General features: G+C 41.0%; 1 protein-coding gene across 1 annotated transcript; it reads right to left on the bottom strand.

Annotated features, from left to right (window-relative positions):
- Positions 1 to 27,730: 27,730 nt before the first annotated feature.
- Rnf217 (ring finger protein 217) lies at positions 27,731 to 141,540 on the bottom strand. Its single transcript, XM_075946384.1, has 6 exons — positions 140,582 to 141,540; positions 64,387 to 64,620; positions 48,390 to 48,554; positions 34,375 to 34,576; positions 29,337 to 29,408; positions 27,731 to 28,323 (listed from the first exon to the last, which is right to left on the bottom strand). Exons 1-6 carry the CDS (start codon positions 141,404 to 141,406, stop codon positions 28,250 to 28,252), a joined length of 1,572 nt encoding a protein of 523 aa, XP_075802499.1. The 5' UTR covers positions 141,407 to 141,540; the 3' UTR covers positions 27,731 to 28,249.
- Positions 141,541 to 144,179: the final 2,639 nt, after the last annotated feature.

Genomic DNA, 144,179 nt, shown 5'->3' with positions numbered 1-144,179 from the left:
CTATTAATTTGGGGGATCACAACTACAACCCAGAGGTGGTTAGAAACATTCTCAGTTCCATAATAATTGCTTTGAGGGAAGGGAAAAGGAGCATCTATTTACTGAGGAGCATCCCAGGCCTCTTGCCTAAGGAGAGCCCCCTGTATGTTTACTCACGTTACACAGCTGCCAACCCAAAACTTGATGCCATACAATTGTGAAGGAGGTTAAGTTATAATTGCTGTAGTTTGATTACACACCATTAAGCCGATAGTATGCTGCAGCATGTCAGAGAGTTGTCTCTAACAAAGGGAGGTAAGACTGTAACAGAGGACCCATTCCTGGTGTGTGGCCACTAGCAGAGGTCAGGGGACAACCCTCCAGCTTTCACTCAGTTCCCCTCAACATCAAAGGAGCCAAGAAAGGACAGAGCATACACAGCCTTTCAAGTTGCCAGACTTTGGGGCAAGGGTCCTAACTTAATGAGTCACTGTGCTGAACTAAAGTTTTATCTTTTGTAATGATATTTTTTTCTTTGTATTAAAAGAAAGGCCTAAGATATTTGTCACAATTACCAATTGAATATACAATACTCCATACTTTGTGGGGCTAGGGAGATGTCTCAGTGGTAAAAATACTTGCTCTGCAAACATGAAGACCTAAGCTCGAATCCCTCAGCATGTGTGAGTAAAAAATTCAGGCATGGCTGTTGTAATGGAAAAATTAAAAATGCTACAGGATCCCCAGTGGCAGTAGGAAGCAGAAATGCTGTTAAGTCCCCAAATAATGGTAGAGGTCCATGTGGCAGCAGGTAGGGGGCCCTGAGAGCAGCCAGTACCAGGCAGAGACAGCTGCCAGTCCCCAAGCGGTGGCTGGTTCCAGGCAGGGTGACACGTGGCAGGCAGGCAGGCAGGAGACAGAAACATGGATAGACACGACATGTAGAATGAAGTTGAATATTTATTCAGGGGGTTTATGGAGGGGGAGGGAAAAAGGGGAGGAGAGCAGAGAGAGAGGAGAAGAAAAGAGAAAGACAGAGAAGGGGGAGCAGAGAAGTAGGGAGAGAGGCAGGAGCAAAGCTGTGTCTCCAAGAGGAAGATGGAAAAGAGAGCAAGCTCAGGCCAGAAGCTGAAGATCAGCCTGCCTCGGCGGATGGGGGAGGGAGTAGGCACGGCTTATCTCCCAAAGTGATGAACAATCATAACAGCTGTGTGCTGTGAGACAATGGTCTTGTACTCTGAAAATATTTGTCACTTGTATGGTTTAATAAAATGTTGATTGGCCAGTAGCCAGGCATGAAGTATAGGCGGGGCAACCAGGCAGGAAGTATGGGTGGGGCTACTAGAATAGGAGAAATCTGGGAAGAGGAAAGACTCAGTCTGTAGTTGTCACCCAGACACAGAGGAAGCAAGATGAGAAAGCCTCACTGATACAGGTACCAAGCCACGCGGCTAACACAGACAAAAACTGTGGTCTAATTTAAGATGGAAGAATTAATTAATAAGAAAGCCTGAGCTAATAGGTAACCAGTTTATAATTAATGTAGACCTCTGTGTGTTTCTTTGGGACTGAATGGCTGCAAGAGTGGGCAGGACAGACACCTCCCCAACAGCTGTGCATCTGTGTAACACCAGCACTGGGGAGTGGAAATAGAGAACTTGCTGACCAGCCAGCAGGGCTGAAAAATGTAAATTGCAGGTTCATCAAGAGACACGGTCACAAGGCAATGAAGTGGAAAGCAATAAAGGAAGATCCTTGACATCTTGCTCTGTCCCCAACATGTATATGTTAGAGTGTGCGTATATACACACTCAGCTGTTTGTATCACTGTACTAAGAGGCCACTTGTTTGTTCCCAGCTGGTCAGCTCTGAAATAATCATATGGAAACTATATTATTTGCAATACTGTTTGGTCAATAGCTTTAAGTGTATTTCTGGCAAACGCTTAAATTAACCCATCTCCATTAATCTGTATATTGCCATGAGGCTGTGGTTTATGGGTTTCTGGCATCTGTCTCTAGTGGGGCTACATCGCTTCTCCTTGACTCTGCCTTCTTTCTCCCAGCATTCAGCTTAGTTTCCCCCACCTAGCTCTACTCTACTCTATCAGGCCAAGCCAGTTTCTTTAGTCATTACCCAATTGTATTTACAGTATACCAAGGAGAATCTCACATCACATCATCTCTCTCTCTCTCTCTCTTTCTCTCTCTCTCTCTCTCTCTCTCTCTCTCTCTCTCTCTCACACACACACACACACACACACACATACACACACACACACACACACACACCACATCAATACCATAGGAAATAGAAATAAAAATTGTTTCCAGCGCTAGAAAAATAAGGATGCTGTTCAAATCATTGTCTCATTAATCTGAATGCTGTAAGGAGAGCCGCTTGTTGTTTCCAGGCCACTAAACACTGAAATAACCACACAGAAACTATATTATTTAAATTACTAATTGCCTCATTAGCTCTAACTTCCTATTGGCTAACCCTTACATCTTAATTTAACCCATTTCCATTATTTTATATTTTACCATGAGGCTCATGGCCTACCAGCAAGGTTTTAGCATGTCTGCCTCTGGTGGCGGCTCTATGGCTTCTCCTTGACTCTGCCTCCTTTCTCCCAGCATTCATTTTAGTTTTCCCTTCCTACCTAAGTTCTGCCCTATCAACAGGCAGTTTCTTTATTTACCAATGTTATTCAAAGCATACAGAGGGAATCCCACATCACTTCCCCTTTTTTGTTTAAATAAAAAAGAAGGTTTTAACTTTAATATAGTAAAATCACATAGAACAAAACAGTTATCAAGCAAGAATTATAGTTACAATATTTATATCTATTTTTTCTTTCATCATGACTAAGGAAAACTATATTATTATTATCTATTCTTTAACTCCAGTAAAGGCCCCAGCTTAAGTTGTAGCCTGACTCCCTAATATGTCAGGATGCCTTATCCAGCCTCCAGAGCTGTCCCATTGCAGCTACAGCTTCTGGACCTGTCATATTGTAGTTTCAGTTATAGCCTGATTTCCTGACAAGTCAGGATACTTTTCCCTCCAGAGCTGTCCTATTGCAGCTCCAGGTATATTCTGACTTCCTGATAAGTCAGGATATCTTTCCCTCCAGAACTGTTCTATAGCAGATGCAACCTCCAGATCTGTCCTATTGCAGCTCCAGGTATAGTCTTACCTCCTGATAAGTCAAGTTATCTTTCCCTCCAGAGCTGTCTGATTGCAGCTTCAGCCTTCATAGCTGTCCCTTTGAAGCTCCAGAGCTGTGACACTTACATTGTCTGTGACTATTAGGACAAATATTTAAAGTATGGTTAGGGATTATTAATAAAGTACAGAAAGCTGCAACCAATCAAAATGCAGAATTATATTGCTCAGTCTCAAGGATACATCCATAAAATAACTCAAGTACTTCAGGCTCAGAAACCATTATGAAAGAGGGGGCTGAAAGATTGTAAAAGCCAGAGGACAAGGAAGTTTGTTGTAAAACTTGTGTCTCTTAATAATGTCAAAAAACACATCCATAAAGTCTCATCAGTATGAATTTCTAAATATGAGCTGATGAAGGACAACAGTAATACACATGCCAAAGTGTGTATGTATATGTGTGTGTGTGTGTGTGTGTGTGTGTGTGTGTGTGTGCTCAAAATTACATAAAGAACTACAGGAAACTAAGGAATGCTGAAATCTCGAGAAACAGTTTTCCATAGTGAAGAGTACACCAGTTGACTAGTGAATACTAAATGGTCAGCCTGGAAAAATGTACATACAAGTAGCATTATACATATTGAGCAGATTATACTCAGGAATATATATGTCTACACATACACATTTATGCATGCAACAATAGTTAATGAAAAGAGGCTACGAATCTGAGGAGAGTGGAGAGGTGTATATGGGAGGGTTTGGAGAGAGGAAACAAAAGGGAGAAATGATGTAATTATATTATAATCTCGAAAATAAAGAAAAAAATGTATGAGTGTTTTGTCTGCATGTATTATTGTATACCACATGTATGCCTAGTGCCCATGGAGGCTAAAGGTAGGCATTGGATTTCTTGGAAATAGAGTTACAGATGGTTGAGAGATACCACATGGGTGCTGAGAATTTAATCTTGGACTTCTGGAATTGCAGAAGTCTGTGATCTTAACTGCTGAGTCAGACCTCCATATTGCTTTGTAAGAACTAGAGTCATTTACATAAGTTAGAGTCAAATAGGAGGAGTAGTTTAAGTTCAATGCAATACATGTAGTAGTAGGTGCCACACAGTTGACTCAAATTTAATGCAAACTGTAATTGGCTTTGGACTGCAATAGGCTATCACAGTTCTTAGAAGCAAAATAGTAATGGGCTGTTTTCTTCATCATTCTGAAAATAGGGTATTCTGGGCAAGGAAGAGTGTTAAGTGAATTTTTCAACATGAATACCTGGGTTTCTCTGAGGCTATGTTCTGGGTTCTTAGGTCCTTTGATGTTATTTGGAATGACTGACAACTGTGCCAGTTTACTGAGGGAATTTTAAAGAGGAAGTGCCTTCTGTAGCTCTCCAAAAAATGTACTGTAGGCTACTGGGTATCAGACACTGCTTAAGTCACTGAGGAACCACAGACCCACATTTTGAACTCACTGTTCTACATGGAAAATCTACTCAGGTGTTACAGATGAAGATTCTAAAACAAAGGTTAATCACCTTTGCCCTTGTAGCTGAAGATAAAAAGTGGATGGAACATTTGGTAGATGCAATGTCTGTGTTCTTTCTATTGTGCCCAAGTCTCTTCTGTTAATCCTCTTTTTCAATATCTTACCTCGTATGTAGCCAAACTCTGAGGCAGCATGTGAATTTAGCCTGTAACAAGAACGTATTCCCTGAGATTGGATCATGACTCCAATGACTGAAGTGAAGTCACTACCAGCCAGGTGACACAGAGGCAGGCTGGCAGCCACCAGAAGCCAGGAGAGGCACTGGACAGACTCTGCTTCAGAGCCTTCAAAGGAGCCCACCCTGTGGACATGTTGACTTCAGACTTTAGATCTGCAGGAGCATTAATGTCTGTTGTTTCAAAACACCTAGTTTGTGACACATGGCTTTGGCAGTCCTGTGATAGCGACACATGGGCCTTGCTCAGTGGTGACTTGTGCAAAATGCTTAACAAAGAGCTATGGTATGTGCCCCGTGTGGGTTCAGGCAAGATGCTGGGTCTGAGGAGGACAGAGAAGTCACAGGGGATAGAGAGCTCTACCATGACAGGGTAAGGTGACTTGATGGGGCCTGTTGGGAGTAGAGAAATGCTGGAACTGAACGGCTTATGCCAAGCTGATCTTAGGTTGCATGGGTCCAGGTTAAAGAGCCAAAAGACACATTTGAGCAGTGGTTCTCAACCTGTGGGTCGACACCCCTTTGGCAACCCTCTGCCTATGACTCATAACAGTAGCAAAATTACAGTTATGAGATAGCAATGGAAATAACTTTATGGCTGGGGATCACAATAACATGAGGAACTGTCACAAAGGGCTACAGTGTTAGAAAGGTTGAGAACCACTAGTTTAGGGATGGCCTGTGTGTCTTTGTCTTAGACCAAAGTCTAGCAAGCTGTGCATCTAACCTGAAGTCAGAAAGAAAAATGAACATTTTTCCCCCCAACCTTGGCCTACTGACCTCTCGACTAGAAAGATTAGACTCTGGATCTTCTAAATGAGAAGCCATCTACTCAATACAAAGTAGTGAATTGAATGAGTAAGTTCACTTGAATAAATTTTCAATGAATGAACATCAGATAGTTCATATCTATCATTATAAAATGTTTTTAGATACATCCTGCCATTCGATGGAACAATTCTGTTCTTATTCCGTAACTCAGATTTTAGGACTTTGGGTGCTGTGATAGTTAGTGCTATAAACTCAACAGGTTCAACCATTGCCTAAGAAACCAGCCTCTGACCATGCTTGTATAAGGGATCATCTAGAACAGTGGTTCTCAACTTTCTTAATGCCGCAACCCTTTAATACAGTTCCTCATGTTGTAGTGACTCCCCCTCCCCCAACCATAAAATTATTTTCATTGCTACTTCATAACGGTGACTTTGCTACTGTTAGGAATTATAATCTGTGTTTTCTGATGATCTTTGGTGAACCCTATGAAAAGTCATTTGACCCCTAAAGGGGTCTCAACTCACAGGATGAGAACGACGGACCTAGGTCAGTAAAGAGAGAAAGATCCCCCTTGGTTATAGTTGGAACCATTGTTTAGACGGATCTTAGATTGAGTAAAAAAAAAAAAAAAAAAGCTGAGCATGAGCATTCTTGAGTCTATGCTCCTGGACTGTGGATGCAACGTGACTATGCCACTTCTGTCCTGGGCTATACTCGAACTGTGGTCCAAAGCAAACCTTACCCTCTCTAAGTCAGATGTTTGATTATAACAACAAGATAAATATCTAACGTAGGGACCTTCTCCTGAAGGCCAGGATCGGCTCTGGGCTCCATTCTTTCTAAACTGCATAGCGGGCAGGTTATTCAATGTTCACAAATGTTGATGAATAACGTAGCAAGAGTATTCCAGAACATAAATAAAATGAATAAATAAATGTAAATAAACTTTGTGGGTGATTACAAGATATGGTAGAAAGAATTCTGCTTACTATTAGGATGAGAACATCCCGTGTCCCAGGGACTTAATAAAAATGTGTAATGTACTAAGTTCCATCCTACCCCAGGTTTTCCTTCATCGTGCCTATTTCATCATCCCTGCTCATCCTGCCTGTCCCACTTCAGGGGGACTTCACTGCCCAGTAACTGAGGGTGCTGACGATTAACAGCTCCTAGCTGAGTCCTGCTAGTCAGCTCAGCTGAAGACGATCATCTCCTCTAAACATCATACTACTTTTCCAGGAGCAGCTCACACTCAGCATCTTCTCTGTAGAGCCTCAAGTTCCTCTTGCTGTAATGTGGACCACTCTGCTGAGCTTCTCCAGCCTTGTGGCCTCCTGATCCCTCACAGAAAGACTTTACTGTACCCTTTCTTTCCTTTCCCAATCCTGCTTTCTCTATTGTCTCACAGCCAACAGTGACCATCTTAAAGGCAAATCTCCATTTCCAAAGACTGCCCTGCAGAGAACTGTGCCCCTCCCAAGTAATAACGTCAGACTGGAGTGTGTGTAGCATCACTGGGGAAACAGCACTGTAAAGAATTGTCTGTCACTCCCCAAGCACGGTGGATAGCTCCTATGGAGCAGCCACTATCATAGGCATGGAAAGTGGAGAGCAAGGCCAAGGGCGTATCCATCACTGGTTGCATTGATCTGAAGGAGAACTGAGCTTCTGAATATGGGGTAAAATGTAACTAGAGAAGTGTTTAGGCTTTGAGATAGATAGGGTCAAGTGATGTCCAAAACTAGCTTGGTAAAAGATGGCCATTTGAGTTAAAATGCCTGGTGTCTATCCTGGGCATCTAAGATCCTGAAAAGAGCTAATATTTCTCAGGTATTCTTTAAATTAAAAAATAAAGACAAATAGCCATCAAAATATTTTTGTCCACAGACAAGAAAAGCAGTGAAACATTTTTCCAGCCCTTGCACAAAATCTCCTTCCCTTTGAATTGCGAATGTGGCCAGCCAACGGCCAAAGTGGCTGAGCTCGGTATCCACTTCTCTACCTTACACATCCATGGGCACAGATTTGCCCTTTTTCTTTCTTCTTACTCTTATTTTTCTAAATTCTTTAATTAATAAAATGTATTTATTTTATATCCCTACCACAGTTTCCTCTCCTCTCATTCACTCCCTCCCACCTACTTCTCTTTGATTTTTGTACAGTAAGGGGAATGCCTCCTATATGTGTCAATGAAGAATAGCATATCAAGTCAAAGTAGAACTAATTCCTCCCCTTGTATTAAGGCTGGGCAAGGCAACCCACTATGAGGAACAGGTTCCTGGAAGCCAGTCAGAGCGTTAGAGACAGGCTTTGCTTCCATTGCCAGGGGTCTCACGAGAAGATCAAGTTATATAACTGTCCCACATATCTAGAGGGCCTAGGTAGGTCCCACGCAGGCTCCCTAGCTATTGGCTCAGAGTCTGTGAGCTCCTATGAGGCCAGGTTAGTTGTTTCTGTGGATTCCCTTATGATGACCTTGAGGCTACTGGCATCCTTCCTCCCTCTCTTCAATAGGACTCCCTGAGCTCTGCCAAGTGCTTGGCTGTGGAGCTCTGCATCTGCTTCCATCAGTCACTAGATGAAGGATCTCTGATGACAACTGGGGTAGTTACCAATCTGATTACAGGAGATGGCCAGTTCAGGTTACCTGTTCACTATTTCTAGGAGTCTTAGCTAGAGTCATTCTTGTAGATTTGTGGGAGTTTCTTTGTACTAGGTTTCTATCTGACCCCTGAATACTCCCCCACATCAAGACATTTCTTTATTATTCTCCCCCTCCACTCACTCCCCAACCCAATTCATGTTCCTATCCCTGCCAGCCCTCATTCTACCCAGATCTCTTCTATTTCCCCTTCTCAGGGAAATCCATCTCCCTTTGGACTCTCCTGTTGCCTAGCCTTTCTGGGGCTGTGGATTGTAGCATGGTTATCCTTTACTTTACAGCTAAGATCTCCTTATGAGTAAGTACATACCATGTTTGTCTTTCTGGGTCTGAGTTACCTTACTTAGAAAAAAAAATGATTTTTTTCTAGTTCCATCCACTTCCCTTCAAATTTACTAATTTTATTGTTTTTTTAATTAATTTATTTATTAAGGATTTCTGCCTCCTCCCCGCAACCGCCTCCCATTTCCCCCCCCCTCCCCCGATCAAGTAACCCTCCCTCATCTGCTCAAAGAGCAGTCAGGGTTCCCTGACCTGTGAGAAGCCCAAGGACCGCCCACCTCTATCCAGGTCTCCTAAGGTGAGCATCCGAACTGCCTAGGCTCCCCCAAAGCCAGTACGTGCAGTAGGATCAAAAACCCACTGCGATTGTTCTTGAGTTCTCAGTATTTTTCATTGTCCTCTATGTTCAGCTAGTCCGGATTTATCCCGTGCTTTTTCAGACCCAGGCCAGCTGGCCTTGGTGAGTTCCCGATAGAACATCCCCATTGTCTCAGTGTGTGGGTGTGCCCCTCGCGGTCCTGAGTTCCTTGCTCGTGCTCCGTCTCTTTCTGCTCCTGATTTGGACCTTGAGATTTCTGTCCCGTGCTCCTCTGTCTCTGTCTCCTTTCATCGCCTGATGAAGGTTAATATTCATGAGGATGCCTATGTGTTTGTCTTTGGATTCACCTTTTTACTTAGCTTCTCTAGGAACATGCATTATAAGCCCAATGTCCTTTATTTATGGCTAGAAACCAAATATGAGTGAGTACATCCCATGTTCCTCTTTTTGGGTCTGGCTTACCTCACTCAGGATAGTGTTTTCTATTTCCATCCATTTGTATGCAAAATTCAAGAAGTCCTTGTTTTTTACTGCTGAGTAATACTCTAATATGTATATATTCCATACTTTCTTCATCCATTCTTCCGTTGAAGGGCATCTAGGTTGTTTCCAGGTTCTGGCTATTACAAACAATGCTGCTATGAACATAGTTGAGCATATACTTTTATTGTATGATAGGGCCTCTCTTGGGTATATTCCCAAGAGTGGTATTGCTGGATCCAGGGGTAGGTTGATCCCGAATTTCCTGAGAAACCGAAACACTGCTTTCCAGAGTGGTTGCACAAGTGCATTCCCACCAGCAATGGGTGAGTGTCCCCCTTTCACCACAACCTCTCCAGCAAAGGCTATCATTGTTGTTTTTTATTTTAGCCATTCTGACAGGTGTAAGATGGTATCTTAAAGTTGTCTTGATTTGCATTTCCCTGATCACTAGGGAAGTTGAGCATGACCTTAAGTGTCTTTTGGCCATTTGAAGTTCTTCTGTTGAGAATTCTCTGTTCAGCTCAGTGCCCCATTTTATAATTGGATTGATTAGCCTTTTACAGTCTAGTTTTTTGATTTCTTTATATATTTTGGAGATCAGACCTTTGTCAGTTGCGGGGTTGGTGAAAATCTTCTCCCAGTAAGTGGGTTGCCTTTTTGTCTTAGTGACAGTGTCCTTTGCTTTACAGAAGCTTCTCAGCCTCAGGAGGTCCCATTTATTCAATGATGCCCTTAGTGTCTGTGCTGCTGGGGTTATACGTAGGAAGTGGTCTCCTGTGCCCATGTGCTGTAGAGTACTTCCCACTTCCTCTTCTATCAGGTTCAGTGTGTTCGGACTGATATTGAGGTCTTTAATCCATTTGGACTTGAGTTTTGTGCATGGTGATAGATATGGATCTATTTTCATTCTTTTACAGATTGACATCCAGTTTTGCCAGCACAATTTGTTGAAAATGCTGTCTTTTTTCCATTGTATACTTTTAGCTCCTTTATCGAAAATCAGGTGCTCAAAGGTTTGTGGGTTAAAGTCAGGGTCTTCTATTCGATTCCATTGGTCGACTTCTCTGTTTTTATGCCAATACCAGGCTGTTTTCAATACTGTAGCTCTATAATAGAGTTTGAAGTCAGGGATGGTAATGCCTCCAGACAATCCTTTATTGTATAAGATTGTTCTGGCTATCCTGGGTTTTTTGTTCCTCCATATAAAGTTGATTATTGTCTTCTCCAGATCTGTGAAGAATTTTGATGGGATTTTGATGGGGATTGCATTGAATCTATAGATTGCTTTTGGTAGAATTGCCATTTTTACTATGTTGATCCTCCAATCCAAGAGCAAGGGAGGTCCTTCCATTTTCTGGTGTCTTCTTCAATTTCTTTCTTCAAAGACTTATAGTTCTTGTCGAATAGGTCTTTCACTTCCTTGTTCAGGTTTACCCCTAGATATTTTATGCTATTTGTGGCTATCGTGAAAGGTGATGCTTCTCTGATTTCCCTCTCTGCTTCCTTATCCTTAGTGTAAAGGAAGGCAACTGATTTTTTGGAGTTGATCTTGTATCCTGCCACATTACTAAAGGTGTTTATCAGCTGTAGGAGTTCTTTGGTAGAATTTTTGGGGTCACTTATGTAAACTATCATATCATCTGCAAATAACGAAAGCTTAACTTCTTCCTTTCCAATACAAATCCCCTTGATCTCCTTATGTTGTCTTATTGCTATTGCTAGAACTTTAAGCACTATATTGAAGAGGTATGGAGAGAGTGGACATCCTTGTCGTGTTCCTGATTTTAGTGGGATGGCTTTGAGTTTTTCTCCGTTCAATTTAATGTTAGCTGTTGGCTTGCTGTAAATAGCTTTTATTATATTTAGGTAGGATCCTTGTATCCCTATTCTCTCCAAGACCTTTATCATAAAGGGGTGTTGAATTTTGTCGAATGCTTTTTCAGCATCTAATGAAATGATCATATGATTTTTTTCTTTCAGTTTATTTATATGGTGGATTACATTGATAGATTTTCATATGTTGAACCAGCCCTGCATCTCTGGGATGAAGCCTACTTGATCATAATGGATAATTTTTCTAATGTGTTCTTGGATTCGTTTTGCCAGTATTTTGTTGAGGATTTTTGCGTCGATGTTCATGAGTGAGATTGGCCTGTAATTCTCTTTCCTGGTTGAGTCTTTGTGTGGTTTTCGTATCAAAGTAACTGTAGCTTCATAGAAGGAGTTTGGTAATGACCCTTCTGTTTCTATATTGTGGAATACATTAAGGAGTATAGGAATTAGCTCTTCTTGGAAGTTCTGGTAGAATTCCGCATTGAAACCATCTGGTCCTGGGCTTTTTTTGGTAGGGAGGTTTTTGATAACCTCTTCTAATTCTTCGTGACTAACAGGTCTGTTTAGATTGTTCACCTGGTCCTGATTTAATTTTGGTAAATAGTATTTATCTAAAAAAGTGTCCATTTCTTTTATATTTTCCAATTTTGTGTTATACAGGCTTTTGTAGTAAGATCTAATGATTCTCTGAATTTCCTCTGTGTCTGTGGTTATGTCCCCCTTTTCATTTCTGATCTTATTTATTTGTGTGTTCTCTCTCTGTCGTTTAATTAGTTTGGATAGGGGTTTGTCGATCTTGTTGACTTTCTCCAAGAACCAGCTTTTTGTTTCATTGATTCTTTGGACTGTTTTCTGTGTTTCTATTTTGTTGATTTCGACCCTCAGTTTTATTATTTCCAGTCTTCTACTTCTCCTGGGCGCGTCTGCTTCTTTTTTTTCTAGAGCTTTCAGGTGTGTTGTTAAGTCCCCAATGTATGCATTTTCCTGAGTAATACTCCATTGTGTAAAGATATCACTTTTTCCTTATCTATTCTTTAGTTGAGGGGCATCTAAGTTGTTTCTAGGTTTTGGCTATTACAAATAAGATTGTTATGAACATAGTTGAGCAAGTGTTTGTGGTATGTGTGAGTATGCTTTGGGTATATGCCCAAGAGTGGTATAGCTGAGGTTTGAGGTAGATGGATGGCAAAATTTCTGAGAAACCTCTGTATTGATTTCCAAAGTGGCTGTACAAGTCTGCACTCTCATCAGCAGTGGAGGAGTGTTCCTCTTGTTCTACATCCCCATCTCGCATAAGCTATCACTAGTGTTTTCTATCTAATCTCAGAGTCATTTTGTATTTGTATTTCCCTGATGGCTATTGTGGAACAGAATTTGTTAAACTATGTAAAACTGTGTTGCATTTGTTTAACTATGTAAAGATGTGTTACTGTTTCACCTTACCTGCCTAAGGCACCTGACTGGTCTATAAAAAACCTGAATGGTCAATGGTAGGCAGAGGAGGGAGAGGTGGGGCTGGTAGGCAAAAAGAAAAGGGGAGCCAGCCAGCAGGGATGGGGAGCAGTCAGCTGGGGGCCAGTCTTCCAGGGTCAGCCAACCCCCACATGGAGGAAGCAGGAAACCAGGATGGACAGTAAATAGATGAGGTAAATGAGCCCGAGGGTAGCACATAGATTAATAGAATTGCGTTAATTTAAGTTATAAAATTTAGCTAGAAACAAGCCTAAGCTAAGGGCAAGCATTCATAATTAATAAGTCTCTCCATGTCATGGTATGGGGGCTGGGGGTCTAAGAAAGTCTGTTACAGATGGTTTATGTTGAATGATTCTTTAAGAGTCTCTCAGCCAATTGAGATTCTTCTCTTGAGAATTCTGTTTAGATCTATACCATTTTTAATTGAATTATTGGATTTTTTTGATGTCTAGTTTCTTGAGTTCTTTGAATATTTTGGATATCAGTCCTCTGTCAGAAGTGGGCTTGGTGAAGATCTTTTCCTGATGTGGAATATCCTTCTGTATGCTGCGAATATGTGTTGCTTTTATTTGTTGATGAATAAATCTTTTTTTGACCAATGGCTTAGCAGAATAAAGCCAGGCAGGAAGTCCAAACAGAGAGAGAGAGTAGGTAGAGTTGAGGAGACACCGTGTAGTAGCCCAAGAAGGGAAATGCCAACAGTAGCCTAAGGAGAAAGATAGAAGAACAGAGGTAACACCACAGCTATGTGGTAATACACAGATCAGTAGAAATGAGTTAATTTTAAGAGAGAGCTAGCCAGTAATTGCCTGAGTCATTCACCAAACAATGATATTAATTTTTAGCCTCTGAGCGATTATTTCATAGGCTGCTGAAAAAACCAGCAGGTGGAAGAGAAACCAGTCAAGTCAGGGGGGACTAGCGGGACAGAGAATACTTCTAGCCACATTTTCCCATTCTGTAGGCTGCTGTTTTCTTTTATTGACAGTGTCCTTTGCCTTACAGAAGCTTTTCAGTTTCATGAGGTTCCACTTATTGTTGATCTCAGTGTCTGAGCTACTGGTGTTATATTCAGTAAATTGTCTCCTGTGCCAATACATTCAGGGCTCTGTTCCACTTTCTCTTCTAGCCAGTTCAGTGTAATTGGATTTATGTTGAGGTCTTCTATCTCCTTAGGCTTGAGTTTTGTCCAGGGTGATAGATATGGATCTATTTGTGTTCTGCATGCTGATATCCATTTAGACCAGCACCATTTGTTGAAAATGCTTTCTTTTGTCCATTCTATAATTTTTGGCTCGTCAAAAATCAGGTGCCCATAAGTGTATGGATTTATTTCATGGTCTTTGGTTCAATTCCACTGATCTATTTGTCTGTTTTTATGTAAGTACCATGCTGTTTTTATTCTGTAGTAGAGCTTGAAATCAGGGGTAGTGATACCTCTGGAAATTCCTTTATTGTACAGGATTGTTTTAGCTATCCTGGCTTTTTTGTTTTTTCCATATGTAGTTGAGTATATTATTTCAAGGTCTGTAAAGAAATGTGTTGGAATTTTGATGGGGAGTGATTGCATTGAATCTATAGATTGCTTTTGCTAAGATAGTCACTTTTACTGTGTTAACCCTACTGATCCAAGAGCATCAGAAATCTTTCTGTCTTCTGATATCTTCCCTAATTTTTTTCTTCAAAGATTTTAAGTTCTTGTCATATAGGTCTTTCATTTATTTGGCTAGAATTACCACCAAGATATTTTATATTATTTGTGACTGTTGTGAAGGGTGCTGTTTCCCTGATTTCTTTCCCAGTTACTTTTCTGAATTTTAAGAAAAATCATGTTTTGTTTTTCCCATTAAAATGATTCCAGCCAAACAATGATGCAAGATATCCAAGCACATCCTATTCCAGAGAATGCACACCAGGGAACTTTCTGAGGAGACACAATAGTCTACCCAGACCCACAGAGCTGGGATTGCAGCTAATGGACTAGTTATTTTCAATTTGATAAAGAGCTACACAATACTGTACATGTACAGTGGGCTCCTGGGCTAGCAGGTTCAGACCTGAGACTGCGAAATGTGCTTCAGTGTGATCAGACAGCCCAGGCATAGAAGTGTAAGTCTTGATTGCACTGATACAGTGTCTTCCTGATAGAACATCCAGGCTGAATGTGGACTTTGTATATTATAGACCTTGTACAACTTGCTTCTCCACTACACTTGTAAATCTTGTTAATTCTACATTCAAATCCAACTAATTCTATTTCACCTGTTGTCACTGCCCTATTCCAAGCCATTCTTAGATCATGGCTTCACTATTCCCGTTCCCTTCAGTCTGCTCCACTACTACTCTTGTTCTTACTTCTATTAATCAGTGGCAGCAAGAGATAAGGATGTGACTTAGGGTTGATCATATGACATGACCTCCCTGCCTAACATCCTGTGGATTTCTCATTTCACTCTGACTACAATTGTTACAGTTCTCCACCTGTTTCTGTCACAATGCCCCTTCCTCCTCTCTCTTCATTTTTCCTTCCACTTCATCTATTCTAACTGTTGAGGAGTCTTGTCTGGAGATGTGGTGTCTCCTTCACCTTATATGCTCTCCTGTGTCATCGACATAATTCTTTCATCTCTCTCATGCTTTGTTCATCAGTTTCCAAGCATCTTATAGGATGCTACTACCATTTATCTTCTGTGATTTTTCATCTCTATAATTTACATATGTAACTTTTACTTGTCTATTTTTCCACTCATGAAAAGCATAAATATCATGCAGGCAGGAATTTTTGTCTTATTACCTGATATATCAACAAGACTTTAGTCTGGCACACAGTAGGGACTCTAAAGATATGAGATGAAGGAACAAATGGCAACTATGCCTCCAAGTCAGTCCCTCCAGCCAGGAGATGGAAGCAAGCTTCATGATGCCCTGTGATTGCTTGTGAATTCATCTGTGATGCATCAGTTTGTTGGCCAGGTTTTAAGAAAATGGTAGGCCTCTGCTTACAGGCCAACTGAGATATTTGCTCTCACAACTCAGCCACCACACTGGCAGGAAATCAAAGTTTTCTGTGAGGATTGTGGGAAACAGCCAAGGGTTAGGTCATATAATCAAATACTTTGGAAAAAACAGCAAACATCGAAGTCTTTAAGGATAAGGCACAGCACTGAAGATGTTGAAGATTGTCCAGCTCCCAGCTTCTGTTGGCAGCTCTGTTCTAAACTGAGTGGGCCATAAAGGCAGAATCTTGTTGTTCCAGAGTTCTGGAAGTCAAAGTATAGGCTGGGCCATGCTCTTTCTTGCAGCTCTAGGACAGGGTTTCTGCTTGTTGTTTGTGTTTGTTGGCTGACGGGTAGAAGCTTCACTCTAGCCACATGGTCACCTCTTCTCAATGTTAGACAAATGGTATCTGGAAGCTCTCACATTTCAGTCACACCCTTAAAGGAGGATGGGAAATGTTTTCCGTGGAAACAAGTCCAAAGACTGCTGGAGAACGAGACTGATGTGGGGTAACTCTACAGCCCAGCTCTGAAGTACTCGGTTTAACTGATACGGTGGAGGATGAGAAGCAATGGTACCTTCTATAGGAGCCACATGGTTAGGTGAAACTGAATCGTTCAGACAACAAATTAGTATGGGTTGACCAAAACAAGGCAATAGATTCCTCTAGCAAAATTATACATTTAACCAATAAGAAATTCCAGAAATGTAAATATCAGACATTTGCCTTTAAAATAATTTTCTTGGGACACTGCAGATGACATCCTAGACTCAATATATTAACAACCATTGTAAACTAGCTTTCTCTAGTGTTCACACCTGTCATCAATGATTCGTCTTGTATTGGCCATGTTCCAAATGAAACCGTCACTAACTAAAGTATGAACTAATATTTACTGAAAGCTTATTATGGAGAGCAAGATAGGATGTTAAGCACTTAAACACATCTTACACCCAGTTAATCCTCAAAACTGTCTTCAGAAGCATGCTATCTCCATATAAAAGGAAAAACCTAAGCACAGCAGTTAAGTAACATGCCCCGAATTATATAGCCTAAAAGTGTCTCAGTTGGGGATTGAGCTAACCAATGAGCTGTGTATGTACCATCTGCATAAAGCTAACTCAACTGTGACCTAAGTGTTAAAACCTGCACCATGGTAAAGTTCTGAAGGCTATAATTATTAACTTTTCAACAGAAAACTCCTAAAAATCATTGTTTGAAGTATAAATATGGAGAATAATAGACAAGAACAAATGGGATGTCCATAAAGAGGCACCCTACTGTGATGGATCTCTCAACACACTACACCACTACACTAGAAACATTTAAAAATCTGGTGCCATAATTGAGCAAGATATGGAGTTTAAAGACACTGTCATATTCCAGAACATAGTCTATATTCTCAACACTGGTAGAGGCACTTGAACTAGAATTCCAGAAAAAACAGAAGTTCACAATTCAAAGTGCTTGTTTAGCTTGAAGTATAAGTTGCAAACATTTGTGGCATGTTGTATAAATGAAACACATTTCTACTCTATTATGCATGCGTGTGTTGTTGGCATCTGTAGCTATAATAAGGTGTAGCATATTTTTTGCATTTCAATTTATAGCATGGTGCTTGGGACTGAGTTCTTACTAGAACGAGAGGAATTAAATCAACTGAAAACTCAGTGCAGGGTACTGGACTTGGCTATCAGATCCCACTCTTTTCAATGGTTTAAATAGCACCGGACAGAAATCTCAAGGTCCAAATCAAGAGCAGAATGAGACGGAGCACGAGCAAGGAACTCAGGACCACGAGGGGTGCACCCACACACTGAGACAATGGGGATGTTCTATTGGGAACTCACCAAGGCTAGCTGGCCTAGGTCTGAAAAAGCATGGGATAAACCCGGACTAGCTGAACATAGAGGACAATGAGGAATACTGAGATCGCAAGAACAATCGCAGTGGGGTTTTTGATCCTACTGCACGTACTGGCTTTGTGGGAGCCTAGGCAGTTTGGATGTTCACCTTACGAGACCTGGATAGAGGTGGGCAGTCCTTGGGCTTCCCACAGGTCAGGGAACCCTGATTGCTCTTCGAGCAGATGAGGGAGGGGGACTTGATCAGGGGAGGGGGAGGGAAATGGGAAGCGGTTGCGGGGAGGAGGCAGAAATCCTTAATAAATAAATGAAAAAAAATAAAAAAAAAATAGCAAATAGTTTAAAGAAGTTTCAATGAGGAGGAAGCAGAAAGAATACTCTCGTAAATGGGTACCAAAAATATAACGTGACATCACCTTTAAATGATGCCATCTGAATGTATGAGGAGGCATATGCCACATAGTTGTTTTTAGCCTAACCCCAAATCCATTACTAAGAATGAGCGTTAGGATTTGTGTTCAAGACTATTCCCCTTATTTTGCTGATAGTGAAGTACTAGCTAAAGCACAAGCTAGCTGAATAGTCAAGAATTATTTTAACAATCCAAGAAAGGTAATCTAGTAAAAATGAAAGAGAAGCTAAAATTTACATTTCAACAAGTGCCACATCACTCACCTTTAACCCTATCAGGGGTTATAGCTGATTTTTTTCTTCTGGAATTTTCCAGATTATCTCCTCCACACCCTCAATTGTTTTATCAATTGCTGGTATAATATTTATTCAAGACATTTTTAAAGTGTCCAGAATTCAATACACAACAGTTAGTATATGCATACACCCCGAAGACAGACGGTACTAGTCTCAAGTTTCTTCATTCTCCTCCCTAGTCAACAATCCCAAACCCTAAAACAACCACTTTTTGACCAGTGATTAGTTTTGTCTGTGTTATCCTATGTTAAACTTTTAATCGTGTTTGACTTTATATAACACTATATCTGTGAAATCCAGCTCTTCTGGAATGCAATTTTTCAGTTATTTTTCATTTGCTTGTTCTGTACTATTTCATTGTATGAACATGTCACTATATAGCTATGCATTTTACTGTTCATATGCTCATGCTCTTTGGTCAACAAATGCCCCGTTTTCAGACAACAGGACTAGGGAAAATTTGTTAGGGTATAAAACAGACCTATGTATTTGATGTAATAATTTCTATTTTTCTTCCTTCATCTACTCCCTCAGTCAGAATACTACTACTCCAATAATTCCAGATTAATTTATAATATGCGGGAGTTTATTGTATCCTAATTTATTTAGAATCAACATCTACTGAAAAAATGACAAGAGTTTTCTCGTTGAAAAACTTTTATTAGTTATTGATTGTTAGATGACACTGTGGTGGGATTCCACACACATCGTGTAGTAAATAGCACTCCACAGAAATCTACACTGTACACACAGTAACAACTGGAACCATTTGCCTTCCATGAGATCTGATATCATAATTATTACCTTCCAATTTAAAACAACCAACCCAAAATAAGATCATTTAAAACAAACTACAACAAAAGGATATAGAGACAATACTGAGAGCCCACAACTAGACTCTGTAAGGTCTGTTCATCTTTTCAAGGCCTTGTTCCTACAATTTGTGTGATCTGATACTTGTTTTTATCAGTCACAAGTGAGATAGTATTTATTCAGAAGGAATATACTATTTATCCTTTAGTGGATATAATACATATCTACTAAAATTTCTTGAGGTAATGGATTTTTAAATTCATTGATTAAAAGAAAATCTGTTCATTTCCAGGCCCTTTCAGCAGGGCCTACTTGTTGGCAAGAAGATCCTTTTTCTTTTGTCAAATATTTATACATTTCCATATACAATCCATGTCTTTGTCTTGTCTTCACACCTGGTTTATTATAACCATTTGTCATACATTCATCATGAAAATTTGAAATATATGTGGCATTTAGGTGATATAATGTATATATACAGATATCAGCAAGACCATTATTTTGAATAGCACAAAATAAAAGGCACAGACCTTGAAGAGCAAATAATATACAGAATGACTTGAAGTTGCTACAGCCTACTGTGAATGAATAATGTGTAAATTTGACAACTACTGATTTTTTTGGTATCTATAAGAAAATTAATACTAAAATATTGTCAAAGACAAGTTGTAGAGAAATGGTCACATTTCTGAAGTATCACAGTTATGTTTATTTTTAATTCTCTTTGTAAAGTTTTGCAGTTTTACCCTAGCTGAATTTGCTGTTAAGCTAGTCACAGTTTTCAATTTATTCAACCTTCTTTTTTTGTGGTTTAAAAATGAAAATTAATTATGTTAGCCTCAATTTTGGCATTTACTATTTATTTTCTTGCTTTAGCTTAAAAACAAGCAACATACTTGAGAAAAATACAGCTAATTTATTATACGAGAGACAATATAGTAGAGTCAGTAGCAAATGCAGACTAGGTACATCCATAAAGACAAATGATTAGCATGCTTTAAATAGAGGGATCAAAGAACACTAACAGAAAATTAATTTATGGCTCTTTTGATAAGAAATAAAGTCATGTGAAGAAATAAGGCACTAGTAACATACACAAATGTTACATCATCACACAAGCACCATATGGAAGGGTTGGGACAGTACAATAGTTAGTGCTACTGGAGAGTGGAAACAAGGCTGATTTCCCTGGCTTTCTTCACTAATTCTTTCTTTTCAATAATCAGTGTAGCAACACCACAGTGGTGAGAGCAGACAGTGCACAAGCCATGGACCCAACAGTATAAAAAATTCAGCTGGAAGTCGATTCCTTCAACAATATAAGAAATCAGGTCTTTTGATACCTTTCTTTTTCAACCTTTTAATTTTGGTAGAATTTATTTTTCTTTTCCAATTGCTTTTCAGGGGTGAACTAAAAGTATCAATGACATCTATTTTGTTATTTCTACCTGCCCATTTTCTAAAAATATATTCGAAATGGCTTCTTCCATGTTCTTTATGAAGATCAAAGTTAGCAGCGCAAGGACTGAAACGCAGAAACAGTTAAAAACTTTTAAAAATCAAATATTTAACAAGGTTCATTTTCAACATGAAAAACACTATGGCATGTTATTTGGAAAGGGGCAGGAAAGTGACAAGACCTGGAACAAATCAGTGGTGCAAACTACTCACCTTAGATGAGGAAATGAATCATCCCTTGCTATTGTTACTGAGAGCAGAATTAAAATAGGATAATAGTCTCATATTTAAGCAGAAGATGGTATATCCATTAGAACACTAATTTCTGAATATGCAATAGTCACAGATTCAAACACCAACTATTTCTTTTTAGCACTTTAACATTGAAAAAAAAAAGAAGAAGACGTGGATAATGTAATTGTCCTTCAGGTTTCCCAGACAAGTAAATGGTATATTTACTGCATGAAAACATCTTACCAATTGTGCTTTAAAAAGAAGCCAAATAACTACTACTCACTCATGGTTTTTTAATATATGGTGGGTTAATGTAAGGACATTTTTATGCCATTGATTTTGTTTTGTTTTGAGACAGGATCTCAAAATGTAGCTTTGATTGTCTTGGAACTCCTCTGTAGACCAAGCTAGCCTGGAACTCAGAGATCTGCCTACTTTTGCTTCCCAAGTGCTGAGATTAAAGGCGTGCACCACAATGCCCAGCCATGCTGCTGTTTTGACTGGATCTTTGTAAGACTCAAAAACGTACTACTTATTTGTATATTAACAATTTTTTCAAAAGAAAATTGCCAAATACTTTTCTGCCCTAGGGATTAAACGTGACTTTATTAGAAGGTGGCAGAGGTTTATCTGTGAGGACAGCGGTGGCACAAACAAGGGTTTAAATTAAAGTCCCTATCTGTATTGTGTCAAGGGAGGCCAAGGCTGGAGAGGCACACAGGACGACAGAGCAGATACATGCGGCAGGCTGCCTGGTGCATGTCACACACACTCAGCATGCCTTCTGCTTTTCAACATGGAACCGATTTTCAAAGGGTAGATGGAGAAGGAAACAAAATGAAACAAAACTACAGTAGACCTGGACCTTTCAAAGACATCACTGTCAATTGAGAAGGAGCTGGAAGCAAATCCAGCTGACTCCAGATCTAAGGCTTCTGGCTGGGACACCTGCCAAATGCCCTATCTTGCTTGGTAACTTGTAATTTTCATAAAAATCTGTAACAGATTATTTTTGTCTTGGCAAATCGTGTCTAAATATGCATGTGTGCATAAACCGATTACTATTCTGAAATTCATATGGAAATAAAGTTTTCAAAACACCATCTACAGGAATTTGCGATGAACGTGATCAATAATAAGTATTGGCTATCGAGGAGCTACCATTTCAACTTTAAAAAAAATGGGCATGAGAGAAATGTTTTGCAGTCAACTGATAAAAGCAATTATATCTAGAATTCTATGTAAAGAAACATAAAGCATGTTGACTTTCTATAGTATAAAAGCTAGATATGTGCATCAGATATTTAGACAATATTTATTTGAAACAATATACAAAGGAAGTGATGCTAATGTAAAACCGGCATTTTAAAGAATTTAACTAGAATTTTAGGACTTGGCCTTCCCTACTTGGCCATGAGGTGAATCCTTGACTTTGAACGGAAGCAATGACTACAGTACAGCCTGCCAGCTACGAGGACAATCTGAAATGACAGTATTTCTGCAATTCCTGGAACAATTTAATAGCCAAGTGTTACTCTCTGAACTTTTTTGTTATACAGCAAAACTATATTAAATATCTTTTGAGTGTAGCTTATTTGTAAATCCAATTAATTAAAATATTTGACTGTTTTCAAATAACAAGCCAATCCAGGTTATACACAAAGTGATCGTTTTAGATTATCAAAATGCCCAATAATAATGACAGAACAGGAATTGATAGCTGCATCTTACATACAATTGCTACTATATTTCAATCCACCCCAAAGTTGAAGCTAAAGAATGCTTTTATTTAAAGACCAATAATCAAAGCTATAACTTATTTTGAATGAAGGATGAAGGACTTGAGTCAGGTGATATCAATGTCTACATGCTTTTTGTCCATTGATAACCATGAATTTCTGAAGTTTGGTTCTAGAGTTTTATTAACCTTCTGGTCCAATTGGCATCTCATTTGTTTCACTTACTTGGCAGAGAGCTAGGAAGAGTTCCTTGCCTCCTATCAAGAATTGGGAAAAATGTCCCAGACACTCTGGATCCATTTCAGCTAATAAACAGTAAGGATAAATGGCACTTAATACTAGAGCTTGGTCACGAAGACTGTTCGGCAGAGAATTTCATTGCATTACAGTAAAAGAAGCTAATGATTAAGAAAAATACTTCACTTGGGCAAGATGAGAAGGGAAGGGTACTGTTGAAGTAAAAAGCAAGATAATCTGGAAAACTAAGGAAAAAAATAGGTGCATGTTATTGAGATATGTAAGTATTGCTGTACAAACAAGAACAGAGCGATATCATATGACTCAAAACGGAAAAACAAAAATATTTTCTGTTAATGAGTCTATGTAATCTAATAAATGAAATGTCTTTAAGAGACACAAAATATTGATCCTCAAAAGGACATTAGTAATATTTCATGTATTTTTCAAAACGATATTTTTTTTTGCACTTTAAGTTATTATTTCCAAAACAGTCACTTCTTTATTTAAAAGAAAATATATATTTTCTAATATGCATGATTACGTGCTTGCACAACTGGCAATATGTATAAGGACGCAGAAAAGATGTGACATATCAAGGCTTCAGCTCATCTCTAAATAGACAATTACAAGAGTGTCACACTACTGTGCCTCTGCTCACTGGGTCTGGATAACATCAACGAAAGCTGCAGACTAAAGAGTGATGGATGCACAGAGGTCCCATACAGCACTTGGCTTTGAAATGTCTTAACTGTACACTCAGAGGAAGTTACAGTGGCGCCAGTTCCATTGACTTACATTCAGTCTTAAATACCCTTTCAAGTTTGAAATTCTTGTTTTACTTAGATAATACTGTTTCTATACAAATATCTTAGTTTAATTGATATGATCATTACAGAGACACACTTTAATATGTGATCCTGGAAGTTACTCTCTACAATTGTAGAAACGTACATAATTTATAATCTGAAAACCAAAATGTGCTCCAGCTATTTTTATTTATTATATTTCTAGTCACAAAAATTTTCTTTTATAGAATTCACAAACTATGGAAATACAACTAAAACTTTTAGTAAGAATTAATATTTTAAATTCAAGTGATATTATTATTTGCTATGAGTTTTACATGTAGCAAAATTGTTGCAAAAGAACTTCCAGGATGACCAAAATATTAGGAATAGTTCTATATATTTACGAACGCTTTACATAAAATTCTAAGCTTCAGATATCTCACAAAGTTAAAGAATTCAAACATATTTTCTGACATGATTTTATTTTCGCCACTGAAAAACACAAGTCACTTTTGTTTTATCAGTTAATTATTTAAATGGTACACACTGGAAAGTTCATCGATTTTAAGGCTACCAATTATAGCAGACATAACATAAAACAAGAGTTGAGACAGACTTCAACTGCTAACATGGAAGGACTCACATTAAGGCTTTGTGTGCAACTTGTTTATAAAACTAACATCTAAAGCGGCTCATGGCATGGATCTTCTTAGTTTTGTCCTTGTATGCCATCTTATGTTATTTGGGCCACTGCCTTTTTTTTTAATAATCATGGCATCCAGAATCATAAAAATCTGATGTTAAAACAGTTTCATGTGTTTGGTAGGGGAAATGTGGCAGATGCATTGAAATCTGAGAAAAGCCAGAAAGAAACACTGAGGCTCCACAGACCAGGGTGAGCTTTCCCCTCCCCCTACCTTCTTCTACTCTTCTCTGAGGGCAAAATTAGTAGAGGTGTGAACAAAAATGTGGTCAGAACTAACAGGGACAGGCAGTGACTGCAGCAGAGTAGTATTCTGCAGGAACACTGGGCCACGTGTCTGGGCAGTGAAATTAAAAGACACCTCAAGCAGGATCTTGGGACTCAAGCGACGGCGCCAGAGTTAGGCATTTCCTAAGAGGTGCCACTGAATCTTGATCCCACAGCAGAAAAAGATATCACATTGTAACATGTCTGCTGTTTAACTATTTTTGATTGTTTTCCTGTTGTTTTTGTAGGTGACAGTAAGTGGCTAACTGCTGGACCATAAATGTGGGAAGAGGACGTTGCTTGTGTCACAGGTTTGACCCCTTTCCTTTCCCTCCCACTTTTCATAAATGACACATACAAACATATGAGTGTTTTAGAAAATGGACATACATTATCCATTTGGCTTGAGGACTAAACTAAAAATAAGCAATCCAAGAACCGATTCATCTTCCACACTGCCAGCGAACAGCTGATCACATCTGAGCTTCATTTGAAATAGATTAATTTTCCTCTTTTAAATTTTGGCAAGGTATTTGGCTAATCTATAAAAGAGAAAGTCTTTCAAAAGATGATCTGCTTGAAAATTAGGTATTCTCTACACTGTTTATTCAAATATGGTCTCAAATATATCATTTCTATGTCTTGTTGCCTGACTATGCATTAAAAATCTTTATTAAAAATATTTTGTAAAAATAAAATTCAAAATCCGATGGAAACGGTCATAGTAGGCGACAAATATACGGATGCATAAAATGCTTCGTCTGTAATAAATGAAAATTATCTTGTTTCCCATTCAACAGAAGACCAAGTCAACTAACATGTAGCTCTACCGTAGATTAGACAGTCATTTTCAAATGGATGTAAACACTTATGGCAAGGTATTTTTCTAATATTTAAAAACGTGAAAAAGAGTCACAGCAAAGGATATTATTCTTTTTGTAGAAAACTAACACACAAGAGTGGCATACATGCACACATACACACACACGTATTTGTACACTTGAAGGAAGCATGTGGAAGGACAGGTACCAGACCACTGATAGTAGGCGCCCCTAGAAAAACAAGGGGGTAGGTAAGCAGAGAAACGTGAACTTTACAATTCTATATGGTTTGATTTTCTTCCGGAACAGACATACATTTCATACATTTACAATGGTGACATAAAAGGACAAGCCATGGGTAAAAGACACAACACATACACTTCACTTTGTAAAGGAGTTTTTAGAATTCACCACGAGGGTCACCACTGTTCTACATTCAAAGTTGGCACTGATACATAAATACTTTTTTTAATCTTTTAACTCTTTTAAAGATTTCGAGACTTACTAAAATAGTCACAAATACTTTTAAGTTACTACCATGGAAAGGACACATATACTTGTGTGTGTGTAGTCTTTAAAAAGAGAAAAACTCATACATTTCTTCTCTAAATCTAAGCACTTACAAATGAGATGCCCGTGCAGTACAATGTGCAATCGCCTAACCTCTGATGAAGCAATCTTTCCTCATAACAAATACCACTTTGTAACTTACATATTGGAATTGTTTTCAAATCAGATAAAAATACCTGTAAAAGATAAATTATTTAAAGAATAGAATAAAAATCCCTGAGTAGGCCAAAGACAACAGGCACAATAACCCAAGAATATAGACAATCTTAGACCCGAATGTCTCTGTTCACCCAGGTGGTGTGTATGAACACGACATGTTTACATATGACATACAGATATATACAGATGATACACAGACAGCTTCATCCTACTCACATATGGTCAAACTGATGCCCAAGTCCAGGAAAGATGAATTTCTAAAGATTAAGTGCTTTTAGGGATAGAAACATGTATTTGGGCTAGAAGCTCTCATTCCTTTTGCAAACCAAAAGCAGAGAGTGAACAATTGCCAGATGGACGGCTGAAGGCACTGAAGATGAAACCTGCAAAACCAAGTCACGTTCCTTACCTCACACCATAGTGTAGTGGCTATTCCAGAGCCACAAGCACTGCACACTCTTCTTGCCAGAGACTCACCACTTAGCGGGACGCTGTCCAGCTCCTCTCTATGGTTCAGAGGGAATACAAGCATGCTAGCTGATACACGGACCATCCTTCACGGACATGAGTGTTTTAGTCAAACACAAGGATACAAAGTTCTTACACTCTAGCATCCAACACCATGAAATAGCTACGCAAACATGTGTGCTATTATATAGTCTACTTCAAGTTAAACGTCGTTACATTTACGGTAAGTAGAATAATGTATGGTGAAATTCTAATTCAGAGGATTTAAGTGCCTGGAGACCCCAAGCTTTTTAAAACCTCTTCTTCATTTTGATCAACGTTCTGATGAAAGCAAGAAAATGGACCTCTTTAATCAAACTCCATTTTCTTATTCTCAAAGACTCCTTATCTTCCTTCATTTGTTTCCTTCTCCAAAAGCAGTATGTATTTTAGATGAAACTATGTACATAGAAAGCTGTTTTCAAGTTATCTCTCTGTAAGGAGATATCAACAATTTATGCATCTCAGTGGTAAACACAGGCAAAATTCTTCAAAACTAAGATTTATTTTAGTAAAAAAAAATTGGGGACAAATAAAAGAGGAAAAAGGGAAGGAATAAAGCATCAAGTAATTTTTTTAAAAAAAACTTAGACCTTAAGCAGAATTACCTAGGATTACAAGGAGGTAACTAAATAACGAGCAGAATGGGGCTTAAAAATTTAAGCAGTTAAAGCAAAAAAAAAAAAAAAAATTAAATGAAGTTATCCCGGGAGGGCTTTATTGACAGGATAAGGTATGCCCAAATCCAAGGAATCCAAAAGAGATCAAGTGTCGGAAACATGGGGACTTTCTAAAACCACCCCTTCAGTGTTGTCAGTTTACAAAGTTTGGTACATCTTGGAGTGACATCGCACAAGGCTCTGTGTGTGACCACAGGAAGAGCAAGAAACAGACAGGGCTACCATGGAAATAACCTGTTGTTGACATCGGCTTTAATTCAGTACACTACCAAGTTAGGCCCATAAAAGGAACCATCATAGCTGAATGGTTCTCTGAACATACACATGGAAATGGACAAGCACACGGTTATGGAGCCTGGTTTAATACGTGTTTATATACACACATTCACATCCTTACACATACGCACCAGTAACTCATGGTTCTTCTCATTAATTTAGTTTCATTAAGTCCCTTCTGGGTACCGAGATTTTTTTTTTTAAAGCAAATACAGTATCCAAAGAACGAAAGAATGGTACCACTTGGGTTACAGATGACAACAGGTGCACTTGGTGATTTATCTTCTGCAAAGTGGCTTTGTTTGTTGAGACAGACAGGACTTCAAGCTATGCAAACCAAGTCTCACAGACAGCCTGGAGGGAAGCACAGGGTTCAGACAGTCCAAATCACACTCCTGTGAGGGGCCCTCAAAACACATCTGAGGATACCCTGTTCTCAAAATATCTTCTTTCAAGAACCACAAAGGTCAGAGTTACTATACAAATGTTTATAATTAACGAAAGTGACCATTTTTTAAAAAGCAGCAATTTGTTTAGGGAAAGGACAGGATACCATGTTGGGAGTGCACCGTAGCTAGAGGCACTGTGGCCTGCTGAGAACCACAGGAGACGAGATGGCAGAAGTTCCTCTAGGTGTTTTCAAGGATCTGACTCACAGACGGTGGACCATCCTGCACAGCTCCCCCTGGTACCGGCTGATGTCATGTGAAATCCTCTGCGGATTACCAGTGCATACCTGTCCGTGATCGCTTTCTCTGTTTTTTACAAAGGCAATATATAGGAAATACAAATAAACCTAGGGATTAAAAAGGAGAAAGGTAATTAGGGAGGAAACGCTGAGGGGCGAATGTGTGTATGTGTGGGGAGGTATATGTGAAATTTCCCAATTTTACTCACATGCAAACTATTTACAACAGACATTATTAAAGTTTCACAAACATAAAAATGCTGTGGGATGTGTTTTTATAAGGCTTCGTTCTATCTCTGTAGTTCTCTGTCCCCTTAGTCATAGCAGTCCAATAAGAAACGGTATTTCCTAGCAAGCTTTAGGCTGATGTCTTTATTGTCAGTCAGTCCTGTCGTTTGCACACTGTGTTAGTCACATTTCATCGTTGGTCAGTGTAACATTTTATCCAAGAACATACGTGTGGTTCCCGTTCTAACAACTTTGAGATCCTAATGAGACTTGATTTTCTCTGCTTGATAGTGACACCTGGTGTATAAAGTCCTGACTGACTATGATGGCTGGAATGTGAGACACTTCATAATTCTATCTGTTCCATATATTCATTACCTATAAAAAAAGTTTACCTGTGAAAAACCATTTAGTTCAGCAAAGGCATTCCACTTTATACAGGGAATAATGATCAAAATAGCTTTCATCCAGAACAAATAAGTTGAAATTTCTAAGGCATTGCTACCCAAAGTGTAGCCTTTGGGCTAACAGCATCAGCAGCATCTGAGAGCCTTTTAGAAACATAAATCCAGGGGCCTAGTCACCACTGTGTTAGAAACTGAGGGTAGGATCTAGCAGTGTGTGTTTTCATCAGCTCTCCAGGCTAGTCTATGTCATGCGGAGCCAGAGAACTACTCCTTAAACACGCGTGTTCATCTATTAAGGATTCTGACAAACACGTCCTGTTGGAAACATGTCCCTCCCACCTTACACACCCCATGCTGCATGGCCGTTTAAAGCAAGGCAGAGAAGAGACGATGCTCACTCACAGACTCACACCATTATACACACGCTCATATTGCCTCCACTGCCGCGGGAGAAGTCTAATCTCAGATATGTTGCGTGTTTCTTACCGATTACAACTGCTATGGCCCCAAGTGCCAATCCCAAAACCAGGATGAGAGGCGCAATGAAGAGCTTTCCAGCTGGAAAACAAAAGCAAAATAACTTAAAGAGTCTCGAATCTCATTTCCCAAGCATTTACAGTAATTCTGTAAAGAAGTGCATTAACAATTAATGACACACGTAATCCATCATTGAAGTTTAAGCACGCAGTGCTACAAAGCCTTGGGCATATGCCAAATATCTACAAGTCATTTAGTCTTTACAGCCAAAACGATTACAATCCTTTATACTGGCACACTTTTCCTGTAGATTTCATCTACCTTCAATGTTCAAAATGTTGAAAGCTTAAGGAAGGAGTAGCATAGTCCAGCACGCAGTGGACAACCTATTGAGCTCACAGCGTTGGAGAGCTGATAGGGAACAGAGATGGTGTCTTCCTGGGCCCATGTCTAAGAAAGATGCTTTGTTTACTTGTTGAGTAAAAGGGGAAATCCTAAGTCCATCTAATAGAGTGACCTCTAAATGGGATACCTCCAGACAAGTGCTAGAGAAAACAACCATTGAATAAAAGCTGTGTTGGAAGTCTCTCAAGTGAATCATTGTAACGAATTCTGAAAGGAAGCACTTGTAAGGAGGCTGGGTGCTGGGAGGGAGGCCACACTTGGCAGCACCAGCGGACTGCTCTTCGGAATGAATAACTGATCTGTGATAATCACCTCTATTGTCACATGTCACTGCAGTCCAGAAGGCACCAGTGGAATCCCTCTGACTTTGAAGGTCACTGAGATGGACAAACCCAGCACGGTTACTTATGTCTTGTCACCTGGCTGCAGCCTTTGAACATGTGATACAACTCTACAGACTAACTGCCACAATGAATGTGAGCGGAACGGAAGACTGCAGTAGAACTGCAGAGCTACTGGAGACTCGCACAGCGACGCCTTCTAGAAGTCATGTGTAGTGAGCAATCGGTACATGAGAAAAGATCAACTCTCACTTGCCGGGAGTTTGGCAAGAAAAAAATTAACTTTTTAATTCATTGAAAATAGTTTTTGGAATTAGATGACTAGATATGGGAAAACACAATTTTAAATATCAAGTTTAAGAATATGCTTTACTGAATACCGTTTACGATCTAGTAAATTTATATATACATCTTTCTATATTTAACAGTTTAGCACAATGCCCAGCCTGGAGCTTTTCTTTTACTCTGTACAAAGCTAGTTAAGCAGTACTAAATGTCACTGGCCAACTGCCTGTCCACCCGCAGGGCTGTGTCAAAGACTGTAGAATTCAGTATCCAGGTTACTTTAAGAGACTGCTTTTCTTTCCCAAACCCCTACACACGGCTCAGTCTTTTTAGTCGTAATTCCTCTTAAAGGAACCAAGACATTTTCATCTTAGCAACAGAGCCGACTGTCAAGTAACAGCAATGCCTTTTCCCTCCCCAACATGGCTGAATCCAAGCAGGCATGATGCACCTGCCCTTTAGGAGGAATAACTTGACAGTGTAGGACACAGTTAAGTTTGCATGTTAGCTTGCCTTGACTGGAGTAAGCACACTTTCTCTTATTCCAGGGTCAATGACAATTGTCTTAAAAAAATGATTTTCAATAGTCAAATAAATTCTTTCACATCCATAATTATATTTTGTTTAAATATTTTTAACTTAAAACGTTATCAATTTTATGTTATCACAGTAACCATTTGGTTTGCTTGTTTATTCTTTTGAGATAGGGTCTTTGAAATAGTAGTTTTTATTGTACTTGAACTTTCAATCTCTATGCCGTAACCTCCTGAGATCAGGCTTCACTACACAGTTTTACCTACTGTTTGGAAATGTCCACATCACTATCCTATTAACTTCCTTCCCTTCCTCTTTCACTCCTTACCACGCCCTCCCCAGTTTTTCAAGACAGGATTTCTCTGTGTAGTTCTGGCTATCCTAGACCTCACTCTGTACACCAGGATGGCCTCAAACTCACAGACATCCACCTGCCTCTGCCTCTTGAGTGCTGGGATTAAAGATGTGTGCCACCACCACCCAGTGGTCTACCCATTCTTTTCAAACAAGGTCTGGTTATATAGATCAGGTTGGTTGAACTCATGGTCCCTTCAGCTTCACCTTCCTGAATGCTAGATTTCTCTGTGTGCATTATCATACCATGATATATATATATATATATATATATATAAAATAACTGTTGTAAATTTTCAATGCATTCTGTAGGCTACAAAAGTTCAACACTGGATATTAATGACAATTGTATACTAATCAATTATTCAAAGTAACTCATTTTATAATATCATTTTTCTGACAGTAAATTTTTTTAAAAAATTTTATTTATTATGTATACAATGTTCTGTCTGCATTTATGCCTGCTAGCCAGAAGAGGGAACCAGATCTCATAGATGGTTGTGAGCCACCATGTGGTTGCTGGGAATTGAACTCAGGACCTTTGGAAGAGGAGCCAGTGTTCTTAACCTCTGAGCCATCGTTCCAGCCCCAGACAGTGAATATTTTTAATGTGAACGCTTTACTCCTGTTTTCAGTTTCTTTCTGTCTGCTTAAAAAATAATTGAGACAGTCTCGCTACATAGCTCACACTGGCCTCTAATTCTCTATGTAGTCCAATCAGGCCTTGAACTCTTGGTCATCCTGCCTCCATCTCCACTGTGCTGGGATTACAGGTGTGCATGCCTGCTACTGTTTCTTTCCTTTTAAAGAAATAGGAGGCTTTGGAGCTGGAATTACAGACAGTTCTAGTTCAACCCAGGTCTGTGGGTGCTGTGAGCTGAGCCCAGAGTCTCTGAAGAAGCTGTTAACTGCTGAGTCATCTATCTATCTCTTTTATTTAAACTGAGTATTTTTCAAAAGAACTTTTGGAGACAACTTCATTGTTCTTGCTCATACTAATTGTTTGCTTTGAGGAGATAAGTTAAAGAATTATCTTTAAAAATTATATAATTTAAAACTTCAAATTCTGGAGGCCCACAGGATGGATCAGGTGGTAAAGGTGCTTACAGCCACCATAACAACCTGCATTTGATTCCTGCAACCCTCGTGGTAGAAAGAGCAAACCAATTTGCACACGTGGGCTCCGTATGCCTTGGCATACACACGTGAATGGCAGTGAGTACATATACAGAGTAAATAAACACATGCAATGAAGAATTTTGAGAAGCACTCAATGTAGCACTCCTTGAATAATCTGCTGTTTCCCATTTGCTGCTCATCGTCCTGAAGAGCTCTACTGCATGTGATCACAGCAGTGGAGACCAAGTTTTCCACCCTTAGCTGGATGGACAAGCAGGCACTTGCTATGCCTCTGGCCAAGGGCACTTAAAGGCTCTAATACAGACTGGGTGATAGACGTGAGGGCTAAGCTATAATGTCCATATCCTGTCATAAGTAATTGTGAGCTACTGAGTAATCTATTTTCCTGTTTTAGCTGGATAAGAGGGGTAGGACCCCTCCAATGGGGTGTGGTGTCTGGCTTGTGTCAAGTTGACAACTGTACTAACCATCGTAACCAATTAGAGAGAGCTGTGTTTGGTGGCTGGAAAATGTGTGGGAGGGAAACTTATTTTAAGCCAGCTGCTCCTTATAGTGTCAGATTTATCTTGGCTTAACTGAATGCACATGTGTGATGTGTGGTTGTGTGCATCTGAATACAAGATAGGCAACACACACACCAAAACAATCCAAGATGGTGCTGAAACAGGAAAAGAAAAGAGCCAAAGAAGAGATTAGCTTTCTGTCTGGGGTCATTCTCTGTGTATACAGATTTACAGACACTACACAACTCCCAACTTCGTAATTTTCTCTCATGGGACAACTCTTACAAATCCTGTCTACATTTCTTAGTTATCTTCAAAGTCCATAGATGCAGCAAGCAACTCCTAGTTTCATAATTGTAATTTTCACTGAACAAGCAAATAAAGAGGCAGAAAATACTGGATATTATTAAAACCAGTGACTCTGAAAAAGTGTGTTTAATTAAAATTTAGTTGAGATACTTTTGTTGTTGTTGTTTTACAGTGATCATGCATGGTTTTAGGAAGTGGTGACGCTGGGTTCCACATATTCAAGTATACTTAAAAATGAAGAGTCTGCAGCTATTATAAAGACCAACTTTTCTTGAATCAGCTATCATGACTCCAGAGAGTGAGGTGAGTTATATGGTGAAGCGGCTGAGGAGAGTCACAGATGCTTCTCATGAACTAGGCAAAGGAGGTAGCCAAGAAGGGAAATGTTTAGATGATTAAAAAGTGCTGGGTACACACGAGAAAGCCTGTCAGAGAAAGAACCGCTAAGAACCGTGCAGTTGGAAGAGGAAGAAATCTTTCAGTGGACACATGGCTCAGGGGTCGGGAGCAAGAAGTCAGATGAGGAGAGAACTGTATAAACCAAGGCAGGGCGTGGAGCCAGGGTGATTTGCTACGAACAACACTTCTGCTTCTATTTGCCTTGTGCATGTGTGTGAGCACAGGGCTGTGTGTTTAATGAAGAGAGGGTTAAAGACTATTCAAAAAGCAGTTACACCTGGGTACCTAGACTTGGGCTTATGGGCGCCTTCATACTCATGCCATTATCTGATTAGTTGTTGATTACTAACAATAAAGATACATGACAATATCATTTCTATAGGTGTTATCGGGCTCTGGGATGTGTGTATACTTTTTCATCATTGTTCCCTGTTTTGTGCTATATTGTGCTTATTTAATGAATCAATTGAGCATCCATGTGTTTAAGACACCTGTTAATGTCCATATAAAAATAAATATGACATTCCCCTTGTCACCAATTGGCTCTCATTCAGTGTTTCAGAAGTGCTGGTCACGAAAGAGTGTCATATTAACAAACTTAACTTTTCAATTTTGATCACAAAAGGAGTGATTCTCTTCCTAGCTTTTGGTAAAGGCCCTACTAAAATCCTTGGCACACAGCAAGCACTGAGAATTCTCAAGGCTGGGACACTTCTACCCCCGCTCCTTATGTCCTAAGGAAGATACCCAAGAGCAAGCGTGTGTGATACTACTCACCACAGACTGACCCTCGAACTAATCTTCTTAAATGAGGTCTCTCTGGGAGGTAGCGATATTTGCATCCAAATATACTGAGGTTTGATGTGTGGTCTCCAAAAAACCGGAGCTGGCGGTATCTCTCTCCACATCGATAACAGAAATTAGTGTTACACTGTGAACAAGTCATATGGTCACATCCTTCCGTTCTCTGGATATGGATCTGGATAAAGGGATGAAGAGAAGAGAATGGAATGAATGTCTTTAAAAAGTAAAATATCAAATATTACGGAACCACTTGGACCAAATGAAAAGTCTTCTGTGGCATTCCTGAAGTCTTCAATTTGTTTATAATCATATTTATATTTACAATATTCCCAGTATTATTTTTACCATTATAAGCTTGTAATGTTGCTTTGGGACTTGTGTGCTGGTGACTATTTTAACATACTTAGGAACTTCATAGTTAACATAAGAGTCAAACCTGCCAGGATTGTTGTTTGACATTAGGTAAGTCATGACCACAGCCTACAGCTTTCAGTATTTCACTTGCTACTCCTTTTCCTTAGGTACAGAGTTAGTACGCAGTCAAGGACACATTATGTTCCAGGGTCACTACTAAATCACCAGAGTTGTTGATGACTGCTACTGGCCGCCCGACCCTTCTACAGCTAGCTGCTTATCTCTTTACATAGGCTGCTTGCTCCATAGCAGTGGACACAGGCTTTGTGCGCTCATCAGTTATCTCAGGGGCTTTAAGAACAAATGCAAACTGTAAATGAAACTGGGATAAAAGGCCTAAGCGAGGGCTATGCAAGTAACTCAGCCCCTGCTCCAGGGAACCCTCCTTTGGGGCCTATTTGCCAGTACTTATGGGATCATATCAATGTGGCCTGCAGGTGGCACTAAGAAATAACTCAGACCAGGGGTGGGAATATAGTACATAGCCTTAGATTCAGCACATGGGCCTCATAAACTTGACATCTACTGGCAGCTTTTGGCCTCTAACCTGCACAGAAATGGAGGTTAACAGTTCATGCTTTTTCAGAGAACACAGTGATGGCAGGGGTGACCCACAAAAGGAGAGGACTGGATTTCTTTACAGCTGCTGTGCTCCAAGCACAGTACAAAGACTGCTTCTCCTGAGTCTTCTATCTGTCCTGTGGGACCATCACTCTCACTCATGAGAAAGGTATTTTGACTACAGAATGTTGGGGATGTGGAGCCTAGCTGGAGGAGGTTGGTCACTAGGGTAAGGCCGTTGATGGTTACACTCCAAACATTGGTTCCCGTCCACTCTCTGCTTCCCGGCATGAATAGCACTGGTGTGAGTAGTCTTGGCCTCCTGCTTCTGCTGCTGTGAATGAAGCCACTCTGCCATGCCTCCCAACTACAACAAACTGAACTCTACAAGCATGAACAGAAACAATTTATGAAAGTTTCTAGCAGCTATTTTGATCCCATTGATGTAAAAAGTGACAAATGCAATCATATAAAACATATTTTATTATTTTGTAACTCTAGAAATAAACAAGCAATACATTGCAGCCTCATGTCAGCAGGAGGCATTCATAATGAACATTTGCTAATAAGAAACTTGGAATTCTGAACTCCTCACATCCAAGGTAATACTAAACCAACATGCTAAGTAAAGTCCTGGAGAAAATATATTTACACGGTATAGTTTGATAAAAATGTTATTTTTATTTTAAAAACATAAAACTTTAAGACAGAGGTTAGTATTATATTTACATATATATATATATACTGCTATAGCTCTTTTAAAAACAAACTAGCCACTCAGATGGCTATAATTTATCATGAAAACCCGATTGTATGTTGTAAATACCACTGGTTAATAAAGAATCTGCTTTGGGCCTATAGCAGGGCAAAATACAGTCAGGCAGACACCATGTAGCTGCCATAGGAGAAAAATGCCTGCGCCACTGGTACTAGTAAACCACGAGCCTCGTGGTAAAATATAAAATAATAGAAACAGGTTAATTTAAGATATAAGAGCTAGCTAGCAATACGCTTAAGTGATTGGCCAAGCAATGTTTTAATTAATACAGTTTCTGTGTGGTTATTTTGGGTCTGGGAGGCTAGGAAATGAAAAAGAAGCCTCTGTCAACAGTTAGTGTAACAATATTGGCTACCTGGGTAATCACACAAATTCTCATTTACAACGTTGGAACAACCAACTTTGGCTAAGACTTAGAGTAACTGACAGACCATTTTCAGAGTAAGGAAAATTTTCAGAACTGTCTTACCCTGTCTTGGCAAGGTTTGACAGTCTTTTGTCAGTGGTCGAGGCATGGGCAGTTCTTTGCCCAAAGGTCTGTTTTGCCAAGAAGAAAACATGCTACAAATAGAGTGTCTTCGGTGCCCAACATTTTCTCAGGAATAGATGGGTACTGCCAGGAGCAATTGTGTCTCATATCAACAGAAACCTAAGTTATTTAAATGCCATGTTCTAAAGTTCTTTGAAGTGGTTGAAGATTACCTATCTATACAAAATACAATCTCAATGTATTTAAAGAACTTGATTAGTCTAACTATAAGTGTGACAAACATGTATGACTATTGACCTATAGTTCTTACTACCTTATTAAAGCTTAAAGAGGAAGACCTCATATTAGAATATTAAACAATCTTTAAACAACTGTGTAGCAAATGAGGTCAATGACCTCAAAATGTAAACAATGTATATGTATAAATTATAGTGCAATATGATAAATATATCTTCAAATTGTTCAATATATAAAATTTCTTATGCAGAGGTAAAAGCACGCATGCATACAATGACTAAATATCTTTGCCTGGGTGTACAAATATTGTAAACAGAAATAGGAGCACATTCAATATAATAAATGATTTGAATTTGTATCAATAAGAATCTCTATCAATGTAAATTGTCTATAAATAATAGCTCACAAATATTTACTCTATTATTCACTATTATTATTAATGTGAGTATGCACACACTAATCTATCTATTATCTCATCCAATTCCCCCCTCCCTTTTCAAAGATCTCCGAGCCTACATAATTTCCACCTCAACTCCCAACCCTATACTAGTTATAATCAGTCCCTAATTGATGTCCCTAAACCTGAGGATAAACGTTGTTGGGAGAGGGGATGTCATCTTCTAGAATTGCTTCCAGCTGTCATGGGGGTGATATTTTTACTATGGGAACCTGCAAAACTAAATGATGGTTAAGTTTCAAGATTACTGTCTGATATAATTGCAAATAGTTTCTGAATATTCCGTAGGGTTTTTTTGAAGTTCTTATTTGAAGTTCTGGCCAAAACGTTGTCAGAAGGTGTACCATTTCAGCTAACAAGTTGGAATCGTTTTGAGAAGCTGGTAGCCAAAACCAATCTTAAAGTAGTGCTTCAGCATCATGATGTCATATCAACCACGTGGAATCATTGTTGTGGGACCCCATCTTCTTCCTGGAAACTTCAAAGATTACTGCAGGAAAATTTATTGTTCATTATGGAAAACTTAAACATTATTCATATAAACATATATTCAATAAAAATATGATAGAGACTAACATAGGTATGGAGATAAGTAAAATTTTTCCTAAATTCTTTCTTCTTTCTGTCCCATACCAGATGGCTCCTGACATGAGACAGAGACTCTGAATTTTTCCTTAAATAACATGCTTGGATTTAGAGAAGGATAGCCATTGTCCAACTTCAAAGCCAGCTTTGATTTTTAAGTAGTGATATATTCATGTTCAGGTAATGAAATTTTACCCTGCAGATGACCTGTCCTCATAAGTCATATTTCTCTTTGCTTGGTGATCCTTTCTGGATACTTATCTCTTCTTCTTTAGGCATCTAAATGTCCAGGGTCTCTTGACTTTTTGAAGGTGAGTATTTTCCTGAAAGACAAGAAGAGATCCCTGTCCCAACCCTTATGAGATTTCCTCGCCACCTGTATGATTGTCACCTCTGTGGATGAACTGCCAATTCTTTTTATCAATAGGTTTCTCTTTTTCAAATAAAACCTTTATTAATTTTGATGGTATCCATACCTTTTCATCTCCTGTGGAAACAAGAGCAAAACCCCTTCACCAACATAGCACATCTCCTAATTTCCATTGTGAAGTCAACACATCTTCGATTCAGAAGTTTTCTTTATTATCCAATGTCTTTTTGCGGCTGTTATTCCTTTCTCATTAGCATTTAGAAAATTGAAGGTTAATAAAGCATTATACTATATATTTCTGGGGTTATTTTCCATCCATTTCAGTTTGTTTAACATATCTTTTATAGTTAGGTTTGCTCTTTCTATAACTGCCTGACCTGTAGGATTATTTGGTATACCTGAAATATGTTATATATTATAATAAGCAAAAAACTGTTTTATTTTCTTACAGACATATGATGAATGATTATGTCTTTATTTGTGCAGATATATCCATGATGGCCATAACTTTTAATAAACATGTGATTACTGAATCAGCCTTTTCTGAACTCAAAGCAGTTGCCACTGAAAACCTGAATAAGTGTCAATAGTGTGGTATACAGTTTTAATTTTCAAATTCTGCAAAGTAGAACATATACACATGCCGGATTTTATTCCTTTGAGTACCCTTTGGGTTACTCCCTGCAGATAGTGGCTACAGAAAGAGCAAGTAGGACATCTCTTTATAATCTCCTTAGTTTGTTGCCATGAAATAGAAAACTTTCTTTAAACCTTTGCTACTGACATGATGTTCTTTATGAAATTCTGAGGTATTCAGCATATTTCTAGTCAATAATCAATTTCTGCATTACCTTGTGCTAAATGACAGGGTAGACCCGTATGAGATCGGATGTGTGTAATGTATATGGGACAAAGCTTATTCCTGATTATATATTGAACCTGAATGAATAATGAAGTCACTTCTATATTATCTGGTATAAATTCAGCAGTTTCAATATGCAAAACAACTCTTTTGCATATTGCAAAACTGTAACTATATTGAGAGGCTCTTCAAAATCCCTTCATAACATAAGAATAGCATATAATGGGCTTTGTTCTACCTTACTTACATCTTCTGATTTGTAACCTGCCTTTCCTGATTTATTTGCATCAGTGTAGAATGCACGGCTTCAGTTATTCATGTGTCGTGTACAATGCAGAGAAGGATCCAAGTAGTTCTCTTTTTAAGGTTAATTCTATTGCTTTGGGGATAACTGCTATTAATCGCTCCTCCTAAAAAATTAGCACAAGTTCTTTGCCAATGTTCATTGTCTTTTTATAATTTTTTAATTTCATTAGTAGTAAAAGGCACTATAATCTCTGCTGGGTCTATTCCTGCTAGTTGACCAAGTTTCAATTTTCCTTTTAAAGTTAATCCAGAGACATTTTTCACATGTTTTTAATTTTTTACTTGGTTTATGAGGTAAAAAGATCCATTCTAAATAATATCTTCCTTCTGCATTAAAATTCCTGTAGGAGAAATTCTGGAAGGCAATATGACTAGAATGCAATTAAGATTTTTATTCACCATTCCACATGTACCTCCTGTAATTTTTCTTCAACCACAGTTAACTCTTTCTCGCTAACCATGACCCATGTTCCAGAAACATCCAGTTGTCTTTTATTTATTTTTTTGTCCAATAGACAATAACTTGTTTGCTGATAAAGATCTTACGTGGCTCCTGCTAGAAAGGAGTGTATAATGTAAAGTACAGACAGATGTTAATCAACTGTACAAAAATATATCTCCTAAACTGTAAAAAAATTCTATGAAGCAGATGAAGCATGGATGGGAAGAACACTTAATGGAGGAGCTTGATCTGGTGGAAAGGGTAGGAAGAGGTGTGTGTGAAGTGACATTTAATCTAAGAAATGGAAGGCAGGCAGCAGTTTACTAGCTAAGTGGAGTTCCAGGGACGTGCAGAGCTCACAGCACTGGATCTCTGAATGCCTTGGCACAGCACTGCTACTCTGTATCTGGAAACGCAAATTATCTGCACCTGTCTGCTTAGGCATGCGGTAATAATGTCTGCACTGGTTCAGATCATATACATATTTCTATTTATCTATTTATTCATGTATTTATTGTATTTGTATTGTGTCTGCAAGGCATACGTTTCTGTAAATGAGCCCAGAGGGCAGATCTGTGTCCTCTTCTATTGTCTACCAGTTCCTTGGAGTCAGGGTCTCTGCCTGATCCCACAGCTTTCATTTTCATGGCTAAGCTGGAAGCCAGCTAGCTTCAGCAATCTGTAAGTAGAGTGCTGGAGTGACAGAAATGTGTGGTACTGTTACAAGGTTGTTGAGATGTGAACTCTCGTCCTAGGGATTGCAAGCAAATGTTGAGCTGCCTCTACAGCTTTCTGTATAACTTTTCATTATTTTTATTAAAGGGCTGTACATTTCCTCAAACATGTTCTCAACAAGGACTTGAAAAAGACAAATGGGTGCTATCCACGATCACTCAATTGTCAAGCCCAATGAACTTGTTTAAAAATGGCTTTCTTCTTGTATCACCTGGCGTCATTCCATCAGCTGATCAGTACCTCCTCCCGGACCTTTGATGTACTCTTCTTTCTTTCAATGACCTCTATTTTCCACTCTCCTCTGATCTGTCTTAGGTTGCTACTTCTTCAACAAGACCTAACTCCATTCGTACTTCCAATACTTCACACATTTTCTTTGGGCGACTTCCTCCACATATAATGCATTGGTTTTAATTTTCTTCCACTATAATGGTTTCTTTATCTTATCTGTGGGCTTGGCCTTTAGCCTTTAGAACCACACAACTATTCATCAGTAATACACATAAGCCTTTTAGTCATTTCAAGCCAAATAAGCAGAACTCAAGTCACCTTCGTTCTTGAGTGTTTTATTCTAGCAATAATAAGATAAAACTGTATCTTGTCTCCAATATACAACTCAGTTTATAGCATCCTCATCTTGCTAGGTACACAGCTAAATGTCTACTGAGCAGCTTGATTAGCCTCTTCCAAACTTCCTACAAGGAACTAATCATCAAGGTCATAGTGATATAGCTCCTGCTAATCAGTCTGATCTTGTGTTCTCAGCCTTTTGACAACTATCCTAAGCTTACAGCATCATCTCTTTATAACTATTTACACCTCCTTTCAAGATGCCAACAGCAATCTAAAATATAAACCTGATACCACTTAACTCTTGCTCCAATCCATTTAATGTGGTATGCAAAGTCTGTGAACTTGTTCACTTCCCCAGCACCATCTTGCCACCACTTTCAGAGGTTTACACTAAAGGAACTACCAAATGTTTGTGGCTCCCACAGGGAACATCTTCTGTCTCTGCACTGAGGTCACACTCTCTCTTGGAAACCCTTCACACAGTAAAAGTTTGATGGAGGAAGGTCATTTGTCTATCTGTTGCTTTCATTGGTTAATTAATAAAGGAAACTGCTTGGCCTGATAGGTCAGAGCATAGGTAGGCAGGAAAGACAGAACAGAATGCTGGGAAGAAGGCAGTGAGGTAGACGCTATAGCTCTCCTCTCCAAGATGGACGCAGGTTAAGATCCTTCCTGGTAAGCCATCACCTTGTGTGCCACACACATTAATAGAAATGGGTTAATCAAGATGTGAGAGTTAGCCAGTAAGAGGCTAGAGCTAACAGGCCAAGCAGTGTTTAAAAGAATACAGTTTCTGTGTAATTATTTTGGGGCATAAGCTAGCCAGGTGGCAGGAACGTGGCCCGCAGCTCCATCTATAAAAGTTCTCAGCTACTTTGCGTATGTTCCCCCAGGAGGTGTCTTCTCACCATGAATCCGGCTACAACATTCTGTAAAATCCTATTAAAGTACAAGTCACCCCCTCCCTTTCTTCTAACTTAGCCTTCCCTCTCTTTTTTTCTTGGTGCTGGAGGTGGGGCCTGAGGCTCACACATGTTGAGTACATGTTATCTCACTGAACTACATGTTCCATTTTATTTTAAATTCTGAGTTGAAGTTGCCACAGAAACAGAAAGGAAGGCTTAAAACTGAGCTATCTGAGAGTTCTACATCCTTTAGGAAAAATGGCTGCATCAGTATTCAAATAAAGGTTAGGCCTCTAGCATTGTACTCACACAGCTCTGCCTAAATGGATCTGAGACTCCACCCTTTCCAGAAGTGCCATAATCTATACGTGACTTTCAATAGGCCCTTTCATCCCCTTTTAGAAAGTTCAGAATTCTTGTTTCATTTGGCGGGAGATTTCTGGCTATCACAAATGAGGTTGATGCTGCCTTGGGCTCTCCTGGAAGAACTAGACTCTTGGCATATAATTTTCAAATGCATTAGATATTCACAGAAATGAAATCTATTCATAATATCTGAACTTAAACTCTAACTATTTTATGTAGGAACACAAAGACATTTATATAGTTTTCCTATAGCATATTTAACTTACATTACCATTGCACAACTGAGGAAATTGATTACACATCCACACATATGCATTACACACATAAACATGTTTAGACATATTCAAACACTTTTTTTGCCTTCATTTAAAACTGTTAAATATAAAGGACAGATATTGATACTGTTTTAATTTTAAACTTCATAAATATTAATATGCATATACATTTACTTATAATTCCTTTTAATGTTATAATATATATTTACATACTAAAGGTGTAAGTTATTACATTAAAAATAGTGTCACTTGTTTCTATTTTATAATTAGAGCAACCTAACAATTAAGAAATACACTGTATATTTCCATTATGTATTTAATTTCCAAAGTGTAACCATGTGTTTTTGTTTATTTATTTATTTTTTGTCATAAAAACACAGTCCCGGTTGAATATGACGGCACATGTCCATAATCTCAGCACTTGACAGGCTGCTGTGAGACGACTGTGAGTTAACTACATCAGGGGCTGGTGTGCAGCAGTCAATGTCAGCATATGTTAGACTGTACTGCTATGATCATTAATGCAGTAACAGCATAAAAGAAGAAGTAAAGACTGCATACTAGAATTTAGCATGATCCATTAGTATTTTGGCTTATTTGTGCATGCCTGTGTGTGCTACAAGGAATCAATGAGACAAAGAGTTGGTTCTTCAAGAAAATAAACAAGATAGACAAACCTTTATCCAACTTAACCAAAAGGCAGAGAGAGAGAATATCCAAATTAACAAACTACTGCCGAAAAGGGGGGACATAACAACAGACACTGAGGAAATCCAGAGAATCATCAGGTCATACTTCAAAAACCTGTACTCCACAAAATTGGAAAATTTAAAGTAAATGGACAATTTTCTAGATAAGTACCACATATCAAAATTAAACAAGACCAAATAAACAAACTGAATAGAAATATATCACCGATGGAAATAGAAACAGTCATCAAAAGCCTCCAAATTAAAAAAGTTCAGGGCCAGATGATTTCGGGGCAAAATTCTGTCAGAACTTCAAAGAAGAGCTAATACCAATACTCCTCAAATTGTTCCACAAAATCAAAACAAAAGGAACATTGCCAAACTTTTTTTATAAGGCTACAGTTACCCTGACACCCAAACCAAAAAAAGCTATAACTAAGATAGAGAATTATAGATCAATCTCCCTCATGAACTTCGATGCAAAGTTACTGGCAAACCAAATCCAAAAAACATCAGAAAAATCATCCACCATGACCAAGTTGGATTCATCCTAGAGAAGCAAGGATGGCTCAGCATACGAAAATCTGTCAATGTTTATATGCCATATAAACAGACTGAAAGAAAAAACAACACATGATCATCTCATTAGATGCTGAAAAAGCCTTTGACAGAATTGAACACTTCTTCATTATAAAGGTCTTGGAGAGACCAGGAATATAAGAAACACACCTTAACATAATAAAGGCAATATACAGTAAGCCAACAGCCAACATTAAACTAAATGGAGAAAAACGCAAAGTGATCCCACTGAAATAAGTAATAAGACAAGACTGTTCCCTCTCTTCGTGTCTATTCAATATAGTACTTAAAGTTCTAGCTAGAGTAATAAGACAACAAAAGGAGATTAAGGGGGTGCAAATAGGAGAAGAAGTCAAACTTTCTCTATTTGCTGATAGTATACATAAGTGACTCCAAAAATTCTACCAGGGAACTCCTAAAACTCATAAGCATCTTTAGTATGTAGATACAATATTAACTCAAAAAATCAGTGAGCCTTCTTATATACAAATGGTAAATGAGCTGAAAGAGAAATCAGAGAAACATCACCATTTACAATAGCCACAAATCACATAAAGTATTTTGACATAACTCTAATCTAAACAAGTGAAAGACCTGTTTGACTCTGTGAGCTCCTGTTTGTATTTGGTGTACATAAATTCATGAATGTACTCACATATATACATAAAAATAAATTAATCAAAAGAGGCAATAATATTCATCAAATTGGTTAAACAAAATCCATCTTAATAAGGTGTTATTACAGTTTCATAAAAATAACTCAATATCTGGAATTGTTTTTCTGTGTTTACTTCAACACAAAATAATTGCACTTATGAGTAAACATTGTGATCATAAATGATAGTAAAGAGCTTTAAACACTATTTTTAATACCTGTCAAATTCGATTATACTTTTTCTTATATTTTATTTATTTGTGTATGGCTATGTATGTATGCATGCCATGTCTACATACATGCCATAGCACATTTACAGAGGCTGGACCAAAATATGTGGAAGTCGGATTTTTCCTTCTACCATGTGTGTTTTAGAGACTGAACTCAGGTGGTCAGTTTCGGGGGCCAGTTCATTTACTCACTGAGCCATCTTGCTGGCCCCAAAATTCAATTATAAATACTAGTTTTCATTTGCTTACATAAGTCAGATTTTCTTATAGTACCCTGCCATGTATGAAACTGCGCTTTCCTCATGAGGCAAAGGCATCTCACTGTGGAGAAGAGCCACTGGTAAATGAAGGGGAGGAATGAGCTGTTTTAGTTAAAATACTAGTGCACACAAGGGTGACCACATGCTAATGCTTCCTGAATGATGCATTTTACTTAGGCACAACCATTTGAAACTCACCAGTTTTATCATAGAATTTTTCTAGCAACTTAGCAACAAGATTGGAGACCCCAAGAAAGACTCTACTAAGTATTATGATTTAACATTTGCTTAGTAAGAATTACAAATTAATTGATAGGACAGAATTATTAAATAAATACAATTGAGCAAAGATGTTTGGAGAGAAAAGTGGGAGAGAAATAATTTTAAGTATCTAACACATAATAAACACTAAATAAATTATGGTTGGATTAAGCTGAAAAGTTAAAATATTGATACATTAAAAGGTTCAAGGTAAGGAAGAAAATAGACGTATTAAATTTTTACATCAAACTTCTGAATGGTAAGTGATGCCTTAAGCTTAGAAGCAAATATGTCTGGAAAACAGTGAAACAGTAAACTAAACCAAACATCAGCAGAAGGACATTTAAACAGAGATAACACAGTTAACAGAAATGTTGAGAAAATAATTATGTAACATCGGCGACATTTGAGTGGTTAAATAGAAAAACTAATGACATGAAGTAGTCACGATACTACCCTTAAAACCTTTATAAAAGTAATTTAAGAAGGGCACAGGCTTCAGAGAAACAGGGATATATTAACAGTGAATGTGGTAGTACTGTGGGATGCTGGGTAAGTGCTTTCCTGCTCTTCCCAAATTTCTATCAAGTCTTATGCACTTATAAACAAGCATTTAAGGATACATAGTATACATAGTATAACTAAGATTAATACTATGAAATTAACTTAAAACACAATAAGAGAACGCAAAATATAAATAAGTTTGGTCAAAACAAAATTCCAATGTATTTTGTTACAAATATTTATAGTATTTACATGCAAATAAATTAACAATTGTGCACTTGGAAGCATTGTGTGTGGAAATCTTCAAAAATTTTGGAAACTTCAATCTTCCTTTTTCGTATCTGTAATTTTCATGCATGATTTGTGAAAAGAAGTCTTAGCATGCACAATACTAACTCACTGAATCTGCCTTCTCAGTTTCCTTGCAGGGGAAAGAATAAGTTACTTCAAAGACAGAAAAAGATCAGAAATGTAAAGCTTTAAAGTCATGCCTGGAAGAAAATGAATTCGTGCAATCCAAACAAGCCATAAAATATGACTTACATTTTATGGATGTGGACTGCACCTGCAAATGATTGCTCTAATGCAGTCATGTGGACGGTTCTATGGCTCTTTCTTTTGGGCTACTAATAGGGTAACTCTTTTGAAAGACTCTTTACCTTTTACCTGCTACCCTAAATGGGCTGCCAGCACTTAGACTTTCTCTTAGCTATTTATCTGTATTTGTAGAAACTACTGAAGCTATTAGGGCCCTCCATAAACACACTGGCTGCTTTTTTTTTTTAACTTCCATTTAATGTTAGGTTAAGACACTGATGTCATAAAAGCGGGATTTTTCTGAACTGCTTCTGTTCATCGAGAAATCCCCCACTACATAATATTGCATGGCCACTCATCCAGGGCATAGTTTTAGAACCAGACTAAATGGAAATTGTTTTTACAGCCATTTAGAGAGATGTGAAGTGTACTCTTCAGGACAGTGTTCAGTAGAAAGAGTTAACAACACTCCCTAACTCCTGCTGGCCTGGATTGGGTTTGAAACTGAGAAGTAGCTCAGAATGAAGTGGCAGGTGGGAGAAAGGCCAACTACCTCATCATTTGCTTGCTCCTCAGTGGGACACAGACTACGTGCACAGAGCAATCAGTGCAGCACAGAGGTAAAACTGTTCTGTTCTCCAGGGCAGGGAAAAGTACGAATACCTTAACAAATCAACAAGGACCACTTCCAAGAATAAGGTCAAGTTGACCTGTAGGTACAGCTACTGAGGATGTTGAGGCATGAGGATCTCAAGGCCAGGAGTTCCAGGCCAGCCTGAATACCACAGAAAGAAATTTTCTCACAACCTTCTTCTGGTCACTGAGAATTCAGCACCAATTTCGCACGATACTATTTACTTTCTTTATGCAGAAAATAAAATGTGAATTTAGTACAGCAAACTATGACATGTTCACTAATACATTAACTTATAAAACACTTTTACTATAATTTGGGTTCACCATTATTAATTTTAAATTTTTTTCTAATAATTTAAACTTCATTTATTTAGTTTTAGGTCTCAAGAAGGCAACTGTAAAATTATTCTTGAAGAAAAAAAATTGGACACAATATGGTTGTCCAAAGTAAATTTGTTCAAATATATAAGCCATGCATGGCAGAAGTACAAATACTTATACACACACACACACACACACACACACACACACACACACACACTTTTCTAAAGTAAACCTCAAAATAAAAATGTTAGATTCCAACAGATGTGAATCATGTAGCATCCAGTCTATTTTCAAAGTAGAAAGATTTGCTGACCTCTCTAGAGGACAATCTTTCTTGATTACTGCAGAGCTGGTTTTCAACATCTAGGTCCCGGCTCAAAGGCATGCTAACTCTTGAAGGCATGAATGATTGTCAAGAGAAAATGGAAAAACAGGACTCAGAAATCCCCAATTCCTGACATTCGTACTAGCTTTGTCCTTGCCAGATTTACAAAAAAGACAAAGAGGTCAACATGAAGTAATGACAGGCATGTAAAGTAGTGACAGGCACAGCAGCAGGAGAAGCGCAGAGGACCAGGGTTCTCAGTCTGCACCCGGTACAGGGACTGCAGGTATGTCAGCAAGTGAAATAAACTTTTCTATTGTCTTCATAGCGGCATCTACATGTGCATGCGTCTTACCATAAAGGCGAAAAATAAGGGTCTCTGTGTTTTAGACCAATATTTGTTAGTAGCTTTCGTAAGATTTGAACTAAAATGCTAATGACAGTAATAGACATTATGGGCACACACATGTTCAGTTTGACATACAATATCATTAGTCTTGAAAAACGGAACAGCGAAGCTTTCTTCGTACCTGAGCAGGCAATTGTGAGTACACTACACCTTCATACTGTCAGTGTTGCTCAGCTACATGCAGGGTCAATTTCTTTTACTTTTCTGCTAAGGGTTATCTCACCTTGCACTTTGGACACTTCTGGGCATTTCTCTGCCCGTGCTCAATTTCGCTGGCCCAGTGACGCAATAACTTGTCTCCTTTTTTGTACTCCTTGCAGTTAACACCTTCATGCCAAGGAGCGTGGCACTTAAAACACCAGATGAATTGGCAAGTGGGACACTGGATCTGTGCAAGAAAAACAGCATTAGGCCATTATGTTTTCTGTTGCTGTGATAAACACCATGACCAAAAGGAAGGAGCCTGGGGAGGAAAGGAGTTACTTGGCTCACATAACCCAACCACAGTCCACCATAAAGGGAAATAAGGCCAGGGACTCAATGAGGGAATCTGGCAGCAGACTTGACGCAGAGGCCACGTAGGAACACTGTTTACTGGCTTGCTTCTCATGGCTTGCTCAGCCTGCTTGACTATACAGCCCAGGACCACCTGCCCAGGACTAACACTGCCCACAGGAGGCTGGGCCCACTCACATCAATTCAAGGCAATGCTCTACAGTAAATCTGATGAGCAATTTTCTCAACTGAGGTTCCTTCTCCACAGAAGACCTAAACCTATGTCAAGATGATCAAAAAATTAACCAGCATAGTGTCTAAAAGGATAAGAATGTCAATGCTTTGGGAAACTAACTAAGGGTTATTATTTGAAATACTTTCTCCAAGAACAAACAAGACCAGACCTCAGTAAAATATGAGTCTCTAAAAGAGAAGAGAACTGCATAGCCAAGGACGGTTTGCTGTCTAGAGACTACTCAGGCATTCATAAACAAGTGGGACGTTTTGAAAATGAATTTAGTTTTATGAAAATCTCCCATGTTGAAGCACAGAGTAAATCTCGAAGATGCTAAATCCAAACCCTTTGACTGCTGTCAGTTCAGGCAGCTTTCCAGTTCTTTGGTAAGAAAAACAATTTTCTTACCAAAGGCTAGCTTAACTTTACAATGCCTCCTCAAAGGGCAAGCACACCTTCAACGCTACACTGCTGAATCAATATTCACCACTGAGGATCCTGTGAGAAAGGTATCAGAGTGTCGATCCCGCTGACGACACCTAAGAAGCCACCAGAAAGGAGCCTTCTTCGTGACTATGAATTTATGGGATACGGGCACTGAAATTGTCTAACTCGCGGGATATCTGTTTCGCCTTCCTTTGTTGTGAATGGCAGTGAAGTGTTACGTTTACACATAGTAGTGCCGTTCAAGCCTTAAAGGTATATAGTCACAAATACATGGTCCCACATCCACGTGATTAAAATGAACTGAAATAAAATTCCTCACCGCGAATGATCTAAGATCTCTCCTACTCTTCTGCACACTGCATCACAGCAGTCAGACTGAATTTACAGACATCCTGAAGAACAGGAACTGGACCTAACACTGTAGTTAGTACTGCCACTTAGACTGTTGGCTGCTGATGCTTTTCTGACAGTGAGGCTGCACTGGTACATTTACTAAGAAGCAGTTACAATCACGACTCTTTTTGCCTCTAAGTCAGAAGACTCTAGTTCTCACTCTTGTCAAGAATTAAAAACCCAGGCACGCTGGTGCACACTTCAGTATGGACACTTGGGAAGAAGACTGGAGGCTACTGTGAACTATAAAGAGACCGGGCCTCAAAAAAGGAAAGCAGGAATAAGTAATATTCTTTCTATGCAAGTATGAAGTGATACAATTTTGATTTCAACTTTATATTCTTTAAATTCAAAATTCTATTTAAATGGGAACAATGTGTCTTATTAATCTTATTATCAAAATAATGCTACAAAATACATATGGTTTTCATAAGTATATATTACAGATGATGACAGATATTAAGTAACCCACCCAAAGTAACATAAGTATTAAGAAGGTACTTGAGGTTGAGCTCCTAGGGTTCAGTTGAAGAGAGGGAGGAGGGATCATATGAGCAGGGGGGTGGTCAGGATCGTGATGGGAAAACTCACAGACAGTGAACCCGAGCTGGTGGGAGATCACGGATTCTGGACTGACAGCTAGAGAGTCTGCATGGACTAGGACCTCTGAATGTGGGTGAAGGTTGTGTGACTCGGTCTGTTTGTGGGGCCTCTAGCAGTGGGACCAGGACTTATCTTGCATTCGTGAACTGGCTCTTTGGAGCCTATTCTCTTTGGAGGGATACCTTGGTCAGCTTTGATGCAGGGGGCAGAGACCTGCTCCTTCAACTTGGTATGCCAGACTTTGTTGACTCCCCAAGGGAGGCTTTGCCCCTCAAAGGAGTAGATGTCAGGTGGCACGGGGGGTGGGGAGGTGAGGGGGATGGAAGAAGGAGGGGGGAACTGGGGTTGGGATGTAAAATGAAAAAAATTTAAATTAACAAAATGAAGAAAGAAGACGGAGGAGGAGGAGGAGGAGGATTAAGGTGGTATTTGAACCTAAATTTGTGTGGCTAAATGGCCAACATAATCTTTCCTGAATCAAAACACTCGATCATACTCAGTAGTGTTCCTTCCTTGATAAGTGAAAACTTAAAACTATGCACGCAAAGGTCATGGTGATTAAACTACTCAACTAGCCACCATTCTACGGGGTTCCCAATCCACTAATATAAAGAGGGAGACTCCTTGGCTTGTGGGGGGAAGATTATTACTATTCAGCATATATATATATCATTTGTCTTTTCGGTATATTAAAATTTAAATTTCCCTTTTAAAATAATAAAAGGGAGTTCGCTAGATTGGCTTACAAATTGTGGGCTAGATATACCAACAATAAGTGTCTATACACTAACATTATTTTGTCTTGTCTTGTTTTTTTTGTTTGTTTGTTTGTTTGTTTCGAGACAGGGTTTCTCTGTAGCTTTTGGAGCCTGTCCTGTAGACCAAGATGGCCTTGAACTTTGTTTTTTTTTTTTTTTATAGAACGGGTTTCATGTAGCCAGGTTGGCTTCCAACTTACTAGGATGCTCTTTATCTCTTGATCTTTCCACCACCTCCATCTCTCAAGTGCTGGAATTACCTTTGCTTCACTGGACTAAGTAAGTCATTTTTAAAGTAAAAATAAAGAGATGATATGGGTAAGCTTCAGAAATAAAGCAAAAGAAGCTATGTTTTTCTCTTAGGTCATTCAACAATGCAGAAGAGACTATAAACATATATACAACATTATAAACGGGGCCTTTCCTTTTGCATACAGATGGGATGGGAGAGAAGTGAAGAACTTCCATCACTCATCTTGCAGATGTCAGAAAGCTTGAGCACTTAACTCAGTCGGCTCCTATTAGACTTGTGAATACTGAAAATTGTAAGGCCCATTACGAAATAAATAAAACAAGCCTGCAGATCTGAGTTCATTCCACAGAACTCACATTTAACAAAAGTCAGGCATGGAGGCTGTTCATGTTTGTAACAAAATCAAGGAGCCTGGTAGCTGGTGTGTGAACCAGAGAACATGGTACCTGTCAAAAATAAGTTCTACTACTAATTCTCATCAACACAGATGTACAGACAAACAATACCACTCTTGGGAATATACCCAAGAGATGCCCTATCATACAACAAAAATATATGCTCAACTATGTTCATAGCAGCATTGTTTGTAATAGCCAGAAACTGGAAACAACCTAGATGCATTTCAATAGAAGAATGGATGAAGAAAGTATGGAATATATACATATTAAAGTACTACTCAGCAGTATAAAACAATGACTTCTTGAATTTTGCATGCAATGGACAGAAATAGAAAACACTATCCTGAGTGAGGAAAGCCAGGCCCAAAAAGAGGAACATGGGATGTACTCACTCATATTTGGTTTCTAGCCATAAATAAAGGACATTGAGCCTATAATTCGTGATCCTAGAGAAGCTAAATAAGAAGGTGAACCCAAAGAAAAACATATAGGCATCCTCCTGTATATTAACCTTCAGGCGATGAAAGGAGACAGTGACAGAGTCCCACATTGGAGCACCGGACTACAATCCAAGGTTTAAATCAGGAGCAGAAGGAGAGAGAGCACGAGTAAAGAACTCAGGACCGCGAGGGGTGCACCCACATACTGAGACAATAGGGATGATCTATCGGGAACTCACCAAGGCCAGATGGACTGGGTCTGAATAAGCATGGGATAAAACCGGACTCGCTGAACATAGCAGACAATGAGGACTACTGAGAACTCAAGAACAATGGCACTGGGTTTTGATCCTACTGCACGTACTGGCTTTGTGGGAGCCTAGGCAGTTTGGATGCTCACCTTACTAGACCTGGAAGGAGGTGGGAGATCCTTGGACTCCCCACAGGGCAGGGAACCCTCACTGCTCTTTGGGCTGATGAGGGAGGGGGATTTGTTGGGGAAGGAGGAGGGAAATGGGAGGTGGTGGCGGGGAGGAGGCAGAAATCTTTAATAAACAAATAAATTAATAAAAAAACTATAAGAAAAAAAAAGATTTGAAGTAGCTCACTCAACTGCTTACCATACTTTGGACTAAAATAATAAACAATAAAAGCAACTTTGGTACTCAGAGAGTATACCCAAATTGTCACAGTACCAGTTTTTGTCTGAAGATGCCACACCTTCCTTATTCATTATAACCTTAACCATATTCAAAATTGGCCTTCTACAAACATAGATATCAACACTGTGTCTTCCTCCATTCCCAGGTCAGTTACTGCCCTCAGGAAATGCTAGTCCACACCACAGGGCTGCCACACAGAAAGTCTGCCTTCTGAATAAACCAGTCTGCAGGCACCTGGTCTCCAGCTGGGGGCAGTGTTGGGGAAGGCTGTGGAACCTTTAGGAGCCAAGCCTTACAGGAGGGAAGTGGGTCACTGGGGCAATTGCTGAAGCCTTAGATCCCTGCCCCACTTCCTGTCTACTCTTCTGCTTTCTGACCATGTGGCCAGCTGCCCCCCTCTTCCTACCACACGCTCCCTAGCAGAATGGATGGCATCCTCCTGAATTGTAGATCCAAACGACTCACGTTCACTGCTTCTTGCTGGATATTTTGTCACAACGAGAAAGGCCACTTAGACACTATTCAAAGTTAAGTTGGAGAACAGCAGTAGCAGCAGCAGCAGCAGCTGGGAGCTTGCTGGCAACACAAGACTCATGAAAACCCATACACAAGGAATTAAGAGTTTACCTCTTTACCAAATTGTCTTCAGATGGTTCGTAACCTACGCCTTCCAACTCCCGGTCTTTGACCACAGATTCTTCCAAATACATGTAGCTACCAGTTGACACAGCTGCCAAGCTGCCAAAGAAGTAGCAGATGAAGACGCTAAGCAATAGAGGAGAGGGTGCCTGAACTGGCCTTGCCCTGTAGTCAGACTGATGACTATTTTAAATGTCACCATAGAACTTTCATTCAACAACTGATAGAAACAGAGGCAGAGACCCACAGTGGAGCACTGGGCTGAGCTCCCAAAGTCCAGCTGAAAAGTGGGAGGAGTGAGAATATGAGCAAAGAGGTCAAGACCATGATGGGGACACCCACTGAAACAGTTTACCTGAGCTAATGGGAGCTCACCAACTCCAGCTGGACAGAGAAGGAAGCAGCATAGGTCCAAACTAGTTCCTCTGAATGCGGGTGACAGTTATATGGCTGGGGCAGACTGTAAGGCCACTAGCAGTGGCCCCAGGATTTATTCCTGCTGTTTATTCCTGCTGTTTGTACTGGCTTTTTGAAACCCATTCTCTTTGGACGGATAACTTGCTCAGTCTAGATCTAGTATAGTAGGGAGGGCCTTGGACCTTCCCCAAAGCAATGTGCCTTACCTGCTCTGTGGAGTGGATGAAGAGTGGAGGGGTAGGTGAAGGGAATGGGAGGAGGGGAGGGAGTGGGAACTGGGACTGATATGTAAAATGAAAAAAAGTAATTTTTTTCTGTTTTTTTTAAAAATAAAATAAAAAAGACTGACAAAAAATAGCTGATGTTTTGGCAGCAGAGGTTACCCACTCTTCAGTGATGAGAAGCAAAAATCTGTCTTCTCTCCTCAGATGCAAAATGGGGATACACATACATTTAGCCTTTACCTTGGAGGTAAAGACAAGAGCAGGTACAGCTCTCTGGAGAAGAGAACTGGTATGGACTTGTGTTCTTATGTTACCAGAAGTGTCTGGTTCTCCCTGAGGCCTACTTTATTCCTTCTCACTTCTGAGAGGAAGGGTGGGTAGAACGGGGCATACTTTGCAAACCTCATTGCTATGGGCTGAGAAAGATCACCTATCTGCTGTGGGACAATTCTATATTCTGTCAATTATGTTTTAAATAAATGCTGATTGGCCAGTAGCCAGGCAGGAAGTATAGGCGAGACAACCAGACAAGAAGTAGAGGCAGGACAATGAGAACAGAAGAATTCTGGGAAGAGGGAAGCTCCCTCTGCAGTCCTGTCCAGACACTGAAGAAGGAAGATGTGACCTGCCCCACTGAAAAAGGTACCGAGCCATGTGGCTAACATATACTAGAATAATGGGCTAATATAAGTTATAAGAGTTAATAAGAAGCCTGAGCTAATGGGCCAATCAGTTTATGATTAATGTAGACCTCTTGTGATTTCTTTGGGACTTGACTGCAGGAACCGGGCAGGACAGAAACCCTGACAACAAAAGGGTCTAATTAACACTATCTGTCTGTTGACATATCTTTAGAAGGCTTCTATCTTCAAAATGTCTACCCTATACTTCCCAGCTGGATTTAGTACCTTTACCAGAAAATTTATGTTATGTATGCAGACATCCAAGCTCTCCCAGAGTCTACAAATTCACTGAGGGCAAAGACTTCATCTGTCTTGTTCTTCCTGTATTCTCTAAACTGCTAAGTAGAAGAGTCAGTCATTCAGTTTTCTGAATGACTGTAGTCCGCATGGTACGACCACATCACCAGGTGATATTTACTGTTTTGTCTTCATGACACTTTACTGGTCATCACGACTGAGGTGCAAATTCTTCTGCATGAAGGCAGACACAGACGAGAACCTTACGGCACATCTGACACTAGAAGCACAGTGGTTTTCTCAGGCACCACTGTCATCTTAACTCCCGCGTGCTAAGACTCAAACTCGGCTGTTTGCAAATTCACCATGCTAAGTAAACACTCAAGACAATAAAGCCAAAACAAAGAAAACTGTAGGTAATTTTCACTCAATTTCCATATCCTATACAAAGTTTTCCACTATTGCTCTTTCTCTTATTTTTGAGACAGGGTTTCTCACTGAACTTGGAGCTCACCAACAGAGCCAATGCCCAGCACTTTCATTAAAAAAAAAAAAATCACAACATCATTATCTATTATGCTCAATGTGAGACAACATCCATGCATAACTGAAGCATTGTGACGATAAGAGCTCCCCCAGTTTTCTAAGAGGAATTTCCTTTATTAGAATATCAGGTTAAACAGATTTGCAATAATGAAACACAGTCATTCATTCATTCATAACAGAGATTTATATAGCACCTGACTGGCAGGTAATGACCATACTGTGTTTTGTTTTTTACACAGAAAAGAATGAAAGTATCTTGTCTGTAAGGAACTTATTAGGAGCAGACAGACACAAAGCCAGGCAGCTATAAGATCGTGTAGTAACTACCAGCCAGGGTAGAAGCTTGAACAAATCATTGTTCTAAGAAAGATGTTTCAGGGAAGGCTGGAAGGTAAATTCTCAGAGGGACTGTGGTCTTGCACAAAGACAGAATGTTGCTATAACATGTGGTAAGACCCTCTGTCAGGCAGAGACTACGGGAGTACTTGAGAGGGCCCTGAGAGCACACAGAGAAACAAGGTACTCTAACAACATGAACTGAGTGAGACAGCACTTCAGCCAGCTCACCCTGAGCCTTCCTCACTTATCCATTAAACAGTCTATAAATCCTGACAACCCTGGGATATGCACTAAGATGTATAATCGTTCAGATACCTCTTACATGAATCATCTAATAAACAATCTAACCAATATAATAAATTATCAGAGTATGAGTGATAAGTGTTTTTTTTCTTTAAGAACGGAAAATCCTTTTCTTTCTTTCTCTTCATTTATTGATTTGTTTTGTAGAGAAGGAATGTGAAAGTGTGCTGGTGTTACAGAGAGGAGTAAAAGAACGTGCTATGCAGCTCCAAACACCTCCGAGAGGCACAATTTGATCCTTTTTACCATCCAGTCCTATAGTCAGAATAGCAGCAGTAGCCAGATAGTCTCATGGTAGCCTTGCACAAGCCTAGTCTTCAAGATTTCACTGTCTACTGGGCGCTCTTCTAGAAGTACAGGAACCCACAGGCTTCATGAGGCAAGGTCCCTTAACAGAGCCTGGAGGTGGCCAAATGAGCCTTGCCTGCTGGTCACCCAGCAGGGATGAAACCAGGCTAAAAAGAAAAGAGAAAGTCCACAAGACTGGGAACCAAATGGACAGAAAACCTGTGAAGAGTCATGCAGGGCAGGAACAGGTGTATCAAGATATGAAGCTTCCAAAGATGTGACCCTACCAACCTCCCATACTACCAACTTTGTGGCTATTTTTACATATTTCATATGCAGTCATTGCACAATAAATTCACCTCCAAACTTTAAAAAAGATTTTCACACTGGAGGCATGGTTTCCTCAGGCAGTGTGTCAGAAGCTGCAGAAGAGGACTGCTTCCAAAGAGCTCCTGTCTCCTCACCTGGGATCACCATTACATACCAGCCCACCTGGAAATTACTATAGACTGTCCCTCAAGGCCTAGAGTGTGTGAGTCTATTACAGCTTCTCTAGGGACCCACTTTTTCACTGATGTAAAAAGGGGAGGAACTGGGAAATTCTGCCTTGAGCTGCCTCATCCCCAGGTCATTGTGGCACCTCCCTGGGTTTGGACAGATGGGGGAGAGTGAGAAAAGGCAGGTGTACCGAGGATGAAAGAGAAGAATACAGAATCCCAACTCTTCTTGTCCCTGGACATTTTCTGTTGGCTGCTCACAGCACCAGACTTGGCTCACTTCTACCATCTCCTGGCTGGTCAACACCAGAAATGATTCTTTGTTGTCTTTTGTTCTAAGGACTCAAGAAACAAAGTGATAAAGAAAAACAAACAAAATCTGTTCCAAACACCACTGCAAGGTCAATTTATGTTGACTACAGGTCAACATAATAATTATTATTTAGGGAGTTGTTGGGATAGATGTAAGGATAAAACAGTAGAATTTCAATAATTGGCTGTTAGAAGTTGAAGGCAGGAAAAAAACTAAAAATATTATGGTTATTTTATGAAATCAAAAAAGAAAAAAGAAGGCATCTTTGGCAAGGCACCCCATAAACAAAGAAAGAAAGAAATGTATTCATAAAATCTAGGCTTGCACCATAGCTGAGCATTCATAAACGCTTCAAGCCTAACATATGCAACACACCCCTTGTTTAGCTGGCTTCTTTAAATCTGGCTGGACGACTTCATTTTTATCTCTCTTGTGCAACGACATCTGAGAAACTACATTTGTTTTCTGTCGGCCGTTGACATGGATGATGATACATGACTCCCATGAGAAATAGAGTGTGTTAGGAGTTAACCTGACTGTTGACTGACAGCGCACTTCTCATTTGTAACCAGTCAGCTTGAAGTGATGGGGGCGGGTGTTGGGAGCAGGGGAGGGCATAGAAAGAAATGCAAAGCATACTAATTTCACATTCATGGGGAAGGCTGAAGCAGTTTGTACATAGAGAAAGAAATTCTCCTGTCTTTTTCGTCAGAAGAAGAAAGGTAAAGTACGCTTTGCAACACCTACCGACTCCTTAGCCTTCTGAAAGCCCTAAAAAAAACTACTTTGCTGCACAAAGAAACAGCATACTTGTGAAGCTTTATAGAATATGATTGCCCAGAGGGCTGCGATCATTCCAGAAGGTGTGAGGGCTGTAAGGCCGTTTCTCCAGGACTTTCCTTCTACCTGAAGTGAGTCACAGCAGCCTTGCACAATCATCACAGTTCTGCCTAACACTTGCGAGCAGGGAAGGGCTGTTATTAGTTTTGCCTTCAGGAATCACAACGGCGCTTTGGACAGGTTTGCTGTGTTGATTATGTATGCTGTTCAACTCTGAGTAAGAATGAGAAGGTGGCTCATTCTTAGTCTACACTTGGAAGGAGAGGGGACCTTAGAATCGAAGGACCTCAGTAAATGACAAGAAGCTACTCTGTCTGACCCTCGGAGGTAACCAGCTTCTCTCCTTTCCCTAGAATGACTCACTTTTCTTCCCAGAAGCAACCCTTTTCTTCTTCTTCTTCTTCTTCTTCTTCTTCTTCTTCTTCTTCTTCTTCTTCTTCTTCTTCTTCTTCTTCTTCTTATTCTTCCTTCTTCTTCTTCTTCTTCTTCTTCTTCTTCTTCTTCTTCTTCTTCTTCTTCTTCCTCTTCCTCTTCCTCTTCTTCTTCTAAATTTAGTTACTGTGATGGCTATTCTTGGTCATCGACTTAACTACATCTGGAATTAATTAAAACCCAAGTGACTGATACAGCTGTAAGGGATTTTTCTTAATTAAATCACTTTAAGTGGGAAGACACACCTTTAATCTGGGCCACATCTTCTGGTGGCAGCTTATATAAATGTCGTGGACGAAGAAAGCTCTTTGTTCTTTACCTGCTTGCCCTCACACCCAACTCACTGATATCAGAGCCTACTTCTTTGGGATTCTGGCTTATACTGATGAGCAGCTGGGACATCCACCCTCGTAGGCTGAACAATTGCTGGATTCTTGGACTTTCTGTTGGGAGACAGCTACTGTGGGACTAGGTGGGCCATAATCTGCAAGCCACTCTAATAAATCTATTATCTATCTATCCACATCTGTCCCTATAGACAGATAGATCTTATCCATCTCTCCTCTGTCTCTCTACATATATACACTGATGGACAGATGACCCTGGTGATGGACAGCTATCTATCTGTAAGCCACTGTAATATATCTATCATCTATCAATATCTGTCTATATAAACAGATAGATCTTATCCATCTCTCCCCCTTATACATATTGACTGATAGATGACACAGATGATAGACAGCTATCTATCAGTTCTGTTCCTCTAGAGTCTAGAGAACCCTCAATAAAGTTACAAATCTCCTCCCCAACCTCCTAATACTGATGACCTGTATAAATCACTTCTGACCCATAGTTCATGGGCATCTCTCTGATGTTCCAAAGGGTCTTTACACTTTGTACCATTAACATATTTCTAACTTAAGTGGTCTTCTATGGCCTAACAACGTACCCTGTTTCTCTTCTTCAGACAGTCAATGTCATCCCTCCTCTGTTCGTATATCCATTTCCTGCCCTATCACTGACTCCATTATTATTCTTTTTGACTCTGTGCCCTTTCTAAATACTCAGGGCTGTTGACTTTGCTCCCCTTGCCTAACAATAATGACCATTGTGGTTTCTGGTTTATGTTGAACATGTACTATGTGTTAGTCATGTTAGGCCTTTACATGAGTGATTTCATTCAATTCTCACCACACTCTTAGGGCAGAGGTGCTATTACTAGCCCCAGCTAGAGATGTGTAAACTACACTTGTGGTACTGGAGAAAGTGTGACTAGCAGAGAATATAATTTAAGCTTATAGCCAGTGTTCTGACTGACCTACTTTGGTAAATTCAACATTTAAAAGCTAAATGTTCTTACTCTTTCAACACTCCCAGCACTTTCCACCCACTGCAGAGCATATTTATTATTATTTACATATCGATCTTTTATTAGTTCCCTTAGCAAGTAGATTTCATAAGCATACTCTCAAGGTCATACGGTTGCTTATCAGCAGAGAATGAAGTCAGCCTGGACCAGCCTCCTAGAGACCAGTTGGAAGGCGAGGCTCTAACCAAACAACTACACAAATGTACCATAAAATCCTAAACGATAATCTCTATGGAGAAGAACTTCAGGAGTGGGTGATGCATTTGTCTCTAGGTGTCATGTGAGTACATGTAAGCCACATTGATTTTCTCAGTGTGAACCTGTTTGCAACTTGATAGGCAAGACATTACAGGGACTTATTAGGAATTGTATTTTCAATCAGAAATTGAAGTTAGTGTTATAGAAAAGGAATTGTACAAATTTTTGACATTATAGGGTGATTATGATGTAAGTATTTTGAAGAAAAAAAGTAAAACTGATTTGACAAGGTTGTCTCAGTGTAAGTTTCTCAACTCAAGAAAGCACTTATTCAATTTTATATGAATACAATGGTGTTGATAGCACAGCACACTTTACTCAAATTAACTGGGGTCCTGGAAGGACAAATGAGCACCCAGACTTCTGATTACTGGTGCTATCTTCTATCTGTCCCGTTGCCATCTGTTTAATTCAAACATTTAACAAATGGTCTTTACAAAAAACAAACAAACAAAAAAAAGCCAAAACAAAACAATACTGTAGCGGCATAAGTGAAGGCAGACAGAAATTATAATAACATATTCAGCTTTAATTGGGAAAAGATTTACAGAACCCGAGGTTCCAGTGGAGAACAGGAAAGCAGAAGGGAAGGGGGAGAGCACACCAGCAATATTTATTAGTAAAAAAGCAAGGTGATTGGCTGGGGCTACCCCTACACAAAACAAACAAACAAAAAAAAAACCCCTATCCAAATGAAAGGCTCAGATATGGCATTTTCTGTCTTAGCTTCATGTGGAGAAGCATTCATTCAGCTAGAAAATGACTGTGACATTTTCAATCAATTTTTAACCTGCTACCTTCAGTGCTTCTGACCTGATAGCCAAACCATAATGAATGCTCAGAGTGACATCTTCGAATAAGATACTACAACCCAATGATTCCAAAACAGTACTACTGAAATAAATAAACACGATAAAGGACCTGTTGATAGGTAAAAAAAAAAAAAAAGATCAGCTTAGGAATCTAAGTAATATCATAAAGAGATATTAAATTACCCAGAGACATAATGGATTACTCGCAACCTTTTTTAGTTGTTAACTTATGTCATAGTTTAATTGAGTACTATACTATATCAAATGGGAAATGGATTTGGTTATTGAGATACATGACTAAAATACATCAAAATGAAAGAAAAAAAAGTCCATTTGCTCACCTCACGCATCAAGCCCTCAGTGCCATTTACAACGCTACCCTGCAAGCATGTATGCCCTGGGGTTTGCTGGAATGACTATGTCAATGCCCTCCTTGCCTCAGTATGGAGATAATTTTAAGCATGCAAATCAAGTAGTGCTGATGAGAGATGCTATGTGACTATTACACTAAAGCAGTAAGAAGCACGGCTTCAGGAATTACTAGACTCATGCCTATGGACAGCATGGAACTGAGAGATTCTATGTCTCTGGGCTGTTGTGATTTTTCTCCTCTGAAAGAAAAACCAGGGGCAACAAACCTGGCCATACCCACATTCGGTGGGAGCCTGGCTGTTGTTGAAATCTGCGTAACAGCTCTGCTTTCAGTAGTGCTGCGGTTTGGATCTGGTGAGCTTTGGGCTGCTACCTACAATGTTGCTGGTAGATAGGAACCCTTTAGGGGGCAGGGTTAGGAGATGAAGTTAGGTCACTGTGGGTATGTCCCTAAAGATTAAGACGCAGCCCATCCCTCCTCGTTTTGCTTCCTCTGTCACTCTACACGCTCCTGCTACTCACCACAGGCTCAACACAATGAGGATAACCCGTCATGGACTGAAGCCAGAAGGCAATCTTTGTCCTTGTGAACTGAGTATCTACGGCATTTTTCACAGTGACATAAAGTCGGCTAACACATTCTTACTTGGCTTTCCATCCTTTTTCAATCTCTGAAGATTTAAAGTACTTCATTCTGAGCAACATTTGTTTCCTACTAAATGTCTACTCTCCTCAAAGCAACTTTTCTTCTGGTCCATTTGTCCCTTGTTCCTTTGCTTAACTACAGCAGCTGACAGACACTAGCAACTGCCTATTATCCAAATACCTTTTCTTCACTCAGACCAAACATAGCTAAATATATATGCAAGATGATAAACTATGCTTATCCTAACACATTTTTGATGAGACAAGACATAATATTTTATTCTTACAATAATTGTACCTCAAATTATAGCACTTGTTGCCCATTTAGTAATGACATTACAGTTTAAATTACTCAAATTATTTTCACTTTGATTCAACTATGCATTCATGTTTTGAGTATCACAAACTCCAAAACAGTATATCAATTTATACATATATCTAATTTTAAAAATTATTTAGAAAAAAATAAAATATTCTAAGTTAGGGAAAGACAAGTCTTCCTAAAAACTAAACATTCCTTGATAACATTAATAGAAATGTAACTGGAGTAGCTCCTCCTAAGAATACAAAGCATGGAATAAAAATAGTCTATTAAGATCCAGCCTCTCTGTAGAGCATTGTCTCAGTTACACAATATTATAATCTAAAGACGGCAGGCCTTAACAAAAGGGTTGTTTTTTTTCTGACAGTTATGCCTTAAAGAAACCAGAGTGCCCAACAAAACCACAAATAAAATTCTCTAGCGATGAGAGCTGAGTAGCCCCAAAGGCCAATTAGTCATGAAGAGACTTTGACTAACCACGCAGGGCTCTAGCTCCCCACCGTCACAGTGCAGAGGAGGAAAATACTCGCTAAACCACAGTCTCCTTGAGGCTACAGGATGAATAATGGAGTGGCCACTGCTTCCAAGACACAGCACAGGGCAGGAACTGTCCCTAAACAGAGAGGCTGCGATGGTGAAGAAGGCACTACTGCAGCAGCCTCCGCTGAAGGAGGTGCGACACATTGCAAGATGTTTGTTCTGGGCAGGGCTGATGTGCTCTTGCGTCTCAGCACTATGGTTCCTATCCTTGGTCTTGCCCTCTGCTGCAGTCTCTGAATGCTGCCAGTCTGATTTCTCTCTGATGCCTACAAGATTGAATTCCAGCTTGTGAACACACGGTACAAGACTCAGCCTGACCTGCACTTACCCATCTTCTCAGCTGCCTCTCCCTTCTTTCCCCACCTGTTTCCAACTCACCCAGCCTCAGCCTCTGGGCCTAAGCACTGACTCATGCTTTCTCTGAAATGCTTTCCCCTGTGTCAGCCAGAACAATCCTTCTCCATGAAGCCATTCTTACCATCCTAGCTGGCGCTAACCAAGCACTCCACTTACATATGCATATTACATATGTCCCTCCTGCAACAGATTGTATCTGAAGCACCGCCCCCAGGATGTCTACATGGTAAATAAAGGCTTGTTCCCAGGGTGGGACTAGTGAGAGGTGTTCGAGCTTTAGCAGGCAAGGCCTAATGGCAAGCTTCGGATCACTGGGGCTATGCCTATGAAGGGGACCCTGGAAAGCCAACCCCCACCCTCCACCCCCGCCTCTTGCTGTACAACCACAAGATGAGTAAGTAGTTCTGCTCAGCTGGCTTTCCTACGTAGGCCCAAAATGACCACGTTAAATTCCCTGGACAAAAATGTTTCAAACTGGCCAACAGACAGCACAAACCTTTCCCTCTATGAGCTGATCATCACAGGAATTGGTTACAGTAACAGAAAACTGGCCAACACACCTTTATGAGACTGATTCGAGGCAGGGAGGGTCCCATTTGTCACCTAATACAAGTGAATGCCAAGCACATAGCGACATTCTGGTTTTTTGGTAAACAGTAAATGAATAATGTTTTATACAAGTTTTGCTTATTATAGAGAAAGGCCGGGGAAATGAAATTGAGACCATTGAAAAAGTCAAGCTCATTATTTAAAAATAAGGGAGAGGGGAGCGCTAGCATTTACTAGCACTTGGTAACAGTGACGACTGTCACTCTAAAGCTTAGCCTTCCATGGGGTTAGTCAAAGGATTTTCAACATATTAGCGTCAAAGAGAAAACTTCGGCTAAATCCTTCAGAGTGATCTCTCAGCATTAGTCTTCCCAGACTACAGACTAGAATCCCAGGCTACATCTGCTTACCTCGGGCTCTAGATAAGGGGATAGGAGAAGAAACCCCAGGCCACACACGCCCAGCCCACACACGCCCAGCCCACCAGCAGTCGGCCCACCAGGCCTGCTCCCATCCTGTGACCATTAACCCACCGCTCTGGAGAGCGCGCTTACTTTGTATCTGCTTTCCGATCTGGAAGGTGTGGGGATATGTCCTTTTTTCTTAAACGTTGTGAAGTGTTTGCACTGAGGACACGGCTTGGTGCTGGAGTCAATTCGGCCAAGTTCCAAGAAGTACTTATACTTGATGGAGTCTTCATGGGTCAAGTTGTAGACGACAGTAGTTTCCTCCAGGAATTCGAAACACTCCGTGATTGGGCATTTGATTTCTACTTGGCCAAGCTGTACCTAAGGGAAAGGACAGAAGGAAAAGGGAAAGCCCACTGGTTACTAAGGTTCTCTGTTGCTTGTTTCTGCATACAGCACTAATTATCTTATGCTTTCGAGAAAAGTTATCAGCCATTTTTCCAGATCGCATAAAGAATGCTAGTCATTTTGAAACCTACATTGAGTACCAAAATCTAATCGTGATCCGTAGGATGCTTACATGCTCTCTGATAACTATGTTTGTGAACTTATTTGATGATCCACAGGTTCATTAAGGAAGCAAATGACCATTCTACTTTTTTGCAGGTGAGAGAGCACGCAGACAGCGAGCCAGCTCTCAGTCACCGGATGGGTCAGCATCCTAGGACCCGCCAACCAAAGGCACTGTAGAAATGTCAGCCTTAGTACATAAACTGCTTTAGCACTCTGCTGTGGGAGCATCTTTAGAAAGTGATGTTTTATGAAGCTTTAATGTTTAGTAGCTACCAGTTTATGAAAATAATGACCCAAAGTTAATGTTTTCTTGGGTACTTCCCTGACAAGCACATAAGCAGCTTTGATGTTATCACAACCTTAGAAGTAAGAAAAGAAAAACAAGAAAAGCCTGACTTGCTGAGATGGCTCAGCAGGTATAGAAGATTGCCAACTCAACCTAACGACATGAGTTCAACCCCCCCAGACCCACACAACAGAAGAGGACCAACTTCCAAAAGCTGTCCTCTGACTCCATATGCACACTCTGGCAAAAGCTAGTCCCCTTCCCTACACAAACATCAAGGGAATAAATATAAAACAGGTAAAAATACATTGGTGGTATTATGTCATTGTAAGTTTAATGGCAAAATCTGGTTGTAACTATGAGCACACTTATCAACAAATAAATATCAACAAATAAATATTATGAAGATATTTTTTTAAAAACTTGTTTGTTGACACATTTTATACACCTTTAATGTAAAATTAGAGGGTAATTTATACTTTAACACAGCAATTAAGAGCACTGCCTGCTCTTCTAAAGGTCCTGAGTTCAATTCCCAGCAACCACATGATGTAATGAGATCTGGTGCCCTCTTGAGGAAGAGACCTGGTCAGTCATCCTCATCAACTTAGACCATGAAACCCAATATGGACAAGTTCAGCAGAACTGCAAAGACGAGCTCCCATGCATGCTTCAGCATTGCCAGGACATAAATTTCATTCATTACACTGGTAAGGGAATTTATTAACGCCAGCCAGCCTCTTGCACGTTATTGTCAGGCTAGCTCATGCCTTTTCCTGGCATTGCCATGTCCTTCCCAGCTTCTTCCGCCTTTAACTTCTTACCTACTTTCTCTCCAGTTTGTATGTGATGCACAGCAAAGTCGAAAGGGGGTGTGAGTTTAAGACATTTATTCTTAGTTGTTCCTTTCTGCCGTGCTTTTTTTCCACGGGAATGGGGAGACCATGTGGCTTTCTCCCATCCGTGCCCTAGCCGTCCTGCCTTCTTTTCTCCTGTGTGTGAGTGTGGGTGTGTCAGAGTAGCGGCATGTCAAAATCAGAGAGTTGTAATTGTTTGTCATGTGAGTTTCCAGTGCCACCCTCTGTCACACTGTGGGGCTGGGGGAAAAAGAGAGTCTAGTGCGGTGGCTAGAGTCACCCTTCACTACTTTTGAAACCTTCCCAGTTCCACTTTATTCAAGCTTTACTTTCTTCATCTCTTAAAGATGAGTTGTGTTGGAATTTTTTGTTTCAGCCATCTTCTGTCATATTTATTGTGAGCGGTATCTAGTTCCCATTCCAAATGCTAACAGTAATGTTCTTCTCTCCCGCTCTAGCTCTGTGGTCTTCTGGATAAACTAGTATCGTACTGTCTCTGGGGTAAACCAGACATTCAGACGTCTCCATTTATAGTCCAGGTTGGCCTCCAATTGCAGTCTTCCCTGCTCAGCCACTTGAGTGCTAGCTGTGCCTCCTCGTTCCGCTTCCCATCTATGTTTTATAACAAATTACTTTAAGCTACACTTCATGAAAGAAGTCCTCATAAGCTTTTCACAGAGACAAAAATACCCATGGAACAATAAAAGTTTGGGTTTATGGACACTGCAACAGGTATTTTAAAATGATAAGATGTTCCTTCTTTTAATATCCTGTATTTATTATCTGTGAAGCCCCGCCGAGAATGGGGCCCTGTCTTCAGTGCTGAAGCTAGACAGGTGCCTACCAGGAACGAGGCAGGCACAGTCGGGACCTGAGTGATGATGACAGTGTCAGCCTGACAGGGTGCTCCACAATGTCACCAAAAGATGGGGGTGGCTTGGTCTCTTCAGACCTGGGAGCCGCAGACTAAGCTTCTTTGACTGAGTGAAGCCAGGTAAGAGCCTAAGATTCATGGGACTTAGTCAGTAAGAACAAAGCAGCTCCCGGGAGCCAAAAGAACCAACAGGGTGGAAGGCCTGGCGCAAATGCGGAGATCTCTAGGGCAGGGGTACTGTGTTCTATTCCCCTCTACTGTACTGACCTACAGAACAAACATTCAAGTGAACTTAAGATTATACTCTTAAAAGGGGGTGGAAAAATAAGATTGGATCCCAAAATAATGAATACAGAAGAAGCTGTAACCATGAACTTGGGTCAGACCACAAGGGCAGAGCATTAGTATATCTGAGGACCCTGGACTTTTTTCCCTATAAAAACAAATACTTAGTTCTTAGTACATTATTGTGGGGCAGCCCACTTTTGTGCTTAAGAACCCAGGCTACAGAATGCTCCCAGCTTAATGCTTGAATTTGACTCTTCTCTCTTTTTGTATTTTGTATTTTAACCAGATAGGTGGTAGTGATGGATGCAGCACTTTTACAGCTAACTGGGACAGTCAGGTCTTATGGCAATGCCATGAAGTTTGGAGAGTAGAACCATCCCAGGCATCCCAAGGACGAGGCTATCTGGTTTCTCTTGGAGCAGAGGGTGTTTATTACCTGACCACGCTGGGATGCCATCCAGCATCCAGCCAGGCACCTGCTCTTCTATTTCAATGATTCTTGGCTTTTTCTGCAAAGCTATTCCATTTCCATGGATACCTTATTTCCTGTAGTTTTCATAGTCTCTATCCTTTCTCCAAGTTCTCAAATCCTTACCCCACAACACTGAGTCACTGACCTCATGCAGTATTTTATTGATCACAGGGAGTCATGGTGCACCTCTGATCCAATCGCCCACTAGCAATTTCATCGGTCTCTCCATCTGGCCCTCTCTTCTGGCTTCCTTTGGTATAAAACATAATTAGCTTCTAGAACAACTGCACAAAAGATCCTGGAAAAGTCTTTTGAGAGTTGAAGTTTCCTGGCCTACTCTAGACCTACAACATTCAGAATTTGAATTATATTCAGGAAGCCAATAATTGGCAGTTGGAACAATGACTCAAGCCTTTCAATTACTCATGCTTCCTCCTAAGAACAACACCCCCTTCTCATGCACAGTGTGACTAATGACCTATCTGACTCTTGGCATGTGTATCGTTTTCAGAGTGGTTTTCTCAAAAGATTATTAGACAAGCATCTTGACAAGTAAGCAATGTGTACTCATTTCTTTATCCAGCAATATACATTCTATTAATTAAAGGGGGGAAAACTCCTTTGACACCAAGAAAGTAAAATTTGTCCTTCAAGCAATAGTTGTTAAGCATTATGTCTTTCTGGGTGGTACATAACATAACAGCATCTGTTGGATTGGAGCAAACTGTGGGCTTCTTAGGGTAGACAACCTGACAGACTCCTAGAGAGATAGAAGGGGATGGCTATGTTGGCTTTGTTGGAGGAAAAAAAAATGCGGATTATAATATTTGCCATGATGAAGAAGGGCAGCTTTTCTTTTGTGATACTGAGAAACTTTCCACAAACAAAAGAACCAAGGACCGTGGCTCCCAGACAGGAGGAACCTGATGTGCCTATGTTACAGAACCCAGGCCAGCGGATAAAGTTTGCCACGCTAGGACAGAAATCAGGCTGGAATCTTAGGTGGGATATGATCATATATAGGCCTTGTTGATCATATTAAGAATTCTAGATTAAACTGTAAATTCAATATGAATCATTTCCAGATTTGAAAAGAAGTAATTTGTCACATTAAAAACAAACAGCTGGGTGGTGGTGCCGCACGCCTTTAATCCCAGCACTTTGGGAGGCAGAGTCAGGTGGATCTCTGTGAGTTTGAGGCCAGCTTGATCTACAAAACAAGTTCCAGGATAGCTAGGACTGTTACACAGAGAAATCCTGTCTCAAAAAAAAAAAATCAAAACAAGCAAAGATACAAACAAAAACCAAACATTCAAGGTCTTCTTAGAGAATGTACCATACAGAAGTCAAAACGCAAGCTAAGGCAGTAGCAGCCCTGAGCTGAAGCCTGGCTCTACCAGATGTCCATTGAGCAGGCAGCTGGTGACTGAATTTGGGTAACTAAGGGACAGCCAGTATGAATTATGGAAGTGAGACCAATGGGGTCTTTTTTAAATTGATAGAAATTATCTGTGTTTATGCTACACATGATGCTTTAAAATACAGATACACTGTAGACTGGGCTACATCTGGTTCCAATATTTATTACTTTGGAGTGGGAACATTTAAATCTTATTTTCTTATCAACCTTCAAGCTTATCATTATTAATCAGAGGCACCATACTGGACAATAGTTCCCTTGAATGTAGTCCTTCTAATTAAAATTTTGTATCCTTTGATCAACATTTGCCAAATAGCCCATATATCTTTCTTTTATTTAATTTTTTAAATTTTTTTATCAAATCCTTTTCATTTTAATTGTTTGGATAGGAATGTGCTATACATTTTTAACCATTCCCTTTTTACCCTCCTCCCTCCCCCACTCTCGATGCTCCCAATTTACTTAGGAGATCTTTTTTCCCCTTGCTAGGCAGATCTATGTATGTATGTCTCTCTTAGGGTCCACTTTGCTACCTAGATTCTCTGGGGTTATGGTTATTCTTTGCTTTATGTCTATCATCTACATATGAGTGAGTACATATTATATTTGTCTTTCTGGGTCTAGGTTACCTCACTCAGGATGGTTTTTACTAGTTCTACCCATTTGCCTGCTAATTTCAAGATGTCATTGTTTTTTACTGCTGAGTAGTACTCTAATGTGTAAATGTGCCACACTTTCTTTATCCATTCTTCAGTTGAGGGGCATCCAGTTTGTTTCCAGGTTCTGGCTATTACAAATAATGTTGCTATGAAGAGAGTTGAGCAAACGTTCTTTGTGATGTGAGTGTGCATCCTTTGGGTATATATCCAAGAGTGGTACTTCTGGGTCTTGAGGTAGACTGACTCCTAATTTTCTGAGAAAACACCATACTGCTTTCGAAAATGTCTGTACAAGTTTGCACTTCCACCAGCAATGAAGGAGTGTTCGTTCACCTTCTCCCACATCCTCTCCAGCATAAGCTGTCATTAGGGTTTTTGATCTTAGCCATTCTGACAGGTGTGAGATGGTATCTCGGAGTTGTTTTGATTTGCATTTTTCTGATGGCAAAGGATGTTGAACATTTCCTTTAGTGTCTTTTGGCCATTTGAGATTCCTCTGTTTAGATCTGTACTCCATTTTGTTTATTGGATTATTTGGTCTTTTGATGTTAAATTTCTTGAGTTCTTTGTATAATTTGGAGATCAATCCTCTGTCAGATGTGGGATTGGTCTTTTCCCATTCCATAGGCTGCCGTTTTCTTTTATTGATCCTGTTCTTTGCTGTACAGTAGCTTCCCAGTTTCAGGAGATCCTATAATTGTTGCTGTCAGTGTCTGTGCTACTGGTGTTATATGTAGGAAGTGGCCTCCTGTGCCCATGCATTCAAGGCTACTTCCCATTTTCTCTTCTATGAGGTTCAGTGTGGTTGGCTTTATGTTGAGGTCTTTGATACATTTGAACTTGAGTTTTGTGCATGGCAATAGGTATGGATCTATTTGCATTTCTCTACCTGTCGAGATCCAGTTATGCCAGCACCACTTGTTAAAGACGCTTTCTTTTTTCCACTTTATAGTTTTAGTTTCTTTGTCAAAAAGCAGGTCTTCATAGGTGTGTGAATTTATATCAGGGTCTTCGATTCAATTCCATTGGTCCACCTGTCTTTTTGTGCCAATACCAAGCTGTTTTCATTACAAGCTCTACAGTAGCTGTTTTCATACCAAGCTCATACAGCTGTTCAGCTGTTTTCATGCCAAGCTTCATATACATGTTTTCATACCAAGCTCTATAGTAGAGCTTGAGGATATATATATATATATATTTCCCACCGCTGCCACAAGCCAGCTCTGAATAACTGGAGCTATTTTAGCTTCTCTGAGTTCATCCTTTTCAGGTTCTAAATAAACTAAGATCATCTCGCATTTTTCTTTCTGTGTCTGCCTACTTCACTCAACATGTTACTCAAAATTTGTAATACTGCCACAAATGACAGGATTTCCTTTTTTTTATAAACTAAAAAAATACTCTAATGTTTGTGTATGTACATTTATAAATATGACAATATAAAGCAGTGGTTCTCAAATCATTTGGCAAACCTCTATCTTAAAAAAATACTTATATTATGATTCATAACAGTAATATTACAGTTATGAAGTAGCAATGAAAATAATTTTATGGTTGGGGTCACCACAGCATGAACTGGATTAAAGGGTTACGGAATTAGGAAATTTGAGAGCCCCTTATATGAAGCTTATTGTCATCATCTACTAATAGATAATTAGGTTGATTCTACATCTTAGCTCTTGTGAACAATGATGCAATAAACATGGGAGTGGAGATATCTCTTTTACATTTATTTTGTGTGTATATATTTAATTATTTTTCATATATGTATGAGCAAAATATATGGACATATATTTTGAGATAAGTGACTTCGTGGAGGTTAATTTGAGGGGAGCCATCCTTTCATTGTACAAAATGGCTGTGTAACTTATTTTATTTATTTTAAAATTAACTTTAGGGATCAGCACATGCAGCACATGTGGAGCTCAGAGGGCACTGTGCAGGAGTCACTTCTCTCTCTCTGCCACACGGCTCCTGAGATTCAACTCAGATGTTCAAGCCTACCAGCAAGCACACTTACCCACTGAACATCCCACCAGCCCGGTGACAGAAACTTACATTCCCATCACTAGTACCCAAGAGCTCCCTTTTCCCCACATTCTCTTTTCTCCAGCATTTATCCTTTTTACATTTTGTAGTACTATTTTTATAGTGGTAGGAACAAAAATAATAGGCATATAAAGTTGATTAATCAGGGAAAACATCCCTCACGGCCTTGACAACATCAGTTAGTGCTGGCAGTCTTGGGTATGATGGTACCACTTCATAAAATCTATCCAATGTTTCATAAAACTTTCATTAGGAATAATTACAAACATATAATGAAAATGCTAGATAGACATGATGAATCCTCAAGGATTCATTCTCCCATTGAAACAGTTGTCAACTAATGACCAACCCTGTTTCTTTGACGATTTGATTCATTTAGTTCTTGCATCTTACTTTGAAGCAAATTATCGAATACCACGCTGTTTCTTTCATAAACATTTTCATATGTCTCCAAGAATTAAGAAGTTCCTTTGCAACTATAACCATGATTCCAACATTTTCCCACATGTCTATTAAATACCAAATCAATGTTTTCAAAATGTCAGCTGACTTCTGTTTACAGTACATTAAAGTTCTGAATATACATAAACTTATTTTGCATTTTTGTTGCGCTCAATGCTAAAACCACTACTTACATCGCTGAAAAATATGCTGTTTCTCCCGAACAAGTTCATTCTTGTAAGAAAAAAAAAATTACTTAACTGTAAAACAATCTCAAAGGTGTCAGCAGGAAGCGTCATTATCCACTTAACACCTGAGCTAGATGGCTAATTTGCCACATGAGAGAACTCAAAAGTAATTTAGTGGCTAAGGTGAGAGGCGCCTCTGCAGTGGTGGATTAATTAATTAAAGTCTCCAAAGAAAAGGACAGAAAAAAGTACAATCTAGAGCCTCAAACTCAACTTGTCAAATGTTTAGTCTGATTTGGACCTTGGTTTTAAGTGTTAGACATGTGACTTTACAGGGTGTTTACAGCCTTTTGCTTACTTGATACTGAAGGAGCTCATATAATCGCTGTCCTGAGAAATTGAGAAGAGCAACAGGACACCTTCAGCAATTACTGCATGCATTGGGTGCTGAGCACCACTGGGCCAGTGGTTTCCTGGCTCACTGTTTTCCAGCATCTGTAACCACAGGAAGGTAGATATCTGCTCTACTGGGCACATGCTTTGGGGTGGGAGCCTATGTGTACACATGTGTGGATGAGTATGCCTGTGTGAGGAGGCCAAAGATTAGGGACAGACGGGTGTTTTCACTCATTGATTTCTTTATGGACTGAGGCAGGGTCTCCTGCTGAACCCAAAACTTGCTAGTTTGGTGTTCCAACATGGCACTGTGATCCCCTGTCTCTCCCTCCTGAGTGCCTGGAATACAGGTAGGGTCATACCTGCTGGGTTCCTATGGGAGTGCTGGGAATTAAAACTCCTGTCCTCATTCGTGTACAAGTACTTATCTACTGAGCCATCTAAACCTGTTTTTTTTTCCCTACACTTAGCAGCTTCCACAGCATCCTGTGATGGTAACTAAGAGTTTTTACTTTTCATAATGAGAGAAATCATCAAGACAGAGTTCTCTCAGGTACAAGTAGGATCAGTGCGAAGAAAATCATATTTAGGGACCTGAAACAAAAACACCACACACACTACTATTACTACTACCAATAACAAAATTCAACCAAATACAAAAGGGCATATCACCAAATGGAAAAACTTCAGCCAAGTTTGGAAAAAGGCAAATTCACTAAGCATCCAAGGATAAAATAACATTAATAGTACACAGCAATTTTTGGAGAAAAGGGGAAAGAACAAGGAGAGAAGGAGATCATTGACTGGTTTATGAAGTTAGCATAATCCTAAAAACCAAACCTGCAAATGAAGTTGCAAAAAAAAACCCCAATATTCAGCAATCTTTTCTATAAACGTTGATGCAAAAACCCTGACAAAGTATTAGCAAAGTAAACAGATCAATACATGGGAGATAGCATGATGAGGTTGACTATATTTCAAAAATGCAAGACTGTCAGTTGAAGTAATTCATATGTGAATAGTACAAAGGATCCTTTTTGGCTCTCTGAGCAGCACCATGGTGTTTGTGAAGAACAAGTGACTGACAAAAATTGGTTGATGAGAGAGTCCACTCTGTGTGCTGTGAATACCATTGGTGAATAAAGAAATTGCTTTGGCCTGTTGATAGAGCAGATTAAAGCTAGGCGGGGAAGAGTAAACTGAATACTGGGAGAAAGAAGGCGGAGTCAGTGAGAAGCTATGTATCCCTGTCAGAGACAGATGCCAGAACTTTACCCAGTAAGCCACAGCCACGTGGCAATACACAGATTAATGGAAATGGGTTAATTTAAGAAATGAGTTAGCCAGAAATACGCTTAAGCTATTGGCCAAACAATATTGTAAATAATATGGTTTCTGTGTGATTATTTCAGGGCTAAGCAGCCAGGAACAAACAAGTAGCCCTCCTACAATCACTGGTAAAGGGGAGCCAAGCACAAATTGGGTCAGCCATTTTCTAATATCTGTCAGGTATAAAACCTCTGGATAGTTCAGTATTAGAAATATAGGAAACCAATGATCACAGACTCAAGAAACCAGAACCGTATCCCATGCACTGGGGGCTGTGTATGAAGTGAGGCGAGCCTAGCTGATCTGCAAATCAATGAGGTTGACTTTGGAGCTTTGACCTAACTATTGACCATATTTGAGGCAAGACTGATTAATTTCCACAGAAAGGATCTTATCTGGAACAAAATGTATTCTATGGTCAAAAAGTGGAGTTGGTCAGTAAACATCCTACAGACCACTCTTAAACATTACAGGCTATTGTCATTGCTTTGGGACAGGAACATAACCAGTCTTACCCAGCTGTGAACCCTGGAAACTTATTTTCAAATAATGAATAGCCTGACAAGATAGACCCACTAATGCAACAGTGGCAGGAATGTTAGGCAATTAATCAACCACTTTCTGATTGGGTTTAAGGCCCATTTCATTAAGGTGAAATCATGTCTAGTACCACTAAGTATGCCAAAAACCTGAATGTGGTTATGGCATTGGCCCTTGGGGAGAACCTAATATTATTATTCTTCCAAATGGACCCAGACAAATTCTTTTCTTTATGCTTATAGACCATGCATTTCTCAACCCTAATTAGAAAAGTGTCTTTTTGCAGTAGGTGGAGGTTAATATAGACACCTACAAGCGGTCACCATGCAGAGCTTAAGAGACTATGGAGTGCTTCTAACTGAGACATCTATATCACACCCCTTCTCTCAAGACTCAAGGATCGCCTCAGAAAAAGGGGTAGTGAGAATTTAAGAAGCAGAGGTAATAACTGTTGGCAGTGAAATAATAGTTGCAGGCCATGACAGAGCCATTGCACATCTGAACTCATAGCAGCTGTGACTACATCCAAAGGACTTGTGTAAGGCAAAGCCAGCCAAAACTCAGCACGGACGGGGAGGGCTCATTAAGTTACACCAATAACTAAGGACCTTTCGGCACCTGATGACTTTTGGTGTGGTGCAGAGTCAGTTTCATCGGGTCAAAGATGAGACCCCATGAGAAGCTATGTTACAGTAGACAGTCCTACACCCTGGCACATAAAGGAATTCGGTAGGCTTTTAAAACAAACATATGAAATTAGTAAGGAAATGGTTGTGGGGAGAGGGATGGAATTGTAGAGGGTGGTATGGGATGGATTCCATCAAAACACACATCCATATATGACTCTCTCAAACAACAACATAAAGGCAGACTGTTATTACAGATTATGGTAATGTTAAGCCTATTAACAGCTATTTGATTCCTCTCTTCACTGTTTGTTTTGCAAAACACAACAACCAGTGGGCAAAATCTCCTAACCTCAGCACTAACACATCTGCCATACCCGGAAGATGATAACAGAAATCATGATCCAAGAGTACACACAGATGTCTTGAAAGAACTGGTTAATACACTGATTCTGGCCAGCACTGGGGAAAACATAGGGCAGCTTGCCAGTCTATATACTTCTTCAGGGTGCTTTCCTTAGGAAAGCAGACATGCTAAATAAGGTAAGGTTTGAACTGAAAAAGTTCCTGGAGCTTCATGGTGAAGGCAAGAGATCTGGAACAACTGCTGGTGGGGAAATGAGACAGGTGCTAACAAACATGAAGCAGCAGTCCGTTGAAAAGTTTTTAAAAAAATGTTTGTCATTATTATATTATATGTAACATATAAAAATTTAAAATAATATATTATAAATATTTATATTATATTAAAACTTGTATATGTTATATATAATACAATAGTATAATAATGACAATTTTTTTAAAACCTACTTTTGAAAAATACATTTAAAACACAATAAAGGAGAAAAAACATTTGATTGGCACACACGGGAAAACATATTTGATACACTCAACATCCACTCAAGAGAAAATCTTAGCAAACTAGGATTACATGGACATTTCCTTAATGTGATGAGGAATAGCTACAAGGAAACTCAGAGCAAACATCACAATGGTGAATTTTTCTTCTTGAAATTATTGGCAAATTATAGCCAATGCCACTGACTAGAACTCATGACCAAAGTAAGATAACAAAAAGAGGAAATGAGAGTGAAACCATTGGAAATGAAGAACTCAAATACCTCATGACTTGCAGATTTCATGACCATACATGCAGAAAATTCAAGTTCTAACAGAAAAACACCTAGAATTAAATGGGAATCTAGAAAGAGAAGCATCCTGCATGGCTTGGTTCTGGAAACCTGGCCTGACAGGAGTTCACGAAGGGAAAAAAATGACAGACACATAACATGTGCAGAAAAGCTGGGGCCTGATGGAGATGCACCACCAATAGCAGCAACAGCAACCAGAAATTCAGCATGTTTATTTTCTGCATCTGGACCAGAGGAAGGTTTACTGTACACAGCTGAACACGGTCTGTGCAGGGCCACTGTCTTGGGCCAAAATCATCTGGAAGGAGGAAGCTGTGGTTGAGTTTCTGCATAGGCTGTCAACATTCACACTTGGACCAGAGGAAGGCTTTGCTGTTCCTCAGAGCCTCACCAAAGGCAGGCTTTGCAGTTCCCATGGGTCTGAGGCACTAGGGTTATTGACATAGCTGTGCTCATGTCAACAAAACACATTCACTCAAGACTTCCTCCACTCCTTACACACATTCATTTAAGACTCCCTCCGCTCCACATAAACAAGTATGCTGAATAGTTCAGTAAGACAAATTTCGTGAACTTCTAGACTGGTTGTGAGAAATTAAAAATAATGCTCAAGAGCCAATGATATTTTAGATGATATAAATATTTCCAACAGAAATAAATGTAACAAAATATCTCCTCGCAGAAACATGTGAAGTATTTTGGAATTAGAAAGGCAGCAAATGAATGGAAGGACATGTTGTGTTCTTGAACTGGAAGATTCAACATTGTCAGATTACAATCAACCCATAAGGAGTTCCAAATTCAAGTTCAGTGAAATTTATAGCAGTTTTCCTTTTTTATTTTGCAGGAAAAGTGGGCTCAAAAGTATAAACTAACTTGAAAACATATGTGTATAATCATGACACTTTCCCTGTTTGTGCTCCCCAAAGTCCCTATATTTAATCATCAGCATAAATGTCAGGACATAGGGCCTTTGAAAGGTGATTACGTCATGAAGTGAGAATAGTTCCCATATGAAACAGGTCCCAGAGATCTGTTTCTCTCCTTCCATGTTGAGAGGACATACTGGAAACAAGTTGTTTAGGAGACACACATAGGCAGTCTCAGGGCTCAATTTCAGAAGCTCCAGTTCATGCTCCCTTTGGAGCCTTCAGTGAGTGGTACAATGGTGCATGTGGCAGTAATGAGTGACAGAAGTAATGAACAAAGGAAGGGAACATTCTCATACCTCCTTCAAGTACATGTCAACAGTGACCTACCTTTCTTGCATTAGCCCCCACCTCCTAAAGGAACCCCTACTTTCCTATCGTGCCACAGGACAGCACCAGGATGCGAACCAGCCTCCCACACATAAAGCCTTGAGGGGCTTTCAGTGTCTAAAGCTCCCCACTGTGTGGCATTTGGCTATAAAGGCATGAATGGACTAAGTAAACACTCCATCTAGAAAAACACAGCAGTAAAACTTGCTCTACAAGATTCTGAACTAATCAGAGTGCTGCAGGAGCTGTAACAGAGTGAGGCTGGCCTAAGGACAGTGATGGCAACATGGACCAGAGGGGACGGAGCACAGAACAAAAACCACCCTACAGGGAAGCTAGACGTATTGACACCACACAGCAGGGCAGCAGTCAGCGTTTTCAGTAACTCATCAGGATCCCCTGTAAACACTCACCAAAAATTAGTCTCTGACACACGCTTTTCATGAAGTGAGTTATAGTTACATACAATACATGAAAAGTTTAAAAATACCACACAAGTAACTATTCCCAAAGATTTGGCTGGATCTATTATTGGCAAAGGTGGTCAGCGGATTAAACAAATCCGTCATGAGCCAGGAGCATTGATCAAAACTGATGAGCCTTTGGAAGGATCTGAAGATCGGATTATTACCATCACAGGACCAGATACAGAATGCACAGTATTTGCTGCAGAACAGTGTGAAGCAGTATGCAGATGTTGAAGGATTCTAATGCAAGATATTTTTTCTTTTTTATAGTGTGAAAAAAGGATACTTCTAAAGATGACCAAGAACACTTTTGGAACTGAAAGGATTCTGACATGTGACATGAAGACATTCATTATAAAAATGGGTCAATTTTAAACTACACTCACCAATGGGAGAATGGAATCTCAAAATTACGAGACGGTATTCACAAAAGAGAAATGACAAGTGTTACATATCCCAAAAATACAAGTTATAGAAAAATACAGACTACCAACCCAGTAAAAAATGGTCAAAGGATGTAGAAGGATTTCAGAAAAGATGACGCCCATGTGATCAATGAGGACATCAAAGTGTGCTCAGCTTAAGTTCTCAGAAAAGAGAGAGACACAGGGCAGGTGCTTGAGAATCAACAAATCTTTCAAAGCACTTGAAGACTGAATAGATGGCCAGTGAAGGGGAGGGGTGGTTTAGTGGTAAAGAAGCAAGCACAAGGACTTTGAATTCACCTGAGCAGTGGCACACATTGGGACCGCCAGTGCTCCTGGGCTTAGATAGGAGGCAGAAGGGAGAATCTCTGGAAGTTCATAGGCCAGGCAGCCTACTACATTCAGCAAGGAAATGAGAGATCTGATCTCAAATAAGACAGAAGCTGAAGACCATCTCTGATTGTCCTCTGACACACTATGACAGCACATACTGACACAACACTCACACAATACAGCATGTACGCACTGGGGGAGGGGAATATTAAATAATTAAAGCAACTGGAGAATTAATGGGCTATTGGATTTTACAAAACCAGTAACCACCCTCCTGTATTATTTAAGCACTTCCCCTTCGCTCTCGGAATTTTGATAATCATTTACTTAAGTAAATTTAAACATTTAAGCTAGTATGTTGTAAGGCTATAAATCCTCATGGTTCTTGAACTACGAAGTGCAAGCAAATAAGTCTGGGTCTCAGCAACACCCTGCTTCCATTCGTTCTCCCATTGCCTTCTAGAAACTTGAAAGGACAAGGATGAGTGAGAAATGCAAAGATCCTCCCCAAACATAAATGTTAGGGAACAACAACAACAACAGTAATAACGTTCACTTTCCTCTCTTTACCAGGCAACACATCCTGGAGCTGTTTTTATATTGACATGAGTAGGTTTTCCTCCTAACTCCCTGCACTGTATCCCATTTACTGTAACCAATTAAACTGCCCATACGGATGTTTATATTATTCTTAGTACTTTGCTGTATTAAACAATGCTGGAATGCATACTATTTTACATATATTATTCAACTGTACACAATTACTTAAGCAGATAAATGCCCTAGGTGATAATTATTGGGTCTAAAGGAAATGCTTGCATTTAATAGATAGTTCTCCACTGGAGAGCCGCAGCGAGAAGGTGTGGCAGCTCACACCTGGAACTCCAGACCCCTGGAGGCAGAGAAAGGAGGACCATTAAATCAGGGGCCAGCCGCAGCAACACAGACAAGATGGCAACAGAAGAGAACACTTCATGACTAATTACAAAATAACGTTTTGCCTAATAGGTATGTAGAATGCTTAGGCTCAGGAATTTATAGGGTAATGCTTTTTCTTTAGTTATTGCAAAGAATCATAACTGTAATGCAATTTACCTCTTTGAGAAGCACATTGGGATGTGATATGAGATACTAAGCAAGTTTTAGTAGTCAACAGCGTATTCTGGTTCTCTGATAAGCTAGTTTCCTTCTTCCCATCTATGCCTAGAGCATTACCGAAAAGGGCTTTTAAAATACAAATTACTGGGCAAGCATTTGGGCTTCAGGAAAACTGAGGTGTCACATATGTATTACTGTCCAATATTTATAATTACGTATTTAGGAGAATTTAAATACTTACATTCCTTTGTTTTAAGGATGCCGTACCACCATCAGAACTGAAATCATCAGCATCCATTGCATGTTCTTTGTCCCTCCTTTTCCCAGACCCTCTCATCCCATTCTGGTCTTCACTCAACAACGTCCATTCGCAGCTCACTTCAACTGCCAAGTGCTGACCACTGGGCAAAGCTGCCTTTCATCTAAGCTAAAGATCTCCTGACGTGGACAGAATCGCTGGAATCGACAGCCTAGATTTCTTAGCCCACAGGATCTTCTAGAGTCTGGCAGGCCCTGTGCTAAACAGCAAAAGGCAAATGCAACCTTCAGCGACCATGGAGGACCCAAAAAGAGTAGCTCTGGGTGCCAACCAAGTAAGTTCTCTGTCATTTTTTAATCAGTATCTCAAGTAAAATCTTGAGTTCTCAAAGGTCTGATACAGTTTGATACTGAGAGGTTTTGCCTTCCATAGTCTTAAGATACTTTTCATTGTACAAAAATATGTCACAGTCATTATACAATGTATGTGTCTAAAACTTCTGTTTTCACACACCCAAAGAATTCTTGTGAGTTTCAGGGAGCCGAATTAAAGATCCACCTTAAACAGGTCAAATACATCCCTCAATTCCCTAGTTCTAAAATTTTTTTTCCTTAATTTAACTTTGTTCTTTGTTCTGCCAATACCTTAAGCAGGTATAAGAGACACCACACCGGACAGAGGCAAAGAGACCAGCTATGCCAGCATGTGGCCAGAACCCAGCCTTCTCAAGTCTCCCCCTTCCCAAAGACGACGCCTACAAATAAGCCAAAAGCAGTCTTGAGAATCTGCTGCCCCGATTCCGTCAACCTATGGTATCTAATCTCCCACTTTTATTATAAAAAAGAGCTAGGAAATGTTATGATTGTTCGTACAAGCCACAGCTACTCCCTCCCCCATCCGCTGAGGCAGGCTGATCTTCAGCTTCCGGCCTGAGCTAGCTCTTTTTTCCGTCCTCCTCTTGGAGAGGCAGCTTTGCTTCTGCCTCTCTCCCCACTTCTCCGCTCCCCCACTTTCTCTCTCTGTCCTCTTCTCCTTCTAACCCCCATATCCTATAAAATTCTATTCTGTACAATATGTCTGTCCATGTGTGTCCTACCCACCACCTGGCCTGCTAACATCGCTGGGCTCGCTGGGACCAGCCCGCCCGCCATGTGTCTCCCTGGGACCAACCACTCGGGGACCGGCAACCGTCTCTGCCTGGTACTGGCTGCTCCCAGGGCCTGCTGCCTGCAGCGACATGGTCCTCTACCACCATTTGGGGACCTACAGCATTTCTGCTGCCTACTGCTGCTGGGGATCTTGCAGCATTTTTAAAAAAATCATAACAACTACTATTAATTTGGTGCTTTTAGATTTGATTGTTTTAGTGAAATTGTGTGGTAATTGGGGTTTGTGCATACTTTATCCTGATCAAAACAATGCCCTCTAGGTTATAGCAAATGACAGAGCATCCTTCTGTTTTATGGCTATTTCATTGCATACTTGTACATAACTTACCCACTCATCTACCGATGGACATTTGGGCTGTTTCCACATCATAGCTACAAACAAGGGGCTGGCAATGGGCTACAATGGGAAGGCAACACAATGATTACATTTCCTCTGGGAAATATACACTAGTGGGGTCCCTGGGTTGTAGGATAGTTCTACTCTGTTTCCTAGAACAGCTGGGCTAACATCATCACCAATAATGGTGATTTTTTTTTTCCAAAGTGTTATTTCTTAAGATACAGTTCTGATTATCACATTTCATAAATTAAAATATCTAATAGTCTTACATTCAAATAAAAACTTCTCTTTATGTAAACTCATAGGAAACAAAGCCCTAACTTACTCTTGATTTGGCCACTTTAGAGGCTTCCTATTTCCCCCATCACAGGTCATATCTCAATCATATTTGCTTTCTCTGAATTCTTACACATACCAGGGCACATTTTCATCATTTAGGACATATTTGATGAACATTTTCTCATTTAAATTCTTCAGATCTTAGTACAGATATGAAATCCTACTGAAAGACTTTTTTTTATTTTCACAAAACTGCAGCTGGTGATCTTAAACAGTATGGCAAATGTTGTTTGTTCAAATATTTTATTTATCCTCTGTTAGAATAATTGCATGTATGTCCTGTTATCTAATAAACTCCCTAACGAAAGGAACTATGTCTTGCTTATTCCTCTACCTCCTACACCCTTCCGATTACCTGACAGAGTAGGTACCTAAAACAGTGTGTGTTGAAATTAAAATAGAGGTTAATACAGCTTGCACGAGGCTTTTTATGTAATGATCAGGTAGGTATCATTGGTGATAAGGTATAAGTGAGACAATGACCCTGTTATGGAATAAACAATGTATTCTGGACTATTTTAACGAGGGGGAGGAGGCATGCAAAAATGGCCTCACTCAGTGGTTATGAGAATAAAAATGACCAGGCCTAAATACCAGGGCAGACTCATTCAGGCTGGAAGGCCGACTTTGTAAGAGATTACCCAGACTCCTGGCTTGCTATGGTCTCAGACAATAGTGCTGACAAAAGGAGGAGGGATGTAAGCAAGGGAGATTCTGTCTGCCCATTCTTCACAGTCCAGCTTCCTGCAAGTGTTCCTAGGCAGCTTAGAAGAAAAGGCAACATTATGGTTTGGATATTAAGTGTCCCCAAAGAGTCTCAGATATAAAAGGCTTAATCTCTGATATAAGTGCTCATGAGCACTGTGCCTTCATCAATGTATTACTCCACAGATTCATTTAAAATCTCAATAGAAAATTGGGAGGTAATGTAATTCAGGAAGGCAGGGCATGCTTACAGGGTGTGTCCTGGAAAGGTGGACCTTGTACTTGGCCCCATCCTGCCAATTCTCCCAGCTTCCTGGAAACTATACAGTCAACAACTTTCCATCACAATATCCACACATCCCATAGCCCAGAAACAACAGATCCAGCCAACCAGAGAATTCCCTGAAACTATGAGCCAAGAAGAACCCCACTGAGGTTTTCTTAGGTGTTTGACTTAGGACCACAAGCTAAATAACACAAACATTTGTTGCTGACATTTATTAATATGTTAGTTACCAATTTTCACTGGCCGAGTAAGTTACTAAGTTGTTTAATTTTTATTAAACGTAAGAGAACTCTACAAATAATTGTTGAATAATCTCATTATTTCATAAGAGAAATCTAAAATATCTAATTTTTCCCCCTAAACCAAGAGGCTATAATTTGGGTCTCACTGGGTAAAAGAATCAGGAAAACTGAATGTAATATTGGGTCAAAGTGTGGGATTACTGTAAGACTCTTAAGACATCCGCCAAACACTTGCAAAAGCTGTATTTATTTACTCGGCAGCTGTAGTCACTGTTCTTCCCTTTTCTCTAATGAAGCCATACTGGGGGTTTGGAAAGCACCGGGAAATATTTGTGATAGCTTTGGCCACTGAATGGTCTTATTTACTGAAGGATATAATACCTGATTTTCCTATATATTGCTGATATAAGGAAAGAGATGACCTATATCTGCATAACTGATACAGAATTTCATAAAAAAGATAAGAAAAATAGAAATGTAGAAAAATCAAGCTTTGGTTTATCGTCTAAATATTACCATTTTAAGTAAGTTTTTTTTTATTTCCTTGAGAATGTTCTCTCTATAAATATATATCCTATAAATAGACTATTTTTATATCATAGACTATATGTGACTCAGTTTAGTATCTTACCTTTCCATACCCAGGTACTGTGAGCGCTTTTCATGTTATTATTGTCTGTGATCAGTATCCGGTATCCAGGAAGTAGAGAACATTTCTGAACATTCTGTAACCCCTGAGTGAGAAGCCACAGTCAACCTCCATGTGAAGACTACATCCAGCTTAACACACTTCACGAATGTGGGATGAAGACCTCAGTGCAAAAAGTGCTCTGTACTGAGGTTATTTGCTTAGACTAGACTCCCAGAATGGAAATTACTAGGTCAAAGGGAATGATTACTCTAATATTCCTAAAACATATTGCCAAACTTTGCCAGGGTTGTATTAATACTATATAATATCAACCTTTTACTACCGTTTTCTCTATGGAAGATGATCACCTTAAAAAAAGAAAAATAGGCGCACGCGCGCGCGCACACACACACACACCACACCCCTCCTTTCAATTTTCAAATCTTTTCAATTTGGCAAGCAAAATAGCAATTTCATAGTGTTAATGTATGTGTCTGCTGCTGACTGTAAGCTTTAGTAAATGTCAGTGCATTTTCCCCCTTTCTGTGGTTTCTAGCCAGGTACTGGCCTATCCCAGACTGCTCCTGCTCCCGCACTATGCAGTATTCATGGAGATTATCTAATATTCTATGTGAAGCATGAATGGTTTCCAGCAAGCCCAGCCAAAGGGGAGCCTTTATCCAGAATCCAGCCCTGAGCAGATGTTTACTTGGCAGCCTAGCTGCAGTAATTAGCATCAGAAAGCAGGCAATTTAAAAAATATACAACCAGATCTCAGGTCCATGAATCATGGTTCTGTAAAGGGCCCCAACCATCTGGATGTTGGGTCCAGGCCTTTAGTTTGAGAAGGAGGCATATGACAGTACAGAAAGGCAAGGGCACTCACAGCATAACGTCTGTGCGCTTTCAAACCACTCCCGTGCTCTCCCTAGAAGGTGCTGATAAACAGTCTGGAGCCCTCTTTCCAGGATTACGTCCCTCTCACAGGCACACGCCGTGTTTTTTCTTTAAAATCTCGGTATCCGACATAGCACCGGGACCCGTCCCACACACAACCAGACATAAATTAAAACAGAATATTCAAAATCTTGTCATACATGTCCCCAAATCAGAGACAGAAGATAAACATCTCTGTCCTGTTGTAGGGCACAAGTCACTCACTCCAGCCCCCTGCACCAGAGAAGCCACATAAAGCAGGAGAGCAGGTGGGAACCTCGGGACATGAGAGGCTCTGACCCACATCTGCTGTGCCTCCCTCCACAAATCCGACCACCCAGAAGGCAAGCTGCTACGTAAATCTCATAGGCAAAACTGGCAACATATGACTTCTGTGGACATAATTTTAGCACATTTTTTCATTTTCTCAAGAAACAGATGGTCACAGGTGATTTTTTAGAGGGAAAGTGCTTTTCACTTACATGGTCTCAAAATGATGTCATCCGTTATTTTCAAAACATTTCTCAGAGCTAACCCACATTTAGGAAAATACAATGTCTTCTGCTCCAATCTCCCTTGCTTACAAATTTAAAAATGCCAAATTCCTTTACTGGCAAAAAATTATTAATACATCTTCTTTTAAAAAAACAAATGTGCAAGACTATAATCTATCCAACAAATAATTTATTTCTAGTTTTCTATTTTGAAACATTTCATGTGTTTCACACACACTGTTTTGAACTAGGTTTAGTCATTTGAAAGCATTTATTTAGTCACAATGAGACCATGTGATGAGAAAACAGCACAGATATGGTATTTTTAACTAATATAAATGCCATATTTACATTTCTTCAACTCCCCCTCCAACGTTCTTTACAGCTGGTTTTTAAACATGAGTCAACATCGAGCAAGGACCAGAGTCCTTTCAGCTGTCCTGGTAGATCAGCTGTTTCAGCCCTTCATCTTAAGAAGCTACTGCCACTAAAATGTGAGAATTCAGGTCAGTTATTTTGAAGACTGTCTCACAAAGCAATGTGTTAATTACATCATCCTAAGATAACCCAAGCAAACCTTTTCTGGTGCTGTGTTTTCCCAAACACAGCGTCAGGAGGCACACAGTTCCAGCTCCCACTGATGCTGATGGCTTGCTTAGTCTTGTCTGCCGGAGCCCTCCATGGTGGCACTGCCTCTTCCTTTTGAGACTAATACAAAATAAATATGCTGGTACTTAGACATGGAACTGTATTCCATCCCAAAGCGTCCCCAAGATTGTTTCACATGGTGGCTTTCCCATTTGTGGGTGATCTTCCCTGAATCAGATGCTGCACTAGGGGTCGCAAAATGCGTTCTCTAGTTTTTGTATTCCTTTTACATCTATTGTCTGGAATTCTTTGGAGTAAAACAGTACTGTCCATGCTCTTTTTTCTTTCTTTCCTTTTTTAAAATAACATTGTATACTCAGCATTTCCTTTGAAAACTATCACGTTACAATCCATTACCATCTCTCCAGCTGTCCCAAGTTTGGCCAGTGGAGACCTATCACATCAGCATCTTCTGTCAGGTCTGCATTAGTCTTGGATAATTCCTTGTCCTGGAGCTGGAATCAGCAGATTCTTCAGAGCTCTGCTTGTCTGAGTGCAGAGTTAATCCTGCTCTGGGCTTTAGGGATGCACTGTCTCCAAGCATCACCTCCTCCAGACCATGCACCAACTGCGTCACCTGTGCATCCCCTTCCTTATTCACTGTTTCCAAGCATCACCTCCTCCAGACCATGCACCAACTGCGTCACCTGTGCATCCCCTTCCTTATTCACTGTTTCCAAGCATCACCTCCTCCAGACCATGCACCAACTGCATCGCCTGTGCATCCCCTTCCTTATTCACTGTTTCCATGCATCACCTCCTCCAGACCATGCTCCACAACTGCATCGCCTGTGCATCCTCTTCCTTATTCACTGTTTCCAAGCATCACCTCCTCCAGACCATGCTCCACAACTGCATCGCATGTGCATCCCCTTCCTTATTCTAAACAGGATTACACATTAACGCCTCTAGTTCTAGTTTCATCCTGGGTCTGCGACTCTTTTCTGCAGTGGGAAAACTGGTGCTAACATTTTTTTCCCTCTACCCAGAGCGTATTTCTGAGTAACCGTCACAGCAAGGTGCCTGGAACTTTTCCGAGTTAATTCTTCGGCTTGATGGCAATCAATCATTAAACAATTAAGTTCCTTTGTTCATTTTTCATTCTAGTTTTAGGCTTGCTTTTTCCTCCTTCTTTTCTTTCTTTTTGTTTTCTTGAGACAGGGTTTCTCTGTGTAACAGTCCTGGCTGGCCTGGGACTCACTCTGTAGCCCAGGCTGGCCTCGATCTGCCTGCCTCTGCCTCCCTAGTGCTGGCATTAAAGGTGTGCGCCACCATGGCATGGTTTAGACTTGCTTTTTAACATTTTCCTTTTTTTTTAATTTAATATTGATTTTGGAAAGTAAAACAATGTGATTCAAAAATCAAAACCATGTGGAAAATCCAAGAGAATTTCCACGTAGGAGCGCAGAGGAGTTCGACTTGGAGAAGGTTGTGGCACACCATGCTGCCAACTCCAGGTCTTCCCTCTCTGTCTAGTTCACTGTTCCGAACATATTTCTTTTTGACAGAAATAAACAAGATTTTATTTTTATTTCACTATGTTGCCCCAAAGCATTCTAAATCTACTTGAGTTAGGGAAATTCAACATAAAAACTTAACTAGCAAATACAGGGCAGACCCTTAGTGACAAAAACAATAGATAAAACGCGTAGGAGACTATTCTGTGTTCTGAAGGCCTTCCACAGCAACGCTGTAAGGGGCGCTCTGAGACAGACTTTGACGGCAAATCGATCATGCACTAAATTCCAAAGCCACAATTATAAAAAGCTTCGTATTTCCAGTTGCATATCGCAGTAAAAACATACTTTTTTTTAACTAACTAAATGGGTTTTTAGTTAAGAATGCAAGCAGCAGACTTGATGAACATCCGTAACCGTGCCACACACGGGACAAAAGAGCAGTCATTACAACAGGGTATACCAGAACCACAAAAATGCACTTTTGAAGTCAATGTGAGAGATTCAGTGATGACAGTAAGCCAAAAACTCAATTGGATACAGTGACTACACAAGGTAATGGTCTTCTGAAGGAAAACCTAAAGTGGAGATTTCTACAAAACAGTGATATATATACACGTACACACGCACACACATACACACCCCCCGCAATACTGGGGACTGAACCAGGAGCTCTGTGCATGCTAGGCAAATGCTGCACCATAGAGATACACCATCAGTCCTCTTTCTACTTTCTACTTTGAGGCAAAGGTCTAATTAGGTTACCCAGACCAGCCTTGAACTCACAACAGTCCTCCAGCCCCAGACCCCAATGGATTACAAGCATAAGCTGGTATTGCAGGGTATTTGATTGTGCCATGTGAAAGGCACTTTCTGATTAGTTTCATAAAAAGCTGAATGGTCAATAATTAGCCAGGGTAGGTTAGGAGGACTTCCGGGCAGAGAGAGAGAGACTCGGGAAAGATTAATCTAGTTGCTCAGGAGATGCAGCAAGATACTGAGAAAGTTGGACCTACAGAATGGAGGAAAGGTAAAAAGCCATGTGGCAGAACATAGATAAATAGAAACAGGTTAATTTAAGTTATAAGAGTTGGTTGAGAACACGCCAAAGCTAAAGGTCAAGCTTTCATAATTAATAACAAGTATCCATGCTGTTATTTGTGGGCTGGAGGTCCAAAGAAAGTCCAAGAAAAAAAGACAGGCTACAAGTTTGTATACCTGGCTTAGCGTACACATTCTGAAGCCTTGGCCAGGACCAGCACAGATAGGTGCCAGGTCTGCTCTTTCCTCCTGGTTCCTATATCGTTGAAGAAGATATTCAGAGACGGACCATCAAACCCATAGTTAAGATTAAGTAGTAAAAAGTGAATCGCAATCACTGGCAAACCCTCCTTTTTGCTGGGAAATCAGCACCTGTCATGTTACCAGGTTTTGCTGCCTTGGGCTGTCCACTTTCTCCAAAGAATCTATTTGCCTGGTGCTGCTGGTTGTGGGATTCGAGGCCAGAAGCTGCTGGGGAATGGGCACAGTTGTGTACTTTCCATGTGTTCCTATTCTCAGTCCAGTGCCTCCTACCGCATCCACAGCGTCAAGCCCACTGGCTGAGACTGCAGTCATCACCCTGGAAGGAGAGGAACTGTCTTTCTGTTCAAGGTTGGCGAGAAGAGGCTGCGCAATCCTTGTCTTTATTCAGATTTGTAAGGAATCCTACTATTTCACAGCTATAATTTATCACATCTTCTAAATATTCAAATACCATCTACACCAGTGGTCCTCAAACTTCCTAATGCTGAGGCCCTTCAATACAGTTCCTTATATTGTGGTGACCCCCAACACAAAATTAATGTCATCGCTACTTCATAATTATAATTTTGCTACTTTATATCACTATGAATCACAATGCACATATCTGTATTTTCTGATAGTCTTAAGTGACCCCTGTGAAAGTGTCTTTTGACTTCCAAAGGGGTCTCAACCCACGGGTTAAGAACCACTGATGCACACCAAGGATTTTCTGAGATTCACTGGTACAGACTAACATATTCCCTCCTGGTATTTCTTCCATAATCACCTAACCTCCAACAATCTCTCTTTTAAAAGTCAGTATGGATCTGGTCCCCTGTGGTCTTCCCCGCTGTTCTCACTGTTCTAGTGAGCTAAAACTCAAGTTTTGTGAATTCTAATGTGTTCGGAAAGTTCTTACAAAAACAAACAAGATATGACGTTTTCAGCAAAAATTACTGTGCTGAAGGACACATGTCCCTGAAATGACACAATGAGTTCATTCTGTGGCATAAAAACGAGATATGAGTTAAGTCAATTCTAAAAGAAAAGATTGTAAATAATTTATATTTCCTTAACTCTTAGGTCTCTGGATTTATAGCAAGTCATGTGACTTGATAAAAATAAAAGTTAATTTTAACTTTTCCCAATGTGATGCAGGAGGATTAACTAGAAATTATTAATACTATCTGCCACTGCCATACAAATCTAAACATATGTGGTTCTACACTATAGTCTGTGTTAATGCCAATGGGGCCCCACACTACGTCTCCATATGAACACAAAACCTTTCTTAAATTGTTCCATGCTGTTTTCTCACAGGCTCTGAGTCAATATTACAAACCGCCAGTGCTTGTCCTCAGGACAATTCTAATTCAACAGGTTACACTGTTACAGGGGTAAGCAAAGTAATTTAAATGCTTCAGAAAAATCTGGCTAATGAAATATACAGTAACCTCTTATGTAAACTGAATAAGATATGTACGTGGCAGCCTCTTGTATGAAGTGATCAGCTGCTTTCCAACCTCACTGCTGTGTAACTATATATGTCCTATCTCAATGTTTCATCACTGAATGAGTTAATTCACTATAATACCGTGCTTGTGCCAAAACAACCACTGAACACAATTTGAATAGAAGGATTAAAGGGATTGTTGCCCACACGAAAGGAAGTTACAATTCAGTGACTTTCCAGTAAAAACTCAGTGTTGTTTGACTATACACAAATAAGGATTCAATCTCCATTTTAAACATGGGGTTACATTCCCTTGGGCTTAAAAACCTATACAACAAATAGTCCTAGTACTGACAAAGATGGTAACACAGGCACCACTTGTAGTAACAGTACTTGAAAAGAAATTATTTTACCCGTGAAGCAAGTTATCTGTTTTGGGCATTCACGTGATACTTTATTTGTATGCCTAACTTATTCCACAAAAGAACCTTAAAACGTGTTGTCATTGAGAGGCCCCACTGTAAACAGAAGTAGGTGAACAACCTGCAGGTTCATCAAAGGACCTTAATTACAAAACCTTACAGGACAACTCCATTAATCTCCAACTTAACTGGAGACTTTCTAGTTGTGAAGGCAAATGGAAAACAATACACAGTGTATAAAAATGAATATAGTATTGCCATAATGCGGTCATTAGCACAGCGTAGCGTATAGCTGTTTATGTCCAACTAAAAAACTATGTGAAGTCAAGGGGCAAGAAAAATGAAATTCTCAGAAAATTACATGATTCTCCATATATTATATATTTATTAAACGTCAAAGTTCTGCATTATGTTTCACTTTATACAAAATTCTATTAGTTTATTATCTTACTGGTAGACTTGGAGGCTGTTTCCAAATGTTATCTCATTTTTAAAGGTAATATGGAAAGAATATCCCAAATCTCTATGCAGGCTGTGTGTCTATGTCTGAAAGAGAGAGCAAGGAGAGAACGAGAGAGGGAGAAAAACAGTGACAGAGAATCTGCATCTCTGAAGGAAAGAAGCAGCTTTGCATTTGGTCAGGTCAACCAAGCACCTGACTGTGCCCCCAACAATACTAGGACCAAGTACGCAGGAGATGGCCTTGGCATGAATTAACATTCATTTTCAACTTAAAAACTGATTTCTCTTTATTATGAAAATGGCTTCTTCAGAAAGTTGCACGCCAAATACATGAATGAGTCACTGGAAGAACAAAGTTTTTTGGTAATAAAAAGTTTAGCTTTGATGTGTGATGTTCAACAGCTTCTGACTGTAATTGGCTAAAAGAGCTTGTCATCCCCAGAGGATGAGTCTTCTGTCCTATTAGATTTAATCAGCACAGAAATGGATTCATACCCCATTTCCTGAATCAGAAAGATAGACATACTACTTGACTGAATGGGGTACCGAATGATTAATCATTATATAAAATAATGAGGAAGCCGTAGTTTACATCAACTATCATTCGATTTTCTCTTTTACATTTAATTTCCTTATCTGTAGGTACCACACAGAGTTGCTTCAAGGATTAGTGAGGAGAGCACTCAGAGCACAGTATGAAAAAGCAATACTACCTAATAACTGTCACTGCTATCCACATTACTCAAAACTTCTCCCTCCTACTCTACACAGAGATATTTTGATAAAGGTAAAGAAAAGTTTTCTGTCAATTCTGGACCACTGATTTTAATTAGGACCAACCACTGAACCCAGATCCATGAGGGAAAAAAAAAGAATAAAGGGTGATACCCGGAGCTGTCCAGGAAGGCAGTGTCCTCTGCAGCTGTGTTCACACTAAACAAACAGAAAAGTCAAGTCTGACCTAAAACAAATACTTTTGCCAACAGTGATGAACTGATAGTGACGTTTGTACACACAGCCAAGAAGACAACGTATATAGGATGCATGATAACACATTTCACAAATTAATTCATAAGAACCTTTTATTTACAATACTGTTATATTTAATTTACTTGGTAAATATTATTCAGTAGCTAAATAGTGACCAAGTGGGGATTTGATGCTAGGTCTAAATCTATGACTCACTTCCTGGTTGTAACTCAGTCATGTAACACAGTGAACCATTAGAACACGGTGAATAAATATGGATTATTTTTCTATGTTTCTCTTGAAGGGCTTGGATGTTTTTCTTACTATCAGACATGTGAATAAGAACTACACAATGGCTAAATCTGCATTTCAAAAACAACTAAAGCTCTCATCTTGTAAATTTATAAATTCGTCTACAATCATGCTTAAAAGCAGAGCATGGACATGGACCACTCCCTGTACACCTTACAGCACCCACCTGTGTCTTTAATCTATCTGCATCCTGTTTCATGTTTATATAAACTATATAATTTTGGTTAACTAGCATAGCTCGAGAACAATAAAAATTTGTGGCATACATAAATGTTCAATCAACATATGGTGACTCAATAAAAAAATAAATAAAATACGCAGTATTTCAAATATTTTTAATACTTTTCACAAACCTTTAAAAAATGTAGTAGTAGTTTTTAGTAAATATGATATTCTGTATTAAAAACCCTATTCATTAAAAAGATGTACTGTAGAAAAACATTTTCTTCTAGTACTGAAAGAATACTTTCAATTTAAAGGCTACAATTATCAAACATAACGTTCATGAATTGATGTGGGATTCCCTTTTGTATGCTGTGAATATCACTAGTGAATAAAGAAACTGCCCAGGTCTGTATATAGGGCAGAACTTAGGTAGGCAGGGAAAACTAAACTGAATGCTGGGAGAAAGAAGAATGGAGTCAGGGAGAAGCCATGTGGCCCCCGCTGAAGAGAGACACTGCCAGAACTTTAGCCAGTAAGCCACAGCCATGTGGTGATACAGTGATTAATAGGAATAGGTTAAATAAATATGTAAGAGTTAGTCAATAAAAAGCTAGAGCTAATGGGCCAATCTGAATTTTAAATAATACAGTTTCTGTTGATTATTTTGGGGCTGAGCAGCCAGGAAACAAGAAGTGTCCCTCCTTAGAGCAATGAATAAATATTTCAAAAATGATTATAGATTTGCCAATAAAATTAAAAGCAAATTAAGCGAAATCTTACATACTTTATTCCAACATTGGTGGATAATCATGTTATAAAAATGAAATTAAATTTATTTCAACAAGCTGTCTTCTACTATAGTATGCTATGGCACCAATGGAAAAGAGGAACAAATTCAAAAGAATTTGGAACAAAGCAAATTTCTCTAAGGCACAAAACTAATGCTCTTTTGGAATATGTATTATACCCTAGTTGTAAATCCCCCTTTATCAAAAGGACTTGAATAAAATGACAGTAATTATGAAAATGTTTTACACAGAATCCCAAAGGCATTATAAAAATTTCTGGACCATTAACCATAATGGCTACAGGCAGCACTAATGTAACTGATATAAAAACTACAGCAGAAATGATGGAGTACATTAAAATGTCACATTCACTTCAGTCTGCTCGTATTTGTCAATAAATGCTAATTTTCAATATTCTTCCTAAATTCTATTCAGCGAAGTACTCAACTCAAAACTCATTCTGTCAAGCCAACCAAGAGAGCCGCTTGGCAATACTTTCCATTGTATAATATATGCTATACTTTAAATACTTTGAAACATTTAAACTGCCATGATCCTTTATTCCTTCATAATTTCTTGCTACTTTCTCCTAAGTGTATTTTTTCTTTCAAATGACTAGATATCAAATCACTTCTATCTTTTTTGATTACACTATTCAATCAAATTCAATACATACTCAGTGTCTCCTTAAAAAGTGGCTTGAGATATCCAAACGGTATTTGGCCAACCTCCTGATATAACCTCTTGAATTCACACTAAGGTGCTTATGAAGGCAAAGAAATAGCGAAGAACTCAGAACCCAAAGGGAGACACTAGTTAATCTAGCCAAAAGAGTTTGCTGTTGTGCATGGTGGCTCACTTCTGTAGTCCCAGAATTTGGGAGGCTTAAAAGAACAAGATCACTGTGAATTCAAGAACAGACTAGACTAAAGACTCTATCTTAAAAACAAAAAGAGAAAACAAAAAACCCTCACACAGAACCACTAATGAAAAGTGTACAGAGAAAAGGAATAAGGGATAGGAAAAAAATAAATTGCAATGGAAAGAACAAGTAGACTGAAACATCATTAAAGAAACAGTACATTATTGTTTCTACTCCACATTTTTAAGGGGCTGGGAAGATTGCTCAGTGGCTAAGGCCCTCTGCTCTTGCAGAGAACCTGAAGAGCCTAGAGCCTGTCACGTGACCCCAGCTCCCCAGGATCCAAGGCCTTTTCCTGGCCTCTGCAGGCACGGACTTACATACAAATGAAAACACCTTGTTTTAAAAGTCGTTTGCTAAAACCAAAGGTGACTTTTTCAGAGCTCAACAATTCTTTGTTCTCCTTAAGGAAATGTGATTAATGCCAATGTGATTAATGATACATTTACAGCCACGTTGGCACATATTTGAGACAAGCAGAGAGATTTCTGAGTTTATTAGTAAAAACTACTGGCAAGAGTGAAATAGGAAACCAAGAAACTCAAAATCCTGAAGGAAGATGAATAAAAGCCAGGGCACTCAAATTAGACCATGGTAGGTATAAAAACCACAGTTATTATGGCCCAGAAAGTGATGGCTTAACCTGCACTAAATGTAGAATGTGGCGGTGGTCACTGCTCTGCACGGCTCTGGGTGACAGCCCAGTTACCCTCAGCATTTTCTCTGTCCTCGGCCTTCTACTGTCCCTGGAAATTCAATTTGTCTAGAGTTATTCCTAAACAAGACTTTAAAATAAAAGAATAACCATCTTTTGCGTTCTGCTTCCTTAACACGCTCTCGTTTCTGAAATTCTTTGTCCCTCTAGCATGCCACCTTCAAAATTGCTGCCCTCTAAAATAACTTAACAAACCTAAAGAAGCTGGGCTAATTAATGTGTCAGTCACCCCCTCAAAAGGCCTCCTGAGTAATGGCTTAATTTCACCTCTTGTCTATTTGGGAGCACATGTGAAGTGAAACCATGAGACTAACCACTGAATTTTCCAAGCCACGCAGACAGGGAGGGCTGGAATCCGGAGCCAGGACTTCTCAGTAAGTGCAGTCTCTCCGGCCTGCTATACAGCCCCAGCAACCCCAAAGGGGCTAAGGCACTTCAACCTCAGAGGCCCTGTGAAGGGGCAGGTTCCTCCCCGGGAGGACTGTTAAGTAATGAGATGTTTAGGAACAAAGAAGCAAGGGGCCTTCCTGTGAATTCTGCCACTAGAATTAAGTAGCCTGAGTCTAAGAAGCAATATATACTAAACCAAACCAGTTACACTGCATGTCCTAAATTCTCAAGGTTCACTATCTTATACCCAACATATTTTATTGAATAAATTATACATGATCAAATTTCCTAGAATGTAAATGAAAAAATTTATATCCCTAAGTAAAAATTTATATCCCTAAGCTAAAAGTATCCATGTAATTTTTCTTGACATCTTAGGAAGCAGTTTTCATCACATGAATAGAAATAATTGGTAAAGACAGAGAAATTTTCAGAGTCAGCATTCCCACAAACTGCTCACTTTGGAGACAATTATAATAATGAAGATAATTTTTTCTCAGTACAACTTTTTGAGATTTGACTTTTGCTTTACATGTGTGGGTGTTTTGCCCACATGTACCTCGATGCACCGTGTGCATGCAGGGCCCACACAGGCCAGAAAGGTGGACTGGAGTTAGTTGTTAGCAGCCATGTAGGTAGTAAGCAAACTCAAATTCTTAACTGCTAAGCCATCTCTCTAAAGCTATAACATTTTTCCCTTCCTTCCTTCCTTTTTGATTTGTTGGATTTTTTAAAGATGGTTAGACAGTTTCACTATGTAGCTGAAGCTAGTCTTGATCTTGCTATTTCTCGACCTCAGCCTGCAGAATGCTGTAATTGCAGGCACACATTAGCACAGTGAGGAAGATGAACTGTGATGGTTATGGTTTTGTCAACTTAGGAAAGGATATGAGAAGAGGAAGGAAAAAAGACTTCCACAAGACTGGCCTGTAGGAGAGTCTGTGGGGTATTTTCTTGCTTACCAATTGCTGTGGGAGAGCCCAGCCCACAGTGGGCAGTGCCGTGACAGAGCCTGCTTTCCACCAGGTACCATTATGATGATAAGGGATTGAATCTCTGAACTGTAAGGGTACCAATCAAATGCTTTTCCTTTATAAAAGTTGCAATGGTCATGGTGTCTCTTCACAGCAATAGAAACCCTAACTAAGACAGATGGCAAATCATTGTGTCTGGCAGTCTTATCTGAGAAGTAACCATTTCTAGTCACAGTAAACACAGCCTCTACTAGTTGATAACTCCCTCCTTACTGCTTTGAAACAAATACATTACAAAGCAGTTTAAGAAAATTCTGATTTCTCTCCTGAGTGCAGAGGACAAAGCTGGTCCCTGGAGGTGGCCAGGAACTGGCATCTCCTCCTTGTCTGGGAAAGCTGACCCTGCTGTTCTGAAAATCTGCCTGACCCTAGGATCTAGAAAAGGATGCAGAGCTCTCGTCCTGATATTAACATGGGTGGAAGAGGACTAGGCGGAAGCCAAAAGCTCCTAAAACTGGTCAAAAACAACTGGAGCCACACAGGAATCTAAATTGTTTTAAGGAGTCTAAGATATTACCACACGGGTAAGATTTACCTCAAGCAAAACTGCAAGAGGTAGCTTGTGCAGTTTCCCAATCTTACACAGCCACAGAATGTGGTTTCTCAGCAGTGTCTTTGACGCCAGTTCCAAAGCAAAGGCTTAAGATGGCTCAGTTAGCAATGTTCTGGATATGAAGGCGAAAGAACCCGAGTTTGGATCCACAGAACTGAGTATGAGGGCACAGGCCTGTAGCCCCAGCAACGAGCAAGCAGACAGGCAGATCTCAGGGGCTTGCTGGCTAGTCAGCTGAGCCAATCAATGAGCTGAAGGTCAGCAAATGAGATAGTGACTGATCATGTCTACCCTATGTGGACATCTAGTCTCTAAATATGCACACATATGATCACCTAATACACAGCACACATACAGACACAAAAACTCTGGTATCCATGTTTTTCAGGACTGCATTAATAAAAAAGAGTGGAGGAGAGAGGGAATAAAGACGAGGGAAAGCAAGCCATCAGCTAATCACCATGAAAGGAGAGTAACAGCTGCTGTGCCTCAAAGAACTGTTGGCACCAAGACACACTTTACTCTGTGGATATAACTTCCTAGCAAATACTCATTCTCTTAGACCCCTCCTCCCACCTCCCGCTTTCTCCCCTTTCTCTTATTCTACTAACAGGAAGAGACAGTATCAGCTGACAGAAAACTAGTTCTGCTTCTTGGAAAACGAAAAGAAAAGAAAAAAGTTCTCCAAAAGTTCCAGTTCTTCAAACAGCTGTTCCAGAAACAGCTTGACGAGAAGTGTTTGAAGAAATCTAAGGACTCCTAAGACATTGGTAAATGTGCCTCTCCTTGAAAGGGGAGATGAGACACAGTCTCACTATAGTGACCAGGAAGGCCTGGGACCTCCTATGTAGCCAAGAGTGGTATCAAATCTGTGCTCCCCCTTGCTCTGCCTCCCAATACAGATGTGTACCACCAAAGCAGGACATTTTATTTTTCTCTTACAGTGCCTGGAATCTTCAACCCCACGTACTCACAAATGCAGGGCAAGCACTCTACCGCTATGCCACTGTGTCTTCCATATGATCCACCTTCATTGCTTTTGGGAACTGGCTCGTGAATGTAAATGAGAAAGGAAACTACACAACAGGTCTGATACTCCTGCTACACAACAGGTCTGATACTCCTGCTACACAACAGGTCTGATACTCCTGCTACACAACAGGTCTGATACTCCTACTCTGAACCTTAGCCCAGATCCTGGCAAGAGACCCATGAATAGGAAGGTAGGAAAACACAGCACAAGGTCAAAGAACAAATCCTTTATATTCACAGCTATATTGCCACATGTACTCAGGGAAGCGGATTCCGTCTAGATCTAACTAGTGTTATAAAACTGAATGCCATGAGATATAAAAACACATAACAGGGTATCACTTTCAAACCACTGAATAAGTGGCAACACTCCATGCTAACATCGGGACAGAGAATAATGCTCACATATAGCTGGTTTTAGGACAAGTAATTTGGAAACTTTAGTTCAATACAGTATATTGAACTTATAGGAAAAAAAATCTAAGTAAGTCATATGCACAAACAAAACAAATATTTCTGCTACCTAATTAATCAATTCAGCTTGGAACTAATGAAAGAAATGTCCAGGATCAGAAGTGGGGAGGGGTTAGAGACAGACACAACCACAGTTGGAGAAAGGAAGTCCTGTTGGAGACACAGACATAGGGCTGATCCCCTTACAAGATCGCAGAACAAGCTTATTCTGGCTCATAGTTTCAGAAATTTTAATTCACAGTTGGTTAGCCCTGTTGCTTTGGGCATTGGTGTCACAATAGATCACCAGCTGAACTGATTTCCAATGGCCTAATTACCTCATGGCCACCAGGAAGCAGAGAGAAAGAAAGAGACTGTCATTCAAGGTCATATAATTAATTTCTACCTACTAGGCCAGTCTCTTTTAGGCCCCACCACCTCCTAACAGTGCCACAGGAAGGAGATTAAGCCTATAATATACTGGCTTTTGGATCTCATGATCCAAACTCCAATGCCCAATGAAAGCAAAAGGTCATTGTCTCTGTGCTAAATGAGCATTAAAAGTCACTACAAGAGGCCATTCTGCAGGCCTCCAAGGGGCTGATGGGAGAGCCACTGGGAACCAGTGCTTCAGGCCTCCAATGGGGTTTGATGGGAGTGTCACTCAGTACAAGTGCTAGAACCCCAAACAGAGCAAAGACATGACCAGGTCAGACGAGGTAATTAATACTCATTGTCTCTATCCATATGGTTCTATAAGCCAGAGAATATGAGACATCTAGAGAAAACAGAAATGTTGTCATCTAGCAAACAAGACAACTGTAAATAGAAGGGAACGTTCACATACAAACCTATGCCCAATTGTACCAAAAACACTACCATAGGACACCAGCCCTTTTCAAGCACTGGGAACAAAAGAGACTTGAAAATATGTAGGACATAAAGATTCAAACAATGAGAAGAAAAGAAACTATTGGCAAAGAAAAGAAACTTCATGGAAAAAAATAAAGTAAAATAAAACAAATTTCTTGATAAAAAGAGAATCACTGAAATAATTCAGTTGACAAACTGATTTATAGTCAGGCAAGAATTGAAGACAATTTAGTGAATTGCAATATTGGTTTCAGAAGATTATCTAGAACTCTACACTCAATCTTGACTAGAAATATATAAAATAAGCTAGTCATGGTAATACACGCCTTCAAACACAGTACTTGGGGGCAGAGGCAGCCAGTTCTCTGAGTTCGAGGCCAGCCTTATCTACAAATTGAGTTTCAGGAGAGGCAAGGCTACACACAAAAACCCTTTCTCAACTCCCCACCCCCCAAATATATATAAAGTGAACATATATACAATAGTTACACTTATTATTTAAAAAAACAAAATAGTGACAAAACTACATGGGTAGAGATGTTCTTTTGAGTCAATTTTAATGCTAAAATTTAAAACCAAAAATAATTGTAATAATTCAGAGTATTAGGCTGTTCCATATGCATTGGGTGGATCAGTATGTCTTGATTCAAATTCAAAACAAAGTTTGTTATGCCAGGCAGTAGGGGTGCATGCCTTTAATCCCAGCACTCAGGAGGCAGAGGCAGGCGGATCTCTATGAGTTGGAGGCCAGCCTTGTCTACAAGAGCTAGTTCTAGCACAGGTTCCAACACTACAAAGAAACCCAGTCTTAAAAAAAAGAAAGGAAGGAAGAAAGAACGAGAAAAGAAAAAAGTTTGTGAAGCAATTAGAAGACGAAATGTAAAATCAAAGCAAATGGGAAAAAGCATGCTAAAATTTTCTGTTCAATAATTTTAACTACATACCATGCTATTGAAAAAATAACCATCAGTAAAATAACGACAGGAGAGACTGCTAGAAAGGTGGGGCTATTTTTTTTTATCCTGCCTGTAAATCTGCAGCTAAGAACTGAGAATTATTAATTACCTGTTGTGTAGGTTTGAATGAGAATGGCCCCCATAGGCTCATATATTTGATGCTAGGTCATCAGGGAGTGGCACTACTTGAGAAGGAATAGGAAGTGTGGCCTTGTTGGAGTAGGTATGACTTTGGAGGTGGGCTTTGAGGTTTCTAAAGCCCAAGTGTCCTTCTCTTCCTGTTGCCTGCAGATACAGATGTAGAACCATCAGTTACTTCTCCAGCAATGTGTCTGCCTGGTTGCCACCATGCTTTCCTGCCATGATAATAAAGGACTAAACCTATGAAACTGTAAGCAAGCCCCAATTAAATGATTTCCTTTATGGCCAAGTGGTGGTGGCACACACCTTTAATCCCAGCACTCTGGAGGCAGAGGCAGGTGGATCTGTGAGTTTGAGGCTGGCCTGGTCTACAGAATAAGTTCCAGGACAACCAGAGCTACACAGAGACACTCTTTCTTGAAAAAACAAAACAAAAATAAGCTGCTGTGGTCACAGTGTCTTTTCACAGCATAAAACACTGAGCAAGACATATGCATCAGGTAACTCTTTCAAAGGGATGTCCTCAACCCTTTCTATTTTTAATATATGTGGATAAATGTTTTCGTGCAGGTATAGACATACTTGTACCACTTGTACGCCTACTGTCTAAGGAGGCCAGAAGAGGGCAATGATCCCCTGGAACTAGAGTTGTAGACAGTTGTGAGATACCACGTGGGTGCTGCAACTCAAACCCAGGTCCTCTGCAAGAGTAATCAGTGTTCTTAACCGCTGAGTCATCTCTCCAGCCCTATTTCCCATAATTCTTAATTATGACTGAATATTGCATATTCCACAGGAAACAAGTAATCTATATACTCAAACACTCCATACTGTATAGTTTCTGCAAACAGAGTTACCATGTGCTTTCATATTTAGTAACACAGTAGATACATTTCTAGTATTTTATCAAGAATTTTAAAAATTAAAAAGTTTTTTTAAATAGCCTTTCAAAAATTCAGACTTAAGAAAATATTGCAAAAGACTGTCCAAGGATCTTCTGAGCTGCTCCTCCTAAGGACACTTAGGCGATGAGCGCTGGATGGCCCAAAGCCCAACCCAGATAAATCTGCCTTTACTGTGGCTTTCCAGCTGACAGCAAGTTTATTCTGTTGTCTGAAAACAGAATCTCTTTCTGCTTTCTCATCACCATGAAGTCGTTTCACCTTGAACCCGCATGTTACGTAAGACATGTCTGTCTTTAAACTGCAGAGTCAACATGTTCACATGGAGGCTTTTTATCGGATCCTCTGATGTCCCAATATGCTGATAGCAGCATCAGACGATCCCCTGCGTGGCCTGAGGAAGCCCCGTGGGGGAGAGCAAGTTCACACAATCTACCGCTTCTGCTGCGGTTATAAATCCCGTACAAGGGTTTTTAGAAAGCATCTTCCTATGACCTTAGGATATATTCACAAACTTTAAATGAAGACTTTGTTTGGCAGTAGAGAAGGGTAGCTAGCTTTCTAATAAACAGGAAGAATTCACATGAGCCGTGGACCTTGGTGTTTGTATGTATCTATCCATTCATAATTTTGTTTCTCTCTTCCCACAAAGCTTCGCTAAGTTTAAAAAGTCCAGACCTCCAGAGAGCAGCTGAGAGTCTTGCCTTCTAAGGATGACATCATGACTTTGCATGCTTCTGAGCTTGCCCTCAAGGACTCAAGGCCACCGTTCTTAGTGTCTTGGATTTGGCACTCCCATGGCTAGGACTTCTCCACTCTGGTTAGCTCACTTCAGCTTCCGTGCTGGCCTCTCTTAAGGATAAGATTCTGAGGACAGGACAACTGGCCTGGCTGTAAGTTGGCAGAAATGGCTGAAAGGGAAGGGCACAAGTAGGCTCCTAGACTCAGGCCTGGGAGGGAAGAAGCAAGTGTCTGACAGCATTTCTGCAACAGCCCGAGGGCTCCATGTGACCTGTGCCGCAGGGACAGTGTAGGGAGTAGACTACTGCCCCACATAAAGACACAAAAGAGCAAAAGTGGCATGCTCCAGAGGGTGACTAACACTTTCTGACAGGATTCGGTTTTCAAAATCACATCTAAGAAAGGTAACCTTGACTACTGATTTGGGTGGGCGAGGGTAACCTTATCTCATCATATAAGAAAAGATCAAACTCAGCAATCTAGCTTAAAAGCATGCATTTGAAGTACAATTGTTTTCAGGCTTTGACATTATTCGGCTGATGGAGTGAGATCATAAATAAATGTTGACGTCAACTACTTTTGATTTCCATCACAGGCTTTTCCTACCTTACCTGAATCTAAAATTCTCTTCCAGAAACCATATGCCTCACCAGACGTTAAAGACAAAAGACACCACCACATCAGTGAAACTGCATGGTTCGAGCTGCAATAACAGACACATGCAAATGCAAATATACTTGTCTTTTTCTTTGAAGAAGATATCTTTATTTTCTAACGTTTAATATTTAATGTGTGTGTATATGTATGTGTGTGGTGGTGTGTCTGTGTGTGTAACACAGTAGTGCCCACTGATAGAGGACGACCTGAATGGTTGATTCTATTCTTCCTCTATACAGATCCTGGCACTGAACTTTATGGAAAGTGCTTTTACCTATTGAACCATTTTGCTGGCTTTATTTCTTAAAAATAATAATCATTTAGATTATGAAGATCTGAGCATACATTCTAGAGTGAATAAATCAAGCTAATTAACATATCCATCACCTCATCCATCACCTTATGTTTATTTGGCAGAATATTTTCAGTGTAAGTGATTTTGAAATATTTGACACATTGTCACCACGGTGTGCACTAAATCTCTATTCGTTTCGTATCTAGCATTTGTGTGTATGTGCAGACATTTGCATGACATGGCGCCCACAAAAACCCAGGAATCGGTTCTCTCATGCAGGGTCCCAGGGACGGAACTTGGTTCATAAGCACATTGTTTTGAGCTCAGGAAGGGGCAGTTTAACTTCTCACACCCAGTGCCAGGCCTGAAAGAAAGGCCTTTACCATCTACCAGCTGGAGAAAGGCACCCTGTGAGGACAGTCACAGTGGTGATATTAGTTTTGTCCAGTGGTCTCTCTTCAATGCAGACCATCAATAGAAGCTTGGAGTTCATAAAAATTTCTCTAACTAAATCTTATTTTACACTGAGAATCTAACAGCAGCTCAAATCTACATGCAGAAAGGATTCTGGTGTTTGCCCCACCTCTCCCCACTTGGATGGAAACAGTAACTCAAGAGGCCTGCTCAGAACTTTCTCATCCCTGTCGGGATAACTGATGGGGCCATTCTTGCTTACGCTTCAGCGAATGGGCATTTTTCACTTATCACTGCTTTGAATCATATCACTCAGCATTAAAAAAATCATTTCTCTCTCTCAGCACAAATCATACATAACCCATGCAGTGGGGCACTGAGTACTCCATCACAATGTAGTCCTCCTATTGCACACAGGAGACATCCTATCCTTGACGCAACATTGGGAACTTAGAAAACAAGGCAGAGTGTATGAAATTTGAACAGACAATGACTCCTAATTTCAACAATTATGATTCAAATTTCAACTCTGTAATTTAAGAGAATGCACATCTAAGAATCATGAAAGGAATCAATGATTTTAATTTATTCCTACTGTCATATTTTAATTACTAGTTGACAAAACATATTATTACATCTTATCAGCCATGTTGCAGAATAGTAATAGCCGATAGTATTAGCATAGGATTCTTAATCCTATGCTAATCACTAGAGCCTTTACTACAGCATTTTCTGATGTAACTCAACAAACCTGAAAGCCAAATTCTCTTTAGGCACTAAAGATACTTAGTAGCAAGGTGGAATAGGGAGGAGAACAGACACAGAAAAGAAAACAGATGACAAAAACATATGAAAAACCCCCTCCTTCATATCTGCAATCTCAACATACAGGAGGCTGCAGCCAGCTTGGGCTATATGGTGAGAAACTGCCTAGCCAGCCCCTGGAGACTGAGTCCCTGTCTAAAAATAATAATAATGATAATGATAATAATAATAATAGTAAACTGAAAAGAAGGGAACCTAAGATGTCAAGAACGCTTACACAGACCTGCACAGTTCTAACAGCACCAACCCCTTAGGATGCTTTTGCCTCCTTTTGTTTCCTTGTGGGAAAAATCTTTTAAATCAGCAGCTGGAGAATATTTAATCAATGAAGAAACTGACAATTTAAAAATTAATATTCTGGGGGCTGGAGAGATGGCTCAGTGGTTAAGAGCGCTGTCTGCTCTTCCAGAGGTCCTGAGTTCAATTCCCAGCAACCACATGGTGGTTCACAACCATCTGTAGTGAGATCTGGCGCCCTCCTCTGGTGTGTGGGCATACATGGAGGCAGAATGTTGTATACATAATAAATAAATAAATCTTTAAAAAAAATAAATAAAAATTAATATTCTGCAAAATGCCAAATCAATAAGTTAAGAGATGATCTCTGAGCTGATTAGAAAGTTGAAATTGCCTGCCAAGGTCACTTTTAAATGTTTTCATGTTATATGATGGGAAGATATTTCTCTTACATCATACTGCCAATGAATATGAGAACTTTGAAAACTAATTTATGGAATAAAACATAAAAGAAAGGATGAAAGGTGCTAGAGATGAGCATGCTACTCTTGCAGTCTAGGGATTTGAGCTTATTCTATTTTATAAAAACATTTTTGCCAGAATAATTCATTCAGGACTAGTCCTTCCATTAACGCTGCGGAACTATAACTACAATTCAAGGTAGAACATGAAGAACTTCCTTAGGATACAGGCATGCATATACTCATGTATCTTAAGTCACTGTATTTAGATTAAATATGTTTCACTGTGTCTATTTTTCCAGTATACAATCAAATCTTAAAGGCAAAATGTATTCCTAGAATACTTAATAACAGGACCAAACCTTCCTTAGAAATCCTTGAAATAGATATATAAGGATGAAGTATCGACATTTTTTTTAAAGTTTTCTTTACAAATTTTATATTCATATAAAAAGAAAAATAAGTCGCAAGTGCCATCAGATTAACTATATACCCTTGCATTTATGCATTATTTAATCGATTATGATGTCTTACATATGTGCCAGTATTTTTCACAGAAGACTCCTATATATATGGTAGGTCCAGATTTTTGTTTTTAGCTAATTTTAATTTACACTTAATTGTATGGTGGGGGGGGGCATGTTTGGGAACGTGAATATGGAGGCCAGCTCTCCATATTCATATCCATTTCTCCAGCTCCAATTTTAAAAACAAAACTTCTTTTTAGGGGACTAGTTTACAGTCTCTTACGTTACAACACTAACTTAACGACACAGTAATGGCAACAAATGGGGCTGGGGAGATAGCTCAGAGGTTAAGAGTAAATGCAGGGTTTTGTGGTTCGAACTGCTGATCAACCAAGAGGAAGGAAGAAAGATCTCAATGTAAACTGTATATATTGAACAATGAAGCTCAGCACTGAAACCAAGGTTTCTCAATGCTTGGAGGAGAAAAGGTCTAAGAGAAGGGAGTCATCATTTGACCAGCCGCCACAGTCAGAAGAACAACATCTGCACTGACTGTTTAAGAAGGTGCCGGAGTAGGGAGGGAAATCATAATTGCTCTACTGAATCAATTAAATTGAAGATGTCACTAGTTTGACCTGAGATGCTGTGCTTTCCGTATTTGTTCCTGTTTCATTGCTGCACAGTGTTAGGAGGGCCAAGCAGAGACTGTGGGAGAGTACCAGTGGGTGTTCTGTGTCTACTGTCATGGCAATGCCAAGCTCTGTACATTTCCCAGTGTTAAGTAGCACTGCTGCAACCCTGCTTTCAAAGCAGTGTTCATCCTTCATCTGATGATGCCCTATGGGGCTCAACCCCATCTTCAAGATTAGGCAAATGTGGCACAGGTCAGTCACCTGGCCACAGCTGCAGGCTATGAATCTATACAGAGTAAGACCATATTAAACAGAAAAGTCAATTTGAGCTATAATTTTAAAGCTTAAAAAAAGGATAAACATGACTGTTTTCTTCTTTTGAATCTTTAAAGAAAGTTACTTATTTTTATTTATTTGTGTGTGTGTGTTTGTGTGTGTGTGTGTGTGTGTGTGTGTGTGTGTGTGAGAGAGAGAGAGAGAGAGAGAGAGAGAGAGAGAGAGAGAGAGAGAGAGAGAGACTGAGCTTTGGGGGCCCACATGTGTGCCTTATGCCTGGTGCTCACAGAAGCCAGAGGGCATCAGAGTTAGATGCCCTAGAACTAGAGTTACTGGTAGTTAGGAGTCACCTGATGTGGGTGCCCTGAACCAAACCTGGGTCCTCTGCAGGAACGGGAGTACTATTAACCACTGAGCCATCTCATTCTTCAGCCCCTCTATTTTAATATAAAAAGAGGCAGGTGACAGATGCAGACCAGTACAGAAAATCACAATCAACAAAAATGCAGAGTTATGAAGCGCAGTCCCAACTGATAAATCTGCAACCCAACTCCTGCGCCTAAGGCTTGAGAGCCATTTTGAAAGAGAGGGCAGAACCAGGGAATTTGTTGTGAGACAGTCTCTCTGGGGAATGTCAGAAGCTACACTCAAAAATCTCACCAACATGGATGCCTAAACATGCACTGACCATGGATGGCACGGACACATACGCTAACCTGTGCAGGGAAAGTTCATGTGGCTTCAACTCTAGACAAAGAACTCAGGCAACCAAGGAATGGTGAGATCTGGAGAACAGTCTTCCCCAAGGCAAATCACACCAGCTTGTTATCCAATACCAAACGGTCAGCCCTGAAAACATATACAAGCAACATTATGCAGACTCAGTAGGTTGTATTTATGTATTTAGGACTACTACACACACACACACACACACACACACACACACACTATTAATGAAAATAGAGCCCATGAATTCAAAAGAGAGCAAGGAGGGGTATATAAGAGGGTTTGGAGGAAGAAGAGGATGTATCCATACTTTAATCTCAAAGAAAAAAAAACTAAGTGGGAGGGAAAGGGGAAGAGATACACTTAGAGGCATTCACACAGCAGTAGGTATATCCAAGCTGAGAGGATGCCTGCTGGCTTTCGGGCAAGGGAGAAATGAATTCCTGCCAGCTGCAAGTGCCAAGTTCCTTGGCCACCTGCGGTTAGCCACTGATGTCACAAGCAGGCTAAAAGTAGAATGATGTTCCCACAGGAGGAAATTTAGAATAAAATATCCCAAGACCAACCCCTCTCAGATCTCGACTAAGAGACTTAGAACCAGAGCTGACAAGAGCCGGCAGGCTTGGCTCGTTCTCTTCACAATAGTTATGTTTTTTCCTTATACATTTCTTAGACAGAGTCACCTTGGGGATGAAACTTTGCTTGACATCAAATACTGCCCTGAGGCAAGGGCAGGCTCTAGGCTGTAGTAAAGATAGTTCCCTTTTCTGAAAGGGTGGAGGAGGACGTGGGTCTGATTTTAGAGTTTTGAGTGTTCGAATATTTGTCAAATATTTGCACAGACTTTAAAGGTCGAGCACCCAATCTAAAAATCTGAAATAGTCCAGAAACCATTTCAGCATCCTAAGCCAGCCAGCACTCAAACGATCTTAACTTTGGAGCACTTTCACCCTGATGCTTTCCAACTGGGGTGTTCCACCTATAGTAGGCAGGAAGTAGCACCAGCGTGACCCTGAAGGAGTCTATTCAAAAAGGACCTCATCCAGTTTACGTGCCACGGGCTTCTGACCAAAACTAGGACAGGGATTTCTCGTCCATGTAAGTTCCTAATTTCATAGTCTTTTAAAAATCTGCTGCCAAATTTCTGTAAGGTTACGAGGAAAGCAAAATCAATGCGTACAGAAGCAGAGTGAAGATCTAGGTAAACTTGTCTGTTTCAGGAGCACTTAAAAAGAAAGACAGCTCAATAGGTCGTGTCCTTACTCCACAGCAGTTTGTGCTTCGACAGTGTAAAATGGGAGAGTGGAGCTGGGGGAGATGGCACACACAAGGCACAGAGAAAACAAGTCATGGAAAGGGAGATCAGGGGCAGCAGCCGGGAATCACGCAGTAGACAGGGAAGCTGTGAGAGTTAATGTTTACAGAAATGACAAGGGCTGGACTGAGCTTCTGAGGATGCTGTGACGAAAACTCTAGAGGAAATGTTTTCCTAAACGTTCTAGAAAGGGATGCTGATGTCTGGGGAAAGGAGCCCGCTAAAGTGCCGAGTCAGGTACGGTAGCCACGTAAGAACAGCAGAAAAAAATAGTATCAATGAGGTCAGGAGATTCCACCAGGGAAGAAAGGGAAAGTAAAAAGATATATTAATTGAATTAATTAAATAAATTAATAGATTAATTGAGGAGAGAAGATCAGGAAATGCCAATGATGGAGAGAGGGTGATAAGGCCAAGAAGGAAAAGATTTTTGAAGGGAAGGAGGGACTAGTGTGGAGGGCCAGTCAGCAGGCTGAACAGGCTGACCCGAGGGCTCTCACACACACAGACTTCCCAGGACCGAGGAATGTGCTCATTTACGCTCCTGTTGTTGCAGAAACATTTTAGCTGCACTCGGCCAGGACCCTAGTCTCTTTCCCTTCTGTTCTCCCTCTGTGCCTGTGTCTGGTGTCATCACGGCCCTAATGAGGTGGCCTTTCCTCAGGTTTACCTAAGGAGACTCTAAGTTGAGAATACGTTAACTTCAAATATGGAGGATGATTCTGTATGACTTCCAGTTACTGGGGTTATACAGTAAAGTAACTGGTCGAACACTGGTATGGGAACAACTCCCAGGAATATCTTACTGGGGCAGCACTGACTGGGCTGTGTTTGTTAAAAGTGCACGAACACTAAGAGATAAACAAGGTATGAGACATAGAGCCATAAATTCATATGTAGAAAACCCTTCCCCTATCATCAAGCACAAAGCAATAAACAGTGTACCCTGTGATTGGTCAGAACCAAAGTTTTCTTGTTAGTTTAACAGTTAAAAAGAAATCTCACCAAAGAAAACCATAAAACTCCCTTCTGTAAGCAATGGCTGAGAAAACAAAGCAAACCAGAATCTACAGCCATTTCGTTTGTGGAACAGAAACCTGTGCAGATGCTACATACAAGTCTTCATGAGAGTGTGTTATCTTATGAATATCTTATGAATCTCGACTGTTGACACTGAAGCCACTTTAACTCAAGGGCAGTGTGGACTGTTAGAACCTGCTTTTTGAGACTAGCTTACACTTTGCTCTGGGTAGCAGGGTACTCTTAGCACTCCTCAAGTCCTGGGTGCAGGGAAGTCTAGCACCACAAAATCAAACATGGAAACAAACCAACCAAAAGACATGGAATGTTCAAATGAAAATAGAAAAGAAAACCATCAACTGGGAGGAGATCTTCGAGGCACATTATAATAACAAAGGATTAATATTTTAGATACAACTGAACTCCTAAGTCGAGACAAATGACTCAAGCCATCACAAAGTACAACAAAGAAAACATAAATAACCTGTTATCTGCAAAAGCGAAGGGCAAGTTCAACCTCACTGTAAACCAGGGAAATACCTATATGAACCATGGTTCTTTTTCAAACACAGCACACTGGCCAAACTGAATATGATACACAGATTACCTCAGAGGTAACGTCAAATCTGGAACTTTCACCGGCGATGTGAACAAACATCATTTGGCACAATCTCTTTGGAAACACTTAGGCAATCCCAGCCAAATTAAAGAAGCACAGGTTCGTAAAGCAGCTGTACCTTCCCTAGGTAAAATTCCCTGTCTGTAAAAGCAACACCAAACGAGAAAAATGGCCCAAATGCTTAAAATTAGAATACATATGTGTAGGTGTGCATGTGACGTGGTGTTTAGTGATTGCTAGCAAGTGTCTCCCTCAGTCATTTATCTTACTTTTTAAGACAGGGTCTCTCACTGAACCGGAACTCGCCCATTTGGCCAAACTCCTTGCCATGGAACGAAAGCTTTCACTCAGGGTTACTTTTCCCAAAACCCTTGCTTCTTCGGAATCAATATAAAGCCCTGGAGGAGCTGCGAGCCATGCTGGCCTTGCATGCTCTCAGGCTGAACCAGCTGTTTTCTCAGCACTTTCTTCGCCTGGCTCACTCCTAAACTCCCCTCAGTTGTTACCTGAGGCCTTGAGGTCACAGCATCCTCCTGATAGCCCTCCTGTTCTACACTGCCCCAGCATCCATTCCCAACCATAATGCAGCCCCTGCAGCACCCGAGACAAGCGTTCTGTGTAGGTCTATCACGATGCAGTTTTAACTTCCCTGGGCTTCCCTTCTCTAGATACCCATTTGTTCTCTTTCTATGACTGCACAGTTGATCCCCTGCCCCTGCTATTCTCACTATTCCCTCTTGCTATACTCTTACTCTCCCCACTGCCCCCCTCCATGCTAGTCTCTGCTCTCTCATAGACAGCCCTGGCAATGTCCAGTCTGATGGCAATGTCAGTTTGTTTCTTTCTCTCTGCTCTGGATATTTTCTCTGTGGCTTACAATAAGAACCAGAGGGCTGGAGAGATGGCTCAGCAGTTAAGAGCACTGGCTGCTCTTCCAGAGGTCCCGAGTTCAATTCCCAGCAACCACATGATGGCTCACAACCATCTGTAATGTAATGAGACCTGGTGTCTTCCTTGCCAGCAGTACATTGTATGCTTAATAAATAAATAAACCTAAAAAAATTAAAAAAAAAAGAACCAGAACCATACCAGAAGTGCTCCTATCTGCATGTGCTTTACTGCCCCTCCCCACATACAAGGGCTATGTTAACAATGTTGACAAGAGTTCCAGAGCACTCACATGGGAAACACTACTTTGCAGTTTGCATCGCCAGGGTTTTAGAGCATGGTCTGCATGGCATCGAGGAATCCAAGGGTCCAGGGCAGGAGAGTCCAATATCACTGTCTCTAATGATGGAAACGTTCTGCGCCTGTGCTGACAAATACTGTTGTCACTGCTCACAAGAGCACTTACAATGTCACTGTTGAGACTGAAGAGCCATATCCTTCCTTTAATAATGATTTATTTTAATTTATAGATAAACAGCACCAAGTAACTATTAATAGATACAGGGGCTATACTATAAAATCCCAGCCAGGCATAGTGCTGGAGGCCTGTAGGCTCGGCTACCCAGGAAGCTGGGGTGGGAGAGTCAACTGAATTCAGGCTTTGGACACTTGTCTAGGCCATAAACCTAAGCCATAACCAAAACTCTGTCTCAAAAACGGAATAGTTCAGGGGGATAGTTCAGGGTATAGTGTTTGTCTAGCATTTGCAAGGCCCCGGGGTGTGAACCAACTTTAATCTCTCTCCTCTCTCTCTCTCTCTCTCTCTCTCTCTCTCTCTCTCTCTCTCTCTCTCTCTCTCTCTCTCTCTCTCTCTTCTTTCTTTCTCCATAAGGTGTTGGCAACAAATGCCTTTAATCCCAGATCTCTGTGAGTATGAAGCCAGCCTGGTCTACAGATCATGCCTGTCTCAAAAAATCAAAGGGGGAAAAATCACAAACACACAGAAAGACAGACACACACACGCGCGCGCACACACACACACATGCACACACACACACCCATGCACAGATACACACACCCTTCTTCCTGGCACACATAGAGTTCAAGGCCAGCCTGGGCTTCAGAAAGCCTGTCTCAAAACCAAAACCAAAAACCTGAAAGAATAAGAGAATTAAAACTGATTTATAAAACTGTATTCAAAAAAACATTTAAAACTAATTCTCACGGTTGGAAAGGTGACTTGGAAGACTGACTGTTCTTGTGGAGGACCCAGATTCAAGTCCCAGCATACACACAGTGGCCCAGTTCCAGGACTCCTCTTCTTGCTTCTGCAGGCTTCAGGCATGAATGTGGTATACAGACATACATTCAGTCAAAACACTTATCCAAAGAACTAGTAGTAGCAGTAGTAGCAATAATAATGATGATAATAATAGCAACAGTGATAATGACGACTGAAGTAGAAGTTCTCTTTAGAGTACCTACTAATGTAGCCTTCATTCAAAGTTCACCAATAAAGAAGAGACCAAAGAGTCCCTCTAGCCTATGGTCTTACAATGAAAGAAAGATAATAAGAATAAAATTGCATACTGTTTGAAGATAATAATGCTATAGGAAAATAGAACAAATTAAGAATGCTAGCCTGAAGATGAGGACTGGTGGCCCTCCACATATGCGCTAAGAGGAGATTGCCAGGAGAAGACGGTAATTAAGCAAACGCTATGAACAGACAGGACCAGGGCACATCAGGAGAGCAAGCAGTGACTGAAACAGTCTTCATGTGAGCAAGAGTGAAGCACGCAGTAAGAGCAGAGTCCAAGGGAGCTGGTCCTCAAGGACAATATGAGGGGAGGAGCGATATGGAGCCATAGAAACAAAAAGGAAATGATATGCAGGACCGTGTAGGTCACTAGGAATCCTTGGCCTTTATTCTGATTAGCTGATATAAAAGAGGAACATGAAATTTAGGCTTTTGAGCCGTTTCTCTGGCTTTAACTCTTAAGGTCACTCTACAAGAGCACTATGGCAGAAACAGGGAGAAGAACATGGTTTTTCATGGTTAGTTCCTGGTGAGATATGATGGTGGCTTGGTTCACAGTGTCAGCAGCCAAGAAACTAAGAACTGCTTTATTTTGTTTATATGCTAATGGTGGGACAAACAATAGTAAATGAAATCCAGGAGTGTGTTTTAAGACAGAGAAAAGTCAGTCAAGTAAGTCAATTCTAAGTTTCTTATCCATGCACCTTACATTTGTTGCAGCCATAAATAAGATCCTAAACACTATGGGTAGAACAGGTTTAGAAAGAAATATGAATTTGAGTCTTTGACTTTATACAGTATACATAAGATATCCAAGAGTCATATATATTATACAGATGGGCAAACAATACACAGACACCAATTACAGTATCAGTGACGCATTGAATATTTAGCCTAAACCATTCAGGTCATAGGAGCTGTGAGCAAGAATGAAAAAGGACTGAGGTTGTTTCAATATTTCAAAGGAAAATTAAGTGATTCGGAATGAATTCACTAAGAATCACAAACAATTACCTAGTATGAAAGGAAGAAAACCAAGTGATTATAATGTCCTTGAAACTGTGCAAAGAAAGTGTTTCAAAGTGGAATAAGGGATCAATTGTTTCAAATACTATTGAGATATCAAATAATGTAAGAATAGCAACAACAAAAAATGGCACATTGGATCAAGTTAAAGGAAAGTCACTGTACTGAATGCTGGGAGGAAGAAGGCAAAGTCAAAGAGATGACATGGATCTGCCGCCGGAGATAGACATGCTAGAACTTTGCTGGTAGGCCACGACCTCATGGTGATACACAGATTAATAGAAACGGGTTAAATTAAGATGTAAAAGTTAACCAATAAGAAGTTAGAGCTAATGGGCCAAGCAGTGACTTAATTAATCTAATTTCTGTGTGATCACTTCGGTTCTGGGCTGCCGGGACAAACAAGCGGCACCTCCCTCCAACAGAAGTCTACAGTGATCCTCACATTCACAGTGGAAGGCAGAGCTGAGGCTAGGATGATGTAGGATCGGATGACAAGGTAAGGGGAGGGAGGATAGCCAACTTTAGAGAGAAGTGGATAGCTACAACAAAGGGAAAAGCCAGTGGCCCCACCCACCAATGCCCTGTTCCTTAAAACAGAGCAGTAACAGTTGATTTCTATGCAGATGGGAGAGTTCCAGAAAGAGGGAAAACTGACACAGGACACACTTCAGTCAACCATTTTTGGCCAATCAACCAAATCCAGTGTGTTGCAGGATCTAAACAGAGCTGTGAACTAAGAATTGTTTATACCTTTCCAAGTGGTTGAAAACTCAGGACTATTCCATAATATATGAAAATCATATCCCATTCGTATTTCCATGCTCACAAATAAAGCTTTGCTGGGAACAAGTTATGCTCCAGATTTACCACTGTCTGTGGTGACTGCTTCTGTGAAACAAGAGCAGAGAGCTCTTTTGTGAGGGAGATGATACGGACACTCTAACTGCCACTCAGATGGCTGTGAGCTGAGCCAGAGACCCCTACAACCTGGCAGCATTCTGAAGGGCCTCCATCATCCATCTACAACTCTTTCTTCAATGACTTTTTAAAGATTTGTGTGTATGTGTGTGCTGGGCGTGTATGTCTGTGAGCATAAGTCAGATGTGTGTAGGTGTCCAGGAAAGCCAAGAGAGGGTGCTGGACTCTCTGAAGCTGAAGTTTTAGGAGGTTGTGAGCACCAAGCCTGGGTGATTGTATCCAAACTCAGGGCTTCTAGAAGAGAAGTCATTTTTATTTGTTACTTTGGTTTTGTTGTTGTTGTTGTTGTTTTGGTTTTCTGAGACAAGGGTTTCCTTGTGTGACCTCCCTGCTGTCCTGGAACTCACTCTGTAGACTAGGCTGGTCTGGAACTCAGAGACCCATTTGCCTCTGCCTCCTGAGTGCTGGGATTAAAGATGTGCACCACCACGACTGGGATCAGGAACTGTTCTTAACGGTCATTCCTCCAGCCCCTATTATAACACTTTATTATTATTAGTTCTATGCACCAAAAGAAGAAAGAAGATAGAGCTTGAAGGCTGGTGCAGTGAAGTATGGCCGAGACAGTCAAGTACTGTTTATTTTGCGGTGACACTACAACTAGAGAACCTTAGGAAGAGCTCCCGAATTATGGATATCCACATGAGCTAGTGGATATGTGATATGAGATAGTGGAAATGACATAGCATTTCGTACGATCTGTGTAAAAAGATGTTCAATAGTGAAAATGTACAAAATCTCAACACAGGACAACATAACAATATTAACAAAATCAGTAGTGATAACTTTAGACTCTCATCAAGAAAACTGCTGTTTTTTATATCAGTAGATAAGCATTATAGATTTTAAATATCTTGGTAGTTCCACAACTACTATTTTAGTTTGTCATTTAAAATAGGTGCAAACTGATTATATTTTTCTCTACTTCTTAAAGTACCTGCATAAAATTTGTGATTTTTAACTTCTGAACTGAAAAACCCAAAATATTTCCAATCTTGCCCTTCATAGAAAGTGTTAACCTACCCTTGATATATGATGAAGAATGGACAAATGTTAAGAGAAATATTTTGAATAGGTAAACTATTGCAGACGTAATTGGTTTAATTTTTAAAATTATTTTTAAAATCTACTTTGAGATTTTGAAGAGATGACTTAAGAGTACTTGCTATTCTTGCAGAAGAAACGGGGTTCAATTCCCAGCATCCACATGGCAGCTCAAAACCACCTATAAAGTCCTATTTTCATATCTGTGAGCACCAGACACACATGTGACACACTTAATGCACACAGGCAAGACATTCATACACATAAAATACAATGAGTCTACTTTACAATGATCAGTGCAATTACTAACATGGAGTTAGGCTATGCAATTGTGAAAATACATAGCATGGGGGGGGGTAGGGGGTCAAAGACAGACCAACACAGAGGGAATCACAACAACAGGAGAGCACATTTCACATCAGTGCATGACACTATCGCAAGAGGAGGTCTGTTGTCTGGCAGTTCTTGTCCTCCCTCCAGTATAAAACTGCAGCTTTCTCAACACAGAGGAAAAGGTCAGCGTGACATTAACTAACCCAAAAGAGGTTACAGAAGAGGGCAAAGCATTGGCAGGAACAGTGATTGCTGGCTTTGCACATCAAAACAGTTAAAGTGGGAGTCCCCTCTGTGTGTTGCTTGTATTGGTTAATGAATAAAAAAAAAAACTGCCTTGGCCTGATAGGGCAGAACTTAGGTAGGTGGAGAAGACAGAACTAAATTCTGAGAGAAAGAAAGCAGAATCAGAGAGACGCCACGGAGCTGCCAAAAACAGACACTGGAAATTTTACCTGGTAAGCCACTGCCACGTGGCGATACACAAATTACTAGAAATGGGTTAAATTAATGTAAGTGTTAGCCAATAAGAAGTTAGAGCTAATGGGCCAAGCAGTGATTTAATGAATACAGTTTCTGTGTGGTTATTTCGGGGCTAAGTTAGCTGGGCAGACGGGACAAACAAGAGGGCCCTCCCTACAACAGAAGTTCAAGAACCCTGTCAACCCAGAAGAAAAGGGGGAGTAACGGGAGTGTGATGTGAATTGTACTCCCTTAATGAAGATGATAATTTCTACTCTTGTGACTGACCCAGAATTTACTTTAAAGTATAGAGGAAATGAAGGTAGAAAACAATAATGTAAAAGAGGATAAACAATGAAAATGCCACAATGAAACCCATTGCTTTGTATGCTAAATTAAAAAATTAAAAGCATGACGAATAATTATGAACTGTCGTGTATAGTTCAGCCACCCTGAGAAGGGGAGTTTAAATCCAGCCACCTCTGCTGTGACATGCTGTTGTTATACACTGTGTCATACATCATCAGGGTGATGACCACAGAAACTAACTAGGGCCAGACAAATCTCAAAGACTGCACTGCTCACGCATCAGACTTTACAAGGATGCCTCCAAGTATTTAACTTAGAAAACACCAAAGTATGCATCAAAGTCTGCTTAAGCTGCTTTAACAAAATACCCCACAGCTGTTAATTTATCAACAAAGGGCACATCTTTTCAGTTTTGGAGTTGGGGTGGACAAAGAGCAAGGTGCCAGGAGACTGAAACCAGCGAGGTTCTGTCCTTCACTGCCATATGCATCTTTTCCATGGTCTCAAACACTAGGCTCAAGTCTCATCCATGAGGTCTGAGCCCTCACGACAATTCTAACGTCACTCACTGTGATGGTTAGCTTTATCTGTCAAGATGACAGTTTCTAGAACAACCTAAGAGTATCAATAAGGGACTGTCAAGATCAAATTGGCCTGTGGGCGTGTCTGAGTGGGACCAGCTTGATGATTAATGGGTGTGGGAAGACTCAGGCTGGTCTGGGTCCTGAAGTGTGTAAGTGTCAGAAAGGGAGCTGAGCGGTATGTGTGTGTGCACTCATGCTCCTCGTGCTCTGGACACTGATGGGACCACATGCATCAAGTTCCTCCCTGACTTCTCTACAGAAATGGACTGCAACCCGACCTAAAATAAACGCCCTTCCCCTAGGCTGGCTTTTGTTGGTGTATTTTCATCACCACAACAGAAATGAATGTAGGGCACTTGCCCCACTTCATCTTATCGCACAGGTTCTGGGTTATCGTCTCGTATCACCATCATAAAATGAGTGAGCACGGCACAACAAACACAGTAAGGTGTGCCGAGAAACTGTACTCTTACTACAGTGTGCCATTATCTTCAGTTGTTCCAATTACTCACCAAGCTCCCAGTCTTATTAGCCTTACTGGGCCTAATCTATTAACTATTATATGTATGATGTATCTGTAGGAAACACTTAGCATAGTACAGAGAGTGTTCAGCACCATCCAGCATGGGCCCCGACTGGGGTGTTTTGACTATATCTCCCACAGAGGAGAGACTATCTAACAAATGTTTTGCTTTTTATCAAAACAAATTAGTCAATAAAAGACATTTTACAACAATAGTCATTTCTGTTTTTATTGACTTCCCAAAGCTGCTAACTCAAGAAACGTGACTAAGCCGGGCAGTGGTGGTGCACGCCTTTAATCCCAGCACTGGGGAGGCAAAGGCAGGCGGATCTCTGTGAGTTCAAAGACAGTCTGGTCTACAAGAGCTAGTTCCAGGATAGGCTCCAAAACTACAGAGAAACCCTGTCTCTAAAAACAAAAAAAAAAACAAGAATAACAAAAACAAAAAAAAGGAACTGACTCCTCTTTACGATCCTTCAACCTGATCAAAGCAGCATGTGACACAAATTCATGTCCCCTTCTGAGGAACTTACTAAACTGCTTTCACATATCATAGTGTCATCAATATTTGACTTTTTCATACTGAACTGAACAGTGGTATGTTTACATATTACACAGACACAAACAGCTGTTCCAAATTAATTTGTGAAAATAGCTTTATTACCAAAAGGAGCCTACTGATTCCATGCACTCCTCATCAAAAGTCTGATGTCGATCTTCACAAAATATAGAAGGAAAAGAGATCTTAAATCAATAGTCAAAACAATCCAAAGCACAAAGAGCAATGCTGGGCATCACAAGACTTAATTTCAAAATAGGTCATTAAATCATTGGAACAGAATGCAAATTTTCCCCACAATAGCCACCAAGGTTTCTACAGAGATCCAAACACATTCACTGGAGAAAAACAGGCCTCTTCAACTAATGATAATGGGAAACACTGGCTCTCCATGTGTAGAAGACTAGAACTAAATCCCTGTCTCTAACTTGTACAAAATCAGCTCAAAATAGAGCAAGGAGCTTCACTAAGACCTGGAACCCTGAAGCCATAGAGGGAAGCGTGGAGGAGACATTTCAGGTACAGGCAGGTGACGGTTTAAATGATCAGGTTGAAAGGATCTACAATTGGCCAGTAAGGGAGCCTCTGGGCATGCCTACAAGGGTAATCTTTATAAATTGATGTGGGGAAAGAGTCACCTTTACTATGCACGGCATGATCCTGTGGGTGGAGCTCTGAACTGAAGGAAGGACAGCTGAATACTCCATCCACTCCCCTTGCTTCCTGAGCACAGGTGCAGCCTGACAGCTGCCTCAAGCTCGGCAGCCATTGTCCCCTGACCACTGTGAGCCAAAGGAAACCCTTTCTCCCCTAGGCTGCCTCAGTCAGGGTGTGGTCATACCGACAAAATAAGTAACTGACACAACGCGTTAGCAAGGACTTTATCCAAAGGGGTCCAGCATCTGACAAAAGACCTGGCGGGAAATTATCAAGTTCAAAAGCAAGGTAATGGCAAGCGTGACATCAGGCATACAGAATGGGAGAAAACGACACCCCACTTCAAATAAGTGGGTAAGTAAAAGTGCCTCACACTTCTCAATAAATAAGGGACAAACGAGCAATAAGTAAATGAGAACTATTCAAACATCCTGGCCATCACAGAAATGCAGGCTAAAACTATACTGCTTCCACCGTATCCAAAAGCAAATGCTGGCGACGGTGTGCAGGAAAAAACTCTGGATACTGCAGGGAAGCATATAAATAACGCAGCCGCTATAGTCACCAGCAGGAAAGTTTCCCCCAAAAAAACTAGAAACAGAGCTATCATATGATTCAGGTACACCTCTCCTAGAAATATATCCCAAGGACCTTAAGACAGCATCTTCAGAAGTAATTGCATAGCTGTTTTTTATAGCACAATTACATAGCTAAATTATAGAAGTAGCTTAAATTATGGAGCCAGCAGATGACTGGATAAAGAAAATGTGTTTATATAAACATTTACATTCATTCATATATATGACATCAAAGTGTAAGTAAGCACACTCGAAGAAGGTGAAGGATGGCTACAGGGAGACAAATATAGCCAAAGCACATAAATGGCTCAGTGGTTAACACCGCATGCTAAGGGAGAAAAACCTCAATAGTTAAGGGGGTCTGTTGCTCTTGTAGAGGACCCAGGTTCAATTCTCAGCACCAATATGGGCAGCTCACAATCGTCTCTAACTAATTCCAGAGGATCTTACACTCTCTTCTGGTCTCTGTGGGCAGTGAGCACATTTGTGGTGCACATACATAAATGCATGCAAAATATTCATACACATAAAATAAATAAATCTAGAAAATAATTGTTATAACTCAAATTCAGTTCCAAGTACGGGAGTGGAATGGCATAACTCCTGCTCCAGGGCATCTGATGACCCTTCTAGCCTCTGTGAGCACTCATACCTGCGAACATCTCTCTCTCTCTCTCTCTCTCTCTCTCTCTCTCTCTCTCTCTCTCTCTTTCACGCACGCACAAACAACACACAGGCACACACACACAAACAACACACACGCACGCATACACATGAATACAAAGAAATCCTTTTTTAAAAAACAAGGTGATATCACTTATTGCTCACGAACACTGTATGCAGTATGTGGCATGGAACGTGCCTGTGCCTGGAAGAAAGGGCACCATTCAGGAAAACAAAGTAGGACAAAATAAGGCAAAAACAGTCCAAGTTCCTGTAAGGAGTTGCAATGTTTTGTTAACAAAAATACAGTGAAACTATTAATGTTTCCAAGACTATTTTATAGCCATTTAAATTACTGAAGTACTCCTGGACACTAGCCAGTACCTGTCATTGATCATGCTATCTATCTACTCTGGAAAGATTCCATGTTTAGTGCACACTACTCATTAAATTGCTTTTCTTCTAGTGGAAAGTCACACACAGTACCTGAACAACTGATGGTGAAACATATGTACACCTTTATATTTGTCTAAAATGCCTGCAAAACATTCTAGGGCACAGAACTAGGAGAAAGGTAAAATGCTGAGGTTGTTATCATACACTGAAAAACATGACACTGACATTAACCTCAACTGAAATGTTGCTGGTTTATAATAAACGTAGACTGTATCAGAGGAAATCCCCAGGCACTGAGTGAAATAAATCAATGTATGGAGGGAGGGGCAGCTCGGTTACTCAGCACACACCCAACAGAGCAAACCTTTGTTTAAGCAGCCACTTTATCACCATATGCTTACTGAAAACAAAGGCTTGGACAGCCACATCAAAATAGCACAGCCTGTGTCTGGTGGAGCCGTGACCCCACAACCTGTGCCACTGAAGACGGAGGAAGTGCAGTTACGAACAGAAGCCTGTTACAAAACCAAGGAAGAATACGAGTAATTAAACACAGTTAACAGCAGAAGCAAAGGGCAGTTACTAACCAACTCAGCAAAGAATTACCATGCATAAATAGAATTACCAGCACCTTAAAGTATCCCCTTCTGCTGCAGCCTTTGCTATCTATGTGGGGAGGGTGGAGCCCTTGCCTATGTCACATGATGGTGAAGGCTAACTGCTGAGCATCAAATTAAGGAGAGAATTTTTATCCAGGAAGGAAGGAAGGAAGGAAGGAAGGAAGGAAGGAAGGAAGGAAGGAAGGAAGGAAGGAAGGAAGGAAGGAAAGAAGGGAGGAAGATTTTTAAAAAGGAAACAGCAAATGGTTAACTTCTCTTCTAAAAAGGACCTGGTTTGACAGTCAGTAAAATAACTACAGACATGGGTATCTATATTTTAGGGCAATGAGTTTTTACCCAGTGTCTCCAAACCACTCAAAACCAAGCAAACAAACAGAAATCCACCCCAGACAGGTGAAATCTGGACAGAGAATCAAATTAAGGAGACATTTGCTACGCTGCCTGGGAGATAAGCCTGCAGCTGGTGCACAGGGTTTCACAACCTTGGGCCTCTCAACAGTGGCTGCAGGCACAGGCAGAGTCTGCTTCTCCAGCAGGGTCTGGCCCTCCAGCGGTACACCCCCCAACACCTTTGGAAGGCAAAGGGCAAGGAGGGGGTAGGGCAGAGACAAGCTACCTGCAGCACCTGCATGACAGCCAACTGTCTCCTAGCCACCTCCTTGCTGCTATTCTCCTTAAACACAGGTTCCTGCCCACACAAAAGAGAGCATCTTTCTAAAACATTAATGAGCCCTATACAACCGTGCCAACGGTCCAGTGATTTTTCATTACACTTGGATAAAGTATCGATTCCACAGAGGAGCTCTAGAATCTGGCCCACAGTGCCCTCTGTGCGCCCTCCACAGCCTCCCACTGCCTGAGCTGCTGCAGCCGAGCAGCCGCCTTCAGATCCTGAAGGCCAAGCCTGGTCGGCTCCACTCTGGGGGAGGTCTCTGTTTTTCTTCTGTTCCAGCCCCCTCTCCAATCATGGTCCCCCGCACATCCTCTCTTTTTCCACAAGTGTGTTTTGATTGTGTGTGTGTGTGTTCACTTACTCTAGCTCACAACTATCCAGTCCTTCACCCCATCCTACCACCTCCTACGGCAACGGCCAGTTTCCAGATACTAGCCAAGTTCCAACTTTGACTACTTACAAAAACACAGCTTTCTCTTCCTAGATCCACTGTCTTCAACAACAGGTAACGTACAATTTAGTCTCGTGTATTACACCCTAATCTTCAGCTGGAGAAATTATTTCTCACCTGTTGATTTTCTGAGACAACTGATCATAAACTTCTGTGTAAAGAGCCATCTGCCTCAAATGGTGAGTGTGTGTGCCCACATCTGTGTGCTCTGAAACTGTTTTAACAGAATAAGAACACTTGAGTCTCTGCTTTCATTGTTCCTCGTCTGTTTTCTCTGCACTGGAGGATGGTCTCTCAACACTTGGCTCTAATGAAGGAAAAGAAAGCTTTGGACAGTGAGATTCCAGCCCTGGAACTCTTGGCTGCCTGTTTGACCTGCGATTTGTTCATCCAGAAAAGGTGACAAGATTAATTATTCCCCCACCGTGCCAGAGCTCTGGTCTTATGATCAGCATCAGGCCGGTTCTTCCATGACTGTGCAGGGTTAAGGATGTGGCCATAGATCAGCAAGTTGCAAACCAGTCTGTGAGAAGACTGCCCACTTGACCTTGGCCTCCTTAGCTATTGCGCTGAACAAACCAACAGGGCTTTGCCAGCCCATCTAGATTGTAAAAAACCAAGACGATACTGAGATGAAACAATCCGCAGTTCCAGGGATTTGGCTTTGTTTGTTTGTTTGTTTTTATTTACATCTTATGGTTAATGAATTAATTAACCATATAAAAGCAAGGCTATAGAACTGCCTTCTTTATTTTTGCAAACTGGGTCAGTTGTTGGTGATTCTGGGTTTCTGAAGTCTGCATTCTGTTCATTTTGACACTTTAGCAATGACTATCTGAGAAAGTATCTAAAATTGAGGACAGATTAAAAACATTGCATTGTTCCTATGTTTTTGCTAAATCATTACACTCACTCTTGCATCTCATATATAGGTTATTGGAAAGTTGCTACTGCTAAATGCCTATATTGCCTGACCATAACCAACCATTCTTGTAATTAAACATACAGTACTACACTTGTAAATCTTTCAACAGTCAGACTAAAATCTCTGAAAATCTTCATTTAGATGACACAGACACAAGCAAAGCTAAGGAAAACATGACACAGACACAAGCAAAGCTAAGGAAAACATCATTACCCTTTCCTCCTAAGCATTCCCTCTTACGGACTTCCCACTTACTAAGAGTGCCTCACAAAGTAACATTAGAACTCTGGACAACACAAAAGGAAACGTTAGAATTATTTGTTTTGTTTAATTCAAACTACACTTGAAACAAAAACTTAGCTGGAAAAAGAGTACATTTGGATTTTTCAAAATTAGTCAATATTCTTTCTGTGACACAAGTTAACTTTGAAAATTGACAGGCAGACAGACACTCATACACACACACACACACACTCACATACACTCACACACAATTCTAACATAAATATATCAACACTGTATTACTTTCTTAAATTTTAGGACCCTATCATTAGACATTTTTCAGAAATAGTCTTGAGAAGAAAAAGTTCAGCACATAGGGAGAAGAAGTTGGACTAAATGAGGACACTTGGGATCGTCCCTATCATTTCTCATCCAGGGCATCTTCGGCCAAGGAATGAAACTGGCCTTTCTTGCCAAGGTCACATATTTAAGCAAAAAGCAAAGGACAATACAGCTACTTCAAAGTCACTTCTAAATTTTCCAGATAGCTGTCCTTAGATAGATACGAACTAATTAAATTCCAAGCGCTAGGAAAAATAGTTTATAATCAACTGTCTAATTTCCCTGCTGTTTCTATTGTTCAGCAACTAGGAGAAAGGGCTGTGGCGACTGTACTTGCCACACACAACCCAGAGCTAGTCAGCCTCTGGGACGCTGAGAATGGCCAATGATCACGTAAGGAAACACAGCAAGAGTGAACACCACAAAAGGGAAGTGATTTGCCAGGTAGCCTATAATTAGCTTTCAAGTTTTACAGTAGAGAATAGTATTGAGGCAAATAGATTAGGAAGACTTTAAAAGGGATTAGTCATTCACGGGAATGACTAATCCCTGAATTACGTTACCTGAGCCAGGAGAAAAAGCCCACATCACACAAGTATATAACCCTTCTACCATAGATAACTCTATTATATACCGCCCCCCTCCAGTACAGGTCCCTTCTATTATAGATCCCCCTCCAGTACAGGTCCCCTCTATTATAGATTCCCTCCAGTACAGGTCCCCTCTATTATAGATACCCCTCCAGTACAGATCCCTTCTATTATAGATCCCCCTCCAGTACAGGTCCCCTCTATTATAGATTCCCTCCAGTACAGGTCCCCTCTATTATAGATTCCCTCCAGTACAGGTCCCTTCTATTATAGATCCCCCTCCAGTACAGGTCCCCTCTATTATAGATTCCCTCCAGTACAGGTCCCTTCTATTATAGATTCCCTTCAGTACAGGTCCCCTCTATTATAGATTCCCTCCAGTACAGGTCCCCTCCAGTACAGGTCCCCTCTATTATAGATTCCCTCCAGTACAGGTCCCCTCTATTATAGATTCCCTCCAGTACAGGTCCCCTCTATTATAGATCCCCCTCCAGTACAGGTCCCTTCTATTATAGATCCCCCTCCAGTACAGGTCCCCTCTATTATAGATCCCCCTCCAGTACAGGTCCCCTCTATTATAGATCCCCCTCCAGTACAGGTCCCCTCTATTATAGATCCCCCTCCAGTACAGGTCCCCTCTATTATAGATCCCACCAGTACAGGTCCCTTCTATTATAGATTCCCTCCAGTACAGGTCCCCTCTATTATAGATTCCCTCTAGTACAGGTCCCCTCTATTATAGATCCCCCTCCAGTACAGGTCCCTTCTATTATAGATTCCCTCCAGTACAGGCCCCTCTATTATAGATTCCCTCCAGTACAGGTCCCCTCTATTATAGATTCCCTCCAGTACAGGTCCCCTCTATTATAGATTCCCTCCAGTACAGGTCCCCTCTATTATAGATCCCCCTCCAGTACAGGTCCCCTCTATTATAGATCCCCCTCCAGTACAGGTCCCCTCTATTATAGATTCCCTCCAGTACAGGTCCCCTCTATTATAGATTCCCTCCAGTACAGGTCCCTTCTATTATAGATCCCCCTCCAGTACAGGTCCCCTCTATTATAGATTCCCTCCAGTACAGGTCCCTTCTATTATAGATTCCCTCCAGTACAGGTCCCCTCTATTATAGATCCCACCAGTACAGGTCCCCTCCAGTACAGGTCCCCTCTATTATAGATTCCCTCCAGTACAGGTCCCCTCTATTATAGATCCCACCAGTACAGGTCCCCTCTATTATAGATTCCCTCCAGTACAGGTCCCCTCTATTATAGATTCCCTCCAGTACAGGTCCCCTCTATTATAGATTCCTTCCAGTACAGGTCCCCTCTATTATAGATCCCCCTCCAGTACAGATCCCTTCTATTATAGATCCCCCTCCAGTACAGGTCCCTTCTATTATAGATTCCCTCCAGTACAGGTCCCCTCTATTATAGATCCCCCTCCAGTACAGGTCCCCTCTATTATAGATTCCCTCCAGTACAGGTCCCCTCTATTATAGATTCCCTCCAGTACAGGTCCCCTCTATTATAGATTCCCTCCAGTACAGGTCCCCTCTATTATAGATTCCCTCCAGTACAGGTCCCCTCTATTATAGATTCCCTCCAGTACAGGTCCCCTCTATTATAGATTCCCTCCAGTACAGGTCCCCTCTATTATAGATTCCCTCCAGTACAGGTCCCCTCTATTATAGATTCCCTCCAGTACAGGTCCCCTCTATTATAGATTCCCTCTAGTACAGGTCCCCTCTATTATAGATCCCACCAGTACAGGTCCCCTCTATTATAGATTCCCTCCAGTACAGGTCCCCTCTATTATAGATTCCCTCCAGTACAGGTCCCTTCTATTATAGATCCCCCTCCAGTACAGGTCCCCTCTATTATAGATTCCCTCCAGTACAGGTCCCTTCTATTATAGATTCCCTCCAGTACAGGTCCCCTCTATTATAGATCCCACCAGTACAGGTCCCCACCAGTACAGTTCCCCTCTATTATAGATTCCCTCCAGTACAGGTCCCCTCTATTATAGATCCCACCAGTACAGGTCCCCTCTATTATAGATTCCCTCCAGTACAGGTCCCCTCTATTATAGATTCCCTCCAGTACAGGTCCCCTCTATTATAGATTCCCTCCAGTACAGGTCCCCTCTATTATAGATTCCCTCCAGTACAGGTCCCCTCTATTATAGATTCCCTCCAGTACAGGTCCCCTCTATTATAGATCCCCCTCCAGTACAGGTCCTTTCTATTATAGATCCCCCTCCAGTACAGGTCCCTTCTATTATAGATTCCCTCCAGTACAGGTCCCCTCTATTATAGATTCCCTCCAGTACAGGTCCCCTCTATTACAGATTCCCTCCAGTACAGGTCCCCTCTATTATAGATTCCCTCCAGTACAGGTCCCCTCTATTATAGATTCCCTCCAGTACAGGTCCCCTCTATTATAGATTCCCTCCAGTACAGGTCCCCTCTATTATAGATTCCCTCCAGTACAGGTCCCCTCTATTATAGATTCCTTCCAGTACAGGTCCCCTCTATTATAGATTCCCTCTAGTACAGGTCCCCTCTATTATAGATCCCACCAGTACAGGTCCCCTCTATTATAGATTCCCTCCAGTACAGGTCCCCTCTATTATAGATTCCCTCCAGTACAGGTCCCCTCTATTATAGATTCCCTCTAGTACAGGTCCCCTCTATTATAGATTCCCTCCAGTACAGGTCCCCTCTATTATAGATTCCCTCCAGTACAGGTCCCCTCTATTATAGATTCCCTCCAGTACAGGTCCCTTCTATTATAGAGTCCCTCTAGTACAGGTCCCCTCTATTATAGATTCCCTCCAGTACAGGTCCCCTCCAGTACAGGTCCCCTCTATTATAGATCCCACCAGTACAGGTCCCCTCTATTATAGATTCCCTCTAGTACAGGTCCCCTCTATTATAGATCCCACCAGTACAGGTCCCCTCTATTATAGATTCCCTCCAGTACAGGTCCCCTCTATTATAGATTCCCTCTAGTACAGGTCCCCTCTATTATAGATTCCCTCCAGTACAGGTCCCCTCTATTATAGATCCCCTCCAGTACAGGTGCCCTCTATTATAGATTCCCTCTTCTTCAAGCACAGAGAAGGAACTTCTGAGTACAACAGACTTGCTTCTGGAAATGCCGTTACCTGTTCAAGAAGACACTTAGCAAACAAACAAAAAAGAAATCATTCATACAAACTAGACTACCATAAACAACAAACCCCAACAGTGGGCTAATGAGGATTAACTAGGAGGAGTAATTCTAAAGTATCCTTAATTTATAATGTCATCCACATAGAATATCCTACACAATAAAAAAAAATCTGTTAAACCAGAAAGCTTAAATTTTTCAAGGGAGATTTTTAACTACCACTGTGACTAAAATTCTGATATCATGGAAAGGAAGTTGTACTAGAGAGAATGCTTAAGCAATACTAATCAGAATCATTAAAAGTTTACCCCAAAATATTTCAGTTACAATAATATCTGAAATAATTCTGAGAAGGAACAGTTTTCATATGAGCCCTTATAAAATTATTCAAATACAATGCATAAAAATACAACATTAAATTGTATTAACCAATAGAATGACATATTGGAACTATATGAAAGGCAGGTAAAACATGAGCATTAAAAGCAGAGTAAAACTCTAAAAAAGTTTCGCTACCTAAATTATCACTGTTTCTGCATTTTACCTGAAATTGTGTGGTCATTATTAAAATACGTCTCCAAAGTCCTTCGACACAACCTTAAAAAGAACAGGGTGGCCAGGTGGTGGTGGCACATGCCTCTAATCCCAGCACTGGGGAGGCAGAGGCAGGTGGATCTTTGTGAGTTTGAGGACAGACTGGTCTACAGAGAGAGTCCTAGGAAAGCCAGGGCTACACAGAGAAACCCTGTCTCAAAAAACCAAAAAAGAATAGGGTGAGCGCCCCTTCCCATTGAGTCTGGGTGGGCTGGTGTTTGCTTTGCCCAGATGCTGCTGCTGACAGACTTGCAAATGAGGGTGGAAGGATGAGGTAACGTCCACCTGGCTGGATGCTGGCTCTAGGGAAAGCAGGCTCTAAAGCAGAGCCCAAGACACGCAGGCCCTTTGGTAGACAGCCACAGCTGAGCTCCCTGGCAACAGCTGCAAGCTGAGTGGGTGTGACATCTGACTAGAACCACATGAGAAACTCCAGGCGTGAACTGGCCATCAGAGCAGCTCCCAAATTCCTAACCCACAGTGTCATGGTCAAAATAAAACGGTCATCTTAAGCCCCTAGGTTCTGGAAGAATTTGTTAAGCAGGAGGCATGGTAACCAGAGCGAGGGCTGGAACTGAAGAAAAAAACTCTTGAGTGTTGGGGAGATGACCTAAGACAGACTCTAGCTAGTCATGGTATTTACCTTCAAATTTAAATATGTTACAGAACAGTATGTCAAAAGTTCAGATTCACATCAGTGACTTTTCAACCAATCTAAACATACCTCATGTTCCTATCATTCCCTTTGGTTCTAATAAATATTAACTGAGCACTTACTCTATCTTGGGCGCCAACCGAAGGTGCTAGTTGCGAAAGTAACGAAGACACTATGGGTGGTATCACAATATGACAGAATCAAACGCCAGTCATCCCACAAGCTAGTAAACACAACAGGTCCAAGGACATGCTGACACAGTCAAAAGGACTACGAGCACCGACAACAAGCAGGAGTCCATGCAGACTTGGCAGAGACCAGAAGGCTGAGGGGACTTGACCACAAAAAGGACATTAAGCCTTGAGAGAAGAGCTTGGTCAGACAGGGCTGAAAACCTTAAGGCACGACACATCCTCCTGGTAGTGCTGGGAACTGGGATCTCTATGCGAGGTGAGGGAAGGAAAGTTCCGCAGGTTTTCACACAAGAGGACGAAATACTGAAATTGTCACTTCAAAGGATTGATGTGGCTCTTAGCTTTGCATCACTGTGACCAAATACCTGAGATGATCAATAACAAACAAAATACAAACAGAGGGATGGTGCCACACGCCTGTAACTGCAGCACTTGGGAGGCAGAGGCAGGTAGGTATCTGTGAGTTCGAAGCCAGACCACTCTACAAGTGACTTTCAGGACGGCGAGGGCTCCACTGAGAAAATGTCTCAAAAAACAAAACAAAAAAAAAAAAAAGAAAGAGAAAGAGAGAAAGAGAGAAAAGGAAGAGAGAGAGAGAGAGACAGAGAGAGAGAGAGAGAGAGAGAAAGAAAGAAAGAAAGAAAGAAAGAAAGAAAGAAAGAAAGAAAGAGAAGAAACAAAACACTTGGCTCAGTTGCAAAGTTGCAAGGCTGTACTTCCTGGTCACCTGGCACTGTTCCATTGGGCCTGTAACAGCACAGTATCTCTCAGTGCGAATGCGTAACTGTTACCAAGCTCATGGCTCCAGAAAGTAGAAGACAGAGCGAGGGCCAGGGTTCCAATATCGCCTCCAAACCATGTCCATAAGTCCTGACTTCTTACACTAGCTCCTCTCATCTAAGAATTTTACCACTTCACAATAGTGTCACAAGCAGAAGAAAAAGCGCTCGACATCTGGCTCCTTAGGAAGACATTCAGTATTCAACCTATAGCATTAACTAGTACAGTATTTTATATACTGACAACACCATCCTACATGTATTAAATATAAATAGAATACGCAAGCCCACTTTATATGCAATACTTCCGTGCCTATAACACAAAAGGAAATGATTTTGTATATAAGTATGGTGTATGTGTGTGTATCCCATGTGTGCATGTTTGTGTGGGGGTGAGTGGGTGGGAGGAAGGTCTCAGCTCCACTTAACCAGTGCTGGCTTGACTTCATGTTGCCATGCCTAGCTTTCTACCTGGTTACTGGGGATCCTAACTCAGGCCCTCATGCTTGTGCAGCAATCACTTCATAGATACCCCAGAAATCCCTAGACAAAATAGCACTGAGTTCTTACTATGAGGAAGGCAGCTTTCCAGAGGGGAAACATTCCTATCCCACAGAATCAAATTCTCCCAATAGAAGAAAGAAAAGAAACGTAGTTACAGTTTAAGAAAGTGGGAGCTTTCTAAAAGCTGTTTTATCTGCATATTGTTTTATAGTTTAATAGAAACACAGAGCAGAAAAGAGGCAATTTAGATACAATAGAGTAAGTAGAATCCTACAGGGTTCCTGCATTGTTTTATACCCGCAAATAAAAAAGTAGAATATAAAACGAATGCTTAATCCATATATAGCGGGTGAGGAACAAACCTCATAGAATACCTAACTGAGACTAGAAGAATGAGGGTGTATGAAAGAAGCAGAGATGTGGACCAGCAGAATTTCATGTTACTAAAAGAAAAACCTCAGGCATGTCATATAGGTCTTTAAAGATCAACGTTTGCCAGGTGGTGGTGGTAGGCAGAGAGGCAGGTGGATCTCTGTGAGTTTGAGGCCAGCCTTGTCTGCAGAATGAATTCCAGAACAGCTAGGACTGTCTGGAAAAAATTTATAGGACTGTCTGGAATTTTTTTAAAAAAAAAAAAAAATCAAAAAGTTTAACATGGCTATAGGCTTGGGGCTACTTGACAACAAAGCTTGGGAAACACAGGACTCCGAGTCAGTTCGCTCAGGGACATGTACACTCAAAGTTCACATTCTACTCTACAAGCAAGAGGCCACCACTGCACAACTAAAAACAAGAGAGCCAAAAATGTCCAAGCATCCTAAAAACCCTCTGGCTTCAGTGTTGGAAAAAGAGATTGGAGACAAGATTGAAGCATAGGAATCAAGTCACCAGAGTCCAGGAGGGAGGCGCTCAAGAGATGGCTCCACAGTTAAGGCTGCGTCCTGCTTTTCCAGAGGAACCAAGTCAGATTTCCAGGACCCGGGTAGGCTCACAATGACCTGTCACACCAGTTCCAGGGAATCCAGGGCCCTTTCCTATCCCCACAGTCAGCTGCGTATATGTGACACACATTCACAGACACACACACAGAGATAAAAGTAAAATGTTACGATCCAGGAGGGAAAAAGTGGAGGCAGGAGCAAAGGAAATGGGAGCAGAAATGAAGAAAGGTATAGCAGAAAGAAACCAAAAAAGCCTTAGGATGCGGGACCAAAAGAACAATGCGTGGGGGTAAAAGAACTCAGGCATGGCCTGAGTGTTTGAATTGGGTGTGACTGATGGAACCAGGAATCCCTACAGCAGAAAATAAGCTCTGGGAAGGAAAAGAACAGAAGCAGGAATCCATTTTGAAAATTTAAGATGAACTGTCTACAGGTAGGCATGGGTGGACGTCCTGCTAGAACTGGCCAAGAAAGCCTTCCAGTCAAAAGATAGGAAGAAAAATGGGATCAGATGAGTATTCCAAGATAAAAACATACGGAGGCCACCTGAACCCCAGGAGTAAATGAAAACGAGTAAATGTTAGCAAACCCTAGAGTTGGGGGGCTGTCAAAAAAAGACTCAAAGTCAAGAGGGAAGCAGGAACACGTGCCACTAAAACTGAGCAGCAAATCAAAGCACTGCTTCTCGGGAGTGTCCCTTGGTTACATTTGAGTGGGAGCCTTCCCTGCTAAATCCCACCAGAAGCTTCCACTTCTTTTCCTTCTTCAGCCGGGAGGATTTGATTCTGTGCGATATAAACATTTCCCCTCTGGAATGCTGCCTTCTTCATATAAGCGGCTTCTTACTTGCACTCAGCTCCTACGATATGTTCTCCACCCAGACATTAAGTGTTTCCAAGGGGATGGTCATACCTGACAATTCCTCGCTCCCCACACCACGCAGCCTACTTGGAGGAAATGCAAATTAGTTACAGTCTTATGCCCAGTCCGCCCAGCTTCCCTGCGACCTCAGTTGCCAGCACCTTTTTGATAAGATAACAAATGTAAAGACAATAAAAAAGGCTGCAGCCTCCAGAGCCAGACCAATCAAAATTTAAATCCCACTTCCAACATTTCATAGCTCAGTGACTTACTCTAACCCTCAGTGTTCTCAACTGGTGGGGCGTGACCCCTTTGGGGGGTTCAAATGACCCTTTCACAGAAGTCACATATCAGATATCCTGCATACCAAATATTTACATTACAATTCACAACAGTAGCAAAATTACAGTTACGAAACAACAACAAAAATAACTTTATGATTGGGGTCACCACACCATGAGGAGCTGTATTAAAGGGTTGCAGTATTAGGAACCACTATTTATTGTCTACAAATTGAAATAAAATGAGTTGTTCTTGTTCACTTGGACCTACTGTAATCTGAAGGCCAAGTGCACAACTGCCAATGAAAACAGATCCATTCAGCCACCTCCCTGCTGGGAAAGGGGACAGTCATTTTCAGTCATCATCCTGCTGAGACTCAAACCCATGAGATGGAAGACTATTCCTTCCCATTTATTTTATACTTGTGTGTGCGTGTGTGTGCACACACGTGCTTGGGACATTGTTATACACACATGGACTTGCTTGTATATGTGAATGTGTGGAAACTAGAAAACTGTATCAAGTCCCTTCCACCTTTTTTTTTAAACAGGCTCTCTGTCAATAAACCAGAGATGACCTGCCTATCTCTGCCTCCCCAGCAGTGCGTGTGCACAGAGCCCAGCTTTTATGTAGGTGCCTGGGCTCCAAACTCAGGTACTCATCCACCTCCCCTGCCCTCCTTCCCTTTTAAAGGTGTGGTTACTAACTTCTGGGAGGCATCACATCTCTGTTCTCTTCTTGACGGGTTGGCTTCTCCCTGCCAAGCTCTTTGCTGGTTCTTTCATACGACCCACGCTGCATATGCGTGCACATTGCTATGACCAGAATCGGTCCCCAGCCCTCCTTCTCTACCTCATCCAGGTTTCATACATTAACACTCCAATTCATATCTTCTACTCAGATCTCGCTTCCGATGTCAGATACTAACCACCTGTAAGAAGTCCTTCCTACATATCTCAACAGCATTTTACACTTAGTCTTCCGAACTCCTCGTTCTCTCCGACCCTGGTCCTCCTCCTCTGTTACTCATTTTACTGAATGGAAAACCCAGTTTTCTAACTGTCTGAACTCAAATCTTGAATCATCCTTAATTCACTTACTCTCACACCACATCCAAACAGTAAATCCTGTAAATTCTGCCATCTACATCACTGCAGTGTTCAAAATTCAAACAGTTCAAACCGTACACCTCTATCACTTTAGTATAAACTATACGCTTTCTGCTTGGAATAATGCCTTTGTCTTCACACTGATCTTTTTACTTCTCAATCTTCACAGCACATTCTGCGTGGACACTGTAACTCCCTTCAGAAGGACAGTCGTAGCTGGCTACTCTCTGTGCAGCACCCTTGGAGTTTCCCATCGTACTCAGAGGAAAGGTAAACTCCCTAGGACCTTAAATCCCTGTCTTCTGTCCTCTTGCCACACCCACTGTATCTGCCGTGTATCAACCACGAGGGTCTCCTGGCCATCCCCACACACCCCAGCTCTCTCTGCCGCTGGAACTCAGCTGCCGTTTTATTAGATGTGCATATGGTCTGTTCCATTGCTGGCCTGTGAAGGTCTTAACTGAGAAGGTAGTTTGGAAAAGATACCATCTCTAACAAAACCCCCCAAATGACAAACCTAGTAACAATCCCCTCTTCTGCATTTTCCAATGTTCCTTTGCCTTTTTTTTTCTCCACAGCTCTCATTTCCTCTAATATATTAAATGATAGATGTATATCTTCTTCATAGCCTAGCATATAAACTTCACAAAGCCAGGGACTTCGCTGTCTTCTTTCCTTTTTGAACACAGACAACAGTACCTGTAACACAGAGGGTGCTAACACAGAAATCAAATGATAAACTATGCATGAGAATGATTAGAATAAAGACTTTGAATAGATGGCTGTTCTCAGCATTTGTGAGTACGGACACAGTTCAAGCGCAATTATCCCACAAGGGACAGCGTAAATGGGATGGTGGAAAGCTACAGAGAACAGTAAATACAGGAGACTACATTCCTAGGGACGGTGAACTAACTAACAGTCTAGGAAAGAACCTAATGTAAGAAATTTCATTTTAGTTTGGTATATAAAATACTAACAAAATGAATGTGTACAAGATAAACACTTTCTTCGGCCGTGGGGTTTGTGAGTGAGGCTCGGCCATGTGATAAGCATATTCCACACAGCATTCCATCAGCAGCAGGGAAAGAAAAAACACTCTTTCTTTAAACTCAGCCAAACTGTCATGAATGAACCAAAACAAAGTTAGCAAAAATCATGTTTTCCCTAAAGTTAATGCAGTAAATATTTTAAAGAGGAAGGTGCTTACAGATATTCTATTTCCAAACAGCTGCAATGCATTCTAAAACATGCATGTGCATGTGTATACATATATAAATATACAGGTACACATTAAAAAGTATGTAAATTTATTATTTTTAATTAAACATAGTAAGAGAAAAAAATGATACATTTAATAAAAGCTTAGCTGGTTTCTGGCATGGTCTTAAAAGAAGCTCCCAGAGAATAAGAAAAAGGGAAAAAGTTAGTATCTAACTGCTTTACAAAGAGCTTTTATCAATAAAACTGGAAACAAAAAAATACTTCAAGCAAGACTGTTAAATGGTTTCTTGAGAGCACTTACTATGCCTATAGAGTATCTCCTGGTACAGGTCTAATGCAAAAACAGAACAATAGTTAGCAAACAGGGTAATTATAAGAAACTACTGCCAGCTGCCTGTCTCCACTGCCCATGACAAACTCTTAATAAAACACTGAGAACTCAAAATGTATCCCAATCCTTTTGGTCAATCACCCCTAGACTACGTAGTGTTCAGATCTAAACGTTGAGCTCCATCCACTCAGGAAGGAAAACAAAATCACATCTAAAGGTGTCAGTAGATACGGAGGGTCAGAAGTACTGGCAGTGTTACTCGAGATCTTTTACCCGTGGAGCTCGGAGTAGGACAATCTACAGAGCCTCTCTTCCAGCCAGCTGGAAGGCACGGGAAAGCCCCGCCACAGGAGGACCAGGGTCTGCCGGCCCCAGATCTCAGTATGGGAGATTGCCCTGCAGAAATTAAGCGCCTTCAAAAAGTCAAAGAAAAATGGACGCAACTGCTAAAGAGAAATGGTTGTGGAGAGAGAAGAAGAAAACAGGACACAAGTCAGGAAGGTGTGCAAAAACGAACGTTAGCACACCCCCCTAAATATGCACTAAGAGTGCTCACGCACGCATGCACAAACACATACACTGAAGTCTGCAGAGCTCACGCTTGCATCATTCCTCACACTGTCAAGATGACCACATTTGGCCTGGGAGCTTCTGTGAATCTACCCACATGAAGACAATGATGGTCAAACTCCATGTTCGATAACCTAAGAATATTAAGACTTGAAGGAAAAGAACTAAGTTCTACTCCTTTACGCATGAAGACTAGGTGACTTGGATTTTCTAAGGGAGCATTTGCCTTCTGGCCACTAGGTCACTGGCCCTAGGGTGACTACAGTGGCAGTCATTTTAGGACATTACCCTGTAGCAGTTGTTCTCCTCACAATGTGTAGAAGAAATGTGTTTCTTGCTGCTATTAATACCCATGGGACAGGTGTACACACTCCAAGTCATTTGCATCTGCCAATCTCCTGCACTTCTGAGCAGTGTGCTAAAGGCCACAACAGCTGCTGCCTTTAGCTAGTCTGTTAGGAGGCTCAGTTCTCCCTTTGTGTGATCCAAAGCACTAACTAAATGTTACTATTTCGTATTTACAAGACATTTTTCTATTTGTGGATGGTTTCTGCAGGCTCTTCTTTCTTCCAAGGAGAGTGCTGCAAAGGCCGAACAAGCTGAGACACTTAGGAGAACCTGGGAATCTGGGAGACATTGCAGGCATCCTGGGAACAAACTATGTGCCGGTCATGTTTGTCACTGGGAATCGCACTTCTGAAACTGTATGTACAAAACACGCATACACCTAGGCAGTGTAAGCCAGGTCCACTCTCTTTGTCTCAGAGAACCATAACCTCAGTGCCCTGTGCGGTGACTGGTGTTCGGATTTACAGGTCTCCTCTTCATCATGGTAATCAGAAAGTGTGTGGTAACCACTGCACCATAAAGTCACCCCACCAAGAAAACTTCCTACCCAATCACGACACAGAGATACTGTCACTATCTAACTGCTGAGGCCTGTACTGAAACACTGCTGATACAGACTCATCCCCCGCCGCCCCCTCAGCAACATCTTCAATCCCTGAAAGACTCTTTGCTGCTCCAAGCCTAAAAGCGTGTCCATCTCCCAAATTCCTGTCTTCAGTGAAAGAATGCAGCCACTCCTTTCAGAAGAGTTCACTCAACCAGGCGGGAGTCCAGCTCACAATTAATATGCATTTTTAATGCTTGTATAAAATGTTTAATACTGATTGCCTTACATTCTTAAATGATGTTAAATAATGCACCAAGCAGATGGCACAAACTCAAATGTGAAAACGTTACTAACAGGTCTTTAAACACGTGTCGTTCCCCCACCCATCAAAAGGTTCTAAGCAGCCTGGAAGTCAAGGCTTGCTGTGTTTGCTTAGGTCGAATCTTATCATGCTGGGCGGTGGTGGCACACGCCTTTGATCCCAGCACTTGGAAGGCAGAGGCAGGTGGATCTCTGTGAGTCCAGAATATTCTACAGAGCAAATTCCAGGGTAGCCATACACTATACAAAGAAACCCTGTCTCAAAAAAAATAACAGAATAAAATAAAATAAAAAGAAATCTTATCAGAGGAGAAAGAGAAAGCATGCAACATCTCCTCTGCCTAACTTTCCTGTTGTTTTGTTTTTCGTATTAGGGATCAAACCTAAAGCCACACAGAAGCTAAGTAAGCACTCCACCAGTCAGTTACAATTCCAGCACATCCCAACACACACACACACACACACACACACACACACACAAATACACATCTTTTTAAAAATCTGGAGACAGGGTCTAAGTTGCCCATGCTGGCTTTGAACTCACGAAGTTGTCCTGGCAAGTCTTGATCTTGTGCTGTTTGCCTCAATGTCCCAAGCAGCTGGGATTAGAGATCTGTACTATCAGATCTGGCTGCAATGCCATTTTGCCCCAGCAACCACAGTTAGACTTGTGTCACTCAGCACTGGTGGATTTACCACAGATCACTGTCTACGGTTGAATGTTACCAATGGGGAGAAAGACTCAGGCAAAGAAGACCGTGAAATGAAGACCTCTGAATATAAAGATAGCTGCATCTTAAAATTCAGGATCACCTCAGCAATATTACAACCACAATCCTGCATTTTACTCAATGGAAAAGAACTTAAGTTTGCATAAGTGAAAGTTTGCTTAAACTCTTTGCGATCTAAAAGCCAACATAGCCAATTTTATTATCTGCTTTAAGTCTTTCTCTTAAATGTAAAAAAAGCTCAAAGCCTTAAATCCCAGTGCTCTGGAGGCAGAGGCTGGAGGGTCTCTTGAGTTCAAGGCCAGCCTTATCTACAAAGGGAGTTCCAGGACAGCCAGAGAAGTCACAGAGAAACCTTGTCTTTAACCACGCCCTACCCCCCAAAAAATGCTCTGAGTGAAATTAGGTACCCAGGCTTTCTAGGGTGACCTCAGGTTCTTTACAAATTCAGTAACTACTGAGCAAATATCAGTTATATGCTAAATAGGCAGACATTAACAAAGTCATATGGAAACTCCTGTCTTTACAGAAGTTCACTATTTAGATACAAGAAAGTGTATTAATGCTATTGTAGAAAAACTAAAACCCAGGAAGAGACACAGGGAATGTGGGATACGGTTCAACTTTTAAAAGGGAGTCAAAGTCTGGGGAGATGGCTCAGTAGAAAACAGCTTGCTGCACAAGCCTGAGGACTCAAGTTCGAATGCCTAGCATCCGCATAAACAAGTGAGGCTTGGATATGCATGCCTGTAACCCCAATACTGGAGAGCAGAGACAGGTGGAATCCAGGAGCTCAGCCAGACGGCCTATGAAAAACAGCAAGCTTCAGGTTCAGTAAAATACAGTCTTTAAAGGAAGACAGTGATGGAGCGGGACACCCAACGTCCTCCTTTGGCCTCTGTGCAAGTGCACACATGTGCAAAACCATGCATACACGTGTGCACATGAACACATACAAAGACGCTCAGCAAAGACCACAAAGGATGGTGTGCTAACATGGACCCAAAGGAGCAGGTGGTAGAGAGAGCAAGGAAAGGAACCGGGAGGGGAACCTGCTAGACGTGGGGATCAAGTACACAGGCCTGAGATGGAAGCATGCCCGGCAGTCTAGACTTAATTTGTACTGTGATTATTTGAAATAATACCGATGTCCGGCTGTAGAAAGTCCTGCCAAATGCTTTGGGGGGTGAGGGACACGGATGTCACAAAGATGGCAGACCCAGTTCAGATACTGCTGTCACTTCAGGGCTTTGGCTGGTACGTGCTGAAAGAACTACTCCCTTCTCCTCTCTTCTCATTGCCACTCAAAACACCAACTTCCTAAAAGTAACTTCTGCTGACAGAAAGAAAAGAAAACTGCTTTGGCGGAAGGACCCAGGGTAAGAAAATCAACCTGCTAGGCAGCATAACCCACCAGGAGAACCAGTCCTTGAACTTCACAACCAGTTGGTGGTTTTGCACTTAGTAGGTAAGGGTTAGAGCTGGGCACAGTAGGACCACAAAGCTAATCTCAGAACTAAGGAGGTGGAGGCCGTGGACTCAAAGTTCAAGGCCAGACTGAGCTACACAGAAAGACCCCGCCTATAAATAAATAAAAACAAATAATGAATGAATGAATAAATAAATGTGACTTGATATTATTGTTTACATCTCACTAGATGTTACTGTGTACTATTTTTTGGCGACATTTGCTCTCACCATGAGTTCTCTGGAGCAAGGCCCATATTTTGGGAATGTCCGAGTCCGAGTCCCACCCGGAGGCTCCGCACAGGGATGGCAGCACTATCGCTACAAGGGTGATGTCATAGAAACGACCACAAACAAGCAACCTCATTCCTTCAGCTCTCAATCTCCACTGGCAGAAAAAAATCCTAAAAACAGACACCACGATCTCCCGGGGCTTTTGGATAATCTCAGCCGTTTGGGCCAAACTCCTGTTTGTGTAACATTCCAGTCTGTCTAAGTCGTTCTTTGCATTTTCAGTGGGGCACAGTACACACTCTCAGAGTGGCCACAAAATACACAGGAACCACACTGTTGGGAGCCCTGCTCAATCCACTTCAGCCAGTACGTGCAACACTATCATCGGAAAGCTACCCCATCCAGACTACAAATCGACATCTAGTCTGGAAAGACAAACAGGCAGGAGGGAAACAATTTCAGGGCAGGGGAGATTTCGAGACGAATTTTAAAAATATCTGCGCAGGGGCCTGGAGGATGAGAGAAAGCGTCACACCAGCGTTGGCGCCTGAACTGACAGGGTTTTGAAAGATGAAGAGGCCTAGTACAATCAGATATGGGATCAAAGGGCATTAGGGATTGTGCAAAACACTGGCAGAAACGCCGCCACAGACTGAAAACCATGAAGGAGGGCTGCTATGTTTCTCAAGCTTTCCATGAAAAAAAAAAAAAAAAACCAAGCTCTCCGGAGGGGGGTGGAGGGAAAGTTGCCCGGCTGCCTGTTGGGAGAAATTCTCTTCTTGCTCTCTCTTTGCTTTGTTTGGCTCTTTCTGTTTTGTTCCTCTCTTGAGGAAATAAAAGTACTGTGGTGGTGGCTTAAAATTTCGGTAGAGAAACGTACTTTAACGTTAGCGTGGAAACTGACAAGTGGACAAGAGCTGATATTATCAATTTACCTTTCGATAGGCAAAGGGAACGCAGGTATCACGCAGCCCTGCCTTACTAATTCCAACCCTTCTCTTCATGGGCTCCACAAATATTTATTTTATGCTCACTGTCTGTTAGTTTCTGGGATGCCAGGCCAGTGAGGCAGTCTTTCTGCTCTCCTCGGAGCAAGCTCTTGCATGCAGTCTACAGAAGAAATAATCAGAGGGCATCCGCCTCATTCCTCCCGCAGCTGCTAACCCAAACCTGAAGCTCAGGGCAGAATTAACCAGCCAGTAAACCAGTGTGGGTAAAAACACAAGCTAAGACGGTAGTAATTGCTAGAGGCCCTGGGTAAGCGGGCCCCGGTAACCTCTTCCCTTGGAGGGAGCTTAGAGAACCTCTTCACCATACCTCTGGCATGGTGAATGGGCTGAAAGTGGGCAGAGAGCAATGGGAGTTTTACCTGGGCGCTCAGGTAGATTTTGAGGCACTCCTCGCACACCGCCTTCTTGCAGCAGGGCAGGGGCTTGATGGGCTTGTCTTCCAGGCACACCCGGCACATCAGCACCATGAGGGGCGCATAGGGGTCCCCTACTCCGCCCAGGCCCGAGTAGGGTGGAGCTCCTAATAGGCCAGGCACGGAGAAGGGCTCCGGAGCCAGGTAGAACTCCAGCTCAATGCTGCCGCCGTCGGGGGAGAGGGGGTCAGCCGGGAGTGACAACGGAGAACTGGGGAAGGAGGGCGGAGGGCTGGCGGGAATCGGCCCCGGCGGTGCTCGAGGTGGGGACTCTGGCGGCGACAATGACTCGGCGGTGGGGGCCTCGGGCAGGTCGCTCTCCACGCAGTACACGGAGCAGAAGACTTGCGGCTTGGCGGGGGGCGGGTGTCGCTGGGCAAGCACGTCCAGGAGCAGCCCGTCGGGGGGCTGCTGACCGGAGGTCGCCTCCCGTGGCCCCGCTCCCTCCGCCTCGCGCTCCAGCTGCAGTTCCAAACTCTGGGGGTCCAGGGGCCCGGTGAGTGGCAGTCCCGAGGGCTGCCCCGCCGTGGCTGGATTGCTCGCAGGATCCCGGGAGCTGGCGTCCACGCAGTCCAGGTCTCTTCCGCAGCCGCCGCTGCTCGCCTCCGAGGAGAAGGAGGAGGTGGCGGCGGCGGCGGCGCGCGGCCCGGGAGCCCCGGCGCGGTCCCCTCGCGGCCTGGGGGACTGGGACTGGCCCGCTGAGCCCCCGGCAGGGACCCGCGCCTCCCAGGGCCCACCGCCGCCGCTCACCGTGCTCTGCTCCTCGCCCATCGCCGCCCGCGGCCCGCGCCGCCGCCGCCCATCCAGCCGCCGGGACCCCCAGCCGGCGCCGGGCAGCGCGGGCAGCGGCTCGCCTCCACTCGCGGCTGCTCTTCTGCTTCCGGGTCCCTCCTCCGGGGCCGGGACGCCCCAAGCTCCCTCCGGGGAGCCCGTGCTCCCGGGCCGCAGCGCGCGGGCAGCCGGCTCCTCCTCCTCTTCCTCGTCGTCCTCTGGCGCGGCAGGGCACCACCTCGGGGACGCCGAGGGCCGCAGGCTGCGAGGGCCCGGCCCGCATGCAGGTCGGGGCGGTGCCGCGGTCCCGCGAGCCCCGGGAGGGGCGGAGGAGTCCTGGGGGAGAGGCGACCGTCAGTCCCGCGCCATCCCTGCCCCCGCGGTGGGGCGCGCGGCCGGCGAGCCGAGGGTCGCGAGGCCTGTGGCGTCACCGAGAAGTGGCCGAGCCGTAGGCAGCGGCTGGTGCCCCCGGGGGAGAGGCGGGAGCTGGCGACCTCCCTCCCCTCGTGCCTCACCTAGGGCCCTGCTCCCTCCCCCTCACCCCACCCCTTTGGCGCACACCTCCCCACACGTACACTCGCGCGCGGGCACCCGCGCACACACTCGCACGCACAGCCGAGCGAGTGTGAGCCAAACTGAGATGCGCTCGCACGCCGAGAGTTCACACTTGGACCCAGCCAAACCCCTTAAGCGCCCGGAGGCGCCCCTTAGGGCTGTGCTCTAAGTAGAAGTTCCTTCAAAACTGCTGGGAACTGGGCCCCGGACCGAGAAACCCCTGGGATGTTGCACCCCAGAAGCAGCGGCAGGGATTCCTCACGCTATTGTGTTTTCTGCCTAGTTCCCTGTTTTCTGCCTAGTGCGACCGGATCTTTAAAAACTACAAATAATCCAAAAAGCACTTGTCGCCTACTCTTCCAAATAACTAATCCGAGATTTATCCCTTTTCCTCCCCTCAGTGTTCTCTCCGGAGATTGTTTTTACGGGGGGGGGGGGGGTGGTGTGAGGGGGAGTTGTTTGTTTGTTCCTTAACCCTTTTAAGTGGGTAGCCTGACCTAATTAATCAACTGGATCATTGTTAGGAATTAGGGAGATTAACATAACCATATTCATACCCAAAACTGTTTCCAAGACAACAATTTTATTTGAGCCAGAACTTAATTATGTGTTGCCCTATCTTTATTTCACAGGAAGTATTAGTCACCCAAACACTGGTGCGTTTTGATTTTTTAAAGCCAATGAAAACATTTTTGGGAAGCCAACCCCCCCCCTTTTTTTTAACTTGGGAGGAAATTCAATTTACACATTCTTGTCAAAGAAAGAAACTGTGAAGTGTGTGGATTTTTTTTTTCATTTTGAAGTTGTTATTGAGCTGCTCTAAAATATTTTCCAAGGCTGACGCAAATGCTACAAGGTGGCTAAGAATTCAGTGCTGACCAAGCAGTGGACCAAAACCCATACATTTCTATCAGGTGCAGTCCACCTCAGGTATACCTGGGCAGGTTGAGTTGCTTCTCTTCAAGAATGAAGAATTCTTTTTGTTTTTTGATGTTTGGTTTGTTTGTTTGTTAGTTAGTTAGTTAGGTTGGTTTTTCAAGATAGGGCGTCTTTGTATAGCCCTGGATGTCCTGGGACTCGCTCTGTACACGAGGCTGGCCTCGAACTCCCAGAGATCCCCCCTGCCTCTGTCTCCCAAGTGCTGGGATTCAAGACATGTGCCATCACCGACAGGCTGAAGAATTCTTCTTTTGAAGATGAAGTGGTACTCAAGTGACCTGGGGAGAGATAGCTCAGTAAAGCAAAGAGACCTCACGTTTGTTCTCAGTACCCACCTCAAAAGTAAAAAGCCAGTGGTGAAGCCCAGACAGGCCAGTACTACTGGAACTCTTGAAGATTGACCATCTTCATTGGCACACCAAGTCTTCTTCCTGCTGGCTGCTTCTGGCATTTCTGATACCCATGTATCAGAAAATCCATACTGGCTTGACTCCTGGGCCTGGAACCCCTTGAGTTGGTCTGAGACCCAGAGGGCCCCAACAGTATAAAAACAAGACACCCTGCAATGTTGTACACGGTATAAAGATGTGTTGCTGTGATCGGTATCATAAAGAGCTGAATGGCCCATCGCTAGGCTGGAAGAGGGTTAGGCAGGAGTCCTGGGGACAGAGAACTCTCTGGGAAGAAGAAAGGTAGAGTCACTAGCCAGACTTGGAGGAAACAGAATGGACAGCCCAGAGATGAGTAGTGCCGTGTGGCAGAACATAGATTAATACAAATGGGTTAATTTATGTTATAAGAGCTAGTGGGACAAGCCTAAGCTAGTGGCCAAGATTTCATAATTAATAATAAGTCTCTGTTTCATTTGGGGGCTAGAGATCCAAACATAGTCTTCTATGTTTTTCGAGACGGAGTTTCTCTGTAGCTTTGGAGCCTGTCCTGGAACTAGCTCTTGTAGACCAGGCTGGCCTTGAACTCCACCTGCCTCTGCCTTCCGAGTGCTGGGATTAAAGGCGTGCGCCACCACCACCGACCTGCCCAAAACATAGTCTTACAAGAAAGTTTGACATTGTGCCCAGTATTGGCTTGTAAATATACACATAGGGCCTGAGAAAACTGAAGGAAGAAAAAGTTCTGAATGTGGAGTCAGATGTGGCTTCCTGATGGTCTAGGTCTTGGACTCTGTCTCAGTGCTTGCTACTTACAGAGGCTATAATAGTGGGGTTTTTTTTTATCCCCCTCAGTTTCTTCTAAATTCATAAAGTGCCAGTGATAATTG

Source organism: Microtus pennsylvanicus, chromosome 1 (assembly GCF_037038515.1).
Source record: "Microtus pennsylvanicus isolate mMicPen1 chromosome 1, mMicPen1.hap1, whole genome shotgun sequence".
In the NCBI taxonomy this organism is placed as follows: domain Eukaryota; kingdom Metazoa; phylum Chordata; class Mammalia; order Rodentia; family Cricetidae; genus Microtus; species Microtus pennsylvanicus.
The sequence above is the reverse complement of the archived record's forward strand: the minus strand, read 5'-3'. Positions and strand labels throughout refer to the sequence as shown.

Coding starts and splice junctions, on each gene's coding strand:
- Rnf217 (XM_075946384.1), bottom strand. CDS start 141,406: ATGGGCGAGGAGCAGAGCACGGTGAGCGGCGGCGGTGGGCCCTGGGAG. Junction 34,577..48,389: donor AGAAGTGTCCAAAGTGCAAG/GTGAGATAACCC, acceptor CCCTTTATCCAG/ATCCATATCCAGAGAACGGA. Junction 28,324..29,336: donor GGCCATAGCAGTTGTAATCG/GTAAGAAACACG, acceptor TTTAATCCCTAG/GTTTATTTGTATTTCCTATA.